This window comes from Giraffa tippelskirchi, chromosome 6 (genome assembly GCF_054371585.1).
Source record: "Giraffa tippelskirchi isolate mGirTip1 chromosome 6, T2T-mGirTip1v1.2.pri, whole genome shotgun sequence".
Taxonomy (NCBI): Eukaryota; Metazoa; Chordata; class Mammalia; order Artiodactyla; family Giraffidae; genus Giraffa; species Giraffa tippelskirchi.
The window spans coordinates 7,310,169-7,454,347 of NC_137280.1; the positions used below are offsets into that span (position 1 = coordinate 7,310,169).

The window sequence follows — 144,179 nt, forward strand, 5'->3', positions numbered from 1 at the left end:
GTAGTGGCTGCAACAATTTACATTCCCACCAACAATGTAGGAGTATTTCCTTTTCTCCACACCCTCTCCAACATTTATTATTTGTAAGGGGCTTCCCTAGTAGCTCAGTTGGTAAAGAACCTGCCTGCAATGCAGGAGACCTGGGTTCGACCCCTGGGTTGGGATGATCCCCTGGAGAAGGAAAGGCTACTCACCCCAGTATTCTGGCCTGGAGAATTCCATGGACTGTACAGTCCATGGGCTCACAAAGAGTCGGGCACGACTGAATGACTTTCACTTTCACTTTTCAAGACATTTTTAAAAATTGTATCTATTTTTGGCTGTGCTGTGTCTTTGTTGCCACACGCAGGCTTTCTCTAGCTGTGGCGAGCTGGAGTTATTCTCTAGTTGCAATGCACAGGCTTTTCATTACAGTGACTTCTCTTGTTACCGAGTACAGATGGCCTCAATGCACACAGACTTCAGTAGTTGTGGGGTATGGGCTCAGTTGTGGCTTGCAGACTCCAGAGTGTAGGCTCAGTAGTTGCAGAGCATGAGCTTAGTTGCTTCCCAACATGTGGGATCTTCCCAGGCCAGGGATTGAACCAGTGTCTCCTGCCTTGGCAGGCAGATTTGTAACCACCAGACCACCAGGGAAGTCCAATTTCCAGACATTTTTGATGATAGATATTCTGACCTGTGTGAGGTGATACCTCATTTGATTCTTATTTGCATTTCTCTAATAATTAGTGACATTGAGCATCTTTTCATATGCCTGTTGGCCATTTGTCTGTATCCTTTGGAGAAATGTCTGGTTAAATTTTCAGCCTAGTTTTTGGTTTTGATTGTTTTTTTTTCTACATTGAGTTGTGTGAGCTGTTTGTATGTTTTGGATATTAACCTCTTTTCAGTCACATCATTTGCAAATATTTTCCCCCATTCTGTAGGTTATCTTTTCAATTTCCTTCGCTGCGTAAAAGCTTTTATGTTTGAATGTCTCATTTGTTTATTTTTGATTTTATTTTTTACCTTGAAAGTGTGATAAAAGAAAATATTGCTATGATTTATGTCAGAGAATAGTTCGCCTATGTTCTCTTCTAGTTTTACGTTGTCATGCCTTATATTTAGGTCGCTAAACCATTTTGAGTTTATTGTTTACTATGTGAGGAAGTGTTGTAATTTGATTGAATTATATGTAGCTGTCCAACTTCCCCGACACCACTCAGTGAAGAGGCTGTTTTTTCTTCATCATGTGTTCTTGCCTCTTTTGACTTCTTTGTTGCAGATAAATCGACTGTAGATATGTGGGTTTCCTTCTGTTCTCTATTCTGTTCCATTGATCTGTATGTCTGTTTCTGTGTTTTGGTTACAGAAGCTTTGTTGTATAGTCTGAAGTCTGGAAGGATTATGCATCCACCTTTGGTCTTTTTCGTTGAGATTGCTTTGGAAATTTTTTTCTTTCATTTTGTATATATATGAGATGATGAATGTTCACTAAACTTGAGATAAACATTTCATGATACATATAAGTCAAATCATTACAAGTGTTTGTTAGACATCTCTATGTCTTCTTTGGAGAAATGTCTGTTTAGGTCTTTTTCCCACTTTTTGACTGGGTTGTTTGTTTTCCTGGTATTGAGTTGTATGAGCTGCTTGTATATTTTGGAATTAATCATTTGTCAGTTGTTTCATTTGCTATTATTTTCTCCCATTCTGAGGTTTGTCTTTTAACCTTGCTTATAGTTTCCTTTGCTGTGCAAAAGCTTTTAAGTTTAATCAGGTCCTACTTCTTTACTCTTGTTTTTATTTCCGTTACTACGGGAGGTGGATCATAGAAGGATCTTGCTTTGATTTTTGTCATCAAGTGTTCTGCCTATGTTTTACTCTAAGAGTTTTATAGTTTCTAGTCTTACATTTAGGTCTTTAATCCATTTTGAGTTTATCTTTGTGCATGGTGTTAGAAAGTGTTCTAATTTCATTCTTTTACATGTAGCTGTCCAGTTTTCCCAGCACCATTTATTGAAGAGGCTGTCTTTGCCCCATTGTTTATTCTTGCCTCCTTTGTCAAAAATAAGGTACCCATAAGTGCATGGGTTTATTTCTGGGCTTTCCATCTTGTTCCATTGGTCTATATTTCTGATTTTGTGCCAGTACCATAGTGTCTTGATGACTGTAGCTTTGTAGTATAATCTGAGGTCAGGAAGTTTGATTCCTCCAGCTCCATTCTTCTTTCTCAAGACGCTTTGGCTATTCAGGGTCTTCTGTGTTTCCATATGAATTGTAAAATATTTTGTTCTAGTTCTGTGAAAAAATGCCATTGGCAATTTGATAGGAGTTACATTGAATCTGTAGATTGCATTTGGTAGTATAGTCATTTTCACAATATTGATTCTTCCAACCCAGGAACATGGAATATCTCTCCATCTGTTTATGTCATCTTTGATTTCTTTCATTAGTGTCTTATAATTTTCTGTGTACAGTTCTTTCATCTCCTTAGGTAAGTTTATTCCTAGATATTTAATTCTTTTTGTTGCAATGGTGAATGGGATTGATTCCTTAATTTCTCTTTCTGATTTTTCATTGTGAGTATGTAGAAATGCAAGTGATTTCTGTGTATTTATTTTGTATAAATAACCAACTTTGCTGATTTCACTGATTAGCTCTATTATTAGAGCTAATAATTATCTTTTTCAAATTTTGCCAATGGCCGTTTTTGAAAAATCCCTTTTTATAGGCAGAAATAAATATTTTCCTTTTTCCTATTCTTTAATTCTTCCTTGTCTATTTTTTCTTTTTCTTTTACCTTCAACCTACAGTTCCTATTATTATATTTTTTTAAAGTTACTTCTTTCCAGAGGGTGAAAGGAGACACCACTGGCATTATTTAATAGTCTTTTCACATTTGGAGGAAATTAGTGCATTATGAAAAGCAAACTTTATTCTAAACTAACAACTGTGACATCAGTAAAGTTAATGTGATAATAACCAATGTGCCCCACTTGTTTTCATTCAAATTAGAAGCTTGTTGCAAAATGATTAGCTGAACACTAATTGGATTTGGTTAGGAGTCAAGCCTCATTTTATTCATTAGTATTTATGGACTATAGACAGTGGGCCTGCTTCAGCACTAAGCAATTAGCATAGTAAAATAAATACCACCTGGGCCTTCTTTTCAAGGGAATCAAAATCTATTGGCAAAGTTTGACGTGCAAGTAGATAATTACCATGCAATGCAGAAAGACAAAGTCTAGTAGAAACCTCTACTTGCTAAAATTCCTCCAATGTAAGATAGAACTGCCATCACAATCCTTCCCCCAAGGAAACCATTTCTCCTTCCGTAATTCTCTCCTCAGAAAATTGCATGACATCCACCTAGTTGTAGATAATAGACACCTGAGAGCTACTTTTCACAGTTCTTCCTGTCCTCCTGACCACTAGTACCAGGTACACCACCAAGTTTTGTCTGTCCTAGCACCAATATGAAATTAATTTAATTCCCTGCATCTCCACTTCTACCACCTTAGTCTAAGCATCCATAATCTCTTTCTTAAACTCCATCAGTAACTCTCATATTGTCTTCAAACTTCCAATTTTTCAATAAATTCCTATCACTACATTCAGAGTAATAATTTTTATCTTATCTATATTTCTTTGGTGCTAAAACCCTTCAGTGTCTTTCTGTTGCTCTGGAGATGCAAAGAGGACCTAGGTTTAGAGGTATTTCTCAAGTACAATAAATAGTACATGACGTATGGAATGAGGATGAGAGAGTTTAGGAAGCTTCCCAAATTAGCTTGAGATACTGGATTAATAGGCTTCCCAAGTGGCTCAGTGGTAAAGAATCTGCCTGCCAATTCAGGAAACCCAAGAGATACGGGTTCGATCCCTGGGTCGAGAAGATCTTCTGAAGAAGGAAATGGCAACCCACTCCAGTATTCTTGCCTGGAATATTCCATGGACAGAAGAGCCTGGTGGGCTACAGTCCATTGGGTTGCAGAGTTTGACACGACTGAAGCAACTGAGCATGCACGAGCTGGATTAATCATATAACCTTAAAAGACTGAGTTTACAGGGTTAGTGAAAAGAGAACATGAATTTAATATCAGACCTGCTGACTTACAGAGTCTATGGAAAATTCAAGTGGGGATTAATAGCCATAGTAAAGGTAGCAGTTAGAGACAGATTTGGTTGTTGAAGCCAAGGACATGAATACGCATATGCCTGTGCGCTCAGTCCTGTCCAGCTCTTTGCAACCTGATGGACTGTGGCCCGCCAGCCTCCTCTGTCCATGGAATTTTCCAGACAAGAATACTGAAGTGAGTTGCCATTTCCTACTTCAGGGAATCTTCCCAACCCAGGGATTAAGGCCCTGTCTCCTGTTTCTCCTGCATTGGCACACGGACTTTTTACGACTGTACCACCTGGGAAGCCCCATAGGCGTGAATACATGAATCAAATTCTAAGGTGGTGTTTGTAGAGCAAGAAATAAGGACTAAGAACGTAACCCGGAGGAATACTAACATTTAAGCTGGTAGGATGACCAAAGAGGAAAGGTAGACAGAGAACAAAGGGAAAAGGGAAAAGCCAGGAAACACTGGATAAGGAAACTACGTATGTTGGCTTTTATTATTAAGTGAAGTCAGTTCTTATTAGTAGCTTTTGAAAAAAATGTACCGTGGCAGGAAAAATGCCTAGTAATTTGGTGTGATCAGTTCTTTAACATTTGAACTTTGCATTTTTAGATCTCAAGTGAACAGAGTTAATTTTGCTTCTTGTTTTATTATACGTTACAACTGATCCATATAAGGCTCTGTGTTATTTCTTTGTGTATTTTATTCTCTCTTAGCCCCCATCACCACCATTCTAACAGTTGACCGCTGTATTATGTTTAATGTGTATCCTCTTTTGCTGTGCATTCTTGTAAAGTGTGTTCTGACTGGTGAGCAATATTTTTAATTAGATGAATTGTGCGATGTATTTAATTTTTACTCTTCCTTTTTTACAGGCATATTTTTAAGATACATTCATGTCTATGTGTTCTAATTCATTGCTCCTAATTGCTTCATGATGATGCAAGATGTGTGCCACATTTTACCTATCAGTATTACCCATGAGAGACACCCAGGTTGCTTCCAATTCCCAAAACAACGGTATTGCAATAGCATTCCATTTATATATGTCTCCTTATGGACTTATGAAAGAATTTCTTTGGGTTATATATTCAGGAGGAGATTTTATTGGCTCAAATGCATGCATATGCTTAATTTGGGTGACTATTTCCACAGTGCTCTCTGGATCGCTGCCCTGCTTCACACTCCCTCCAGCAGAGCAAAAGGGTTCTTGTATTCTCCCATACTGATCGAGAGTTGGCATATCTATCTTGGTTATTATTCACTATCAGGCTATTAGTGAAAAGTGATATCCTACCTCAATTTTCACTTCTGATTATTAATAATTTACAACACCTCTTCAGATATTAGACTTAGTCTCCTTTTCTGTAAATTGCTTGTTCATAACTTGTATAACTTTTTACTGGTTTTTTTTTGTTTGATGAAGAAAAAATTTGATTTGATGAAGGTCTTGGACATTCTCATTGCTAGTCCTTTGTCATTAACAGTGCAGGGCTTCCCTGGGGGCTCAGATGGTAAAGAATCTGCCTGCAATGGGGAAGACCTGGGTCACATCCCTGGGTTTGGAAGATCCCCTGGAGAAAGGAATGGCTACCCACTCCAGTATTCTTGCCTGGAGAATCCCATGGACAGAGGAGTCTGGCCTAGAGTCCATGGGGTCGCAGAGAGTCAGGCAGGACTGCACAGCTGACACCTTCACTTTCATGGAGTCTTCCATACACCATCTGTCTGGTATATCTGTCCATGGAACCTGTATTAGTTTCCTAGAAATTCCACAACAAAGCATACAAACTGGATGACTTGAAACAACAGAAATTTATTATCTCACAGGTTTTAAGCTTTGAAGTCTTAACTCAAAGTGTTGGCTCCCTCTGAAGGCTCTAAGAAAAGATTCTTCCTTGCCTCTTTTAGCTTCTGGGAGCTCCTGATGTTCCCTGGCTTGTAGCAACATAACTCTTATCTCTGCCTTGACTGTCACACAGCCATTTTTCCTCCATTTGTCCCTGTGCATTTGTGTTCACATGGTCTTACTCCATCCATGCTGCAATAACAAAACTCCACAAACTAGGTGACATAAAAAACTGGCATTTATTTCACACAGTTCTGAAAGTCTAAGATCAGGATGCCAGCGTGGCCGGGTAGGTGAGAGCTCTCTTCTGGGTTTCAAACTTCCTACTGTTTCCTCACACGGTATAAGGGGCCAGCTAGCTCATTGGAGCCTCTTTTATAATGAAATTAATTCCATTCATGACAGTTCCACCCGCACAGCCTAAGTACCTTCTAAAGGCCCCACTTTCTAATATTATCACACCGGTCTTTAGAATTTCAACATATGAACTTTTCAGGAACACAAAGATTAGGACCACATCACATGGCAACAGTGATTGGGTTTGTTGTTCAGTAGCTAAGTTGTGTCTGACTCCTTGTGACCACAGGGACTGCAGCACACCAGCCTTCCCTGTCCTTCACTACCTGCTAGAGTTTGCTCAGACTCACGTCCATTGTGTTGATGATGCCATCCATCCATCTCATCCTCCATCGTCACCTTCTCCTTCTGCCCTCAGTTATTCCCAGGATCAGGGTCTTTTCCAATGAGTGGGCTCTTCATGTCAGGTGGCCAATTATTGGAGCTTCAGCTTCAGTGTCAGTCCTTCCAATGAATATTCAGGATTCATTTCCTTTAGGATTGACTGGTTTGATCTTCTTATTATCCAAAGGACTGTCAAGAGTCTTCTCCAGCACCACAGTTCAAAAGCATCAATTCTTCGATGCAGCAGCTGTCTTTATGGCCCAACTCTCACACCCGTACATGACTACTGTGAAAGCCATAGTTTTGATCATACGGACCTTTGTTGGCAAAGTGACATCTTTGCTTTTTAACATGTTGTCTAGGTTTGTCATAGTTTTTCTTCCAAGGGGAAAGAGTCTTTTTAATTTTGTGACTACAGTCATCATCCACAGTGATTTTGGAGCCCAAGAAAATAAAATACTCTATTGAGTTTAAGGTCCACCATAACTCAATATGTGAGGCTTCCCTGTGGCTCAGATGGTAAAGAATCTGCCAGCTATACAGGAAACACTGGTTCAACCCTGGGTCAGGAAGATCTCCTGGAGAAGGGAATGGCAACCCACTCCAGTATTCTGGCCTAGAGAATCCCGTTGACAGAGGGGCCTGGACAGGCTACAGTCCATGGGGTCACAAAGAATCGGACACAACTGAGCTACTGACATTTTCACTTTCATAACTCAGTGTGGGCTCCCCTGGGGCTCAGTGGTAAAGATTCTGCCTGCCAATATAGGAGACGCGGGTTCTATCCCTGGGTCAAAAAGATCTCTTGGAGAAAGAAATGGCAATCCACTCCAATATTCTTGCCTGGGAAATCCCACAGACAGAGGAGCCTGGGAGGCTACAGTCCATGGGGTTGCAAAAGAGTCAGACAAGACTTGGTGACTAAACAACAAGAATGTAACTTGGTACGACCTCATCTTAATTTCCCAAATTACAATTGCCGAGACTGTACTTCCAAATAAGTTCACACTCTAATGTTCTGGGTGAACAGGAATTCTGGAATTTTGGGGAGACGCTGCTCGATTCCATACAATGTCCTTCTTTTATTTTGATTTATTATTTCTTACTACACCGAGTCTTCGTTGCTGCGTGGGCTTTCTCTGGTTTCCGTGAGCAGGAGCTACTCTGTTGCGGTTCACCAGTTTCTCCCTGCAGTGGTTTCTCTTCTTGCAGAGCACAGGCTCTAGTGCGCATGGGCTTCATGGTTAGGGCCCAAGGGCTCGGTGGCTGGGGCTCCCTGGTTCCAGCGCACAGGCTCAGTAGTTGTGGCCCACAGGCTTAGCTGCTCTGTAGCACGTGGCTTCTTCCCGGACCAGGGATCAAACCCGTATCCCCTACATTGGCAGGCGCATTCTTTACCACTGAGTCACCACGGAAGCCTCTGATATTTTTCTTTAAATAAATGAAAATGTTATTTATATAGGTGATGATACTCTATTATATACTTAAAACTTGCTAAGAAAGTTGATCTTCAACGTTCTCACCACAGAAAAGAAAATAGTGATTATGTGAAGTGATGGAGGTGATAACTAATGTTATGGAGGTAATTATTTTACAATGTACAAGTGCACAAAATCAACACATTGTATACCTTAAACTTGCACATATTATATGTCAATTATATCTCAGTAAATCTAAGGAAAAATAAAATATATTGGTGTCATAAGTAAATAACTGAATTTTTTTTTTTATAAATTTATTTATTTTAGTTGGGGGCTAATTAATTTACAATATTGTAATAGTTTTTGCCATACATTGACATGAATCAGCCATGGGTTTACATGTGTTCCCCTTCCTGGACCCCCCACCCACCTCCCTCCCCATCCCATCCCTCTGGGTCATCCCATTGCCCTGGCCCTGAGCATTTGTCTCATGCATCGAACATGGAATGGTGTTCTGTTTCACATATGATAATATACATGTTTCAATGCTATTCTCCCAGAACGTCCCACCCTCACCTTCTCCCTCAGAGTCCATAAAATTGTTCTATGCATCTGTGTCTCTTATTCTGTCTCGCATATAGGGTTATCGTTACCATCTTTCAAATTCCATATATATGCGTTAGTATACTGTATTGTTTTTCTTTCTGGCTTACTTCACTCTGTATAATGGGCTCCAGTTTCATCCATCTCAGTAGAACCGATTCAAATGTATTTTTTTTAATGGCTGAGTAATATTCCATTGTGTATATGTACCACAGCTTCCTTATCCATTCGTCTGCTGATGGACATCTAGGTTGCGTCCATGTCCTGGCTATTGTAAACAGTGCTGAGATGAACATTGGGGTACACGCGTCTCTTTCAATTCTGGTTTCCTCGGTGTATATGCCCAGCAGTGGGATTGCTGGGTCATATGGCAGTTCTATTCCCAGTTTTTTAAGGAATCTCCACACTGTTCTCCATAGTGGCTGTACTAGTTTGCATTCCCACCAACAGTGTAAGAGGGTTCCCTTTTCTCCACGCCCTCTCCAGCATTTATTGCTTGTAGACTTTTGGATAGCAGCCATTCTGACTGGTGTGAAATGATACCTCATTGTGGTTTTGATTTGCATTTCTCTAATAATGAGTGATGTTGAGCATCTTTTCATGTGTTTGTTAGCCATCTGTATGTCTTCTTTGGAGAAATGTCTGTTTAGTTCTTTGGCCCATTTTTTGATTGGGTCGTTTATTTTTCTGGAATTCAGCTGCAGGAGTGGCTTGTATATTTTTGAGATGAATTGTTTGTCTGTTGCTTCATTTGCTATTATTTTCTCTCATTCTGAAGGCTGTCTTTTCACCTTGCTTATAGTTTCCTTTGTTGTGCAAAAGCTTTTAATTTTAATTAGGTCCCATTTGTTTATTTTTGCTTTTATTTCCAATATTCTGGGAGGTGGGTCATGGAGGATCCTGCTGTGATTTATGTCGGAGAGTGTTTTGCCTATGTTTTCCTCTAGGAGTTTTATAGTTTCTGGTCTTACGTTTAGATCTTTAATCCATTTTGAGTTTATTTTTGTGTACGGTGTTAGGAAGTGTTCTAGTTTCATTCTTTTACAAGTGGTTGACCAGTTTTCCCAGCACCACTTGTTAAAGAGATTGTCTTTTCTCCATTGTATATTCTTGCCTCCTTTGTCGAAGATAAGGTGTCCATATGTGTGTGGGTTTATCTCTGGGCTTTCTATTTTGTTCCATTGATCTATATTTCTATCTTTATAAAATTACAGTGTCCTACTTAGGGAGGTCTTCAGTCTATATAATTATGTTTGGAAATCATTGTTATAAAGCAACCTTGAGAGAAGACAACTGTACTTCTAGCTTGACCTTGACTTAGTTTATCCCCATGGTCATAGTAATTGATTCAGGCCTGAATACAAGACTGAATTGAGGACAGAGAAACATTGACTGAGGATATTTAGAAAAGAAACATCTTTACTATTGTAAAGAATTCCCAGAAAAGGGTTCCCTCTTCTAGTTGGGAGTGACCAAGGAGACCTGCAGCCCTATGTAGCTACTGAAAACCATTTTGCTACCATAATGGGAGGCTGGCCTAAGGAGAAAACTAACCACAACGTTGGGAAACTATGAGAAACTGAAGATAAAGTAAAGTTGAGTCCTAAGCTCCGGGCTTTCAGTTACATCGATGTAACATTTTCTAGGAGAGGTTCAGAGTTCTAACGCTCTGAAGTACAGGACATGAAACAAGTCACTTTAACTTCTATAATCTTCCCTTTCCTCATCTGTAAAATGTAGCATCAATAGTATCTAACTCATAGAATTTTGTGAGAATTAAATAAAGACGATGTGTGGCACTTAGTCCAGAATTAAACAGTTTTAAATTTGAGATAACTGTGAGATGCTGTTATCATCATCATCATCATCGCCATCATCGTTATTAATTGTATCGCTGACATTTTTATTATTAGACTAAGAAGCAAACCCAGGATGAACTCTCAAATTTTCTATTTCTGGATCTTGTGCTTTTGCCACCTAAACCAAGTTACCCACTGGCCCTCTACCCACTGCATTCAAGTTTCCAATATATTTGTTAACTTTACAGTTATTTATTTTATAAACAGAGAATCCTGTTGTATGTAATGCCCTGAGCTAAGTACTAAGGACACAGCTGTGAACAAGATAAAGATGATTCCTAATAGTCAGGAGTTTAGGAGGGGCTGGAGAAACTGGCTTGGGATACCATCTACTGCTGATGAGTTAGCTATCCTTAAACAAGTCAGCTTTGACTGACTGATCAGGTGAAATAGGATTCCATGTTTGGAAATCATTTTTATAAAGCAACTTGTTTGGAAGCTATAAGAGTCAAAGAAACCAAAGAAGAACAGCCATGGAAATTCTAGCCATCTAAAGCTATGGTGCCTTAAGAAGATAATAATAGATACCCTGTAAAGAACGGAAGTATAGGACAGGGCCAAGAAAAGCCCTTCTCACCTGAGTTCACTCCAATTCTCTTTCAATAATGAGTCTCTTTAAGATATTAGTAAGCTTCTGTAGCATGAGAACTTCATAACTTTAACTTATTAATATTTCTCAACATAAAACCAAGTGTTACACCAACTAATAAAAACAGAAATCTAAAACAATAGGTAAAATTTTTACTTACCAACCTTGGTAAATGAGGTATACTAAATCAGAATTCGAAAGCAGGTTGATTATTTTCATGACTTAAAAACAAATCCATTGTTTACTTCACATGTATGTATTTTTCCATGCAGGCAGCTTAAGTATTTTATCACAGAGGATAAATATATCAGAATTATAATGCTGGGGGACGGGGTGGGGGGAAATTGCTCAAAAATATTTGAAGGGCAAAATAAGCTAGAAAAAGAAAAAAATGTTTTTCTTTGTAAGAAAATGACATAGAATAAAATAAACAAGCAAGCAAAGGAAGAAAAAAATGTGAAATAAAACACCACTACAAACACTTGAGGAATAGGAGACGGAAAATCTATGTAGCCAATAAACCCCCTTTTCAGAGAAGCTACACCCTGTCCAGTTTTGGAAGTGATGGCCAGGGTGGAGGAGGATCGATTACACCGGTCACTGAAAAGATAAAAAGCGAAAAGAAACATATAAAAGAGATAGGAAGCATGCACCTGACTCTTCTGTGAAAATAATTACACATCACATCTTCTGGTTTCCGTGTTTCCAGGGAGCTTTTCAGTTTTCTGGGCTTGAGATAAAGTGAAAGAAGGAAAGGCCTTTCCCTCTCTGCCTAGGACCCTAACTCCCTGTCAGTGTGGCCTGAAATCACCCCCAACACCCCTCGGAGTTACCACTCAATTGTCTCCATCTTCTTGTATTTTTTCCTTTCCTGACGTATTCTTTCCTGCTGTACATTTTTGGGACCGTACTGCGCAGATCAAAAAGTAAAGGTAGGAGGACTAAGTATTGGGATGAAAACCAAAGAATGGTCTATCAGAGAGAGAGGAGGGGAGCCTGGGGTGGGCTTCCTGGCTTCTACACAATGGCCCGCCAACACAATGTCTCTCCATCACAGCACTTAAAATCCTTGTTTACTGTCCATATTCCCTCCAAAGACAGAGAGCATCCTGTGTAGTTGTCCCCATTACTCTAAATCCTGAATAGGGGGAAAATCCAATATTTTAAAAGAGGAATTTTAAGAAAATATACTTGAAAAATTCTACCCAGTAGCCAAGTACCTGAAAGGATCTACACTAACTGACATTGTGACAGAGCTCAGAGCCGTTGGGAAGAGTATCAGCCAAAGAAACCATACCCTCTCATCCAACTGTCTAGTCCTTTGGAGTCTGAAAGCCTGATAATCACTACGTCCATAAGTATTTGTCAAGGGTCAAGAGAGTTACGTTAAAGCCCTGGGTGGCATAAAATACATGTCACATAGGATCCAGGCTTCGAATACATTACAATAAAGTAGAATGAACCAGTAGTATCATATATTCAACTTACATAATGGTTCAGTTTAAGGTTTAAGTTATACAAAGCAAATAATTAATGGATATGAATGTATATGGTGGCTTCCCTGGTGGTTTCAGAGGTTAAAGCGTCTGCCTGCAATGCGGGAGATCTGGGTTCGATCCCTGGGTCAGGAAGATCCCCTGGAGAAGGAAATGGCAACCCACTCCAGTATGCTTGCCTGGGGAATCCCATGGACGGAGGAGCCTGGTGGGCTACAGTCCAAGGGGTGGCAAAGAGTCGGACACGACTGAGCGACTTCTAGATGCTAAATAAATATTTTTGTACATAGAAAATAAGTGCATAATGAAGTTAGAGAGGAAGATAGAAGTTATTAGGTATAACTTGGGTTTTGAAAGATAATTGCAGTGTGAGGAGGTATTTAAGATGAAACTTTTGGATTTCGGTTTTAATACCAGAAGGTTAAATAAAGAGGCAAGAATAATTTTAATGAGGTAAAGTCCATTTATATCTCTTATAGAATACTAACTTTCTTAAATTATTTTTAGAAATTATGAATTTGAATATATGTAAACATTTTAAATCAGTAGGATATAAGCCATTGTTTATAGTCACATCTTTTTTTTAATTTATTTTTAATTGGAGGATAATTGCTTTACCTTTTAATTGGATGATAATTTACTTTTAATTGGAGGATAATTGTATGGTTAATATTTCTTTAGGTTGTAGCTCAGTGACACAGGTCTCATCTTTGCTTCTACATCAGCCAATACTTCTCCATGCTTTTAATTTCTCATCTTTTTAAATCTTCCATAACATTTTCTCCTCATTTATTCTATTCATGTCTTAACTGTGTATTGGACTGCCTTCACCTAGAGGCAGACACTACTAGGGTGTACATATAACCTATTCCCTCTTTCTTCTCGAGATTGATTTTATACAAGATGTATATGTGCTAGATTAAAAATGCCCACCTCCCAGTCTCCTATGTGGCCAGAGATGAATGTCTGACTCAGTTCTGGCGGATGAGAAATATGCTGAAGTCAACTGAGTGGGTGTTACAAAAACTGTTGTTTTGTTCAAAGTGCTGGAAACACCTTTCTGCCTTTCATTCTCCCCCTTATCTTCTTACTGGGACGCGGATACAGTACTAGCGGTAGAATGGCCATCTACTGAACACAAAAAGAATGTGATGTGCCAAGGATAGCAGAGCAAGGTGTCAATGGGGCCTGGAAAGCTACTGACTTTCTTAAATAGCTACTACGGTTCTGGACTGCCTACCTCTGGACTTTTTGCCACAACAGAAAAATAAGACTTCCTGTCGACTGAAAAATATAGTCACAACCTGAAAGTAGAGAGTTATTTTATTTGGTGGGAATGTTTAGGACTCTTGAGCCCAGGAGACAGCATCGCAGTAGTTCTATGAAAACTGCTCTAAGGAGGCAGGAGGCGAAGCCAGCCTATATACAAGTTTGCAACAAAGGGAGCAAGCAGTCTGAAAATCAAAGATCGGGTATCAGGTTAAGAAATTTAGCATTCTATGCATGGCAAGATGCAAGCCTCTGGGCTCACTGAATCCCTCCCTTTCATATGCACCTCAGCCGTCTGGGGCCAATCCTGTTTCCTTGTCCACCTGGCTTCTTGCATTCCCCCAGCTCCTCAGCTATCACTGTTGGGGTGGCAGCCGGATCTCAGTTTGGGGAGCCCACATTCACATTTGGAGGCCAGAAATCGCTGATGGCTGTGACATTTCTTGCTTACTAATATGGCAGGAGATATTTTCATTTCACATTCTAATTGTTTAAATCACTGTAAATGTTTCTTTTATGTGGAATAAAATGTAATCCTAATCAACACAAACAGAAAATAAGTGACCTCTCTCCCTACATTAGCATGTGTATAATACTTATCCTAAATTCTTTATTTTTTTTAATCACAGATTGATAAATAAATTTTAAAAGAAGGAAGAAATAAATATTCAGGAAAATTTTTTAAATATACACAAACTCTTTGGAGATTCTGTTTTGCTCTGTTGATTTTATTGGTTGTTAGCTTTTCTTTTTTTTTTTTTTTGTCCTCCGTCAAACAGCTTTTTAACGTTATATGCAATATCCTGTTGTGGTGTGGGGTTTTTTTTTTTTGCTTTATTTTTTTTTTTTTTGGTCACACTCCCCTGTTTACAGGATCTTAGTTCCTGACACGGATCTAACTCCAGCCCCTTGCGGTAGAAGGAAGCACATAGTCCTAACCGCAGGACTGCCAGGAACTCCATGTATTCTTTATTTGTTTGTCTTAATGATGGTTAATTCTTTCACAACTTTCCCTCCGAATAGGGTCTATGTCCCTTTCCCTTTGAATCTGAGCAGCCTTGTGACTTGCTTATGACCAAAAGAATTCAGCAAAAAAGACTGCGTGATTTCCAAAGCTAGGTCAGCAAGGGCACTGCAACCTCAACCTCGTTTGCCTGAACATTTGCACTTGTCGCACTGAGCCAAGCTGTAAGAAATCCAACTACTCTCAGGCCACCATTCTGCAAGGCTGCCCCATGGAGAAAGATCCTGTAGAAATTTCTCGTCTTCAAATTCTTCTAGACCCTGAGCCAAACACAGGAGTAAGCAACATTTCGACCCCCAGCAACTGAGTCCCTCCTGGCATTTGAGTCTTTTCAGCAGAGGTCAGCCATCCTGGAGCAAAGACAAACTGTCCTCAGATAGATCTGTCCAAACTCCTCACCTACACAATTTGTTAGCAAAATAAAACAGTTACTTTACACTTTTGAATTTGGGTGGATTTTGTGTTGCAGAATAAGTAGCTACAACCCTGGAGAAAGTCATTCCTCACACATTTAGGAATATGTGAAAAGTTTTCCAAAATGAACACAGTGGCCCATCATAATGACCAAATAGGGTCCAAGAGGATGGCAGCAATAATAAAAGCAATATTGTACATTTATATTGCATCTTTGAGTCTATGGCATTCAGGACATTACAAATATGACTGCCTAACAACAAAAAAAAATACACAAAAACCCTGTTGTGTGTCTAGGTGTGCTGAAATTCACAAGAAAGATAGTGAGTTCAAACAACCAGAAATAAGAATCTAAACGCATCAGATAATGTTGAGCTTTCAAACACTCTTGAGATTTTAGTTTGGCAAACAGTATTCCTTTCCAGGGTATCTAACACTTACACTCCTCTTCCCTCTTCCCATTATAAAAACAGCCGCATCATTCTCATCATGATCATATTTATCTCAAGTCTTCAACCCAAATACTGAAGGTACAGACCATGAAAGATTTCTATATCATGTTATGCATTTCTCTTATTTTCCATGTTTAGTGATGCTTGATTTCATCTTTTCCCTTTGAGACTATAAATTTACTGAAATCAGAGCCAGTATCATAAAATTTTATCTATCAGTAAGATTATTACCCTTAGCTAAACTGAAATGGCCCATAGTTACAACACAATTCCATTGTTTGAACAATTTTCATTCTTCCTATTAAAAGGTTAAGACATACTTTCTAAATATTTTATTCTCTGAAGAATTTCCCTATGCTTTTTGTTATTATAGCAGCAGCATTTCTACAAAATGTTTGCAAAAAAAAAAAATGCCTGTGGGTATTTTGGTCTTTAATTATCTCCTTTTCCTGCATGGTTTGTCTTGTAGTTATAGATGAGACGTTGAAAGCAAAGTGTCATGAAAACCAGACTCACTGACAGTCATCCAACAATTTTCCTTTCAATTCTTTGAAACAAACTTGAAAATTATGAATTTTTTCTCAAATCCTGATATTGTCTTTCTCAAAAAAATCCACTACATCCTTCCAAAGGTTTTATTTACTGTCATATACAGACAGCTGGTATTCTCTCTAAGTTGCTCAGATTACTGTCAAAATTCACTCAATCCAGCCTAAAATTGTGAAGTTAACCTCCAAAAACTTTGTACTGAAAAACTGAATTGGAGTTTTCTGGTTTGTGCTAAGAATAAAAAGGTACAAAGTTCTACAATATGAGTACAGATTTTAAAGTGACTAGATGGCAGGAAAAAAATTTACAAGAATATCTGGCAAACTTATTTATGTTATTTACAAGTATTACAAAGATGTTTTTATTTTTCCTTCAGTTTTTACCAGAGTATTCTATAGGTTTGTGAATGCACACAAATATTGCCAAACTCAGTATGTTAGATCATTGTTTGAGGTTTCAGATTTCATATCAATGCTATCATTTTAATAAAATGTGGCTATTTATTAATGTTTTAATAATTGGTTAGTCACTACATATTTTAGTTTTCTTACATGCTTTAAATCAGTACAATGTCTTTAAAAGAGTTTTCCTTCTCATTCTTTAGAAAGAATTCTTCTCATTTCTTTAGAAAGAAATTCTAAAATATTTCCTCAAAGAGGATAATTTTTTACAAGCATAATTTATATGAAATTGATTCTCTTTGAGTGAAATGATATTTTTATCCCTTGCTTTGCATCTAAATTGATTTCCAAAATATCAAATGTCCTGTGCTTTGTAATGTTGTTGGCTTCCCATTAAGTTCGTATGTTGGCATGACACTTAAATTTAAAAAACATAACAAAATATACTATTATATTTCATGACCTTGTATTTCAGAAAGCAAAATGATAAGTAATTAAGGAGTGGACAAACCTTTGGACAGTTATTCAATTTTTTAGCAGTTTTGTTATAATGGTTAGGGTAGTCAGTACTCTTGAGATCTGAGTGCTGTGTAATGGGAACGTATTTATTAGGTTTCTGTTGAGGGTCTTCTGGTGCTTTATAAGAAAAGGCAAATTGCTTTCATTGAGACAGTGCATAGAACAACACAATAACATTCCCTTATGACAAATGCCCTAACTTCCAGAAATGTTAGAGAAATTCCAGATGCTGCAAAAAAAAAAAAACACAACCAAAACCAAACACTTTAAGTTCATGCACAATAAGAAAATTAAAATGGTGATTTCTGCCTGGATTTATAAGATTTTTCAAATATTCTTCTCAAGTTCTTAATCCACCCACACCCACTAACCATGACCCCACATTTTTATTATTGCAAACTGTTCCTATGTACTTTATGTCTAGACACATCGAACTCCAGTCCACTGTACTTACTATCTGTCTGTTGCAATAAAATTTGAAGTTATCCAGGGCAGGGACAATTTTTTTTTAAACCTATATTCACATCAACTAACAGAATGTCTGAAATTAAGATATGAGAAAGAATGGAATAGAGTGAAGTGGAATAAAATTACTTCACTGAGAGGCATGATAAAATAAGTCTGTATGAAAGTATCGTCATGATCACAGGTGTCTGCAAAATACATGCTAGGAAGTTTCTTAATGATTCACCTTCACCAAAAATCACAAAATCTGGTAATTTGAATGATAATTGAAAACACAATTAATGCTACCACTCCTTTATATTGTTTAGACATTAAATTTCACAAATATGATTAGCAATATGAAAAGGACAACACTGATTACTTTCTAGAGTTGCACAACTTGCTTCCACACTGCCCTTCAGGGATTTTTAAAAAGATAAAATTATGGGTCAACTTGATAATCGTAGTGAAAATAACATACACATAGAGCTAATCAGCTTAATAATTGTTTATTTTGGTAAAATAAATTAGACCTCTGCAATTGTAGCAAAGGCCTACAGGGAGATAAAGCCACTACACATTGCAACTTGAAAGGCTAACTGCAAATATAAATGCTGGCCATGACATAAAGTCAGTAAGTTCTTACCAAAGGGTCAGCAGAATTTAGAAAATATAGGTTTCAGGTGAACTCAGACTTACCCATCCTTCCCAAACTGCAAAAAAATGGATACTAGTGCTCTGCTGACAAATTCAGGATGTGGCTGAATTTTTATCAGTTGTTATGTTATTCAGTTCATTCCATTAAAATGAAGCGTATGCAATGCCATAACAGTTTGGAAATAAAAAGAAAAATAAATAGGACCTAATTAAACTTAAAAGCTTTTTCACAGTAAAGGAAACTATGAGCAAGTTGCAAAGACAACCCTCAGAATGGGAGAAAATAATGGCAAACAAAACAACTGACAAAGAATTAATCTCTAAAATATACACGCAGCTCACCAGGAAAACAAACAACCCAATCAAAAAGTAGGCAGAAGACAGAAAGTGATGTTTCTCCAAAGAAGACATACAGATGGCTAATAAATACATGAAAAGATGCTCAACATTGCTCATTATTAGAGAAATGCAAATCAAAACCACAATGAAGTATCATCTCACACTGGTCAGAATGACCATCAGCAAAGAGTCTACAAACAGTAAATGCCGGAGAAGCTATGGAGAAAAGAGAGCCCTGTTACACTGTTGATGGGAATGCAAACTGATATAACCACTAATAACAATGTGAAGATTCATTCCTTAAAAAAAAACTAGGAATAAAAATACCATGTAATCCAGCAATCCCACTACTGGGTACATATCCTGAGGAAACCAGAATTGAAAAAGACACATGTGCCACGATATTCATTGCAGCACTATTGACAATAGCTATGAGAGGGAAGCAACCTAGATGTCTATCGGCAGATGAATGGATAAGGAAGTTGTGGTATATATACCCAATGGAATATTACTCAGCCATAAAAAGGAACGATCTGAGATGAACCTAAAACCCATTATACAGAATGAGGTAACTCAGAAAGAGAACAATACTGTATACTAATGCATATGTATGGAATCTAGAAAGATGCCACCAACAACACTACATCCAGGTCAGCCAAGGAGACCCAGATGTAAAGAACAGAATTTTGGACTCGGTGGGAGAAGGAGAGAGTGGGATGATTTGAAAGAAAAGCCCTGAAACATATACATCATCATATTTAAAATAGATAGTCATTGGGAATTTGATGTATGACGCAGCGCAACCAAAGCCAGTGCTCTGACAACCTGGATGGATGGGGTGGGGGGGGGGTGGGAGGGGAACATAGGTTGGAGGGGCAAACGTGTGCCTATGACTGATTCGTACTGACGTGTGGCAAAACCGTACTGTAAAGTAATTATCCTCCAATTAAATAAATTATTTTTTTTTAATGTAGTAGTGTTTAAAGTGAAAATGAAGTCGCTCAGTCATGTCCAACTCTTGCGATCCCATTGACTGTAGCCTACCAGGCTCCTCTGTCCATGGGATTTTCCAGGCAAGAATACTGGAGTGGGTTGCCATTTTCTTTTCCAGGAGATCTTCCAGACCCAGGGATGGAATCCAGGTATCCTGCATTTACCATCTGAGCCACCAGGGAAGTCTTATTAGTGTTTAAGCTTTCCCCTTATTCACCTAGCTAAAAAGATTTCTGAGAACAGCTCATTCTATCTCTTTTGCTCCCCACCCCTTTTCTCCTGAAATCAACTCTTTCTGGCTCTAAATGTAAAGCTAAATAGGATCAGGAGAGACAGAAGGAAACTAGGTTTACAGAGTTAGAGATGGGGGTAATTTCTCAGAGAATGTGGGGTGAGAAGAGGCTTGGGAGTTTGTTGCATAAGGAAAATACAGAGGGAAGAATTTTTTAAGTGTTACTGTCTTATTCTTAATCTTCCCCACCCTGGCCCCTTCACTGTTTGGAGAATCCAGTAAAGAACTCAGAGTGTGAAGGACTGTGAAGCTCATGTTTTAAGGATTACATGACATAAATAAAGCTCAGAGGGCTTACATATTCAGAATTCACCAAGATTCACCAGGGCACAGCAGATCCTGCAAGACTTCTAAAGAGGCAGGGTTACATTACGAAAAGAAACGCATGCTATGGCGTCAAACAAACAAGCCTGACACCTGTTTCTTCCACTTACTCACCGTGTACTCTTGAGCATGTTACTCTCCTCTGGTAATAATACTGACAAGGCAGGATTTTATAGAAAGAACTCAGCACCTGGTATGTAATCAGTTGGTTGTTGTAAATGCATATTCATTCAAACTGTGAATTATCAATTGTCGATAATAATACCCTTATGTCATTTGCTCACTGAACCTTTTGCCAGTTACTGAAAACAATGCATTCTTCAGGAGTATAATTAATAACACACCATATAGCATTTGCCGTTTATAAAGCACTTTAAAAAAATTAATATAATCCTTACCACAACTCAGTTAGGTGTACCTCAGTATTAATGCCCCAACAAATAAACTGACCCTCAAAGAAGTGCAAAGCCAGCCAGCAACCGATAGGGTTGAAGTTTGAATCCAGATCACCTGGACCTCGTTCCTGTGTTATTTCATTGTTACAATAAGGTTGTATGATGCAAAATATAGCAAAGATAGAGCACAAGTTCCTTAAGAAGAAGACAATCTACAGCAAGGGGGTCTATACCCAAGATATTCATATCAGAATATGAAGAGCCCCACTTCAAGAAATTTTTGACACAATCACTGGCATATTCTCTAAATTGAAAGGAAGTGTCATTCCATCTGTCCAGAGGAAATATGCAGCTCCAACGAACAGGAGCTTTTGCTTTAAGGAGGTAAACATCAGTGACCTCATTACTGCTTCTACGCCTAACCCAAGTTCCCCAATCTCTTCTCTGCCTGGCTAACCTGTCTCCTCCAGGAAACTTTGCTTATTCTTGGCCCCACCCCAGGCGAAGTCAGAGGTCTCATCTCTATCTTCTCACATATTTTGCACACCTCCATCATAGCCCTCACATATACTAGAATGCAATCTCAATGAGGTTTTTTGTCTAGTTCACCAGTGTGTTCCTACCATCTATTAACAGAACAGTGCCAGGCGTATCAAATGGCTCAATGAACATGCATAGAATAAATGAATTCACTGCTTTTGAATGGTTGAATGTCTAGATCACCAGCATAAACATTCTTTAAGAGTAGAGGTTCCTCTATATATACTCAGGCCCTGGAATAGACTTTAGCATACCCAAATATTTCTTATGGGTTTGTTAAATAATACCTATTTAGCACCAGGCACTTAGTCCTTCTGTATAATCACCCGTGTATTTCCCATCATACTCTAGAAGGTAGGTAATATTGTCCTGTCCATTTCACAAATGAGGAAACTCAGGCACAAAACACGTTAAGCAGCTGCATGAAGTCACACAGTTGAAAAGTGGCTGGAAAGACCAGAAGTGCAATCCAGGCAGTCCAGCTCCAGAGTCCACATTCTTAACCAGTGCGCTCTATTAAATGCACACATACATAAACATGCCTACAAAATGAAGAGACAATGACGATACATCCAGTGATGGGAAACTGTAGATGAGGTAGCTGTTAATTTGACCGGGGGATGATGGAAGTCTTCATATTATAAGCAACATTTGAGTCCCTCATTGAAGGCTGAAGTTCAACAGGCAGTAAATAAAGTATTTAGTGCTGATGTTTATTACAAACAACATTATCTACTTGTAATCTAAACATTTAACAGTGTTTTTATTTACCAACAATATGAGCTTCACTATTTTTCACTTCTTTGGTCATATCTACTATGAAGCATATCTCACATTTTTTTCTATTCTCCTTGCAAAAGACAGTCTTTGGGGAAATGCAAGCCTTTATCTTTGTGAAGTAGTTTGCCTTTGCTGATACTCATGAAATGAACTAGAACTGAGCTGGAAAATATGAAGTAATTTTTCTTCTCTACTTCATAAGATATACTTTGGCTTTCAATTCAGAAGAGCTTGACACTGTAAACTGACTACTCAGGGGACCACGAATCCATCTTACAAGGTTCACGTCTGGTTTTGCCAAACTTCCATTTGAGACCATGCCCAGACCTCAAAGGAGTCATAAGAAGGGAATAACAGGAAAAGGGTGATGGAAATGTGGCCTAATGTGTCCAGGGAATGTGATAGGAAAATGGGAGTCATAGGAATGATGTGGAGCTGAGCTAACACCACCACGGCAACATCAGGTATCAAGTTCCCCAAAAGGTTCTTACTAGAGATTAGACTTGCTAGAGCTGATCTGCCCCCCTGCACCCCTCAGCATACTCAGTCAAACAAGACTTAGATTGCAAGTGCACAGCTGCTAAGCTTGCAAAGGAGCCAAGAAACAAATGTGGAAAACATCTGCAAGCATGTCACTCAAAAAAAAACCTTGAGGTAAGTTAACTCTAAATGTGTCAAAGTTAGAACTAAGTGGACAAATAAATGTCATGTGATTTTACCCAGTTTCTGAATTGTGTGAGGAAGAAATAATATACCTAGCTTTCTCTCTGAAAAGCTATTCATAGTTCCTTTCCATTCCAGAGATCACTACTTGAATGTTTCTGACATTTGCAACCAAATCTCCAAGAAACAAAGTTACTGCATTTCAGTTTGCTATCCTAAAAGAAACATTTTATCCCTCATTGTACTATGCAGCATCAGTCTATATTCTCTCAGAGTAAGATCACACATTTATGCCCTGCTGCTGCTGCTGCCAAGTCACTTCAGTCGTGCCCGACTCTGTGCGACCCCATACACAGCAGCCCACCAGCAGCCCTCCTCTGTCCCTGGGATTCTCCAGGCAAGAATACTGGAGTGGGTTGCCATTTTCTTCTCCATTTATGCCCTAAATACCTGCAAAAACAGTAATGAAACACACACAAGATCATCTCTAGATTACTTTAAATATGTAATGCCATGTAAATGCGGTGTAAGTAGTTGCATGTGGAAAATTCAAGTTCTGCTTTTGGAACTTTCCAGAATGTTTTTTAGAATATCTGCAATTGATTGTTGGTTGATATCATCAATGTAGAACCCACAGATCCAAAGGGCCAGTTATACAGTATATATAGTATGGAAACCAAGAAAGAAAAAAATAAACCAAGAACAAACTGACATTGACAAATTGCTGAGTGCAGAAGTGACTACTTTAGTATGTTAATTATCCTAACAGGGAGAATAATGCAAAGATTTCACTAGTATTATTTACCTAGTAAAAACCTGAAGAGTTCAAGACCATCATTTTTTAAGCAGACGTGAACTCATACATCTTTGTAAATATTATGATAATAATTTGCAATACTTCATAGTCTTCAAATGTCTCTTATTTCATCCTCACTAGTCCATAAGACAGGTGAAAACATGTATTACAGGTGAGAAAGTGACTTACTTAAAACTATTCAGTTATTCTTTTATTCAGCAAATATTAAGGAAGCATCTGCTATATTTCAAGTGCTGCTTGACACAGGTGATAAACAGGCTATGTCCTTGCTCTCCAGGAGCTTACCTCCTAAATAATTTCAGACAAGAGAAACGGAATAAAGACAAACTGTGATGTGAGAAAGCAACTGCAGATTGGTGCATCTTCACAGAGGACAAGAGTGAGGGTCATGGAAAGTCTCATTGAGGAGAGAGCAGCTGAGCTGAGGTCTGAGTGATGAGAGGGGACCATAGGTACATGGATACGGGAAAGAGGATTCCAGGAAGAAAAAACAACAAAGTCACATAATTATTATATAATGTGGTAGAAAACTGAACTCAGTCTTCTACTGTTTCCATGATATCATGCCCCCTCTTTTTACTTGGTAGATTACAAACTATGACTGAATAATAAAGCAATAAAACAATGAGTAATAAAACACCCAAGGTCACATTAAGACTATCATAATAAAACACCTATTTGCAATTTTTAAAAAATCACCATTGATTTTGTTAATGTGTTCCAGGAAAGATGTAAATATCTTTCATTTTAATCAACATAAGATCATTATAATAGAGAACAACATCATTGTTTTCAAGAAGGTTCATATTTGATATTTAAATGTAATTGTTGTCATTCAAAGCATTTTAATCAATTTATCTTAATTTGTAGTTCAGTAGCCCAAGAATAAATATACAGAGCTCAGGTAAAAAAAAAAAAAAAATAGTGTTCTTGTTGTGAACCTAAAACTGCTCTAAAAATAAAATTATTTTAAAAATTAAGTAACATATAACATTACCAATAAAAGATTTAATTCTTCAAAAAAAATCTTAATGTGAGATTCAAGAGAGTATAGGACTCTATAATCTAAAAGCTTCATACAACTGCTAAATTAAAGGATTTGGCAAACACATAGAGAGTAAATCCCCAAAATAAACATTTTTATTGCTTTTTTATAATATCATAAACATTTAAGCTAAAGAAGCTATATATATAATTTAAGTAAAAATAATCCAGTTTGAATTCTTTGGGTTCAAATCAGAACTTGTCTTCAAACAGAAAAGGAAACTCAACATGTAATTATATTCAAAATCAAGTGTCAAAAGCATATAATAAGAAATACCAAAATCAGAGGTTCTAAGAAGACAACACAGTGTAATAGATAGAGGTCTAGACTGGGAGTAAGTAGATTTGGCTTCTCTTTTGACTTTGAGTAGACAGACATGAGACCTTAGAAAATTAACCTTCTTAAATCTCAGTTTTCTCATCTATAAAATGGATCAATAGATATTTTTCTGGCTCTCTATTACATTGGTTGTTTTGCGAACCAACTGAAATAATATGTCAAATGATTTTCAAAATACAATATTACCCAATATAAACAAAGAAAAAATGATGACTTTCTCCCACCCATACAGTCATCCTTCTCCTAAAAACATTACCTGAAACCTGGGCTTCAGTCTTGGATCCATCACCACTTGAAGAGAAAAATATATTGGCATATTTTTGTTGAAGCTTATCTACAAAAATCAGGAGTTGCACATGAAATTATAAAACTTATACATTTCTACTTTGTAATGCATGTTTAAAGATCTTCACTAATTAAAGCAGAATGAGTAGAGAAATTCATTTGCAATTTTAAAATGTTGGATTTTTTTTAAATCTTTACAAGATTTTTCAACTTTCTGTACTCACCATTTTATTTTATTTTTTATTAATTTATATAGGGTGTGTTGCTTTACAGTGTTAAGTTTCTGATGTACTGCAAAGTGAATCAGCTATTTGTTCACATATATCCCCAGTTTTGAGGATCCCCTTCCAGTTGAGGTCACCACAGAGCACTGAGTAGATTGCCCTGTGCTACACAGTAGCTTCTCATTTGTTATCTATTTTATAGTAGCAACAGTGTAAATACGTCACTCCCAATCTCCCAGTTTATTGCACAAACCCTTTCCCCCCGGCATCCATCCATTTGTTCTCTCATCTATTCTCTGTTTTCGCTTTGCAAATGAGATCATCTTTACCACTTTTCTGGATTCCACGTACATGTGTCAGTGTACGATATTTGTTTTTCTCTTTTTGATTTCACTCCATATGACAGACTCTAGCTCCATCCACATCTCTGCAAATGGCACAGTTCTGTTCCTTTTAAAGGCTGAGTAACATTCCACTGTGCATACGTACCACATCTTCTGTACCCATTCCTCTCTTGATGGACATTTAGATTGCTTCTATGTCCTGGCTGATGTAAATAGTGCTGCAAGGGACACTGGGGGGCATGTATCTTTAAGAATGATGGCCATTCTCTGGGTTTATCCCCAAGAGTGAATTGCTAGGTAATATGGTAATTCTATTTTTAGTTTTTTTAGAAACCTCCATACTGTTCTCTATAGTGGCCATCTTAACTCACATTTCCACTAACAACGTAAGAGACCTCACTTTTCTATACACCCTCTCTAGGTTTTATTGTTTGTAGATGTTTTGATGACAGCTATTCAGACCAATGTGAGGTTATACCTCATTTTAGTTTTGATTTGCATTCAGTGGCACTAGTAGTAAAGAACCTGCCTGCCAATGAGGAGACGTAAGAGACACAGATTTGATCCTGGGTCAGGAAGATCCCCTGAAGGAGGGCATGGCAACCCACTCCAGTATTCTTGCCTGGAGAATCCCATGGACAGAGGAGCTGGTGGGCTACAGTCCAAAGGGTTGCAAACATTGGACACAACTGAAGCAACTTAACACACACAATAATTAGTGATGCTAAGCTTATATGGGCTTCCCTCATGGCTCAGTTGGTAAAGAATCCACCTGCAAAACAGGAGACCCCAGGTTGATTCCTGGGTCGGTAAGATCTGCTGGAGAAGGGATAGGATACCCATTCCACTTTCCTTGGGCTTCCCTTGTAATTCAAGCTTCTCTGATAGCTCAGTTGTTAAAGAATCTGCATGCAATGCAGAAGGCCCCAGTTCGATTCCTGGGTTGGGAAGATCCCCTGGAGAAGAGATAGGCTACCCTCTCCAGTATTCTTGGGCTTTCCTTGTAGCTCAGCTGGTAAAGAATCCGCCTGCAATATGGGAGACCTGGGTTCGATTCCTGAGTTGGGAATATCCCTTGGAGAAGGGAAAAGCTACCCACTCCAATATTCTGGCCTGGGGAATTCCATGGACTGTATAGTCCATGAGATTACAAAGAGTCAGACATGACTGAGCAACTTTCACTTTCAAGCTCAGACAGTAAAGAATCTGCCTGCAATGCTGGAAATCTGGGTTTGATCCCTGGGTCAGAAAGATCCCCTATAGAAGGGAACGGCAACCCACTCCAGTATTCTTGCCTGGTGAATGTCATGGACGAGGAGACTTGCAGGTTATAGTCTATGGGGTCACAAAGAGTTGGACGCAAATGAGAGATTAATACACAGGCATCGTTCCGTGTGTTTGTTAGCCATCTCATGTCTTCTTTGGAGATATATCTATTTAGGTCTTCTGTCCATATTTTGATTTATTTTTTGAGCTGCATGAGCTGTTTATATAGTTTTGAAGATTAATCACTTGCCAATTGCTTCATTTGCAAATACTTTCTTCCATTCTGATGGTTGTCTTTTGGTCTTGTTTATGGTTCCCCTTGCTGTGCAAAAGTTTTTAAATTTAATTGGTCTCATTTGTTTGTTTACTTTTTATTACTCTAGGAGATGGGTCAAAAGCAATCTTTCAGAGATTTGTGCCAAAGAGTATTCTATCTGTGTTTTCCTCTAAGAGTTTTACACCGTATGGCTTTGTATTCAGGTATGTTGGGGAAATTAACAGTAATTTCGATTAGGCATCAGAGGCCACGATAAGCTTTTGACTGAAAAAAATCACTGAAGGAAGTTATGTACCAAACTGCTGACTAGAAGAAACAGCGCAATAGCACCGCACACAAAAATAAACCCAAAATGGATTATAAAGACTTAAATGTAAGGCCAGAAACTATAAAAGTCTTAGAGGAAACCATAAATCTGACATAAATCACAGCAGGATCCTCTACAACCTTCCTCCTGTAGGAACAAAAACAAAAAGATAAACAAGCAAATGAGACCTAATTAAACCTTAAAGCCTTTGCACAGCAACGTATTAGTTGCTCAGTCATGTCCGACTTTTTGCAACCGCACGGACTGTGGCCTGCCAGGCTCCTCTGTCCATGGGATTCTCTAGCCAAAAATACTGGAGTGGGTTGCCATTTCCTCCTCCAGGCAAAGGAAACTATAAACAAAGTGAAAAGACAACCCTCAGACTGTGAGAAAATATTAGCAAATGAGATAACTGACAAAGAATTAACTTCCAAAATATACAAGCAGCTCACGCAGCTCAATACCAGAAAAATAACCCAATCAAAAAGTGGACAGAAGACCTAAACAGACATTGCTCCAAAGAAGACATACAGATGGTAAATAAACACATGAAAAGATGCTCAACATCATTCATTATTAGAGAAATGCAAATCAAACCTACAAAGAGGTATCACCTCACACAGGTCAGAATGCTGCTGCTGCTGCTGCTAAGTCGCTTCAGTCATGTCCGACTCTGTGCGACCCTATAGACGGCAGCCCACCAGGCTCCGCCGTCCCTAGGATTCTCCAGGCAAGAATACTGAAGTGGGTTGCCATTTCCTTCTCCAGTGCATGAAAGGGAAAAGTTAAAGTGAAGTCGCTCAGTCGTGTCCAACTCTTAGCGACCCCATGGACTATAGCCTACCAGGCTCCTCCGTCCATGGGATTTTCCAGGCAAGAGTACTGGAGTGGGGTGCCATTGCCTTCTCCACAGGTCAGAATGGCCATCATCAAAAAATCTAGAAGCAATAAAAGTTGGAGAGGTTGTGAAGAAAAGGAAACCCTCTTGCATCGTTCAAGGGAATGTAAATTGATACAGCCACTAGGGAGAACAGTATGAAGACTGCTTAAAAAAAATAGGGATAAAACTACCGTATGACCCAGCAATCCTATTCCTGGGCTTATACCCTAAGGAAACCATAACTGAAAATGACACATATACCCCAATGTTCATTGCAGCACTGTTTTCAATAGCTAGGTCATGGAAGCAACTTAAACATCCAACCATCTCGTCCTCTGTTGTCCCTTTCTCCTCTTGTCTTCAATCTTTCCCAGCATTGGGGTCTTTTCCAATGAGTTAGTTCTTCACATCAGGTGGCCAAAGTATTGAAGTTTCAGCTTCAGCATCAGTCCTTCCAGTGAATATTCAGGACTGATCTCCTTTAGGATGGACTGGTTGGATCTCCTTGCAGTCCAAGGGACTCTCAAGAATCTTCTCCAACACCACAGTTCAAAATCATCAATTCTTCAGCACTCAGCTTTCTTTATGGTTCAACTCTCACATCCATACATGACTACTGGAAAAACCATAGCTTTGACTAGATGGACTTTTGTTGGCAAAGTTATATATCTTCTTTTTAATATGCTATCGAGGTTTGTCATAGCTTTTCTTCCAAGGAGCAAGTGTCTTTTAATCTCATGGCTGCAGTCACCATCTGCAGCGATTTTGGAGCCCAAAAAAATAAAGTCTGTCTCTGTTTCCGTTGTTTCCCCATCTATTTGCCATGAAGTGATGGGACCAGATGCCATGATCTTGGTTTTCTGAATGCTGAGCTTTAAGCCAGCTTCTTCATTCTCCTCTTTCACTTTCATCAAGAGGCTCTCTGGTTCCTCTTTGCTTTCTGCCATGAGGGTGGTGTCATTTTCATATCTGAGGTTATTGATATTTCTCCTGGCAATCTTGATTCCAGCTTGTGATTCATCCAGCCCAGCATTTCGCATGATGTACTCTGCATATGTTAAATAAGCAGGGTGACAATATACAGCCTTGACTTACTCCTTTCCCGATTACCAAATGTAAAACAGATAGCTGGTGGGAATTTGCTCTATGATACAGGGATCTCAAACCCAGTGCTCTGTAGCAACCTAGTGGGGTGAGATAGAGTAGGGGAAGGGAGGGTACTTCAAGAGGGAGGGGACATCTGTATGCCTATGGCTGATTGATGTTGATATATGGCAGAAACCAACACACAGTATTTTGAAGCAATTATCCTCCAATTCAAAATGAAAAACTTTAAAAGAAAAAGAAAACACAAATAGCAAACTATAAAAGAAAACAAAAGCAAAGAGGATATAACAAACACTTAAAAATATTCAAAAAATAAACAAAATAAGAAAAAGAGCACAAACCCAAAAAAGTTACAGTAAAACTAGAAAAAAATATTTTAAAAATTAAAAAAATAATAATAATAACCACAATACCAAATCTAGGTTGGCTTCTGGACCATCTGTGGCCACTGTGGGGTCAGCTCAGACTCTGATTTGATCCAAGTCACTGTGTACTTGCCCCCAGTGTCCACAGTTGCTGTAGCTTGACCCGTCTCAGGGGTGGGAATACCCATCTGCTCAGATATTCCGCAGACACAGGATTGACCAAGAGGATCACAGGAATTTAACCCATGGCTTTTGCAGCTACATGGAGAGATTTCCATTCCTCTTCCTTCCCTGCATCAGCCCTAGTGCTCAACTTTGGCTTTGACGCCACCCTCGGGTATCTGTTCCCTGCCCAAGTGAGAGGGAAGGAAAGCAGTGACTGGCTGGGGCACACCTAACCAGGCCCGAGAAGGACAGGGGTGCCACAACCAGGGTGTAGACCAGCAGGCCGTTGCAACAGACTGGGGCAGGGTCACTCTGGTGGGAACCACTCCTGGCGCCGAAGGAGGCGGGGGCTGGTGTGTGGGCAGCCCCAGCCCTTGTGCACCACTCCAAGAGGCACCTCCTGTCCTGGGTAGACCGTGTTTCCTCAGGAGCATTCCCGGCATGGAGCCCCGGAATCCCGTCCTTTCTGCCCCATCCCCACGGCCAACAGCGGTCCTCTCCAAGAATCTGCCTTCCCAGCTCCAAGCTTGAGCGCACAGCTGCACACGGCACCGATGCACCCCCATCTCAGACAAGGGAGCCCAGGGCTGATTCCCAGAGAGGCTTTGAGATTGGCAGCAGCAAGTACCCCAGGGCCTACAAGGGCAGAAGAGGTCCTGGCTGGAGGATCAGACAAGTCTCCCCAGTCGGGTGCCTATGCCAGAGCCCAGGGGGGTCTGAAGAAGCCAGAGGATGCCTGCCCTTCACGTTCCATTCAGCAATGGTGCCTGGCTTCCACAATACCCCAGGCTTTTTCTGCAAACTTCCATACTTGTGGAGCTCCTTGCTCCTGTCCCTTCAGGCTCTCTTTTCACAGCCAGCAGCTGGTCCCTCCCGAGGTCATGGTCCAAACCCCTCTTTCCAGCACCCAACCACCCTCCAGGACAGGAGACTCAGCCTGGGGTGCACAGGGCTGCCGCACAGACCAGACAGACTTCGTCCTGCTTTCCACAGACCATCTATGGCAATCTCCTTTGATCCCCTAAAGATCTCTTTCTGTCTCAGCTGATTCCCTACCATGAGGGTCTTTTTTTTTCCTGAGTGCAGGGACCTCTCCACATTCAGCTTCCTGCCGAAGTTGCTGGTCCATTTTGTGGCTCCTCTTGTCTTTTTATCTTTCTTTCGTCCTATCCGGTTTCAAGAGGATTTTTCTTATCCTTTTAGGCGTCCAATGTCTTCCACAAATGTTCAGCAGGGGCTCTGTGAGAACTGTTCCATTTGTAAATATATCCTTGGTGCACTTTTGAGGAGAGACCAATTCCACGTCCTCCTGGTCCACCATCTTGACTTCTCTCAACATTTCTTTGAAAAAGAATGTTGCTTATTTACTATATGCAATTATGATTAAGAGTGAACCTGCTTGTTTTATTATTTTGTCCCCCTCCGAATTCTGTGCACTGTATAAGTCACTCTCATGCCCCATTACCTGGAAAGAAGTGCCTTAGAATACACAACGAAGCATCTCTCAGAGGTGCCTGACTTCAGCAAGCAGCAAGTCACTGTTTCCTCTGTTTCAAATGGAAATCAGTATTACACTTAGATGACTGGACAATAGTGTCAGCTGTCATCAGTCTTTCACGGAAAACATTCAAAACTAAATTAGAATCTGTTGTTGCCTAGCTATTCTCCCTGCTATTTTAGAAAATTGTTTAAAGAAATAAGGCTGAAGTTTGGGACTTGTTTGTCGCAGATTTTTTTTTTTTTTAACGCTGGGTTTTATTAGGGTCGGCTATGTTTTGCAGAAGTAACTGCTTAGTAGACTGTCATAGTTTTAATTGCAGAAGACTTTAACTCTTGAATCCTGAGTATCTTGTAATCCTCAGTACTACTTGAACAGACTATGAGGTCCTTAAAGGCAAAAAAAAACATTGTATTCAGCTTTATACCCTCATCACCTTACTCAGTGCTTGTCACATCAGCAGGCATCTCATAATCAGAGATTTTATGAAATCTTTGCTATTAATTACTGAGGTGACCTACTTCTAAACAGTCAAAACTCTGGAATGTTCTACCTTATCCTATTTGAACTAACATATTTCAAGAACTGGATATCCTACTTTGAATCAACTCTCGCTATTAGTAAATAATTACCATGTACATAATTCCAAAAATTTTAAAAAGCTGGCCTGAATGAAACTAAAATTTCCAGTTAATGTGTATGCTGGGGGAGAATATATAAATTCTTTGTATTATATCATTTGTCTTTGAGAAATTTTGAGAAAATGTGACCCTAGATTTAATAAATGTGAATTTCCTAAGAAAAGATATCCATACAGTTCTTGAGTAACAATCCTCTTTTCTGAAGGGAAGGGAAAACTTCTATTCATGTTTATTTGGTGATTTATTACTTGTGTCAGTTACTGAATTTCGTTTTGTTTTTTTGTTTTTGTCTTTTCTTTATATACTTAAGGATTTTATGGTCCCTTGATTTTTAAAATGGATATTACTTTAATTTTAAAACAGTTTCATAAGTAGAAAATAATGCAAAAAGTGACCCCCTGTCGGTCTGAGTATCTTAGAATAAAGGGAGTCTGAGACCATGCCCAGTGAATAAGATTTTCTGCTGTTAACTCAGCATCACCACCACCCTCTCTAAGTAACTCCAAACCCCTCCACCATCCCGTGGTTCCAAGATGGTATTGTAATAATAAGTCTCTACACTCTCAAGCCAGTTTTGGACCTTCCCAGAAAGCTTCGTTTTGTGAGTAATGAACCTTTTTATACTTTCTTAATACATGCAAGGATTACCATCAGCCTTGACAGCTAAAGCAAATTTTGAGTGGAGGATCCATCTCATTTTTACAAGACAAATGCAAAAATTGTGCCAGAGAAAGGCCATAATTCCCCAGAGAAAGTTGTGGCCATATATATGAGCAAACGTGGGATTCATAACAGCTTCTGGAGCAACACTTTGTAAACCACTCAGCTTAATGCTGCACCTGGGGACTGTTGATAGAAGCTCTCCAGAGAATCTTGAGGTTTGCGGTGGCTTCCAGGTAGCGTCAAACCATCTACTTCAGTGGTGACTTTCCTGCCACGTTTCCCTTGCTCTTCCAATGATTATATAAACCTCAAATTAGCTGCAAACTCCTCTATTCTTGGAATACAAAGGGCAATTTCTGTTTTCTGGACTGCACCCTGACTGACATAGTCAGTTAATAACAGGAAAAATAGAAGCTCAGATATAGTCCACAGACTGGCCCTCAATGGGCTTCCCTGGTGGCTCAGGTGGTAAAGAATCTGCCTGCTGTGCAGGACACCTGGGTTTGATCCTTACGTCAGGAAGATCCCCTGGAGGAGGGCATGGTTACCCACTCCAGTATTCTTGCCTGGAGAATTCCATGGACAGAGGAGCCTGGTGGACTATAGTCCAGGGGGTCACAAAGTGTTGGACACAACCGAGTGACTAACACTTTCACTTCACTTGGCATTCAATAAATAATCATCTTATGGTGGTAGGCTTGCTCCTTTATTCCTGAGAGTATGAATTAGCAAAATTAGGTAATGTGAGGGAACCTTAGCACGAAATCTGTCACAGTATGTCCAGGGAGTAGTTTTGAACAGAAATCTGAACAAGGAGGACAGACAATATTCCACAGGTAAGATCAAACCTGGAGCCAGAGATGAAGCAGAAAGGAAACGAACATGGAATTGAGTGAGTGGAAGATGCATTTTTTGTCCTAATACAGGGCATCTGTAGCAAATTCGTTGAATAATTTGCTGCTGGTTAGAAATTTTTATTGGCCGACACTCAAATGTTGCAGGTCTTTCTCATGTATCTTCAAGGAATCACATGGCTCCCAATTTGCCTCACTATCATGCCCTGCATGATAACAGCTGGGCATATAACCTCCTAATATCCAGGAGAAAAGCCAACTATGGGTGCCCAGTGAAGCAAGCAACAGCAGCTCCCAAGCGGACTGGTGAAATAGACTGAAGAGTCTCTAGAACTGATTGTCAGAAAGTAAAACCTAGATGAGAATGAAAAAATCTGAATATTTGTGGGATGCAGCTCCCTTGTTTTTGCTCATATAAATTCTTTGGGAGCTGTGTTGCTGCCCAAATAGGTTTAAATGTCCATGAGACTCACAGGGGGAGGCTGCTTCTAAGACTCTTTAGGTAAAGATAATCATGTCACTCAGTCGTGTCCGACTCTTTGCAGCCCCATGAACTGTAGCCCACCAGCCTCCTCTGTCCATAGGATTCTCCAGGCAAGAATACTGGAATGGGTAGCCAATCTCTTCTCCAGGGGATCTTCCCAACCCAGGAATTGAACCCAGGTCTCCTGATTGCAGGTGGATTCTTTACATTCTGAGCCACCAGGGAAGCCCAAGACTCTTTAAAGCTGCTAAATATTTCTTGACATTGTTTTTTAAGTTTGATACCATTTTCACTAAAAGTACTAAAGAAATCAGCATTTGATACAGATCATATAAACACTAAGTCATATTCCCCTATTATGGTATCCATGACCGGTCTCTTGAGAAACCTGTATGCAGGTCAGGAAGCAACAGTTAGAACTGGACATGGAACAACAGACTGGTTCCAAATAGGATAAGGAGTACATCAAGCCTGTATATTGTCACCCTGCTTATTTAACTTATATGCAGAGTACATCATGAGAAATGCTGGGCTGCAAGAAACACAAGCTGGAATCAAGATTGCCGGGAGAAATATCAATAACCTCAGATATGCAGATGACACCACCCTTATGGCAGAAAGTGAAGAAGAACTAAAGAGCCTCTTGGTGAAAGTGAAAGAGGAGAGTGAAAAAGTTGGCTTAAAGCTCAACGTTCAGAAAACTAAGATCACGGCATCTGGTCCCATCACTTCATGGGAAATACATGGGGAAACAGTGGAAACAGTGTCAGACTTTATTTTGGGGGGCTCCAAAATCACTGCTGATGGTAATTGCAGCCATGAAATTAAAAGACGCTTACTCCTTGGAAGGAAGGTTATGACCAACCTAGATAGCATATTTAAAAGCAGAGACATTACTTTGCCACAAAGGTCCATCTAGTCAAGGCTATGGTTTTTCCAGTGGTCATGTATGGATGTGAGAGTTGGACAGTGAAGAAAGCTGAGCGCCGCAGAATTGATGCTTTTGAACTGTGGTGTTGGAGAAGACTCTTGAGAGTCCCTTGAACTGCAAGAAGATCCAACCAGTCCATCCTAAAGGAGGTCAGTCCTGGGTGTTCATTGGAAGGACTGATGTTGAAGCTGAAACTCCAATACTTTGGCCACCTCATGCAAAGAGTTGACTCATTGGAAAAGACCCTGATGCTGGGAAGGATTGGGGGCAGGAGGAGAAGGGGACGACATAGGATGAGATGGCTGGATGACATCACCGACTCGATGGACATGGGTTTGGGTAAACTCCAGGAGGTGGTGATGGACAGGGAGGCCTGGCATGCTGCAATTCATGGGGTCGCAAAGAGTCGGACACAACTGAGCAACTGAACTGCCTGAACTGCCTGAACTGCCTGAAATCATTTTCTGTTGCTGTTCACAGTTGCGCTGCTAAATTTGCCAGTATCAGAAACCGGTGGCTTAGGTTTCCATTTCATATCCTCATGTAAACATCGCCAGGGTTTGTCTGCTTATTACCTTTTCCTGATCCCTCTTCTGACCTCTAACTACATTTGTTCCATCTTCCAATCCAAGATCAGTGGCTCCTTTACTCTGAGTTAAGACTATGTTGAACTCACTCTGGTTGTCTTCTCCTTTTCCTCCAAAGATAAAGAGAAAACACTAGAAATTGCAAGGTATTTTTCTTTTCTTATCAATTTCAAATGGACTGAAAGAACAAATATGGGAGAATTGTGCAGAGGGGAATATTTTGTTTGCTGGAGGCTAAAATCAACTTGTAAGGTGCTGTATAAAAATATAAAATATTCATAAATTACCCCTTAAGTGAAAGTTTTCTGCTGAACCATTAGATACATCTTTAGATTCATCCTTTGTTCTTCAGGATGCAGTTGCCATCAGTATTGCATCCTGATTCCTAATGAGCATTATGACTTTCAGTCTGGGATTTCTGAACCAGCAAAGACATGAATGATATCATTTAAGTTTCATCTTGGTGAAAGTGAGTAACCAAGATGGTAGAAAGCTAACAGGGACACTGGTAATCAATATTATTAATAGTAACAAAATGTTTTAGAAACAATAAACCATAAAACAAATAAGTAAAAATACAGCCTCATCCAAATACGAAATACTCACTTGTATGGTCTTTGATACAGATAACATAAAAGAAAGTGAAGTCGCTCAGTCGTGTCTGACTCTTTGCACCCCATGGACTGTAGCCTACCAGGCTCCTCTGTCCCTGGAACTTTCAAGGCAAGAGTACTGGACTGGGTTGCCATTTCCTCCTCCAGGGCATCTTCCTGACTCAGGGATCGAACCTGGGTCTCCTGCATTGCAGGCAGATGCTTTACCATCTGAGCCACCAGGGAAGCCCTACAAATAACATAAACACAAAGTCATTTCATTCAGATTCATCATTTTACACAAACTCATTCACATGTGACACAGGATAGATCAAGACAGATTCATAAGTGCAACTCCTCACAACTGCACTAACTGAAGACTAGAAATCCTCTGGAGAGAGCACAAACACATGTGTATATTTAGGCCCACGCTATCCCAGCACACATCCACACAGACCTACTACAAATATGCCACTGCTAGTATCAGAATCTTTCAGCCATGTGTGAAGTCCACTCTATGTCATCTGTACTTATCTGCGATATAATTGTGTAGTGTAACCAATTTTTTCCTCAAGTATTTTGTCTCTTTTCACCAATTAACAGTTAAGTTCCCATAGAATATTATTTTGACAATCTTATTAACAAAAGACCCACAGGAAAGATTAAAATAAAAGCTGAAGCATATTTCAAATTGCTGAGTGCAAAATATTGAATCCGCTTTTACTACCAAGAAATTTCCAAGTTACTCTTTAGTCCTCTTCCAGTACTATTCTGAAAATTGATACTCTGGAGTACTTTCAGAACAGAGTAGTCATTTGAATAGTAGTGTATCTCCTCTTCATCGGATTGTGATCTGCATAAAAGTTCTTTGAAAGCTAGAAAATATTTCTACACTAATTAAGGTATATGAACACTTCAGGCTAAGTTTAGGCATCTATTCAATTTTAGGAACAGAGGAGCACCTTGGAGAAGAACTAAACACTTGTGGCATTAAATAGAATATTATTGAAAGAGTTAAGGGGAAAAGGTCAATACATAATCAAATATATGCTGAAAATTTAGGAAAAGTTCACTAACTTGCAGAAATAAATTCTGCAGGTATAATAACTAAAATTATTGACATTTTAGCTCTGATATAACAGTATTTATCCAAAGGTTTTCAGTAGGATTCACTCTAGGTTTTGCTTTGTATTGAGAAATAGAATTTCATATGTATTAACTATATTAATTATACTATTTTGCTGTTTTTAGCACTAATGAAAATTCATAAGGCTTGATGTCCTTTCAAACTAATTGGGATTTCAACTTTCAGTTTGCCTATTACTGTCACTACGTCTCTTGAAGAAGGACAAATTAACCTCAAAATCCATGGCACAAATATTAATTTAGTATGCTATTCAACATCTCCATGAGACCTCATCTGCTTACAGATTATAAGACTCTCTCTTGCATATTTTCAGGTTAAGTCCTTGTTATAAACATGTCAAAGTTCATGGTTGGTAAAGTACTACATATCAGTACAGTCAGTGGACCATAAAAATGCTGTTAGACACAAATTGCTTTGCACATTGATAAAAAGCAAAAACTGTGTCTAAAGCAAAGGTCCTACTCACTCAACAGTGTTCTACAGACATCAAGAGTGGTTAAAAGACTAAAATGTCAGGATATCATTGCAAAGTAAGTTAGCTTTCTATTTTGTGATCAACCAAGTTAGAAAATCTAGATTGTAATAATTGTTACATTTTTAATTAATAATAATATTGCCTTTTCTGGAATGACTTACTTGTCCTCCATTCTCTCCTCTTTCTAACTGAGAAGCTGGGAAACTAAAATATATATTTCCCAGAGTCCTTTGCAAGTACAGGTTCTATATGCAAGTCAAGTTCCAACATGTAAATTTGCTAATTAATATATGGAAAATAAGATGGAGGCAGAGACCATCTTCCCAGGGCTCTTGGCTAATATTGTCACTAGCTATTATGGTTGTGGAAACATGATGCTTCCCTGAAGGAACTTGACATTATCCACTCTTCCGCTTCCTAATTATCCAGAAGTAATAGATTCCCAATTTAACTTCCCTGCACAACAATCTTGGTTGCCCATGTTTCAGATACCTCAGAGAGTTAAGAGATAAGTAGAAAGAGCAGTTCTGGCTCTAATATATCTCTAATATTGGCCTCAAAGCACTAGCTCTTCTAGTAGATCACTTCTGCACAGTTCTAGAACTCTAAGAGCTGTTGCTGCTGCTGCTGCTGCTGCTGCTAAGTCGCTTCAGTCATGTCTAACTCTGTGCGACCCCATAGACGGCAGCCCACCAGGCTCCCCCGTCCCTGGGATTCTCCAGGCAAGAACACTGGAGTGGGTTGCCATTTCCTTCTCCAATGCATGAAAGTGAAAGTGAAGTCGCTCAGTCGTGTCCGACTCTTAGCGACCCCATGGACTGCAGCCTACCAGGCTCCTCTGGCCATGGGATTTTCCAGGCAAGAGTACTGGAGTGGGGTGCCATTTCCTTCTCCGCTAAGAGCTGTTAGGGAAATTTAAAAAATAGTCTTGTTTAGGCTTCAGGACAGAGCAGAGCAGGCCTCTGACCTTGCTTCTAACCTGCCTGGATACTGCCCAGACTGGGAGTGACTGTGAGTGACTGCTGGGAGTGCAAGACTTAAAGCCCCATAGATAAGATGGTGGGGGGGCGGGGAGAGGAATCCTGAGATTATTGAGCCCCTGGAAGGGGCCTGGGCAACCAAGCCCCAGGCTTAGCAAGAGTTCAAGTTTTACATGACAAAACAAATTGCATTAACAGGAAACCAGGCTTGCAATTTGGTCACAGATTGATGATGATATCAGTTTGTGTGCACCCTGGGATTATAAGCAGGAACCCCCAAACTGCAATGTTTAAAGTCTCACCCATGGACCAGAGGACACACTGCCTGGGACCCTTTCCCAACTGGGACTCCAGATGTGCTGTGACACAGGACTTCCCAGCGCTGTTTAAGTCTGGATGTTGGTCAAAACCCAATTTGGTGATGTATTCTCTGCTTTTTCTATCTCTCTTTCCTTTTAATGTTAGTATATTGAAAGTAAGCAAGATAATTCTCTAATAAATCTTTGTATTATTTATTTGTATATAACGAGTGGCTTATTTTGTTAACAAATCTTTTGAACCTGAGATGAAAACGAAAACTTTCAGCAAAACAGAAGCTTATCTTCAGTTCAGTTCAGTTCAGTCGCTCAGTCCTGTCCAACTCTTTGCGACCCCACGAACTGCAGCACGCTAGGCCTCCCCGTCCATCACCAGCTCCAAGAGTTTACTCAAACTCATGTCCATCGAGTCGGTGATGCCATCCAACCATCTCATCCTCTGTCATCCCCTCGTCCTCCTGCCTTCAATCTTTCCCAGCATCAGGGTCTTTTTCAAGGAGTCAGTTCTTCGCATCAGGTGGCCAAAGTATTGGAGCTTCAGCTTCAACATCAGTCCTTCCAATGAACACCCAGGACTGCTCTCCTTTAGGATGGACTGGTTGGAACTCCTTGCAGTCCAAGGGACTCTCAAGAGTCTTTTCCAACATCACAGTCTGGAAGAATTAATTCTTCAGTGCTCAGACTTCATGATGGTCCAACTTTCACATCCGTATGTGACTATTGGGAAAACCATAGCTTTGACTATATGGACATTTGTCTGCAAAGTGATATCTCTGTTTTTTAATATGCTGCCTAAGTTTGTCAAAGCTTTTCTTCCAAGGAGCAGGTGTCTTTTAATTTCATAGCTGCAGTTACCATATGCAGTGATTCTGGAGCCCAAGAAAATAAAGTCTGTCACTATTTCCATTGTTTCCCCATCTATCTGCCGTGAAGTGATAGGACCAGATGACATGACCTTAGTTTTTTAAATGTTGAGTTTTAAGCCAGTTTTTTCACTCTCCTCTTTCACCTTCAACAAGAGGCTCTTTAGTTCTTCACTTTTTGCCGTTCGAGTGGTGTCTTCTTCTTATCTGAGCTTATTGATATTTCTCCTGGCAATCTTGATTCCAGCTTATGCTTCATCCAACCCAGCATTTTGCACAATGTACTCTTCATAGAATTAAATAAGCAGGGTGAAAATATACAGCCTTGATGTACTCCTTTCCTAATTTTGAAACAATACATTTCTCCACGTCCAGTTCTAACTGTTGCTTCTTGACCTGCATACAGGTTTCTCAGGAGCCAGGTAAGGCGGTCTTGGATTCCCATCTCTTAAAGAATTTTCCACAGTTTGCTATGATTCACACAGTCAAAGACTTTAGTGGAGTCAGTGAGGCAGAAGTAGATGTTTTTCTGGAATTCCCTTGATTTTTCTATGATCCAACAGATGTTGACAGCTTTATCTCTGGCTGCTCTGCCTTTTCTAAATCCAGTTTGTAAATCTGGAAGTTCTCAGTTCGGGTACTGTTGAAGCCTAACTTGAAGGATTTTGAGCATTACCTTGCTAGCATGTGAAATGAGTGCAATTATGGGATAGTTTGAACTTTCTTTAGCATTGCCTTTCTTTGGGACTGGAATGAAAACTGACCTTTTCCAGTCCTGAGTTTTCCATTGCTTAGTTTTCTAAATTTGCTGGCATATTAAATGCAGCACTTTAGAATTTTAAATAGCTTTTAGGATTTGAAATAGCTCAGCTAGAATTCCATCACCTCCACTAGCTGTGTTTTTAGGAATGCTTCCTAAGGGTCACTTGACTTCACACTCCAGAACCTTGGTGAGTGAACACACAATCACAGTTGTCTAGGTCATTCAGATCTTTTTTGTATAGCTCTTCCGTGTATTTTTGCACCTTTCATTTTTTAACATCTGCTTTTGTCAGGTCCATACCATTTCTGTCCTTTGTTGTGGTATCTTTGCATGAAATATTCCCTTGCTATCTCTAATTTTCTTGAAGAGATCTCTAGTCATTCCCAATCTATTGTTTTTCTCTATTTCTTTGCATTGTTTCCTTAGGAAAGCTTTCTTTCCTCTCCTTGCTATTCTTTGGAACTCTGCATTCAGATGGGTATATCTTTCCTTTTCTCCTTTGCCTCTCACTTCTCTTCTTTCTTCAGTTATTTGTAAGGCCTCCTCAGATAACCATTTTGACTTTTTTCATTTCTTTTTTCTTGGGATGGTTTTGACCCTCACCTCCTGTAAAATGTTACAAACCTCCATCCATAGTTCTTCAGGCATTGTCTATCAGATCTAATCCCTTAAATCTATTTGTCACTTTCACTGTATTATCATAAAGGATTTTATTTAGGTCATTCTTGAATGGTCTAGTGTTTTCCCTACTTTCTTCAATTTAAATCTGAATTTTGGAATAAGGAGTTCATGATCTGAGCCATAGTCAGGCCCTGGTCTTGTTTTGCTGATTATATAGAGCTTCTCCATCTCCGACTGCAAAGAATATAATCAACCTGATTTTGGTATTAACCATCTGGTGATGTCATGTGTAGAGTCTTCTCTTGTGTTGTTGGAAGAGGGTATTTTCTATGACCAGTGCATTCTCTTGGCAAAATTCTGTTAGCCTTTGCCCTGTTTCATTTTGTTCTTCAAGGCTAAACTTGCCTATTTCTCCAGGTATCTCTTGAATTCCTACATTTGCATTCCAGTCTCCTATGATGAAAAAGACATCATTTTTCATTGTTAGTTCTAGAAGGTCTTGTAGGTCTTCATAGAACTGTTCAACTTTAGCTTCTTCGGCATTAGCAGTTGGGGCATAGTCTTGGATTACTATGATATTGAATGGTTTGCCTTGGAAACAAATCAAAATCATTCTGTCATTTTTGAGATTGCACCCAAGTTCTGCATTTCAGATTATTATGTTGACTATGAGGACTACTCCATTTCTTCTAATGGATTCTTGCCCACAATAGTAGATATAATTGTCATCTGAATTAAATTCATCCATTTTAGTTCACTGATTCCTAAAATGTCGACGTTCACTCTTGCCCTCTCCTGTTTGACCACTTCCAATTTACCTTGAATCATGGACCTAACATTTCAGTTCCTATGCAATCTTGTTCTTTATAGCATCAGACTTTACTTTCACCACTAGACACATCCACAACTGGGCATTGTTTCTAATCTGGTTCAGCCTCTTCGTTCCTCCTGGAGCTATTTATCCAGTCTTCTGCAATAGCATATTACATACCTACCAAACCAGGGGTCCATCTTTAAGTGGCATATCTTTTGGCTTTTTCGTACTGTTCATGGGATTCTCAAGGTAAGAATGCTGAAGTGATTTGCCATTCCCTTCTCCAGTGGACCACGTTTTTTCAGAACTCTGCACCGTGACTCATCAGTCTTGGCTGGCTCTACACAGCATGACTCATAGTTCATTAAGTTACACAACGGTGTGATCCATGTGATCATTTTGGTTAGTTTTCTGTAATTGTGGTCTTCATTCTGTCTGCCCTCTTACATATACTTTATACCCTTTATGTCTCATTCAATGAGTACTCAATAGAAAAATGTATCCCCTTTCTTATTCACAAATGTAATGTCATTTATCTTTACATCTCTATTGAAAAACAAATATTAGTTCTTTTATCAGTCTATGACTCTGTGTACCTCTCAGACATATGTTGTTATCAATATGAATATGATTAGTCTATATCTAAATTTATGACAACAGAATTAACAGTTCATAAATATTGCTCCATGTACTTTTTGTATATATTTACCTTTTTTAATTTTTTTATTTACAAATTTACAAAAATCACATATATTTTTTATATATTTACCTTTTATTATTACCAGGGATTCCCTGGTGGCTCAACTGGTAAAGCATCTGCCTACAATGCAGGAGACCCTGGTTCAATTACTGGGATGGGAAGATCCCCTGGAGAAGGGATAGGCTACCCACTCCAGTATTTTGGGGCTTCCCTTGTGGCTCAGCTGTTAAAGAATCTGCCCACAATGCAGCAGACCTGGGTTTGATCCCTGGGTTGGGAAGTTTCCCTGGAGAAAGGAATGGCTATCCACTCCAGGATTCTGACCTGGAGAATTCCATGGACTGTATAGTGCATGGGGTAACAAAGAGTCAGACACAGCTGAGTGATTTTCACTTTCACTTCACCTTTTATTATGGACAACGCTAAATATATCTAAAAGTAGAAAAAATAGTATGTATACCTCTTTGCACCCATCATCCAGCTTCAGTAGTTTTCAACTTATAACCAATTTGTTTCATTTATATCCCCCACCTACTTCTCTACCTCTAAAGTGTTTTGTTATTTTTAATTAAAGTATAGCTGCTTCACAATACTGTGCTAGCTTCTGCCATACAGTGAAGTGAATCAGCTATATGTAAGCATACCTCCCTTCCATCTTGGACCTCCCGCCCGCTGCCTACCCCTCAAGGAGTGAAATTGGGTCATTTGTAGAGACATGAATGAACCTAGAGTTGTCACACACAGTGAAGTAAGTCAGACAGAGAAAAAAACATTATATAGTAAGACATATATGTGGAATCTAGAAAAATGGTACTGATGAACCTGTGTGCAGGGCAGGAATGGAGAAGTAGACCCAAGAACGGACATGTGGACACAAGGAGGAGGAGCCAGGTGGGATGAATTGGGAGACTGAGACTGACGTCTGTTCCTTGTCACATGGAAGACAGGGCTCATGGGGACCTGCTGTGCATCAGGGAGTCCAGCTCAATCCGTGTGTTCAATACTTCCTTATGTGCTACGTAGAGAATATCAAGGGAAAACACTATTCAAAAATCCAAGATGTAGAAACCAGACACACCCAGGTGTCCCGCATGCATGGCAGGCAGATTCTTTACTGTCTGAGCTACCAGGGAAGCCCACAAACCAGGTACAAACAAGCACACAAAGTTAAGCTGACCGAACATTGGGATACTGTTTTCTGTGAAGAGCTAAAAACTAGTGATGTTGCCTTTTTCTCCACCATTTTTTACATTTTAAACCTCAAAACAACCTTTGAGGTTGGTACTTTTGAATAATTAAGAGTACGAGTGGTGTCCAGACACTTCTAATTATATGATTCTGGACACATTTCTGAACCTCAGTCACAACATCTATACATGAGGACTCTAAAATTTCTTATATCATAGAGCTATTATGAGAATTAAATAAGCCATTTGGCCTTGCTATTCTTTTTGACATACACTGGAATCCCTGGTTTATAGTCCTAAGGGATGATATTTTCATACAATCGTCAGCTTTCCTAAAGTTCTTTATCTCTTTAACTTTAACACAGTCAGATTCTTTCTGGCTGTGCAGTAAACCTGGAAAAATAATGACTGCTTTCCTTAAATTTCTCTGTCTATCCACCTTACCTAGAATTTTGAATTCAATGATTTTGTGATTGCTTTTATCTATCCAAGATAACCACCTGCCTTAAGATCCACCACTGTTCACCAGACACAAAAAGAAAGAAAAAGGGCATCTGTCCTCCTTGTTTTTGCTTGCTTCTGCTTAGGGGATGCCCCTAGGGAATGCAATGGGGAAAGAGCTGCTCTGAGGAACGCCTGCAGGGGACACAGCCTGCTTAACAGTCTGTAGACTAATATGTTGTCCTTTGTCAGCCAGCTGGGTCAAGTTGCCCATTAGCAATTCTAAGAGTTCAGCCCATCAAGACAAATGATTCATTCATTCAGATGAGCATTTGTCTTGATAAACTGACCTTTTTCATTCTCTCCTCCTGATAAACAAGCCCATTATTATTCACTCATACCTTTCACAAAATTTTACAGGTACTCCCTCTGAAAAAGGATTGAGCTAGGTTCTAGTTATAAAAGAATGAACAAGATTTATCCCTGGTCTCAAGGAGGTTCTAATCTATTACGGTAAATCTTCATTAAACAAAGCTCAATCTGTATGTCTCTTTCTCATTAGAAGCAATATACTCCTCACTTCTGCTTTGTTGGCCTCATAAGTGAATAAACACAAATGATACATATGGACAGACCACATACTTTTGTACTGTTTTGTTTTGACCAACACTTTTCTAGAACAAGAGCCCAATAGCTGTTGTTCCAGTAAAAATCTGGATTCTAAAACTAAAACCTTTGTTTTTCTGTTTTTACTCATATTTCCTACATTTGTTTATACAATATCTACCAGAACTATCAGTTATTATATTTTGTTACCTCCAGTTAGGGCTTTGCAAATTTATTATGAAACTTCAGCATCTCAGAGATTGTACAGACACTATTTACTGTTGAACTTGTTAGCTTCATTTTTACTGAGGCAAATGTTTCTTAAAAGAAAAATATGCTAAGGTCAACATGGAATGATACAGTCAACCTCAATCAACTGTGTCTTTGTTTTCACACCTCACAGCAGAGCTTTCTATGCTTTCTCACCCAATTTGTTGTTGTTTAGTCGCTCAGTTGTGTCCAACTCTTTGAGACCGCATGGACTGCAGCACGCCAGGCTTCCCTGTCCGTCACCAACTCCCGGAGCTTGCTCAAACTCAAGTCCATTGAGTCGGTGATGCCATCCAACCATCTCATCCTCTGCCGTCCCCTTCTCCTCCTCCCTTTGATCTTTCCCAGCATCATGGTCTTTTCAAATGAGTCAGTTCTTCAAATCAGGTGGCCAAAGCATTGGAGCTTCAGCTTCAGATCAGTCCCTCCAATGAATATTCAGGACTGATTTCCTTTAGGATGGACTGGTTGGATCTCCTTGCAGTCCAAGGAGCCTCAAGAGTCTTCTCCAACACCACATTCAAAAGCATCAATTCTTCAGTGCTCAGCTTTCTTTATGGTCCAACTCTCATATTCATGCATGACTACTGGAAAAACCATAGCTTTGACTAGACAGACCTTTGTTGGCAAAGCAATGTCTCTGATTTTTAACATGTTGTCTAGGTTTGTCATAGCTTTTCTTCCAAGGAGCAAGCATCTTTTAATTTCATGGCGGCAGTTACCATGTGCAGTGATTTTGGAGCCTGAGAAAATAAAGTCTGTCACTTTAGTTATCCCCTCACTTCATGGCAAATAGATGGGAAACAATGGAAACAGTGACAGCATGATTCAAAGTGCACAAAATTGTGTTTCCCATCCAGATGTTACAATATGTGACTTTTTACTACTAAAGACTCGTTCCTTTGGATTGTGCTTCTTATCTGCTTTCGGTACTGGCCAACAACAGGCTAAGTCACACCGAAGAATCAAAGGGTTATGTTCCAACAAGGATTTCATTGCCATGAATACTTTAGTGAAGATTTTTCTTTATTATTTTTAGTAATACTATCAACCGTTTACTGATAGTCTAATGCATACAAAGATGCTAGACATTTCACAGTTCTGTTATTTAATCTGTAAAACAACCCTGCAAGACACATGCTATCATCATCCATATTTTACAGGTGAGAGGCACTTTAGAAGAGTCGTGAAGGAGCACTGGCCTTGAGGAGGGATATACATGATAAAAATTTCAAATTCATCTCTTAATAGGAATGTGTCCTTGGAAGATGTACAGTGTTTCACCTATAAAAACAATGGTAATGGTACTTTTCTCCCGAGCTTGCTATAAAAAGTAAATATGCTTGACATGGAGTCTAAAGTACAGAGGCTGTATAAGGGTAGATAAAGAAACAATAATCAGAGGTCAAATAAGCTACACAAGCCAGCAGCTAACGAGATCCCCATATCCTGGAGGACTTCTGCTACATTATGGTGGTTTTGGCAAAGGGTACGCGTATCTCTGTATCTCTGAGTGCTTCATCTAAATCAATTTGGATAAATAAATATAAAACAGGAAGGCAATCGTCATTAGAATAACAACAGCAGCAACAAACACACTGCAAATTTAACTGCTGTCCCTCAGAACAGTCTGTCCTTTTCTACCCGGGGTTGTTAAGGTCAACTGGAGATTCAGTGATGGCAGCCTCCTTTCTCTTCCCTGGCTTCACGTGGTCTGCCCATCAGTCTGTGACACTAGCTTTCCTGTATTAGAAGCTCTGTGAGTCAGGGCCAGTGATCAGGCTGAGTCATTAAGCAGTGATGCAGCACTGAGACTCTGAAGATAGCAATTAAAAATGACCTTTGTTGGTGCATTAGGCGTCTCCATGCCCCTGACTCCCTACCTTCAAATTAGTATCAGCAAAGAAGTTACTGCCTGGGCCATGAGAAGAAAATGTAATTACTGAGAAAAATGTGACTATACAAGTGAAGAGAAAGAGGAGAGGGAAAGTGTCTCACTCGAGCTATATTTGGTACTGGACATAAACCTTCCATTTTGTTTTCTCGTTTGTTCAAATTTGCACGACAAAGAACTGTTTATTTAGAACTCAAACTTTTAAGTGCTCATAAAAAGATTCCCTTTCTCTCTAATTGACATTTTTTTCTCATTTAGCCATTTATATTATCCCCAGACCTAGTCTTTTCTGTCTAGCTCTTTGCAACAATTATCAAAATAATCAACAAATTCTAAGAAAACAAGTTGCTTTTTCTTACCCTCTCCTATTACTTTCTTTAGAAACATAAGAGACAGTCCATCTCACCATTATCAAATTACAGTTATTGCAACAGGATTTTTTTCCATATAACACTAAGCCTGTTATAATATTCTCTAATGTTAATGCTCAGGTCTAAACAAGTTTCCCAAGTAAGAAAAGAAAGTAGAAATCATCAACCAGCTTCCTCTTTACTGATCTGTTTTTTTGAAGAAGCAAACCTTCTCCTTTGGTAAAATATGCCAGTTGGTTCTGACAAACACTCATGAAACTCCTGTCTTCTTGAAAATAGCAAATATCTGAAAATTCACAAAATTTTTCATAGATTATAAAAAGTTAGTTGGAATAGGTGCTCTCAGAGGCCAAACTTCCCAAGTTCCAGCCCTGCTTTTCCAGCAGTCTCTCCAGCATTATCAGGTAGAAGTCCTGCGAAAACCTTATTATACTCAGCTCGTTCAAACCTGAAATCTCCACCCTGTTCTCCAACCTTCCTCTGATAGAAAAGGGCGTCCTCAATTTGCTTTGCCAATGTCTTCAGATGCTCCCCCCTCTTTACTTTAACGCGGTGCATCACCGAGTGCTCTGTCTTTGAGTCAATAGCTCTTACCTGTCTCCTCTCTCCCATACCCTTTGTTTGACCCTTGCTATCTCTCAAATGACCTGTTGCAGAAACCTCGTCACTGGTCGTCATCACTCCTCTAGTATTCTTCACTTAGTCACCAGCATTATCTTCCTAAAATACAGAATAATTTCTAGCTCCCTACAGAATACAGTCAGAACACAGCCTAGCATCCACCTCCTCTCTGATCCCATCTCATTCCATCCTCCCCACATGGCAGATGACACAGCCACAATGGAAAACTCCCAGTGGCCCCAATATGTTCCCACTTCCTAGACAGTCTGCCTTTGTTGAAGGTAACCTCTTTTCCTGGAATACTTGGCCAGCCTATCTCAATGGTCAGTATACCCCCTCCTTCTCAATGCTTTCTCTGACTTGTCAAAGTCAAATCCCTCTTTGACTCATCCCGGTGAACATTATAGTTCTTCACAGTAGCCAATGTGATATATATATATATATATATATATATATATATATATATATATTTTAGTCAAATAATATCCCTTCCCCACTTAAATGTTTAGAGGCTTCCACTAAACTCAAAATAATTAATTAGACACTTCTAACCACAATGTCTTCAAACTGTGGTGCTGGAGAAGACTCCTGAAAGTCCCTTGGACAGCAAGGAGATCAAACCAGTCAATCTTAAGGGAAACCAACCCTGAAAACTCATTGGAAGGACTGATGCTGAATCTGAATCTCCAGTATTTTGGTCATCTGATGTGGACAGCTGACTCATTGGAAAAGTCCCTGATGCTGGGAAAGATTGAGGGCAGAAGGAGTAGAGGGCAGCAGAGGATGAGATGGCTGGATGGCATCACTGATGCAATGGACATGAACTTGGGCAAACTTTGGGAGATGGTGAGGGACAGGGAGGCCTGGTGTGCTGCAGTGCATGGGGTTGCAAAGAGTCAGACACGCCTGGGTGACTGAACAGCAACAACAACCGCAACGTACAAGACTTTGTGCTTTTAGCTCTTGTCTATGTCTCCATATCTCATGTTACCCTGCTTGGCTTTCCCATCTCTTTATGCTTCTGCCACATAGTCTCATTTTTATTCTTTAAAACGCCAAACCATCCCCACCTCATTGCCCTTGCACTTGCCATGCACTCTACTTGGAATACTTTTTCCAAACATGTTAACATGATTAACTTTTACAGGCTTTCAGAAGGCCTTCAAGAAAGTAGCTAACAACAACTAGGTATCACAAAACTCTACATTTTCTTTCTAGCATGAGTTTCTATCTATAGCTAAATCTTTGTGCTTCTGGTCTCCTTCAAGCCCCTTGAGGACAGGTAACTTATCCTTTTGTTTACCTCTGAAAACTCCGCACATAATACAGAAGCTGACACATTCAATAAATGCTTATTAAAAGAAGTAAATGATAAAACAGAGATTTCATTACACAGATTGTTGAAGCTCATTAAATTGTATGCCTGTCTAATTTTCACCCAAGATTGTAAACTTCTTGAGAGCTAGGGACAATATATTAATTATATATTCCCCCATAGTATCTAGGATATCAGATTGCCAAGTAGGTATTCAGTAAAATTCTCTGATTGGAATTGAATTGAGTAACTCTGTCCTTCCTAAGCAATACTTATTTTCCCAAATGTATAAGTCATTGAATTCAGGAAACCTTGGCCCCAGCCTCAGCTCTGCCACTTAAGAACTATGCGACCATTGCCGAGTTGTAAATTACTGAGTCACACTGATGGCTCATATGAAAAGTACGAATGAGGAACGCCTCTGCCTAATACACATGGTGGTTATGAGGAATAAATTGTGTGTGTGTTTTTCTCTCACATTAAACTATGAAATCTTCCTCATCTTTATAGAGCAACCTCACACTTTCGCACACAGATCAGTCAATAATAGCCACCATTTATTGAGCACCTACTATGGGACAGACTCTAATAGGCATCTTTCATAGGACACATTAATTTAATTCTTAAAACCACCATGCAAAACTAAATATTAGAATCTTCATTTTATAGAGAAGAAAAATTGACACCTACAGAAATGAAAAAATTTGCATAAGACCATAGAGTTAGTCACTGTCTATGCTGGGATTTGATTACAAGTCTGTGTGAACAACTAATTATAAGTGCTAATATTTATCTTTTTTTTTAATTACCCAAGATACATTCTTTTCCTGAGAGTTCTCCGATTGCCTTATAAATCCTGATATCTGTTAGAAACCCAAAGAATCCCTGGAAGCTCTTTTCTTCACTTCCTCCCACTCAGGGTTCCAGGATAGCTGGGGTGTAGCCCATGCTGAATTTGGCCATTTCCCCCAAGGCACTGAGTCTTGATCAAGGTGAGAGAGAATGAGTTCATTCTTACCAGCAATGGTTCCTATACAACACTGTTCTGTAGTCCCATGCCATTTACAACTTCTGGGGTTGCTTCCTTCCTGTTCCAAGTCCGGTTCTCCATTCTGCCCCTCTATAAAACGGCATTCCCTGAAAGCTTTCCGTTTTGTCTTGATATTCACCAGTTTCTGTTGTTAGCATAACAGAACTCCAACAGATAGGCTATGCAGAAAGAAAAGAATAAGAATTGTAATAAATTTTCAAAGACATAATGAACAAATAACAATTTTACTAATGAATGAATGTCCCTATTTATATGTAAACATGTAAACTATTAAGTAATAGACTAAACTCTACATAGAAATACATCATAAAAAAGAAATTCTGGGATTCCCTGGTGGCTCAGTAGTAAACGGTCTGCCTGCCAGTGCAGGAGACGTGGATTCAGTCCCTGGTCTGAGATGACCCCACATGCTGCGGAGCAGCTAAGCTCACGGGCCTGAGCACCAGGACTGTTGAGCCTGTGCTCTAGAGCCCGGGAGCCACAATTACGGAGGCATGCGCCACCACTGCTGAGGACAGCCCTCCTTCGAGCCCGTGTCCCACAGAAGAAGCCACTGTCGTGAGAAGGCCACACACTGCAGCTAGAGAGGAGCCCCCGCTCACCGCAATTAGAGAAAGCCCATGCCACAGCAAAGACCCAGCACAGCCAAAAATAATAAATAAACACCCCCAGGAGGCCTTTGGCAATGCACGGAGACATTAAAAAAAAAAAAGAATGCCATAAGATCATCTATGATTAATTGCCAAATGAACAGCTTAGGCTATAAATATTATAGAGTAGTGGAGAAAAAGAACACAGCACGTTTGCATAACCCAAGGAACATGCAATAAATACTCATTGAATGAAGTCTGAATATCATTTTCTAAGGCAAGCCTGAGGTGACTCATAAATGCACTTCTCCTCTCAGAGACACAAAGGTGGGGCAATGGAAGAATTCAGCATGCTGCTGCTGCTGCTGCTAAGTCGCTTCAGTCATGTCCGACTCTGTGCGACCCCATAGACGGCAGCCCACCAGGCTCCGCCATCCCTGGGATTCTCCAGGCAAAAATACTGGAGTGGTTCAGCATACAGTCCTTCAAACTGCTCTTCTGCACAATTCAACGCAGGCCTGTTACAGAAAGACGGGCTTCAGCCACAGTGGCCTTAACTGTTTTCAGTCAACAAACCTATATCAAGCAGTGCCCCAGCCATCAGATGAAGTGCTAGAAATTCATAGAGGAGTCAAATTCAGACATCCAAAGTATACTGTTATGTTGGTGCAAAAGTAAATGCAGTTTTTGCCTTGTTGAAATTTGCCATCTGATATTGGAATAGATTCTGAATAAATGTGGTTAATGTTATACATCATTTTAATATGCATTTATTGCTCTTTTTTTTTTGCTAATGACTTATTATTTGCTGTTTATTTTATATTTATTTTAGACTATGGAAATGAAGTTAAACAAAAAGTAAATTCAAGTGATTGTCTTATTTGAGTTCAAAATGGGTTGTAAAGCATTGAAGACAACTCACAACATCAACAACTCATTTGGCCGAGGAACTGTTAATGATGGATAGTGCAGTGGTGGTTCAAAAAGTTTTGCAAAGGAGATGAGAGCCTTGAAGATAAAGAGTGTAGTGGCTGGCCATCAGAAGTTGATGACAATTGAGAGCTATCATCAAAACTGATCCTCCTGCAATACAGGAGAAGTCACCGAAGAACTCAATGTTGACCATTCTATGGTCATTTGGCATTTGAAGAAAATTGGAAAGGTGAAAAAGCTTACTAAGTTGGTGCCTCATGAGCTCACCAAAAACAAACAAACAAAAAAAAATCATTATTTTGATGCGTTTTACTCTATGCAACAACAACAAACCACTTCTTGATCAGATTGTGACATGAGACAAAAAGTAGATTATATACAACAATGGCAATGACCAGCTCAGTGGTTGGACCAAGAAGAAGCTTCAAAGAACTTCCCAAAGCCAAATTTGAACCAAAAAAAGGTCATGGTTACTGTTTGGTGGACTGCTGCCCATCTGATGCACTACAGCTGAATCCCAGCAAAAGCATTACATCTGAGAAGTATACTCAGCAAATCAATGAGATACACTGAAAACTGGAATGCCTGAAGTCAGCATTGGTCAACTGAAAGGGCTCAATTCTTCTCCACAACAGTGCCCGACAGCATGTTGCACAACCAATGCTTCAAAAGTTGAACGAACTGGGCTATGAAGTTTTGCCTCATCCTCCATATCCACCTGACCTCTCACCAACTACCATTTCTTCAAGCATCTCAACAACTTTTTATAAGGAAAATGCTTCCGCAACCAGCAGGAGGCAGAAAATGCTTTCCAACAGTGCATTGAAACATGGGTTTTTATGCTTCAGGAATAAGCAAACATTTCTCGTTGGCAAAAATATGTTGATTGTAATGGTTGATTATTTTGATTTCGATTAATTGAGATGTGTTTGAGCCTAGTTATAATGATTTAAAATTCATGTTCCAAAACTGTCTGCGCCAATCTAATATCTAAGTGTAGAATAAAGACAAATAGAATACTATGAAAACAATGTATAATTGCACATAGAGAACTGCCTAGAGATTGAGAAAGCTCTTAAATGGGCCACTTTACACAACTGGAGCACAGGAAAGACTTTTAGAAGAGAACTGCCTGTCTAGATGTTCAAGCATGAACAGAATTGACAGAGGAAGAGGCAAAGAAGGGATATCTAAGAAAAGAGTTAAATATATGCAAAAACTTAGAAACAAATGGTGTTTCTGGTATACAAGTGGAGTGTGAAGGCAGTGGTGACAAGAGATTAGATCCAAATGGAAAGCAAGAGATAGATTATGGAGGGTCTAGTATGAGATGACATTGTAGACACAAGGATATAAACCTCTCATTGACCAGACCTGAGTCTCATGCCTGCCTTTGGAAGCTGGAAAGGAACCAATGTCATTCAAACCCCCTGAACTGAATCTGAAATACCCTGGAGGATCATCAGGGAGCTATCATCAGAAAAGTAAATAGATGCAAGGTGGGAAATAGCTGATAATATCTATTATTATTTCTCCTAAGGAGAAGATTAAAATAGCTTCATCACAATCTGTTAAGCCTAAGAACTCAATAATATTTATACTTCTTACTCATGAATAATAATTTAAGTTTCACAATGTGTCGACATCTGTATAAATCTGCTAGACAGCAAACACCAGCGGGGCAAGGATATTACCTGTCTTGTAACTATCATGTTTAGTGCATAGTAGGTACTCAACTAAATGTATTTAATAAATAAATGAATGCATGCATATATTACTTTACTTCATGTTCACCATCAATTTTACAAGGTGGGCAGTTTTATTTTCATTTTATAGATAAATTTTTTAGATAATTGATAAACCTTTTGGTGAGAAATATATAATCAGATGATTTTCCTTTTAGACACTGACTATTAAGATGGAACTTATAATATTTCTCTAATTATGTTTTATTATTTCCTAGAGGAAAAAAAAAAACTATGTCATTCTAAATGCCTGGTTTCTTTTACTACAGCGACACCTACTGTTACTGCAAATACTTTGTTTTTAGAAAGAAATATTTGAAAAACAGCAATATGTTTAAGCTCTAATTCAAAAGACTCTTAATATGATTTTTATTTTAATTGTTTAACTTATAAATTATAGTATTTAGGAAGGTTAAAAGAAAAGGTATATAATTTATACACTTATAAAAGTATAGTTTATACACTTTTGAAATATGTATGAATGAAATAATATCAAATACTGTTAAGTAACTGACAGTAAAACTAGCATTACCAGATCTCTCTACATATATAAACATTCATATATTCATATTCCATATGAACATATAAGGCATTTAAAAGAATAATTCTAATGCTTTTAACTGTAAGCCTAGAAAACTTTAGATATTTTGTCACCTTAGTAAGCCTTCTAACATTTGAAATGCAGTATTAAAATTGTAGAATGTTTATTCTAAGGTGCTAAAAAAATATTAAAACGTATATTTTGAATATTATTAAAGATAGCTTATGTACTCATTTATACTTACTTTATTGAATAAAGTTTTCATTCAATATTTTTTTCTTTTCTAAGGACTAGAAAGAACCCTAAGAGGACACTAAGCCCATTTCACAGAATCTAAGAAATTTGCAGTTTAATTAGCTTCAGAAATGTAAGTAACTCCTCTATTTCCATACCGCTCTGGAAATGGAAAGTTGACACCTTCCTCACATTGTATATGTCAGTATTTTTAAGATTTCTTCGGTTTTCATTTTTTGGAAACAAAGACAATTATTTACCTAAAGTTGTCTAGGTTAGGAGTTCAGTTCAGTTCAGTTCAGTCACTCAGTCATATCCGACTCTTTGCGACCCCATGGACTGCAGCACGCCAGGCCTCCCTGTCCATCACCAACTCCTGGACTTTACTCAAACTCATGTCCATTGAGTCGGTGATACCATCTCATCCTCTGTCGTCCCCTGTTCCTCCTGCCTTCAATCTTTCCCAGCATCAGGGTCTTTTCAAATGAGTCAGCTCTTCACATCAGGTGGCCAAAATATTGGAGTTTCAGCTTCAACATCGGTCCTTCCAATGAATATTCAGGACTGATTTCCTTTAGGATGGACTGGTTGGACCTCCTTGCAGTCCAAGGGACTCTCAAGAGTCTTCTCCAACACCACAGTTCAAAAGCATCAATTCTTCGGTGCTCAGATTTCTTCACAGTCCAACTCTCACATCCATACATGACTACTGGAAAAACCAAGCCTTGACTAGACGGACCTTTGTTGGCAAAGTAATGTTAGGAGTAAGCTACCATTATTAGCTAAAGTTTATCAACTACTTTGTATGTGACCAGGCCATGCTACTTGCTTTACAAAAATTATCTTGCTTAATGCTCACAATTAAAATTCTGAAGCCCTACACCTCCAAATTATAAACAAGGAAATATAGATACAAAGATATCAAGTTACTTGTCAAGGTGGAAAAGCTAGTAATAGTAAGTGGCAGTTGGAAATATTAATCCCAGAACATTTGTTTTCCAAAGACCAGAGCTCAACCTAGGATCATGTACATATATTTTAACACATGAAAAACAGAATGCAATTTTACAAGGGAGATGCGGAAAGTTGAAGAAGGGAAATTCATGTATAAGGGAAAAGTTCTCTGCATACCTATGTTCTCCCTCTGCAATCCTTACCCCAATACTCCCAGCAGGATATAACCATGTGGGAAAAACTGAATATAAAATGAATTAATGTGATATAACTGACTAACCTGATTGTACACTTTATGGTTGAGCAAAAACATGCTTTTTAGAAAATATGCATGCATAATAACCAAATAGTACAGAAACAAAATATTATATAGAAATCATGGAGCAAAAAAAAAAAATCATGATGATCATCAGAGCATATCACCAACTGTAAATATCTTAATACAGTTAAAAACAGGCTGTAAAGATAAACAAATCCAATCATTATTAGAACTAAAATTGAGAAGACTCTCAGAGCTGGAGATCTTTTCTACCATCTCAGGAACATAATGTGGAAAGTGAAGAGTCAAGGAAAGTTTCTGAAAAGACAGATTTCATAGCTATTGGTATTCTTATTCATTTGAAGTAATTTCCTTTTTATACAGATATTTATAGAGATATTGATGAATGTATATGATGACACCTACGTAGATATGGATATCTAAAGCCAAACTTAGCCCTCCTGCCTGGTCTTCTACATTATCACAAAGCTCTGACTTCCCTGCTGGCTCAGATGGTAACGAGTCTGCTTGCAATGCAGGATACCTGGATTCAGTCCCTGGTTAATGAAGATACCCTGGAGAAGGAAATGGCAACCCACTTCAGTGATCTTACCTGGAGAATTACATGGACTCAGGCGGGCTACCATCCATGGGGTCGCAAAGTGTCAGACACGACTGAATGAGTTTCACTTATAATAAGAATAAAAAAGTCAATATTCATATTTTGAGGAGAACTCTAGACAGCCACAAAGAAGGACAAAAAGAAATGCAAGAATGGTGAAAAATGCAGCAAGTTGTTAGAGATAATTTTCAGATATAAAAAAGTAATTAACAGTATCCGACGAAATGAGGAGTTTCATATATTAATAAATGGAATTTGGGGAGAAATGATAAATTCCAACTTGGATAGTTGCAGAGGACTCCAAAATAAATAGGGACTATGAACTGGAGTTTTTTTTAATGGATTGTCTTATAGTTGCAAAGAACAGGGAAACTTTAGGGGTTGAAGGGAAGGAGTCAAGTTTAGAAAAAATAGTGTGAGGTCAAGACTATTCAATGTGCATTAAGAGAAAGTGCTGGATTAGTTTGCCTGGAGAGCAGGGATCCTAGACAGGCTGGAGGATTAGTGTCAGAAAGGTAGATTCATAACTTACTATGAACTGTGCTGAATGTGACACTAAAGAGTTGGTAGTTCATCTATTTGGCAATTTGACTTTGAAAGATTTTGATCACAGGGATGACATAAGTAGTCCTTTCACAAGGATAATGAAAGTAGTATTTTAGGAATAATATTGTCAGAAAAGTACATGACAGACAGGGGGGCTAAAGATAGAGGTGCCCAGGTGAATGTTGCTGCATTAGTTCAGGTATGAAATTCTAAGAGTCTGAATTACATTGGTCAGGCTGCAAGTAGTAGGAAAAAAAGAAATGGATGATGCCAAGATTAAACTTAAAGGGCTTGGCAAATAGCAAGGGTCCTTATATTAGGCTTGAGTGTGGATGCAGGTTACAAAGAGCAAGAGGAAAATAAAATAGAATAATGACTCTCGTAGACTGTCAGCTGTCCTACAGCCTGAAACTTTCAGAATGGTACCCATCAAGTAGGTGTAAGTACTTCTAAAAGAAGAAAAGAGAATAAGAGCAAAATTGTTAAGAACAGAAGACCTGAAAAGTACCCAGAATGTGCAAGGATTGATAGAAATACAGAATGAAAGGATATTCTGTAAGTATTAGTGACTATACCAGCCAAGCCCATTTGTACAAAATCTAAGCTACCTGGACTAAGCGACAGAAAAAGATACAGGAGAGAGAGGAAATAAGAAAAAATAAGCAAATGGTAAGCAGCCAAGAAGACAAGCAAAGCAAGTGGCAGGGAGAAGGGAGGCATTGGAAGTGACAAGACACTGTCCCATTGACAAAAAAGAAGAATCACTAACAATGGAGACAGAGGTGCTAGGACAGCTCTGAAGTCTAACAGGACTACAAAGTTCAACGTTCCTCATTTAATCATCACCACGGTGACTGTTTCCAGGAGCAAAAATTAAGAATCCATGTAGTAATCAATCCAGGCTTACTCATAAATTCAATGGGTAGAATGCTAGGTGTTTGACACCTAAGGAGGTAGGAAGGAGAGAAATTAAGGGAAAGAGATTAAAGTTATATATGTCATCTCCCGAGGCCCCTGCTGTCTGTTTTATAGGAAAGTTCTTCCCTGGGATTTGCTGATAGCATCCAACTTACCTTCATTCAGCCCTGCACAAATGTCACCTCCCCAGCCTCACTAGCTAAATGGACCACTCACTCAGTCAACTCAGTCACTCTTTAACTCCCTAATATGCTTCTATTTTCTTTATATAACTTACTGTTATCTGAAATTATATTGTGCCTTTCGAGTATTTTATTTTCTGCCTTGACTGAGGGCAAGCACATTGTCTTGTTCATGACTGTATTATACAGCTTTGAAAAGGGCCTAAATGCTTGTTGACCGAATGGATAATGACATTTTCATATTGATGTTCTAATTCACGCACACCTAGGTTGAAATTCTAGGTGTGTGTGAATTAGAAATTTCCCTCTCCAGATTTGTAGTGGAAATGTGTTTTCTTTCTTCCCAGCACATTTTGGAGAACTTCCCATCCCTGATCACAATCCAAGTGGCTCAGGAGACGGGACTCATCTTCCAGCTCCAGCAACAAACACAGGATGGGCCACTCAAGAGAACCCAATTACACTGGCCTCAATGGTTTGTTCATGGGTTGGCATGGAATCTAAACTCAGTCAGCTCAGCCTCATTCCCAGGGCTTTTTCTGGAACTATCCGGTACATATACTCTCTGGGATCTCTTGCAATTAAAATGCAAGCTGGGAGCCACCAGCAACGCTTTGTGTTACTGCATGGAAGCAGCCACCAGAAAATAAATCCCACCTGGAGGGAAATCCACGAGATGTGGAAAAAGAGACAAATTTCTGATGACGTGGTTTGAACCCACATGGGTTTAATGATGCTCACAGCTTTCCAAGAATGTGAGACAATCAAAACCTGCGTTTAAGATCATTTGAGTTGGATTTCTCTCACTTGCAATAGAAAGAGTCCTCACTGGTGAAAATTGTGAGAATTTGGGAGAGTCTCGATTTCATTATTGGAAAAGCAGGGATAATAACACCTATGGGCGTTGGAGAAAAATCAGTAATAGTTTAAACTATAAAAATTAAAATAAAATACTTCACACAGAGTAGATACTCAGGAAATGGTAAAAAGTGGCACCTGAATTGTTTATAAAATTATACTAGCAAGAGCAACAGCAGCAGAGTACACAGTTTGTGGGACATAATTGCTAGTATTCAGAATAAGCAATAGAAAGACATTTTAACGTCAGATCTGTCCATAAGAGAGAGGTCTTATGTGAGGCAAATTTGGCAACCTGGACATAAAATGTAAAGCAATGGAAGAGAGAAGATAGATTCAAGACAGATATGGACAGGAGGGAAAAAAAAAACAGTAAAGCAAATTAGGTCAGCAAGTTAGGGACACAAGTTGATAAGAGATGATAGAGAAGTGAGGTTTGAAATAATAGAGACAAAAAAATACAGATACAGGTGGGTAAGGGACAGTGGAGATAGTATTGTCATCATATGCACTCATCCTATCACAGAGACCCTGAGCTGATTCACTACACCAAAAGACACGTCTTTGAAATGTCAGAAACTTTGCCTAATGTAGTATATCTTGAATCAATTTACCCCAATTAATCAAAGCTAGATACAGACATCCTCTTGAAATATGTACTGTTTTCTTTCGCAAGCGAAAAACAAAGCTTTAAACAATGATCCTCCCTCTGAGAGAGAAAATGAATATCTGTAACATGACTTGAGAAGAGATAGTCCTGGAACCAGCTGGATCAAGCAGTGTGCAATCCTCTACATTATTTAACATCAAAAGGGCAGCTGAAATAACATCATATCCCATTTCCAAGTTGCTATTATAATAAGGAAGATTTCTAAGGATAAAAATGATATGTATAAAGACTTTAGTCATAACTTTTGTAGATAGCAATGTAGAGCTTATCCGTCCTACACTGTGTGTGTGTCCCATCCTATGTACCAGCTCTACATTATTTAACATCTAGTATCTGTAATTCTTCAGTCCAGTTCAGTTCAGTTCGGTTGCTCAGTCATGGCCGACTCTTTCCTGGAGGCAGGAAATACCTTGTGTTTTTCTATCTGTGCCTTGTCCAGTGTCCGCCCTCAAGTGACACTAAGCTAGAATAAAAAAAGCCTTGGAGTAGAGCTATCGTTCTAAACTAAAATTAATTAACATGTCATCGTTCACAGAGTACTTCTTTTATGAGTGAGGAAAGCTAGTTTCAGTAACGATAAGCACTGCACGTACTAAAATATGGAGCCCGACTCTTAAAACGCTTTACTGCCCAGAGTGCAGTTAGGCAGGTCCAGACTTCATTCGCCACTCAATTGCTCTTTTGCAGCATGCAGACCCACCGACTGTCCTGAAAGACGTGATGCTCATTCTTGGATATTGTAGCCCTCTACGAACGTACCAAGAAGTCTCTGAAAACAACTCAAGTGATTCTCTCCTTTGAACTGACTTTCAGATCATCCTTTCCCGTAAATTATTCCCAGTCATTCACACTCTATAAAATAATAGTGATTCAATACCTCATTCACTAACTCTCTGGTAACTTCCATACTTCAGCATGAATATAACTGAATCTTTTTACAGTATTTCTGTTAAACATTTGTGTGTAAAATCGTATGTACATTCTGCTACGTCTCCAATGATAGCTTCTTAATGACTGAAGTATTTCAGGCATTTAATTCAGTGTTATGCACAGTTTGAGTACTCACTAAATATATACAATGCTTTTAGTCTAATAAGCTACCTGTTGAGCCACAAGGGAAGCAATAAGTTCATTACCTCATCAGAAAGCAAATATAAAGAAAGCTACAAGTTTATGATATTTGGCTTTGACTTATATATATATAAGTCCTAGTTATATTGTGACTCTAGGAAACTGTATCATGGACCTCATTAACAAGGGTCCCCTGATGTAATAAACCTGAAATAAACTACCTGGTTTACTCCAGTTCTATCACTTGTCACTTTGAATACTTGAGGCTAGTCTACTCTTAGACTCAGTTTTCCCATCTTTGAAATGGAGATTGTTGGGGAGAACACTTACCACCATCCACTCATTCCAGATATTCTCTTCCAGAAGGAATTCTTTCATTGGAATAGTACACCCAGCCAATGGCTGCACCATCCATGCCGCCTCCCTCATCAGGCCTGTCCTCCTTCTAGGAGGAAAGGAGTATTTTACCTGAGTTTGGTAACATAGTAGCTCATCCCTTTTTCTTCCCTTTCTCTTTGGAACCTTCCTGCCTTCATATTATTTATTACCCCCATCAAATCTCAATGGGGATAACATTACAACACAAGCTTGTCTTATGATATTATATTTGGTAGGACATAAAACATTTTTATGTGTGAGGAGTTAGTATTTGATTTTAATAATTCTATCATTTATTTCATAGTAAGTTTTTAAGGGAGATTGATTTACTCATTCAATCAGATGACTGCTTTCACTAAATCTACTAAAGAATAAACTTAAGTGAATATCTAACTATGCTTGAAATAAAATATCTTCCATCCAACAGATTCAGTTATATATGGTTTATTTAGTAATATTTTAAACTTCTAAATAGCTGAAATAAAATGCTGGATACAGTCTAAGAGTTTAGAGATACAGTTTAGATTCAGAGAGTCATCAGAATATTGGCTGCAAAGATTTTTGAAAGTCTGGTACTTTCATCATAACTTTACCTCTGTGAATTCAAGTGATTTTTAAAAATGATCTTGTAACTCTGAAAAAACAAAAAGTTGCAATGAACACACCAGATAACTCTGCATGCTTTTCACACAAGAACAGCAGTCTTCTACTGGCCATAACATCCTCCCACAGCCTAAAGTGACAATAGGTAGATCATCATGACTTTCATTCATTGTCCTAAGTAATGTTGAACACAACAGATAGAGCCCATGTTTTCACAGAGATAACATTTGAAACAAGAGCATGGCTACACAGTTAAGCCATTTCTCAGTAATTCATAAGCCAACCTTGACAATCATCTTATAAAGTTGATAATTCTCACTTAAACTAAATTTGTTGTTATTGTTTTAGTTGCTAAGTCATCTCTGACTCTTTTGCAACTCTGTGGACTGTAGCCCACCAAGCCATCTCTTCATGGGATTTCCAGACAAGAATACTGCAGTGGGTTGCCATTTCCTTCTCCAGGGGATATTCCAAACCTAAAGTTGAACCCATATCTCCTGCATTGCCAGGCAGGTTCTTTACCACCAAGCCACCTGGGAAGTCCAAACTAAAATTGGCAAGACTAAAACACTTTATTTTGAGAAAGAAAAGTAATATTTATTGGATATAATCTTATGCACATTATCCTATTTAATTCTCCTAACACACTTAAGAAAAATATTGTTTTCACTCTTTAATACATGGAAGAAATGAGACTCACTGAGATTACAAAATACCAAAGAGGTCATACACATTGGTTAATGAAGGAGACATTTCACTCCATTAGATATCAAAGCCTCATATATTTCTGCTAGAATCAGATAAGTTAATGCCAATTATATCCCATGGACTTCCCAGGTGGCTCAGTGGTAAAGAATCCATCATCTCAATGCAGGAGCTGCAAGAGATGCTGATTCGATCCCTGAGTTGGGAAGATCCCCTAGAGGAGGAAATGGCAACCCTCTCCAGTATTCTTGTTGCTGGGATAACCCCATGAACAGAGGAGCCTGGCGGGCTACATTCCATGGGGCTGCAAAGAGCTGGACGTGACGGGGCACGTGCGCGCGCACACACACACACACACACACACACACGAATACTGGGGTTCAAATTCCTAGTGAGAGACTTTCTACAGCATTTGCCCTGATCTGATCATATCCCATTTCCAAGTTGCTATTATAATAAGGAAGATTTCTAAGGATAAAAATGATATATATAAAGACTTTAGTCATAACTTTTGTAGATAGCAATGTAGAGCTTATCCGTCCTACATTGTGTGTGTGTCCCATCCTATGTACCAAAGAGCCATTCACATGATAGACAGTCAATAAATGCTGAGTTAAAATGTTAATACATAAAAGATAAAGCAAATTGTAGCCAATAGGATTGGTTCCATAAAGTTTGAATTATTCCTAACAGATACCATTATCAGAGACATATCAACACTTTAAGATTACTAGACCGAACTGCTTCAAAAGATATCCTTGCTCACATATAACATAACTCTTCATATAAAAGTGTGCTGAAAGTGTTAGTCAATCAGTCACGTCTGACTCTTTGCAGCCCCCTGGACTATAGCCTGCCAGGCTTCATATCCATGGAATTCTCCAGGCAAATGCACTAAATATACAAATTCTCCAGGCCATTTTCTATCCCAGGAGATCTTCCCAACTCAGGGATAGAACCCAGGAATCTGGGTCGCAGGCAGATTCTTTATCTTCTGAATTATCAGGGAAGCCCTAAAAGTGTGTGGAGTGGGGTCAAATCAGTCATGCTCCATCTCTCAGGACTCTATTTGCTTTTTGAGAACAGCTGAACTGATTCAGAATACAGCAATATAATTTCTTTGGTTCAGTTGCTGGCTGGCTCTGCCTCTTAGTAGCTGTGGGACTTTGCACAAGTAATTAACATCTCTGTGCCTTGGTTTCTATATCTGCAAAGTGAGGGTGATAATAGCATCTATTGTATAGTGTTGTTGTATTAAATGAATTACTCCATGGAAATTGCTGACAAGAGTACCTGACACATAGCAAGCATTATATGTGTTAGCTGTTATTGCTGTTGCTATACTGTTGTTGCCATTTTAGAAATTCAGTACCTTATGTCCATAACCCCATAATCCACAAAGGGCTTGAAGGATGAGATTATGGCCAGCCAGAATCTCTTCCTCAGGAGTTCTGTGTTGTGAAACAGAATCAACACCAAAGACGTGTCCCAGGAGAAGTTAGAAGAGCTAGCTCTTTAACTGAGATGCAGATAGTGAGAGCTGCAGGCTGGGTAATAACTGCCCTATGAACCTGTCAATGTCCTCTAGTCAAAGACCATCAGCAACACACCTGCAGTTCTATGAACTGGATTTACTGACTCGTTGCAAGCAGGGGTTCTATAACACTAGGAATCACAGGACATTTCAGTAAGAGGATATTAGAAATAATTTGTTACAGGATATGGGCTTATTGTAGGTGATTTTGAAGAGCATTCAAGAAAACAGGTATCCTCCCTGCATTGGATACCATCTGGAAGAGGAGTGATTCTCTGACTGGATATCTTAATTTGTATCTAGACAAATGAGAATAATGAGATCAAGTTAAAGCTAAAATTGTTAAAGAAGCGGTAGGTACTCACTATTAGCCAAGAAAGGGAGATGTTTGTTCATTTTTGTGGCTTGAACAATGTTTTACCTCTGTCTGTTCAAACATGATCATGAAGTGGTCTTATTTTTTCTTGTTCTACAGTGGCAAAGGAGTCTTTTCCGAGGTTGGTGTTCTATGAAAGTTATTTATATTGAACAGGAGAATGCCGCAGATTCACTAAGAATGCCAGGCCAGCTCCCAGCTAATAGCGGCTGCTTTTCTCTTTCTCAGACTAGGTAAGAATGTTTTGCTTTAAGGGCAAAACTTGTTAAGTATTATTATATTATTTACATAGATTGACAGGTTTATAATTTATAGAGTTCTCTTATGTTCGTTGTGTAACTTGAATCTCTCAGAACAATTCTGGGCTATAGGGCTATAGGGCCTCCACATTGTGCAACACTAGGGGGCCCATTTACACTGTATTGCACACTGGCACCTCCCCAGCGGGAACAGTGTCCCCTGGAGTTGCACAACAGGGTTTCCCTGGCAGGGCGGACATTTCTATTCCTTTTTACAATGGTGAAAATTAGGAAGCTTCCTGAGTGTTCCTTAGTTCCCAATAAACTTCAGAGTTCTCTCTGGGAACCTGTTCAGCTGCTGCCGCTGGATCCCTGCTTCAGTCAGAGTTTCTGATTACACCAGCCTGTGCTGTTACGACCTAGACTACAATGGCTACTACAGTAAGAAAGGTTCTGCCTTCTTCCACAACTTTGTCTGTGTCTGCCGAAAAAAAGGATGCTAAAAAGGGTACTAAATTTACAATCTCTTTCATACAGCCACTGCCTAAAGCAAAAAAAAAAAGTGTGTGTGTGTGTATGCATTGTCTAAAAAATATACCTTAACATATTTTGCATATAAGATAAGAGTGACAGAGAAAATGATTTTGAGTTCCGAAGTCATTTTGGAAAACAAAATATCCTGCTAAATTCAGAGGCTAAAAATTTTAAATGCAGACGGAGCTACTAGTAACACAGCTTTCCACTCTTGGAAACCTGCCAAGTAAAACGTCAAAAGCAAATGGAATTTCCCATGAAGTGTCCATTAATAGTTAGTTTTGGTCCATCATTGTTTTTTTGTAGCTGGGGAATTCCCTCTCGCTACTAAATTCCTCTCTTGGGACATCACATAATGTGAAACTGAAAATGGAATACCCTAGCAGTTCCCGGAAAGAATGTGAGCTTTAATTCAAATAGATTTGTGCAGGAATCATATCTCAGTAATTTAAATACTCTGTTGACTTTGGGTAGTTGCCTTACCTCTCTTCATTTCACTAAATCCATGCTTCTTTCCCCTAGTATCCAAGTGTGCTCTAGACTTCACTATCATATGCTGGACTTCCCTGTCAGAACACGTATCACACTCTACAGTAATTGTGTGCTCAGGTTCTATCTCCCTAAGAATACTAAAAGCATTTTAAGGATAAGATCACATGTCTTTTGTTATCCTGCTACATTATGGCACATAATATTTGTTAAATTTATTTGTTGCCTTAGGGAGGTGGATTAGAGATATGAAGAATCAGGAAAGCTTACCTCTCATTTACACCTGTGCATGCTCAGTCGCTTCAGTCATGTCCAACTCTTTGCAACCACATGGACTGTAGCCTGCCAGGCTCCTCTGTTCACGGGATTCTCCAGGCAAGAAAACTGGGATGGGTTGCCATGCCCTCCTCCAGGGGATCTTCCCGACCCAGGGATCGAACCGGCATCTCCTGTATTGCAGGCAGATTCTTTACCGCTGAGCCAGGGAAGCCCATCTCATTTACATACCTTTCTTATATTTCTTGTGGTTCTTTGTTATGGTAGTCCCAGGAAATTAATACATCCAAGTTCAACTTTTTAACACCTTTTATTTGGAGCTGATAATAGACTCACAGGAAGTTGCAAAGATAATACAGAGAGGTCCCTCATATCCTTCACCCAGTTCCCCTCAATGGTTACCAGATGCTTTTAGACTAAAAAATAGAAAAAAATTAGAATATGAAATGTTTTTAAATCTTGTATTTGTACTTTTAATAAGTGGTTTATTTTTCCACTTTTCTGTCTTATTTCTAATTTAAGAGACTATGAGAGATTTCAAGCATATCACTTCAAGCAACCATGTCCCTAAAACAGCACATACAGCATAAATAACTTTTATTCTCGGTAAATGGAAAAAAGTGTCTTAATATGATTTTATAGAATTCTGAACAGATGAATTCAATATATACGTATGCTGCTTCTTTTTTAGCCTAATTTCCATAAGTATTCTCATTTTTTGTTTCTCATTTAGTTGATATAGTTTAGCATCAGTATTCTTTAGGTTTCCTGTCTTTAGCCATTCTTTATGGCCATTAATTAAACAATATACATACCATTAACACTCATTTGAAATGACCCTGATGCTGAGAATGATTGAAGGCAAAAGGAGAAAGGGGACCACAGAGGATAAGATGGTTAGATAGCATCACCAACTCAATGGACATGAATTTGAGCAAACTCCAGGAGACGGTGAAGGACAGAGAGGCCTGGAGTGCTGCAGTCCATGGGGTTACAAAGAGTCAGACACAACTGAGCACACACACACACACAAACACACACATACACACAAGAGACATTATATATATAGATATATATGTCCACATATATTATTTATTTTGTATTTAAATCTATTAACTTTTTATTGAAGTATAACATACATACATATATATATATATATATATATATATACACATAAGAAAAGTGCACATTGTATAACCTCAAAGAATTTTCATAACTGAACATACCCATGTAACTTGCACCAAGAGTCTAGGTCCTAGATTAAGAAACAATATTTCTATCACCCCAAAAGCCTCATCATGTCCCTTCTAGTCACTATGACCACCCTACAAGAGTAGCTATTATCCTGATTTCTGAAAGCATAGGCTATTTTGCTTATTTTTGTACTTAACAGAAATTGACTCATAAAATGTATACTCTTCTGTGTCCAGCTTTTTTCTTCTGATATTTATGTGATTCATCAATATTGTACCCTGTTCAATATCATTGCTGTTTCATATTCCATTGTGCAAATGTGCCACAAATTATATACCCATTCTACTGTTTATGGATATTTGGGTAATTTCCGGTTTGAAGCTATTATAAATAGCATTACTATGAGGACTCTAGTATATGCTGTGATTAACCACTCAGTCGTGTCCAAATTTTGCGACCCCATGAACTGTAGCCCGTCAGGCTCCTCTGTTCTTGTGGGTTTTCCAAGCAAGAATACTGAAGTGGATTGCCATGCCCTCCTCCAGGGGATCTACCCAACCCAGGGATCAAACCCAGGTCTCCGGCATTGCGGGCGTGCAGATTCTTTACTGTCTGAGCCACCAGGGAATATCAGTATACCTAGACAATAGAATGGGAAAGACTAGGGATCTCTTCAAGAAAATTAGAGATACCAAGGGAACTTTTCATGCAAAGATAGGCACAATAAAGGACAGAAGTGGTATGGACTGAACAGAAGCAGAAGATATTAAGAAGAGGTGGCAAGAATACACAGAAGAACTATACATAAAGGATCTTCATGAGCCAGATAATCACGATGGTGTGATCACTAACCTAGAGCCAGACATCCTGGAGTGAGAAGTCAAGTGGGCCTTAGGTAGCATTACTATGAACAAAGCTAGTGCAGGTGATGGAAATCCAACTGAGCTATTTCAAATCCTGAAAAATGATGCTGTTAAAATGCTGCACTCAATATGTCAGCAAATTGGGAAAACTCAGCAGTGGCCACAGGACTGGTAAAGGTCAGTTTTCATTGAATGCCAAAGAAGGGCAATGCCAAAGAATGTTTAAACTACTGCACAATTGCACTCATCTTACATGATAGTAAAGTAATGCTTACTCCTTGGGAGGAAAGTTATGACCAACCTAGATAGCATATTAAAAAGCAGAGACATTACTTTGTCAACAAAGGTCCATCTAGTCAAGGCTATGATTTCTCGAGCAGTCACGTATGGATGTGAGAGTTGGACTATAAAGAAAGCTGAGCCCCGAAGAATTGATGCTTTTGAACTGTGGTGTTGGAGAAGACTCTTGAGAGTCCCTTGGACCGCAAGGAGATCCAACCAGTCCTTGCTAAAGGAGATTAGCCCTGGGTGTTCATTGGAAGGACTGATGTTGAAGCTGAAACTCCAATACTTTGGCCACCTCATGCAAAGAGTTGACTCATTGGAAAAGACCCTGATGCTAGGAAGGATTGGGGGCAGGAGGAGAAGGGGATGACAGAGGATGAGATGGCTGGATGGCATCACTGACTCGATGGACATGAGTTTGGGTAAACTCCGGGAGTTAGTGATGAAGAGGGAAGCCTGGCGTACTGTGGTTCATGGGGTCGCAAAGAGTTGGATATGACTGAGCGATTGAACTGAACTGAACTGAAAGTAATGCTCAAAATTCTACAGGCTAGGCTTCAACAGTATGTGAACCAAGAACTTCGAAATGTACAAGCTGGATTTAGAAAAGGCAGAGGAACCGAGTCAAATTGACAGTATCTGTTGGATCATAGAGAAAGCTAGAGAATTTCAGAAAGACATCTACTTCTGCTCCATTGACTATGCTAAAGCCTTTGACTGAGGAGACCAAAACAAACTGTGGAAAATTCTTAAAGAAATGAGAATACCAGATTACCATACCTGCCTCCTGAGAAACTTGTATTCAGGTCAAGAAGAAATGGTTAGAACTGGACGTGGAACAACAGACTGGTTCAAAATTGGGAAAGGAGTACATCAAGGTGGCATATTGTCACCCTGCTTATTTAACTTCTATGCAGAGTACATCATGTGAAATGCTGGGTTGGATGAAGCACAAGCTGGAATCAAGATTTCTGGGAGAAATATCAATAACCTCAGATATGCAGATGACACCACCCTTATGGAAGAAAGCAAAGAGGAATTAAAGAGACTCTTGATGAAGATGAAAAAGGAGAGTGAAAAAGTTGGCTTAAAGCTCAACATTCAAAAAACGAAGATCATGGCATCCACTCCCATCACTTCATAGCAAATAGACGGGGAAAAAGTGGAAACAGTGACAGACTTTACTTTCTTAGGCTCCAAAATCACTGCAGATGGTGACTGCAGCCATGAAATTGGAAGACACTTGCTCCTTGGAAGAAAAGCGATGACAAACCTAGACAGCGTATTAAAAAACAGAGACATTACTCTTTGCCAACAAAGGCCCATATAGTCTATAGTCAAAGCTATGGTTTTTCTAGTTGTCATGTATGGATGTAAGAGCTGGCCAATAAAAAAGAGAGTCAAAGAATTGATGCCTTTGACCTTGGTGCTGGAGAAGATGCCTGAGAGTCCCTTGAACTGTAAGGAGATCAAACCAGTCAATCCTAAAGGAAATCAACCCTGAATTTTCCTTGGAAGAACTGATGCTGAAGCTGAAGCTCCAATACTTTGGCCACCTGATGTGAAGAGCCAACTCATTGGAAAAGACCCTGATGCTGGGAAAGATTGAAGGCAGGAGGAGAAGGGGACGACAGAGGATGAGATGGTTGGATGGCATCACCGACTCAATGGACATGAGTTTGAGCAAGCTCCAGGAGATGATGATGGACAGGAAGCCTGGCATGTGGCAGTCCCTGGGGTCACAAAGAGTCAGGGATGACTGAGCGACTGAACAACATACCTAGACAAGGAATTGCTGACAATGTGCATATGTGTAATTTTAATATATCCTGCCACACCATTTGAATAGTTGATTATACCGAATGACACTCCTATCAGCAATGTACAAGTGTTTCAATTGCTCACACACACTTGGTATATTCTGTCTTTTTAATTTTAGTTATTCTTGTATTTGTGTAGTGTTATTTCATTATGGTTTCATTGTAGTTCTCTAATAACTAATGACATCGAATACCTTTTCACATTCATTTGCTATTTGCAGTTTAGATATCCCCTTTTGTGAAGTATCTATGTTCTTCTTAATTTTCTATTGGATTTTGGTCCTTTTAAATTTTTAAAATTTTGAACCATGTGACTATAATACTATTTGTTAATCTAAAAGAAATGTAATTAAATATAAATTTTACAGCCTTCTATGTTGCATGTTCTCTCCTTCTTAGAGATTTATAATATACTAGCATTTCAGAAGTGCTAAAAAGTCTTAAACTTTTCACAACCACGAAACAGTTTGGAGAAATGCTGTTTCCGTTCTAATTTTTATTTTTATGGAATTAATAATTTCTTCTCTTTTCCACTTTCCTATAGTTTTAAATTTCTCTCTCGAATTTTATCACATATTTCATTAGATCTGTCAAACATCTAGCGATATAACTACACAAATACTCAAAATTAATCATCTAAATAAATTCAGTAATTTTCATCAGTGTTTCTTCCTGGAATCTGCCATCTTCTTGCTCCAATGAAAACAACTGCTCTCTAATTCTGCCACATATCTTTCACCTGGCATTTCCCTTCACATTCCTCTGGTCCTGTTTTCTGGGCCCCGTGTCTTTCTTGTTTTGCTCTCATGTTTTATCAGAGTACATTCTCTAGTAGTTTTCTTTAAAAAAAAAAAAAAGTAGATAGATGGAAAATAAATGTTTTTAATCTGCTCTAATACTTGATGGGTAGCTTGACTACAGAATTCTAGGTTGGAAGATATTGGAATACAAAACTTGAAATTTCACTGCAGTGTTTTAGCATAAAAACATTATTGCTGAGAAATCCGATGCCATTCTAATACCCACCCGTTTGTTCTTGGTTCTTCCCTCTAAAATCTTAGAATCTTCTATTTTCTCTTAGAGTCTTGATCTTTTTAATGATGTACTTTAATATAGGTCTTTTTCTTATTCACTGTGGGTGCTGTGTGGGTGTGTGCACACGCTCAGCCATGTCAGACTGTGACCCAGTGGACTGTAGCCCGCCGAGCTCCTCAGTCCATGGGATTTCCCAGGCAAGAATACTTCAGCGGGCTGCCATTTCCTCCTCCGGGGGGGTCTTCCCAACCCAGGCATCAAACTGGGGTCTCTTGAGTCTCCTGCATTGGCAGGTGGATTCTTTACCACTGCAGCCACCTTAGCTGGTAGACCCTTTCAATATGAAGACCTTTGACCTTCGATCCTGGCAAAAATTCCAGAGTTATTATTTTGATAACTTCCTCCCTACTTTTTGTTCTCTTTCTCCAGAACTCTTAGATGAATGAATGAATACGAAAAGTTTTCTGAGCACTTTTTGTAGCAAAAACCTTATTTAGAAATAAACCCCACTTATCAGACCATAGCTTTAAAGCTAAGCAATTTATTTTAAATTACAAGATTTCAAAACCATCTTTATTTCAGCTTCCATTAATTGCAAAACGTAGCATTACTACTCACGTTTCAGGCAATAGAGAAATACAGGAAGCGTTCAATTTCCCTAGGCAGAAATCCCTGATTCAACTCAGGCATTCCCTATTACTTAACGTTTCAGAATTCATCAAATGCCTAGCACGAACTCGCTATTGTGTATAATATGTGCACCACACGTCGCGAAACAGCCATTTCAGGTGTAGACAGGTGTTTAAGGTAAAAAGACGAAAAGAAGTTTCCATCGTTTTTTGGTTGGCATCAAATACTACGCTCTTCCCAGATCTATGAGAAAGAAATGTTTCCAGTCTTATATGAAATCAGAGGGAGGGACTCTCAAGGTTATTTTTAAATCTCTGGCTATAGTTATGGGCGTCAGGGGTAAACAAGGGTGAGGTGACCAAAAATAGGTTGCTAGCAGACGGGACCAGAGGAGAGTCTTCCAGGGCGGGAGGGCCTGCGGACCGAGTGTGAGGCGGCTGAGGAGAAATTTCCTCACAAGAAACCCTTCCAAACCCTCGCTGGTCGGGAGCCGCGGAGAGAAGACGCACTGAGCGCCCCGGGCTCCTTCCCCACTCGCAGGCCGTCGCCCGCGCCGCGCCGGCCCGGGACACGCGGTCGGGGCTCCCCGCGGCGGCGACCTCGGGCGGACGCGCGGGAAAGCCCCCGGCTCGGCGTCCGCCCGCTGACGTCGCTGGAGCGTCTGAGGAGGGCGGAGCTCCGAGCGGCGGGCCCCTGTGGCTGCCACGCCCTGGAGGGCCGTGTCGGCGAGAGGACGCCGGTCTTCGGAGCGCCCCATCGCCTCAGCGTTAACCTGTCTCCAGAGAGAGTTCGCCCGGGCCCTGGATAAGGAGCGTGGCGCGGGCCGCCTGGGGGATGGACGGCCTCGCGACCTAGTGTCCGGCCCCCTGGAGGGGGGCCCGGCGGCCTGGCCCGCGCCGGGACGGAGCTGCGGGCGCGGCGGGCACTTCCGGGATTGGCCGGCGGCCCAAGGGCCGGCGCGCCCCGCCGCCATGAGCGGGGAGGCTGTCTGCAGCGCCTTGCCCGCCATCCCCTACCACAAGCTCGCCGACCTGCGCTTCCTGAGCCGCGGCGCGTCCGGCACCGTGTCGTCCGCCCGCCACGCCGACTGGCGCATTCAGGTGGCCGTGAAGCATCTGCACATCCACAGCCCGCTGCTCGACAGGTAGGGCCGCGGCCCTGCCCCACTCGGTGGCTCTCATCCCGGGCACATGGGCTCCGAAGCCCCGACGACGGGGACCGCTTCCCCTCGAAACGGCCCTTCAAGGCTTAGGCTCACCTGAGGGGGACGGCCGGCTTCTCGGGAGATGCCACTGTCTCGCTTCTTGTCACTGCTTTGTTATTTTTTTTCTGGGCTTCCTTTCTGCAGACACCAGAGCCAGCAATCACAGCCCAACTCTAAACGTCCTCTCTGTTGAAATTCAGTTGTGTTTGCTTGTTTTTTCTTTTGAAGTCGAACTCTAGGGCTGCACCGCCCAATGGGTAGCTCTTAGCCACACATCGTTGTTGAGCGCTGAAACTATGGCTGTCTGAACTGAAATGTGTTCTTAGTGGGAAATACGTGCTAGATTTCTATCACTTACTATTAAAACATAATATCTCACGTATAATTTTATATGATATGCTTAGATGGTATCTTTTGATATGTTGTGATAGATATATTGGTAAATGCACTTTGCATATTTCTTTCTACCTTTTTTTTTTTAAGTGGCTACTTGAAAATTTCAAATTGTATATGTGGGTCACATGTTTTTATTGACCAGCACTGCTGTAGAATCTGGGACATTTTGCTTTGGGCTTTTTGTTGTGGCCTTTGGTTTACTACATGTAGTCAGAAAAGTTTAGTCATCAAACTCAACTCAATTTAGTTTCTCCTCACTCTCACAGGAAAAGAAATCTGTCTCTGGAGGAAACTTATGTTATTTTTGCTAACAATAAACTGGAATCAGAAGACTGTTAAATGACAAAACTTTTGAATGCCTCTCCCATTGGACAATTCTAGTGCACTATCCCGATTTCATGGGAGGGCTGGCGTTAGTTTCTGTTTCCAGAAAAACGTTTCAACTATATGTATTGGTCAGTGAGTTTAGTCACTAAGACTAGTGACTTACACTAGTCACTAAGATTAGCGTTTTCCTTCTGGTAGAAATCTAACTAGGCCCTGCATTCGATTCTTAGCAAGTTAACATCCATGATTGCAAACATTCCCCCCACCCATGAAAGTGAAAGTAGCTCAGTCATGTCTGACTCTTTGCAGCCCCCGTGGACTATGCAGTCCATGGAATTCTCCAGGGCAGAATGCTGGAGTGGGTAGCCGTTCCCTTCTCCAGGGGATCTTCCCAACCCAGAGGTCGAACCCAGGTCTTCGCCGTATATCATATAAGTGAAAATACATCATGCTAGATGCCTGATTAGCTGTCAGTATCCAACAGCAGATAAATTCCTCAGCTTCAGCCCTGCTAATGCTATTGACTTTCATCTGCCTGTGGTTTTTTGTTGTTGTTGTTCTCTTGCTATTAGGCTTGGATGGGCAACCTCCCACAGTAAGTTTGAGATACCTCTAGGGATTGCTTCCATTTTTTGTGTACCATAATTCAGATTTAGTGATATATAGGATGCTTACACTAGGTCTTGAATTCTGTGTAGCAGGTGCAGGGCAATTACGTGTATGTGTATGTAGTCAACTTGGAAGGGTGGTGATTGACTAGAGAGGGTGGATGTATTTTAGAATCAACTTGAAATATATGGAAATCGAGCGGTTATGGACTCATTAGGTATTTTAAAGCAGATTGATCCTCCCATTTTGGATGTTGCTTCTCAAGATTTTATTTTATCTAAGTTTTGTGCCATTTGGAGCTAAGAAATGAAGGAGGAGTTCACTTTCCATGTTCATTAACAATGTTCATAATCCAAAATTCCTACTAAATTGGATAGGAAGTTAATTCTACCTTCAAAGAAGCCTTAAGGACCAGTGCAACACTCAGGCATTACTGCATCATGTATTTCCTCCTACTAGTTACCTAGAATGTTAACATTAGCTGTATTTATGACGTCTGAGCGTAGGAATGGATATGCAGTTGACTCACAGGCTGTCTGTGTCCTCACTTATGAAGTGGGAATAACAAATACATGTACTTCTTGGGCTCTCGTGTGGATAATGTTTGCACTGTTCTTTGAAAGGAAAGAAAAATAAGTTTATGTGCTGTTACATGTTCATATTTTAGTGACTGGTGAGTCATTCTCTATAACCTGACTTCTGCGAAATGAATGGACCTTCCCCAACAATCTCCCAGCTCCTTATGAGTACATGAGTTTGGCTGGTTGTTAAACACATTGTGTAAACAGTTTAACTGTTCTGTGACTGAAATTTTGTTTTTTGCCAATATGTCTATAGAAGCTGTATTTTACATTTCTGGGGTTTTTTTTTTTTTTTTTTTTTTTTTGATATATTGGGTCAACCAACAAGTTCATTCAGATTTTTCTGCAAGATGGTGTGGAAAAACCCAAATGAACTTTTTGGCCAACTCAATAAAAACCTATTTTTAAACTTTATAGCTTATTCTGTTTTCCCACTCTCTCATTCTTTTCAAAATATGACTTCAGGAATTTTCCTTCTCTGATTAAGCAGTGATTGGAAAAAACAAACTGTTAGAACCCACAATTGCAATTCAAATCTGACTCCAAATCTGCCACTTACTATTAGCATGACCATTAGAAAATTATTCATTTATCTAAGCCTAGTGTGGCAACCCACTCCAGTGTTCTTGCCTGGAGAATCCCAGGGACAGGGGAGCCTGGTGGGCTGCCGTCTATGGAGTCGCACAGAGTCGGACACGACTGAAGCGACTTAGCAGCCAACAGTAGCAGTGCTCTCATAGGGGTGATAAAACCAACTTTAGTAAAGTGACTGATAGGATCACAAGAGAAGGAAGAATGCCTCATACTCTTAATGAGAGGAGGAATTAGTATGTTAAGTATCACCAAGATTTCCCCTAGCATGCCCTCTCTATAATTGTCAAGGTATCTAGGAACCTTAAGGTCAATCCTGTGTTTTCCCTACAAAGGTGCTACTCTGTAACTGTCTTGTTGATCTACCTCTCTTAAAGCAAATACAGACCTGTTTCAGTTTAGGGAACAAATTTAATTAAAACTGGTCTCACAGACTGGTATAATTGGTTGCCTCACAGTTGTACTAAGTGTTTGAATAACAGGAAGAAGGATAGAGGCTGTTTATGTATTTTTGTAACTCTTGTATTTTGAAACATGTAAATATATTACCTATTCAAAACATGGATGGCTAAGATATTTTTGCTTTATTCTGTTTATTGTTTGTTTTTAAAAGGAAGCCTCATAGTCTGGTCTGGAATGTGTTGTTTTTCAGCAGCCATTCATCAAGATCTTGGGTGGTTTAAACAAAAGCATCTAGAAAAATTATACATTATATGCAATATGACAGTTATATGAATTTCTTTTAAATAAGCTTTTTAATGGAAGCATAACATGTGTATAGAAAAACACAAATATAATTGTTTAGCATGACATCACAAAGTGAATATAACTACAGTCACCACCCACATAAATAACTATGTCCCTTCTTAGTCATTACTCATCATCCTTCCCAAGGGTAATCACCATCCTGAATTCTAACACCAAAGATTAGGCTTGATGGTGGTTAACCTTACATAAATTGAATACATAATGTATCTTTAGTTTCTGGCTTCTCTTATCTAACTTTGTAAGATTTATCCATGTTGTTACCTGGAGCAGGTAACATTCATTCATTCATTTTCATTGCTATACAGTTTTCAGTATTCTACTTTATAACACATTTATTTATCCATTCTATTGTTGATAGAGATGTTTCCATTCTTTGGCTGTTAGGATGAGAGCTTCTACGAACATTGTTGTGTATGTCTTTTGGTGTACACACGTATGCATTTGCGTTGCATTCTCTTATTATGCCTAGTAAACCACTTGAGGAATCTTTTGGTCCCTGAAGCTTCAGTCTTAGTGGTTTTGGAGGTTTTAGTACTTAAGGGAGGAATGATTCCTAGGAAACATGGTTTCAGTGAATTAGAAGTGGACGTGGCTTGCTGGCAGGACTTTTTCCTATCATTAACCAATGCGGGGCAGGGGGAACCTTACTGACAGAGGAGAAAGATTCCTTTTAAAGGGGGGAACTTGGATTGCTGTTGCACAGTGGAGTAAGTCCCTGGAGAAGGAAATGGCAACCCACTCCAGTATTCTTGCCAAGAAAATCCCAGGGATAGAGGAGCTGGTTGGATGAGCCACAGTCCATGGGGTCACAAAAGAGTCAGACACGACTGAGTGACTAAACAACAACAGTCATCATCTTTTGCCAAATAGCTTCTACTAGAGATTGAAAGTGAAAGTCACTCAGTCGTGTCCGACTCTTTGCAACCCCATGGTCTCTACAGTCCATGGAATTCTCCAGGCCAGAACACTAGAGTGGGTAGCCTTTCCCTTCTCCAGGGGATCTTTCCAAATCTAACCCAGATCTCCTGCTACTAGAGATGATTCTTTTTCTATTACTGCTGCTACCAACACCAAATCATCCACAGTAAAAATTGATGACAAATCCAATTCCCTTCCTTTATATCTGTATGTACAGCATGTTATACTTCCTTAATAAGGTATATTATACTCCCTTAATCAATAAAATCAGTCAGTCCTCACAGCCTGGGCGTTCTATTCAGCTAATGTTTTTCTTCCCATTTCCACTGCAACCTTTATAGTTTCAGACCCTCATTGCTTCACATTTTTTGTTGTTGTTTTGCTTTTTTTAAATTAATTTTGTTGGAGTGATAGTTGCTTTACAACGTTGTATTTCTACCGCTAACTGCAGACTGAATCGTCTACATGTGTATATGTGTGTGTGTGTCTATATATATATATATATCCCCTCTTTTTTGGATTTCCTTCCCATTTAGGTTACCACAGAGCACTGAGTAGAGTTCCCTGAAGTATACAGTAGGTTCTCATTGGTTACCTATTTTACACATAGTATCAATAATGTATATATGTCAATCCTGATCTTCCAACTCATTACACCACCCCCTCTCCCCCCTTGGTGTCCAGTGTTTGTTGTCTGTGTCTGTGTCTCAATTTCTGTTTTGCAAATAAGATCATCTATACTATTATTGTAGAATCCACATATATGCGTTAATATGCAATATTTGTTTTTCTCTTTCTGACTTAACTTCACTCTGTATGACAGTCTCTAGGTCCATACACATCTCTGCAAATGATCCAATTTAGTTCTTTTTTATAGCTGAGTAACAATTTTCCATTGTACCTATGTGCCACATCTTCTTTATCCGTTCATCTGTAGATGGATGTCTAGGTTGCTTCCATGTTCTGGCTGTTGTAAATAGTGCTGCTGTGAACACTGGGGTGCATTTATCTTTTGGAATTATGGCCTTTCTCTGGGTATATGCCCAGTAGTGGGATTCCTGGGTCATACAGTAGTTCTACTTCTAATTTTTGAAGGAACCTCCATACTCTTCTCCATAGGGCTTTATCAATTTACATTCCTACCAACAGTGCAAGAGAGTTCCCTTTCTCCACAACCTCTCCAGCATTTATTGTTCGTAGATTTTTTTTTTAATGATGGTAATTCTGATGGGTGTGAATGATGTCTCATTATAGTTTTGATTTTCACATCTCTAATAATTTAGTGACGCTGAGCATCTTCTCAGGTGTTTGTTGGCCATATGTATGCCTTCTTTGGAGAAGTGTCTATTTAGGTCTTCTACCCATTTTTGATTGGATTTGTGTTTTGTTTTTTTTACTTGAACTGTTTGTATATTTTGGAGGTTAGTTCCTTGTCAGTTACTTCATTTGCCAGTATTTTTTCCCATTCTGAGGGAGAAAATATTGGCAGATATTTTCTTGTCTGTCTTGTTTATGGTGTCCTTTGCTGTGCAAAAACTTTTAAGTTCAATTGTGGCTCAGCAGTAAAGAACTCACCTCCAATACAGGAGATGTGGGTTTGATCCTTGGGTCGGGAAGATCCCCTGGAGGAGGAAATGGCAACCCACTCCACTATTCTAGTGGGGAAAATCCCATGGACAGAGGAGCCTGGCGGGCTGCAGTCCATGGAGTGGCAGAGAAACAGACACAACTGAGTGAATGAGCTCGTGTGTGCATAATAAGCACAGATCCTCTTCGTTAATTTTGGTTTTTATTAATGTTACTCTAGGAGGTGGGTCAGCAAAGATCCTACTATGATTTATGTCAAAGAATGTTATGCCTATATTTTCCTCCAAGAGTTTTACAGTGTCTGGCCTTCATTCAGGTCTTTAATTCATTTTGAGTTTATTTTTGTGTGTGGCATTAGAGGGTTCTAATTTCATTCTTTTACAAGTAGCTGTCCAGTTTTCCCAGCACTATGTATTGAAGAGGATGTTTTCATTGTATATTCTTGCCTCTTTAGTCATAAATTGGGTGACCATATGTGCACTGATTTGTTTCTGGGCTTTCTATCCTATTCCATTGGTCTGTGTTTCTATTTTTGTACCAGTACCATACTGTCTCGATGACAGTAGCTTTGTAGTATAATCTAGGTCAGAGAGCCTGATTCCTCCAGGTCCATTTTTCTTTCTCAAAGTTGCTTTGGGCTATTTGGGATCTTTTGTATTTTCTACGAATTGTAAAATTTTCTGTTCTAGTTCTATGAAAAATGCCATTGGTAATTTGATAAGGATTACATTGAATCTGTAGATTGCTCTGGGTAGTATAGTCATTTTCACAATATTTATGCTTCCAGTCCAAGAACATAGCATATCTCTCCAAATGTTTGTATCTTTAATGTCTTTCCTCAGTGTCTTATGGAGAAGGCAATGGCAACCCACTCCAGTACTCTTGCCTGGAAAATCCCATGGACGGAGGAGCCTGGTAGGCTGCAGTCCATGGGGTCGCGAAGAGTCAGACACGACTGAACGACTTCACTTTCACTTTTCACTTTCATGCGTTGGAGAAGGAAATGGCAACCCACTCCAGTATTCTTGCCTGGAGAATCCCAGGGACAGAGGAGCCTGGTGGGCTGCCGTCTATGGGGTCACACAGAGTCAGACATGACTGAAGTGACTTAGCAGCAGCAGCAGCAATGTCTTACAGTTTTCTGTGTATAGATCTTTTGCTTCCTTAGGTGGATTTATTCCTAGGTATTTTATCTTTTTTGTTGCAATAGTAAATGAGATTGTTTCCTTAATTTCTCTTTCTGATCTTTCTTTGTTAGTGTATGGGAATGCAAGAAATTTCTGTGTTTTAATTTTGTATCCTGCAACTTTAGTAAATTCACTGATGAGCTCTAGTAGTTTTCTGGTGGCATCTTTAGGATTTTCTATGTAAAGTATTGTGTCATCTGCAAACAGTGACAGTTTTACATCTTCTTTTCCAATTTGGATTCCTTTTATTTCTTTTCCTTTTCTGATTGCTGTGGCTAGGACTTCCAAAACTATGCTGAATAATAGTGCTGAGAGTGGACACCCTTGTCTTGTTCCTGATCTGAGAGGAAATTCTTTCAGTTTTTCACCGTTGAGAATATTTGCTGTAGGTTTGTCATATATGGCCTTTATAATGTTGAGGTAGGTTCCCTCTATGCTCACTTTCTGGAGAGTTTTTATCATAAATGGGTGTTGAATTTAGTCCAAAGTTTTTTCTGCGTCTATTGAGATGATCATGTGGTTTTTATTCAGTTTGTTAATATGGTTTGTCATATTCATTGATTTGCATATATTGAAGAATCCTTGCATCCCAGGGATAAATCCCACTTGACCATGGTGTATGAAGCTTTCAGTATGTTGTTGGATTTGGTTTGCTAATATTTGGCTGAGGGTTTTTGCGTCTATGTTCATCAGTAATACGGGCAAGAATACTGGAGTGGGTTGCCATTTCTTCCTCCAGGGGATCTTCCTGACCCAGGGTTTGAACTGAGTCTCTTACGTCTCCTGCATTGGCAGGCAGGTTATTTACCCCTAGCGCCACCTGGGAAGCCCACTAATCATTGGAAATGTACAAGTCAAGACCATGATGAGTATGTATGTTTATGAAAAAAGTTTCTGGACAGCTTGAGATCACAGACGGTGTATTTTTTAATCTAATTTTTTATTTACTTGACATGTATTTATCTCTGGTTGCGCTGGGTCTTTGCTGCTGCACGTGGACTTCTCTGTTTGCAGAGAGCGGGGCTACTCTAGTGGTGGTGCATGGGCCTCTCACTGCGGTGGCCTCTCTTGTTGTGGAGCACAGACTCTAGGTGTCCTGGCGTAAGTACTTGTGGCACAGGAGCCCATTAGTTGTGTCTGCAGGCCCTGGAGCTTGCAGGCCTCAATCGTTGTGGTGAGTGGGCTCAGTAGTTGTGCCCCGTGGGCTTAGTTGCTCCATGGCATGTGAAATCGTCCCAGACCAGGGACTGAACGCATGTCCCCTGCCTTGGCAGGCAGATTCTTATCCACTGCACCACCAGGGAAGTCGCCAAACTGTGTTTTGTTTTGTTTTGTTTTTAAACTTAATTGTCTGCATAGGGCTGAGCCCTGTGGGTTATTCATAATGAAAGTTCAACATTTCTTTCTTTTATGAATGAATAAAGAAATAAATCTGGAATCCAGAGTTAGCCCAGGAACATTATAAACATTAATCTCTTCTCAGTGTTCTTTTCCTGAGTTGCAGCCTGTAATTTCTGAGTATTATTGACCCTTATGCAACTATTATCATCTAGTCATTAAAATCTACAACATTTAAGTATTTTAATATTCAGGATATTTAGAAAATTTTTACATGGTATGCAACTGTAAAATTTAATGTAACAATCTAATCAAATTTTGTCATTTTAATACAACGGAAACTTATGTAATTAGTCCAAGCACCTATCGTTTTAATGCAGACTTTATAAACAAACATTGTGTTCTTTCCCTTTCCTAGGAAAAGTACAGTTTTAATCCATATGTAGCACTTTTTTCTGTCAGTGGTTTATATATGTTATTTTGGTCTCTAAACAGACCTATGGAATATGTAGGGTAGATATTATCCCTCCTTTAAATATGAAGAAACTAAGAAAAGTTGCCTAATTTACATGAGGTCAAAAGCTAATGAATGAATGAAAAAAATCCAGAATTAATTAATATTATGGGCATGATAATTGTGAATTTTTCATTATTTTGAAATAATTATGCTTTTTTTTTTTTTCTTTAGTGAAAGAAATGATGTCTTAAGAGAAGCTGAAATTTTACACAAAGCTCGATTTAGTTACATTCTTCCAATTTTGGGAATTTGCAATGAGCCTGAATTTTTGGGAATAGTTACTGAATACATGCCAAATGGATCATTAAATGAGCTCCTACATAGGGTAAGTACTGTATATTTTCAGTGGCTAGAATTTTGTTAGTTAACCTATACAGTGCTTTGGTTTTACATGTGAGCCAAAATAAGAATAATGAAAAACAGTTGCAGTGGTAAAATTTCACCATTTTTGGCTTCTTTTGTGATATTAAAAATACTGTGGAGCCAGACGCTGCATTCTAGTCACCTAGATTATGCTGCTTCGGTTCCTGAGGCTTACACTGAATTCCAGTATCCGCATGTATGTATATATATATGTGGGAGAGAAGCAGGAGAGAGAAAAGATAGACTCTGCACACTGTACAGTTTATTGTTAGTTTAAGCCAGCTTTTATTTATGTTAAAGACAATTTAGTATTCTAATTAAACGTTAGCAATGTCAGTTCATAAAATTCTGAATCCATAGCCCAAATTATCTATCTCTGAGTATCAAATACATGAGTTTTTCCAGCAATAGGCAATGGCATGAGCCATATCACCTTTTCTCAAGGTGCATTCCTCTGTCTCTGACCGTGAAAGCCTTTAGTGAACAACTTTGAGGGGGCGAGGTCCTCATTCTCAAAATGAGTGTGTTCATCTACTGCTGTTTGCTTGACCTTATATGACTAAGATTATCTCTAGCCTGCAGTTTCCCTCAAGAAATATTTTTAAATACCTGGGTCTGTTTTGTGAGGGTTGCTTTAGTTAAAACTGAGTAGTAACATAATCTGTAAAATCCAGTCACTGAACACTTCTAAATTCTGGTACATCACAATGTTCTATAAGCAAATGAGGGAGCATGGGTGCCCCGAAACCACTCATAGAGTGACTTCCTCTTTATTTTAGGGTGCAAGACATTCTGTTTGTGACAGCACAATCTAAAACAAGGGCAGAGTAAAGTGGCTAGTGTCATTGCATAAGATTTGTGTAACCAACACAGCAATTAAGATACAAAATACAATTTCCTTTTTTTTAATGAATGTAAGCATGGATTCTAATGTTTTCTTCCCATACCCCAGCACCCCAGTAGATACTCTGGTACCCAAATTTGGAGCCCGTTAGAAATTCTAGAGCCTCCTAAGGGGCATTGCTAACTTCTGGAAGGAATCATAAAATACGAGTTGAGCACTCATCTACCTTCTTCCACAATGGTTATCTACTTCTTCTGAATATGTTCATCTTCCTGGGAAGCTGTATTAATGTTTAAGTTAGGAAAACATTTAAGAAAATTCAGATGACTATTACTTGTAAGTACCAGGAAATAAAGGCATCACATTTGTAATGTTTCTATATTGTATATGGAATGCAAAACAAGGAAGTCAAGAGATATCTGGAATAACAGGCAAGGTTGGCCTTGGAATACAAAATGGAGCAGGGCAAAGGCTAAGCGTTTTGTCAAGAGAACATGCTGGTCATAGCAAACAGCCTTTTCCAACAACCCAAGAGACAACTCTACACATGGACATCACCAGATGGTCAATATCAAAAACAGATTGATTATGTTCTTTGCAGCCAAGGATGGAGAATCTGTATACAGTCAGCCAAACAAGACCTGGAGCTGACTATGCCTCAGATCACGAGCTCCTTATTGCAAGATTCAGACTTAGATTGAAGAAAGTAGGGAAAACCACTAGGCCATTCAGATATAACCTAAATCAAATCCTTTATGTGTATACAGTGGAGGTGATGAATAGAGTCAAGGGATTAGGTCTGGTAGACAGAGTGCCTGAAGAACTATAAACAGAGGTTCGCTACATTGTACAGGAGGCAGTAACAAAACCATCTCAAAAAGAATGCAAGAAGGCAAAGTGATTGTCAGCTTTACAAATAGCTAAGGAAAGAAGAGGAATGAAAGGCAAGGAAGAGAGGGAAAGATATACCCAACTGAATGTAGAGTTCCAGAGAACAGCAAGGAGAGATAAGAAGGCCTTCTTAAATGAACAATAGAATGGGAAAGACTAGAAATCTCTTCAAGAAAATTGGAGATGTCAAGGGAACATTCATGCAAGGATGGGCGCGATAAAGGACAGAAGTGGCAAGGAGCTAACAGAAGCAAACAAGAATAAGAAGAGGTGGCCAGAGTATACAGAAGAACTACACAAGAAAGGTCTTAATGACCTGGATAACCATGATGGTGTGGTCACTCAGCTAGAGCCAGACATCTTGGAGTGTGAAGTCAAGTGGGCCTTATGAAGCGTTGCAAACCTAGCAAACAAACCTAGTGGAGGTGATGGAATACCAGCTGAGCTGTTTAAAATCTTAAAAGATGATGCTGTTAAAGTGCTGCACTCCGTACGTCAGCAAATTTGGAAAATGCATAGTGTCCACAGACTGGAAAAGGTCAGTTTTCGTTCCTGTGTCAAGAAGGGCAATGCCAAAAAATGTTCAAACTACCATACAATTGTGCTCATTTCACATGCTAGCAAGGATATGCTCAAAATCCTTCAAGCTAGGTTTTAGCAGTGTGTGAACCAAGAGCTTATAAATGTACAAGCAGTGTTTAGTAAATGAAGAGGAACCAGAGATCAAATTGCCAACATTCATTGTATCATGAAGAAAGCAAGGGAATTCCAGAAAAACATCTTCTGTTTCATTGACTACACTAAAGCCTTTCAATGTGTGGATCACAACGAACTGGAAAATTCTTAAAGAGATGGGAGTATCAGACCACCTTACCTGTTTCCTGAGAAACCTGTCTGTGGGTCAAGAAGCAACATTTGGAACCAGTCATGGAATAACTGCGTGGTTCCAAATTGGGAAAGGAGTACAACAAAGCTGTATATTGTCACTCTGCTTATTTAACTTCTATGCAGAGTACATCATGTGAAATGCTAAGCTGGATGAATCACAAGCTGAAATCAAGATTGCTGGGAGAAAAATCAGCAACCTCAGATGTGCAGATGATATCGCCCTAATGGCAGAAAGTGAAGAGGAACTAAAGAGCCTCTTGATGAGGGTCAAAAAGGTGAGTGAAAAAGCTGGCTTGGAACTCAATATTGTAAAAACTAAGATCATGGTATCCGGTCCCATCACGTCATAGCAAATACAAGGGGAAAAGTAGAAGCAGTGATGGATTTTATTTTCTTGGACTCCAAAACTCACTGTGGACTGTAACTGCAACCATGAAATTAAACAAACCTAGACAACGTATTAAAAAGCAGAGACATCGCTTTGCTGCAAAGGTCCATGTAATCAAAGCTATAGTTTTTCCAGTAGTCACGTAGGGATGTGAAAGTTGGACTGTAGGAAGGCTGAGTGCCAAAGAATTGATGCTTTCGAACTGTGGTGCTGGAGAAGACTCTTGAGAGTCCCTTGGACAGCAAGGAGATCAATTCAGTAAATCCTAAAAGAAATCAACCCTGAATACTCATTGGAAGGACCAATGCTGAAGCTGAAGTTCCAATAATTTGACCATCTGATGACAAGAGCCTCCTCATAGGAAAAGACCCTGCGGCCGGAAAAGATTGAGGCAAAAGAAGGGGGTGGCAGAAGATGAGACGATTAGATAGTATCAGCAACTCAATGGCCGTGAATTTGAGTGCCAACTCCAGGAGATAGTAGAAAACAGAGGTGCCTGGCATGCTGCAGTCCATGGAATCACAAGTAGTGGGACATGACTTAGCAACTGAACAACAACCTGGAATGAGAAGACATGTCGAGGGTAAATGCATGTGTGTGGGTATTATACAGATAAAAATACACTATCTCAACTGAAGAGAGACCCCATACCATGTAGGTACATTGCCAGTATATACTAAAAGGAAATATTAGTACTGTAAAGTCATTATTTTCTCTATAAATTAAGGAAAATAAGATCCAAGAATGTCAAATAGATTCTATATAATAAAATAAGTATATTTTGCCCTATACTTAGTTATACTAGATATTTAGTTTATACTATTCCTCATGGAATATTTCATTTTCAAAGTGGAAATAAATTTGGCCACTAATTTGGGTTTTATTTATTTTCATACATGTGAAGAAAATCGAATACCCTGATGTCCCTTGGCCATTGAGATTTCGTATTCTGCATGAAATTGCTCTAGGTGTGAATTACCTGCACAATATGAATCCTCCTCTACTTCATCATGACCTGAAGACTCAGAACATCTTATTGGATAATGAATTTCATGTTAAGGTAATTACTTTTTTTCAAAAAAGCTTATCTGCATCCTGGTGTTTAATGTTTTGAAGACTTTTTAATTGATTTTTCTACCTTGCCACCTTAATGCCTCTGCTTTTTCCACGGCCCCTAGTTCAGTGCCACCTCTTCCTGTTGCAGTGGGTTAGTTATTCATAGACTACAGGCGTTGGTAAGACTATAGTTCAGAGACAAGCTCATTGTATTCTTAGTGTAAATTGTTAAGTATACCTTTGTTTACTTTTTATTTTGAAATCATTAGAGATTCACAGGTGGTTGCAAAGTAAAGAAGTCTCATGTGCCCTTCACCCAGTTTCTACCAGTGGTTACATCCCATATGATTATAGTACCATTTCAAGGCCAAGAATCTGGCATCGGTATAGTACACATATGTGGTTTGTAGTTCTGTTTCACTTTATCTTGTGTAAACTTCTCTAACTATTACAGCAGTCAAGATACAGCAGTATTCCATCACAGCAAAGACACTACTTTTACTGTTCCTTTATAGTCATGTTCACCTTCCCTCCATCATCCCTAACCACTCTCAACCGGTAATCTGTTTTTCATTTCTATAATTTTGTTGTTCTGACAGTGGAAGCATACAGTGTATGATATTTTGAAATTAGCTTTGTTCATTTAGCATGAGGCCTGTGAGATCCATTTAAGTCTTTGCTGTGTCAAGAGTTGGTTTCTTTTTCATTGGTGAGTAGTATTCTACGATGTGGGTGTACTAGAGTTGTTTAACCATTCGCTTATTGAGAGATATTTTGGTTATTTTTAGCCTTTGGCAATTACAATAAAGCTCCTATGAATAGTCCTGTACAACTTTTTGAACAAACGTAAGTTTTTATTCCTCTGAGATAAATGTCCAAGAGTTTAAGTGCATGGTCGTATGGTAAAGTATGTCTAGCTTTTTAAGAAGCTGCCTGTTTTCTACAGTGGCTGCACTATTGTACATTTCACCAGCGGTGTATGAAAAACCCAGCTTTTCTGCACCCTCACCACCATTTGGTATTATCACAGTTTTTTATTCTAGCATTCTAATGGATGTATAGTGATATATCACCATGATCTTAATTTTAATTTTCAAATAATGTTGAATAGTGTTATTTATTTATTTGCCATCTCTATATCCTTTTCAGTGATGTGTGTCTTCATATCTTAAGACCATTTTCTACTTGGACTCTTTGCGTTTTTACTATTGAATTTTAAAAGTTCTGTGTATTTTTTAGATGTAAGTCCTTCCTCAGATATGTATTGATCTGCCAGTCCAAAGTTTGTTCTTTTCATCCTTTTTAGCAAGGTCTTTCACAGAGCAGAAGTTTTAATTTTTTTCTTTTATGAACATGCTTTTGCTGTCACGACCTTTTTGAATGTTTTTTTTTTCTGTAGTCTAAGGATTTTTAACTTTGTCTTCTAGCTTTGTGTCATCCTCAAATTTAATTAGCTACCTTTTGTATCTTCAAGTCATGATTACCTATTAACCATTACAGCTCAAATCAGAGCTGCACAACATGGTGCTAAAAACCTCCCTTCAGGTCAAGGTCAGGCCTTCTATTAATAGGACTTTTGGAGAATAAGCATTCATTTTGTTTGGCATACTCCTAAAAGAGCTGGTACACAACCCATTTTTCTCCTTTTTTTCATACAAGTGTTACAGAAGTCCTTCTCTGACTGCTTTCCCAAGTGTCCTTGTTACCATGTCCAACTTTATACTGCTCACCACGCAGCGGAGCCAGTAAGTCAAGAGATGAGGTGTTGGGGCGAGGGACAGCGACTTTTTGGAAAGCCAGTAGTCCAAGAAGATGGTGGACTAGTCCCAAAGAACCACCACACCCAAGCTAGAATTCAGGCTTTTGTTTTTATACTAAAAGGCGAGAGGGGGTGGATGGTGGTAGCAAGTTTCTTGGAATCTTTTGTGTTTGCACCTGTCCTTATGGGTTAGGTCATGATGTCCATACAGACCTTCAGCAAAACAAATGCTGTTCTCTGTTCTGTAACTTTTTATCTCACCGTTGGAGGTATTTGCTACCATTCTAACTAAACCTGAAATATATGTAAAATGAACTTGACTTTATAAACTTTTCAACCTCCTTGGACTTTATTTTCTTCATCTCAGTCCAGAAACAATTCTTGATACAGAAGACAGAAGCAAAGTAATAGGTGATGACAATCCCTACTTTCTCTTTTTCACTGATCATTGATCATTGTCATTGATCATTCTCTTTTTCATTGAATACATTTTTCATAGTTTTTCTTTGACATGAATAGAATTTAAAATAGTTTGGCTTTGTGTGTGTGTATGTGTGTTTTTAATTTTTATTACTCTTAGCTCATACAAAACTGTGACCTTTCTAATACAGTTCTTATAAACTACTGACACTCTTTTATATGTGTCCTGTGTGTCTCTACTTTTTATTTTATAAATGTCCCTTAAAAGTCAGAGTTTCTGTGACTCATGAAAAATTAAGTTATCCTATCTACCTGTCTTCTTGAAAGGGCCATTTAAATGAAATACAAACAATCTCTTGAAGTACTTAATAAGATTAAATGGAACCTCACACCTTGTTCGGAGAAGGCAATGGCAACCCACTCCAATATTCTTGCCTGGAAAATCCCATGGACAGAGGAGCCTGATTGGCTGCAGTCCATGGGGTCGCTAAGAGTCGGACATGACTGAGCAACTTCACTTTCACTTTAATGCATTGGAGAAGGAAATGGCAACTCACTCCAGTGTTCTTGCCTGTAGAATCCCAGGGTCGGGGGAGCCTGGTGGGCTGCCGTCTATGGGGTCGCACAGAGTCGGACATGACTGAAGCGACTTAGCAGCAGAAGCAGCACACCTTGTTAGTTTTTTTTTTTAAGTAAATTTTCTCACTGTAATGTTAATCAGAAACATATTAATAGTATCTAGAAGAAACATATTTACTACTAGTTAAGATCAATCAAGACTTTTCTACTTTAAAAAGAATACATTCAATTTGTTGATCTGCTGGTCAGTATCTATTAGTGCACCTTAAATACAAATGAACCCATGATAGGCTTATTTGAAATAAATATTTATATGTACCATGTCTGATTTCTTTACTATTCTGTCAGTCCTGTGTGGAAACCAGAATGCTTCTTACTGATGATAACTTCATAGTTTTAAAGAGACAGATAGTATTATGTAACTAAAAATAGCTATTCCGGTAGGGTGGTAGGATTAGGGATGATTTTTATGAGCAAAGTGTTTTCATTTCCTCTGATTTGTAAAAATTTTTTAATTGAAGTATAGTTGATTTATAGTATTATGTTAGTTTTAGTTATACAGCAAAATGGTTCAATTTTATATATTTTTCAAATTATTTTCCTTTATAGGTTATTATAAGATACTGAATATAGTTTTCTGTGCTATACAATAAAGTCTTGTTGCGTTATCATCTGTTTTTAACTAAAAAGATCCTTCACCTTTAAAATGCATGTTAAGATCTTGTGTAGAAATGAAAAGTTCCTATTCTCTGACTTCATTGTTGAATGACAAATATTTCAGGATCCTCAAGAAATCATAGAACTTATATCCCTCTCATATTCTTCGCTTTTTCTCTTCTTTGGAAGATCCAGATTTAATGAATCATGTCTTTTGTGTATGGTGTTTGTGATAGAGAAGGGAAAGAAATGTAGTTCCATGTGAAAACCAAACTAAATTAACTGGGAAAGGGAGTTCTGATTAATTTTTCTAGGTAAGGTTTCAAAACACAAACGTGAAGTAAAAGGAGCACCTAAGCAAACTAAGAATACATTTTCTGCAGCACTGTATTCAAACCAGTATTTAGCCCAGTAGTTTGCAATTTATGGTTCGGGTGTAAGAACCTGTTGTTGTTCAGTCACTAAGCTGTGCTGGACTCTCTGCAACACCATGGACTGCAGCACACCAGGCTCCTCTGTCCTCCACTTACTGCCAGTGTTTGCTCAAATTCATGGCCATTGAGTAGGCGATGCTACCTATTTCTTCTCCTTCTGCCTTCAGTCTTTCCCAGCATCAGGGTCTTTTCCAGTGAGTCAGCTCTTCGCATCAGGTGGGTCAGCTTCAGCATCAGTCCTTCCAGTGGATGTTGAGGGTTGGTTTCTTTTAGGATTGATTGATTTGACCTCTTTGCAATCCAAGGGACCCTCAAGTGTCTTCTCCAGCACCACAATTCGAAAACATCAGTTCTTTGGCGCTCAGCCTTCTTTGCCTTCCGATAGTAACGCTTATTATCCTAGCCAGTGTGTGACTGGAGCACTGTTTTTGCATTTCGTGGATGAGTGGGAGGAATAGAGTTTGTAGTGGCGAGTGAGAGTGACTGGGATATAGGTGCCCGGAGTCTTGATACCACCTGAAGGTTTAGATTAAAGGCCCTCACACTGCATTCTGTGTTGTTGGTATTGTATGAATAAGAGCAAACTTTAGAGGTTTATTCCTGTATATAAAGCATTAATATTAGTAACACACATGGTTCACCTGTTATGGTCAAATACTGTTCTAAGTGGGGCTGCCCTGGTGGCTCCGTGGTAAAGAATCTGCCTCTAATGCAGACGACTTGGGTTCAGTCCTTGGGTTGGGAAGATCATCTGGAGAAGGAAATGGTAGCCCACTCTAGTATTCTTGCTGGGAAATCCCCTGGACAGAGGAGCCTGGCAGGCTGCAGACCATGCGGTTGTAAAAGAGTCGATGACTTAGTGACTAAATAACATATTGCATTGCCTTTAGAAATCAGTCGTTTAGCTCTTCATGTCGTGGCACCATTTTTTCTCTTGATCTTTTCTAATTTTTTTTTTCTTACCCTTTCATTATAATAATATATGAAAGATTCATATAGTCCATCTGTCCCTTTTTGGAGTGGGGCTGTAATTTTTTCATCTCAAATTCATCTAAACACTAAATAAATTATTTCTTCTGTTAAAGCTAGTAAGTATTTTAAGAGTTAAATGATTGAAACACAGATGGTGTGCTGGATGGTGCTCATTCCTCTCTGCCAACTCCTAAATGGCACAGTGTAAGGTCTAAGTAATTTAAATTAAATGTCTTCAAAGCTTTCCTTATACTTCTTTGTTCATTAAATATTGTTTCTGTTCTTACATTTTTGTTTCCCTTTTTAAAAATATTAGAACATTTTAGATAGTTACAAAGTACTGTGTAGTATCTGCACAAAATTGTCAAGTGAAGTAAAACTGTAAAGGGCATGTCAAAAGTACAGAATGTCTGTCACTGACAATTCTTAAGGTGCCACTTAGCATGGACATAAATATGTTACATTGCTAAGTATACTATTGTCAACATATTCTTTTAGTGGTATGCATAAATCATATAATAATGAGTTATATTATATTGGAATTTTGCTTATTTCAAAATATAAAAGTACTGTTTTTAGCACATATAAACAAGAACATATACAAAGTGACAGTCATATTAGATGTGAGTAGTTTAGCAGTTCTGTGAGGTATAGGTAAATTTTGAAAGCACATGATGTTAAGCTGCTTGTCACAAAAAGTGGATATATACATTCTATTCTTTTATTCTAAACTCAAGAAATATTCCTGTTTAATTTTTCAAATCTTCAGTTCAGTTCAGTTCAGTCGCTCAGTCGTGTCTGACTCTTTGTGACCCCATGAATTGCAGCACACCAGGCTTCCCTGTCCATCACCAACTACCTGAGTCCACCCAAACCCATGTCCATCGAGTCGGTAATGCCATCCAGCCATCTCATCCTCTGTCATCCCCTTCTCCTCCTGCCCTCAATCCTTCCCAGCATCAGGGTCTTTTCCAATAAGTCAACTCTTCGCATGAGGTGGCCAAAGTATTGGAGTTTCAGCTTCAACATCAGTCCTTCCAATGAACATTCAGGACTGATCTCCTTTAGGATGGACTGGTTGGGTCTCCTCGCAGTTCAGGGGACTCTCAAGAGTCTTTTCCAACACCACAGTTCAAAAGCATCAATTCTTCGGCGCTCAGCCTTCTTCACAGTCCAACTCTCACATCCATACATGACCACTGGAAAAACCATAGCCTTGACTAGACGGACCTTTGTTGGCAAAGTAACATCTCTGCTTTTTAACATGCTATCTAGGTTGGTTGTAACTTCCTTCCAAGGAGTTCAGTTCAGTTCAGTCGCTCAGTCGTGTCCAGCTCTCTGCGACCCCATGAATTGCAGCATGCCAGGCCTCTCTGTCCATCACCAACTCCTGGAGTCTACCCAAACCCATGTTCATCGAGTCGGTGATGCCATCCAACCATCTCATCCTCTGTCGTCCCCTTCTCCTCCCGCCCCCAATCCTACCCAGCATTAGGGTCTTTTCCAATGAGTCAACCCTTCGCATGAGGTGGCCAAAGTATTGGAGTTTCAGCTTCAACATCAGACCTTCCAATGAACACCCAGGATTGATCTCTTTTAGGATGGATTGATTGGATCTCCTTGCAGTCCAAGGGACTCTCAAGAGTCTTCTCCAACACCACAGTTCAAAAGCATCAATTCTGCAGCACTCAGCTTTCTTCACCGTCCAACTCTCACATCCATACATGACCACTGGAAAAACCATAGCCTTGACTAGACGTACTTTTGTTGGCAAAGTAATGTCTCTGCTTTTAAATATGCTATCTAGGTTGGCCATAACCTTCCTTCCAAGGAATAAGCGTCTTTTAATTTCATGGCTGCAATTACCATCAGCAGTGATTTTGGAGCCCCCCAAAATAAAGTCTGACACTGTTTCCACTGTTTCCCCATCTATTTCCCATGAAGTGATGGGACCAGATGCCATGATCTTAGTTCTCTGAATGTTGAGCTTTAAGCCAACTTTTTCACTTTCCTCTCTCACTTTCATCAAGAGGCTCTTTAGTTCTTCTTCACTCTCTGCCATAAGGATGGTGTTATCTGCATATCTGAGGTTATTGATATTTCTCCCGGCAATCTTGATTCCAGCTTGTGCTTCCTCCAGCCCAGAGTTTCTCATGATGTACTCTGTATATAAGTTAAATAGGCAGGGTGACAATATACAGCTTTGGCGTACTCCTTTTCCTATTTGGAACCAGTCTGTTGTTCCGTGTCCAGTTCTAACTGTTGCTTCCTGACCCGCATACAGGTTTCTCAAGAGGCAAGTCAGGTGGTCTGGTATTCCCATCTTAGTCTCTTTTAAAACTTGTGATATTTTGCTGAACTCTAAGTCAGTTTGTATTGCTCCTAGAGTTGTTGGATTCAGCACTATGGAATCCAATTTGTTAAGAAACTGGTGGAATATATAGAAATAAAAAAAATATATATATATATAGAGAGAGAGAGATATAGCATTTACTCTGGTATCATGTCTAAACACAATATATATAAAGAAAGGCAAACAATTCTTGGATTTAAATTACTCTTTTCTCTTCCAGATTGCAGATTTTGGTTTATCAAAATGGCGCATGATGTCCCTCTCACAATCACGAAGTAGTAAATCTGTACCAGAAGGAGGGACAATTGTCTATATGCCACCTGAAAACTATGAACCCGGACAAAAAGCAAGGGCTTCTGTCAAGCATGATATATATAGGTACAATATGTTACTTTTGCTCAGAGTTAACTTTGCCTAAAAAAGATTAATCAATCAGTTTTGAAGTTACAGTTTAAAAGTATGATTTTCATGCTTCTCTCATAAGTGTGGTGAGAATAGAGACAATGGTTAATATTTTTCAAATTAAAAATGCCTTGCTTTAAGGAATTCCCAGGTGCCCTAGTGATTAAGATTCCAGACTTTTGCTGCCATGACCCAGGTTTAATCCCTGATCAGGAAACTGAGATCTCGCAACCAAAAAAATAAAAATAAAAAAATATAAAAATAAAGGTGCCTCGCTTTAAGCTACTTTTATATCCTTGAAAAGCATATCTTATTATTCTATCAATTTGTAATATTCAAGGCTTTTTATCATATGTGACCTTGATAGAGGGAGGAAAACAGTGTGAATAACATTTAACTTTACCAAAGGAGACAGTACTCACACCAGAAAAAAGTCAGTAGAATAGGGCTACATGAGGCAGTCTTTTTTATTACTCTTTATTTTGTGTGAATAATAGAATCATGTAATTAAAGGACATAGTATTATTGAATCATCCACAAGTTAACCTTGCCTATTACTTTGTCTTTATTATACTAATTTCCTAATTTTTCAAATTGAATTATTTCCCTTTCAAAGTAAAACTGTTTATAAATATTCATCGTCTTGGTTCTATATAGTGATTCTTTAAGCAGCATTTCACTACATTATTCTTTTCAAAAATGGTATCTCTACTGTCTACTTTTAAAATCAGTACTATTTTAGTTTATTATGCACAGTTAGTTTATACTATACTATATGTATGTTTTATCTTAAACAGCTACGCAATTATTACATGGGAAGTCTTATCCAGAAAACAGCCTTTTGAAGGTAAGTGTACTTTGACTTCCTTGTTATGACATCATGTTGGTAAATCATACTCAAAACTATCTAAATAAAGATCACCTATTTTAAATCTGTCTACCATTCATTTTGTGGAAAGCACACTAGAAAAACAACAGTTTATCAATGTGAATCCCATGAATATTGCAAAACACTGAATTAAGGATCAGAAAAATGTAGATTCTTTTTGTTCTGATGGTAATTAACTCCATTATTAAGCCACTGAATCTCTTAAGTCCTCATTTTTTTCATCTGAAAAATAAGATTGAATTCTTATTTCTAAGTGTCATTCCAACTATAAAATTCTTTATATGAAAATTTAATTTGTGCTCCTTCTAAAGACCAGCAGACATTGAATAATAATTTTCAAATTTTCTGATAATGTTGTCTATTTCTTCGAGGTTCATTTAGGTCAGTTTGCTGTGTAACAACCTCAAAATCTCAGTAGCTGACAAGCTAAACATTAATAACATTTCTTATTCACACTAGATGATTAGTTGCTGTGACTCTTCCTCGCTGTGCTAGGTTCTGCTCAGCTCTGCTGGGCTCTGCTGGGCTCTGCTGTCTTCATATTCCATTGGCCAAATCAAATCACGTGGCCAAGCCCAGAATTAAAGAGGTGACGCTATAAACTCCTCCTGCAAGAGGCAGTAAGTCTGGGAATAGCTGGGATATATATATTCCTTTGACAGAAAGGGAGGTAGTGAATTATTCCTAAGGTTTTTTAAGATGCTCTCATTTTCATCTGGTTGAGTTTAGAATGTAGTTAATGTGTTAGATCATAATATATTTCTAATGAATGAAATATATTTTCATTTGTTTTGACAGACGTCACCAATCCTTTGCAGATTATGTATAGTGTATCACAAGGACATCGACCTGACACTAATGAAGAAAGTTTGCCATTTGATATACCTCATCGAGCACTTATGATCTCTCTAATAGAGAGTGGATGGGCGCAAAATCCAGATGAAAGACCGTCTTTCTTAAGTAAGTGTACAGTTTTAATCTGGACCTTTTGAATTACAAAAATAGTGAATATGCTGTAAATAAAGTATTCCTTGAACAGTCACACAAGTTAGATGACGAAGTCAAAAGTTTGGTTTTTTTTTTAATTCAGTCATTTTTATTATATGAGATGAGATTGAAGTGGTAACGAGAGACTGTTGGCTCTCATAAAAAAATTAGAAGGTTATTCCAAATACAAGTTTTCAGAGAAAGAATGTGATAAATTTAAATTTAGGAGCTATTTGCTGCTGTGTAAAAAATTGATTGGAGAAGGGCAAGAGTAGAATCTCTAGACTAATCCTGTAAATCAAAAAATCAGATAGAATTAAGATATATTTCAGAGGTAGAATGGATCATCACCTGAATGTAAACATAGAAGAAAATCTTCATGACCTTGGGTTGACGCAGGAGCTCTTATATATAACATCAAAAACAAAATCTATTAAAAAATTTTTTGATAATTGAATTTCAAAGAAATTGAAAATTTTTACACTTCAAAAGATGCTACAGAAAATGAAAAGACAAGCTATAGACTGGGAATTTTCTTTCCAACTAGAAAAAAAATGAAATGTGTTTTGCATTCAAAACTTATGTCTAGTGCTCATCAACATTGTACTTAAAAAAAATCAAAATTTGCTGTAATAATGGATTAGCATTTTATCTCTTATTTCTAAGCACCATTTAATAGGAGATATGTGTATCTCCTTTGTCCCTAGTGCCACTTTCAAACTAATTTTTCTCTATTCCTTGAAGATTCTAGCTCTTCTGAAGACCATGCCATTAATCAAAACTTACTTTACTTCTCTCCAGTAAGAATACTGGAATGGGTAACCATTCCCTTCTCCAGGGGATCTTCCCAACCCAGGGATCAAACCCTGGTCTCCTGCATTGCAGGATGATTCTTTGGGTCAGGAAGATTCCTGGAGAGGGGAATGGCTACTCACTCTAGTATTCTGGCCTGGAGAATTCCATGGACAGAGGAGTCTGGTGGGCTACAGTTCATGGGGTCACAAAGAGTTGGACACAGTTGAGCAACTAATAGTTTTTTCTCTTCTCTGATACTAAGACTCACTTAACTTCTCTACAAACTTCCTAGCTCTTCCCTGTTGTTCATTGAAAACACTGGCTTTTGGCTTAGTGACTTCTATGTCCTGCATTGGTCGATGCTGCTGAATATTTGAGAGGAATGTTCTGCAGATCTCTGAAGTTCTCTCACTACATACCTCTCCTCTTTCCTACACTTTCCCATAAACTCCATCTGCCTTGGTCTACCCTAACTCTAAGCCCTATGTCTTCAGCTTTGAGGTTCCACCAGGCCTCACCTTATTTGCCTATCCCTGTAGTATAGCTGGAAACTCTCAAGGCAGGATGCTTGGGCAGTCAGGCTGTGGCAGGGCTCACCTCAGTTACTTCTCGTCACTCAGAGATCACTGTCGCTTTTTGTTGCCTGATATCTAGTGTCTTAATACCCACTGTTTCATGCATTTTGTCTTGACTGTTTGATATTTAAGACAGGAGGATGAATTGGTCCTTGTTGCTTCATCTTGTCCAGAAATGGAATTCATTAGTTTTTCTTTAATAGCTAAAACTGAACTCTAAACACTACTTAGCATTCTGTTATGTTTTCAAATACATACTCATAGATCACCTATTCTTAAGTTCTTAATCCTTATAAAGGATTCACAAAATCAAAACTTTTTCAAACTAATAAATATTACAGTATTATTTTCTCTTTTCACTCTCATCCTCTGGAAAAATAGTTTCCAGAGACTAGATGAGGTGTAATGATATCATTGGGATAATGTAATGTATTTTCATATACTCAGATGTTTTAAAATGTTCTCAGTTTTAATTTCTAATATAGTAAATGTCAGTAGATATGATCAACATACACGAAAGCTCTTTGGGATAATTTTGAAGAGTTCTGAGACCCAAAAGTTTGAAAATTACTGTCCTAGATGATCATCTTGAACTACTGCAGGAGATTCATAAGTCCCATACTTTATGTTCCCAAAGTGGAGATGAAATCCCGTTTCAATCTCCAAGAAGAAAAGCATGGGAGGAACATTTCCAGCTTCTGTCTGCCCCTAAACACTCCTGCTCATTCGTTAATTTTGGAGAAAAACTAAGCATACTTAGCTAATCCATTCTCAGTTTTCTCCTACTTTTGGAGGTAAGCTTGTGTGCTTCCCCATATGGAAGCAGGTGAGGCCTGTAGCTGAGTGAGTAAAACTCAGTTGAAGGGGCAAAATATTACTAAGTAAGCCCATATGCTACAGATCTAAAAAGGGACATAATTCCATTTAGCTTTATCTGTAATAAAGGTGATATTTTGATCACCATCTGTCATAACTGTGTAGCTTTTCTTAGTAGATTCTGAACTCAGGAAGAGAAGACAGAGGTAATCCATATTGTACCTTGTTTCCCTTCTTAAACTTCCTACACCCCGTGTTCCGTGTTTCTTTTGAGCACTGAGAAAATAGACACCATGAGAAAGAACCCCCTCATAGTTTCACTACCAGATCTAGCAGCTTGGTTGTTCTTGACCTGTCTTACTGCCTGTCTCTTCTACAATGGAGAGAAGAGTGTCCTTACACAACCCTCACAGTGTTTCTGCCCTTCGGGACGCCCTTCTCTCGCTCTCTCCAGCATTCTGTGCCTCAGCATTCTCTGCTCTTGCTCTGCCAGTCTCTGCCTGTGTACTGGATCCCTCGTCTGCCATACAGATCCATTATACTGTTAGATCCTGTCATTATGTAGGACAAAAATTCTTGACCCCATGCCATCCTTCAACTCCCACCTAATTTTTCCACTGCATTTAGATCTAAACAGTTTGTAGGAATTGTCCATTCTTGTTGTCTCTACTTCTTCCCTTCTAATTTATTTATTAACAGACTGAGAGCAGTCTTCTGTTACATATTGCCACTAAAGCTGTGTTTGCTCAAGTTACCAAGGAAAGCCGTGTTGAAATACCGATTATCTCACTTGGCCTCAGCAGAAGAGTCTCGGCGGACTCGTTCCCTCCTTGACACTTTCCCTCTGGTAGCTCCTGAGGCACGAGAGGCCGTGCTGCCTCCCTGCCGCCGTCCCGTCCTCTGTCTCTGTGTCCTCCTCTGCTCAGTTTCTAGCTGTTGGAGTGGCCCAGAGCTTAGCACAGTCCTTCACTGTTTTCCATCTGCACTTTCTGCCTAGGCGATCCAGTCCAAGCCATGGCTCTTTCTACCTGTTGGCTATTATTAATCATGCTGCTATGACTGTTCATACACACGTGTGTGTGTGAACATATGTTTTCATATCTCTGACCTGTGAGTACAATTGCTTGGTCGTGTCATAAATTTATCCTTCATTTTTAAGAAATCACCAAGCTCTTTCCCAAAGTGGCTGCATCGTGATACATTCCCACCAGTAATGTGTGAGGTTTCCCTTTTCTCTGCATCATTGTTAATACTTGTTATTGTCTGTCTTTTTAATTACAGCTATTTTAGTGAGTATGGAGTATACCTCACTGTAGTTTTAATTTGCGTTTCCTAATGACTAATGGTGTTTAAGCATGTTTTCATGTGCTTTTTAGCTATTTGTGTGTCTCCTTTGCTGAAATTCAATCTTTTTCCCATTTTTAAATTGGATTATTTGTCTTAAGTTGTTAGAGTTCTTTTTATATTCTAGATATAAGTTCTTTACCAGATCCAGGATAGGTAAAAGTGTTCTCCTAGTCTGGGGCTTGTCTTTTCACTTTTCTTAATAGCATTGTTTTTCTTAATGCATCATTTTTCTTAATGTAAGTGTTTCAACTTTTTTGAAGTTCAATTATCAAAGATGTTTTATGGATCCTGTTTCTGATACCATATCCTAGGAGTTATTTGCCTAACTCAAGGCAATGAAGATTTCCACCTATATTACATTTACGTGCATACTCCATGTGTGCATGCTAAGTCACTTCAGTCGTATCCCAGTCTTTGCAACCCCATGGAATGTAGCCCACCAGGATCCTCTGTCCATGGTGCATAGTCCATTTCAAGTTAATTCTATGTGTGTTGTGAGGGAAGAGTCTAAATTTATCTGTTTTCATGTGGGTATCCAGCATTTGTTGCAAAGACTGTCCTTTCCTCATTGAATTATCTTAGCAACTTTGTCAAAAAGTAATTGACCATACTTGCAAAGGCTTATTTGTAGACTCTCAATTATATTCTATTGATCTGTCTTTATTTAGATATATCTATCTTTATGCCTGTAATAAACATTTTTGTTTTGACAGTAAACATTCTAATGATTTTGAATGTCATCGGTTTGGGAAAAAATTGACTTATGGCCTTATCACTTAATATTAGCATTTATGTTTTTCATTTTAATGGTTATAAGCAACCTGAGCTCTTTTTTTCTTATTTAGAATGTTTAATAGAACTTGAACCAGTTTTGAGAACATTTGAAGAGATAACTTTTCTTGAAGCTGTTATTCAGCTAAAGAAAACAAAGGTAAATTGTCATATGAAATGTTAGAAATTAAAACTTTAAATCGTGGAGACTTTTAGTTTAGTTTAATTTTTTTTCTTTTTTCCTTTAGTTTTATATCTTCCACAGATACAGGCTACAGTACTGAGGCAGTAGAGTTTATTAGAGAGTATGAATACAGTCTTAAATCTGTCACCAAAGAACTTCTCCATTTCATTCAAACAGCCACCTCCAGATTTCCAAGACATTTTCAGACCTCCCATATATCAAATGTAAATTTGAAATGTGTAATGAGTGCCTGTTTTGTATAATTATTACCCTAAATTACCATACTTGTCGTTGTTTAATCTATGTTTATTTCCCCAAAATTTTGATACATAGAGAGTAAAAGATGCCTGGATTATTGTACTTATCTTTATTCAAGTTTCTTGGGTTTTTCAGAGGTTTATTGCCAAATTAAGCCATAGAATTTTTATTAATAATTGAGGCCAAAATGTGTATGTTTTATTGCTTATTTGTGTATTTTTTTTGTTTTCCCACTCAGACATTCTGTGTTGCGTGGACCAAAGTAGCAGTTGATATGAATTACCTAGAATGGTTGTCTCGTTTATTCAATCTGGCTCTTGTAGATCAGAAGAACAACTGAAAGGACCTATTACTGCAGGGTTTTCTTGCCATTATCAAAAATTGTTTAAAAAGCAACTACAGTCCTTCAGGGACAAAGTTAGCTTAGTTTAACACTTGCTGGGGTTCACTAAATAGCATTTGGGATATGATAATAAAAACCATCATTTATTAGCTGAATTCTTAGGCTGTGACGGGCATAATCTACCATTGATTTATCAGTAAATGACATTGCTTGCCTCTTGCAGTTTGTGGATCTGTTAACATAATTTTGGTTTAAAAGGGAAGTGCATAAAGAAAAGAACTGCCCTCACTCAAACTTAAAATTGATGGTGGCAATATTAGTGCCTGAATTTTTTTTTTAAGGAACTACAGAGGAACTGTGTTTTAATATTTTGATAAATTTTCATTGACTTCCCTGCTTCCTATGTCTTTTCCAGAACATTCCAGTCTCTCCACTTCTTAGTAGAAACAAACTTCTGATGATATTTCTTTTTGCTTTGTCTTTTCAGTTCCCTTTTCTCTCCTTACAACTTGCTGCTCTTCTGCCAAGCAAAGGTGGAGAGAAGGATCTGTTTTCTTGTACCTTTCCTCCAACCTTGATTATAAGAAACTGAACTGGAAGAGAAGCAGTTCAGTTCCTTTTTTGTCCCCAACCAACTTAAAAACTAGGATCTACATTTAAAACTGTTAATTTGGGGGAGAAATTTTTGCTTCTTAAATAAAGTAATTTTAAGTATGTATTTTCAAATACTTGAATATCATTTAATAATGGCATCACTGTCTTTAGTCAGTGTTTTTAAGTTGTGGTATTGTTTTCACTCAGAATTTTTTAGTTATGTTTTTCATTTTTTGGAATCTTTGTATCAATTCTGTAAAACTATTAGGGAAAGAATATCATCTCCATTTTATAGACAAAATAACTGAGGTATAGGGAAGTAAGTCATATAACACTCTACACAGCTAGGTAATGGCAGGGCCAAGAATAGAATACAAATTTAATAAAATGATAAGATTTTTCATAAAGAAATTTCTGAAAACAGAGATCACCATTTGGGGTGAATTGTTTTGTTTGAATTTTGTACATTTTTTTTCAGTTCTTTGAACTGGCTCCTATAATACATGTTTTCATGGATATCATCTCTTATATCTTCAGTAGTAAAAACTGAATCAAAAAAATTTTTTTCTTCATATTTTATTGTATTTCTTTCTAGGATCTGACTCATTAGTTCATAAATAATTTGAATTATCATTAACTGATCAGTTATAAAAAAATGATGTTTGTAATTAATGATATTGTATAATCAGAAATATGTTAATAAATTTAAAAGCACAGAAAAGATTTATACAACAGAAATGGATCTAAAGGTGAATTTAAAAGGTTCATATAAAAATCTATTTAACAAATGTTCATTGGACTACTGTGTGCAAAATACTGTCAGATAGATTATAAACACAGATGAATAGTAGTTTTTTGCTCTTAAAAGTCCTTAGACATGTTACAGAGCAGCAGACAGTTGTTAACTGTGAATAATGAAGGGCTGGGTGTGGATCCCACCAATTTCTAATGTTCTGTAGAACAGCTGATATTATGTTGGTTTGGGGAAGAAAAACAGACTGATGGGTTTGTTTTTAACTCACTCAGTAGTGATGGCAACTAATCCAAACCTGGCTTAAAGAGACAGGAGTGAATCAATAAACGATTTTAGTACAAAGGCATAGCATTTAAATAAATCATCTGCTTATTAATAGATATCATTTATTGAATGCTTACAAAGTAATCTTAGGATTCCTTCTAATCCTTGTTGCAATAATCCACAAAAACAGATATTCTCATCTCCAATTTACAGATAAGTAAACTAAGATTAAGTCTCATGCCCAGAATCAGACAGGGTTCCTGGTATTCTAAATCAGATCTGATTGGACCCCATGATTCTGTTAGGTCACTCTGCCTCCTTTACTTAGTCCAGCCCTCAACTTCTTATCATTAAAATAAAAATAATAATAGTACTTAGAATCATGGTGCCTAAAATATAGTAAATGCTTAATAGTTATAGATAGATACACACATAAATTGAAAAACATAAAGTACTTAGTTTGAACTAGGTACTTTATAATCTCAATCTCTGGATCCTGCATGTAAATATTATTCCATTTTAAAGGGTGAATTTGTTCAGGGTAACCAGTTAATATGAGACAGAATTCAAAGCATATATCTCTATAAAGTTATTTCCCCTATTCTACACTATCTCTACCTTTAGGTTAGATATTATATTCTCAACTGATTGAGCTTTTCTTTCCACTGATTTTGCATAAACATATAAAATATGTTAAGTAGATTGTATTTTACTCATATAACTTTCTAATCACCTCTGATTCAAACACATGTATGTATGTATGTATTTCAATTACAGAATGCTTCAAGTACTGTTCACTTATGTGACAAGAAGAAAAGGGAGTTATCTCCGAGCATACCTGTAAATTCTGGTCCACGGGAGGTAAAAAAAAAAAAATTATGTTAATTAAACTCAAAATGTGAGAAGAATATGAAAAATCATTTAGTCTATCTTACTCTTTTATAGATGAGAAGCTCAAGTCCAGGGAGGTTTTAGGATTTTAAGATGGCAGTCTCCAGTTTGGTTCATCTCATCAAATCACAGTCCTCGCTTCTTTCTTGGGCGTTGAATTCTGTCCCTGTGATCGTTTTATGTGAAGACTGGTGTCCCAGGGTAGTACACAGGCAAATCACTGATACACTTCTGCCACTATAAGCTGTACTACCTGCCTTGTTCTTAACTTCTTACAATGATTGGATAAAGGGAAAATGCTGTTTATGTGGCTATTCAAATAGAAGGATTTCTTTAGTAGCATTTATTCAGAATTATTTCATATTAATCATTTCTTTTAGGAACATATAAGATATGTTCTCTTTACAGATTCAGAAAAGTAATAATACCTTCAATATGAACCGTAAAACACAGTATGTAGTCTTTACATATGCTGTCTCTTGGATCTTTGAGCCCAGACATGCACGTTTTTAGATAGGTGTACAGAAAGAACCTGAGAACCAGATTATTTAAGTGCCTGGTCAAAGGTTAGGCAGTAATTCCATGACACAGCTAGGATTGGAGCCAAGTTCTGTATTACTTCTTCCATGAATTTCTGCCCCTCCATGTTAAAGGAACCTGAGGCTTGAGAATAGGCATTTGATCTGAATCAGTATTAGGTAATCAGAGTTACAGATCTCAAATTTTTCATCAGCTGGACAGTCTGTGAGATAATATACAAAATATTGAAAAAATAATGATTTCTAGTATATTTAACTATTACCCCACCCACCCAATTGACCTGATAAATCAAGTTCACTTTGCTTTTTGTTATTTCATATGTGTTTAATTTTGTAAAGTATAATTTGTGTTAGTCTTGATTCTTTGTTTCTAAGCAAGACCTGTTTAGAAATTAAAGCTGTATAACTTTTTAAATAACTTTGCATTAACATAAATAATTTATCTATCTTCTATTTATTTTAGGAATCGTGTGGATCCTCTCAGCTCCATAAAACCAGTGGCTCTCCTGGAACCTCAAGATCCTCGTCAGCTCCTCAAGACAATGACTCTTTATCTGGTGTGTATATTTTTCAGTCAGTCATTACTTACAAGTTTTCAGCTGTCCTTCAAGATCATATTCTTGCAGGTAGTCATGGTTCGTTTGGAACATGTCTTTCGTTTGCATTCGTAACTGATTTTTTAAAAGTGACAGTCTAAAGATGTGAAAATAGTAATGGGATGTTAAACAAATACGTTTAAGTATAAAAAGCATTATGTTAGACACTACAGAAAGATATTTTTTTAAATATCTTGTAAGAAAGAAGAAAAATATTTCTAAGTCACCATAGTATTAGATAAAAAGCAATATACTGTACGAGATATAGGAATGTAGAGCTATGGTAGTATAGTGGGAAAGTAACATTTCTTACATAGTACTTTCACAACAACCTTGTGAGGGAGATATTCCTCATTTTGCAGATTCTTAAGATCAAGACTGCTGGATCACATAGTTAGTAACTGGCAAACCCAAGATTTGAACCCAGGTCTTTTTGATAAATATTTTCATGTCACTCTACTACACCATGTTGTCATCATGAAGAAATTATTTCTGGCTGAAAGTTGGACCTATAGTTATAAAGGATGGGCATTCCAGGCAAAAGGAACTACATAGAGGCAAAGAAGCAAGAAAACCCAGAGAACAGTGAGTAGTTGGGTCTAGCTGACGAAGACGGTGAATGAAAGATCATCAAAGATGAGGAGGGTGGAGTCATCAGGACGAATTCTCATATTAGGCTAAGCCATTTGGACTCATATGCTTGGGTAGGAGGCAACTATTGCAAATTTTTGAGTAAGGGTGTGTGTGACATGATAAACTTTTTTGCTTTAGAAAGATTCATCCTGGTTGGAATATGTAGGATATTTTGGAAAGGAAAGGAGACTCAAGGCGGGGAGCCCAGTTAGAAGACTGTTGGTCTATTAATGTATCCATGAGAAATTATGAAACCTGCTCCAGAGCGTAAGAGGAGGAGAATGGTGTGAGAAGTGTTACAGAGGACACACTGATAGGACTTCACAACTTTTCACTTGTAGGAGGGAATAGAAAAAAAAAAGATGAACATAAAGATAAAGCTTTGAACAAGTTTAGTTGGAAGAACATTGGTGCTATTAACAGAAATAGGAGTTGAAATAGGTTTTAGAGTGAAGATGAATAATTGTTTTTAACTTTTTACTATTTGAGGTGCTTAGCATATATGAGGGTTATATCCTGTTGAAAATGTAAGGTTCAGTGAAGACAGAAAATTCAATTACATGGATTTGGGGAGGGAGGTGACAATTGAGACGTTGATGTTTAGTAAGATTGCCAAAGGGAACTGAAAAGACATGCGTATAAATTCACAGGACACATTTGAAGTGCAGAAGGGGGAAGATAACACAGGAGAAAAAATATGATACGATATAAAGAAGTAAAATTCTATGATTTATAATTTATATAGGACAGACAAGCACAGACAGAAATATGTTTTAAAAAAAAAATCCATCATAAACGTTTTGATCTAAAAAATATTTACTTGTGAGTTAGGTTTATGAACGAGCTTATGCAGTGAAAATTGAAAGACATTGGATATCACCCTCTGTGTGACCCAGACGTTCATATTTTAGCTAACAGGAATATTCTACCCCTAATGGAGATGTTGTGTTTTATAGGAAAAATGCAAGATTTTTCTGTGCTGCGTCAGTGTTCAGTGAATCACAGTTGGGACAGTAACATTTGTGTGGATCATCAGGTAGCATTCTGTGATCACAGGACTGCCCCATGCTCTTTAGCAATAGTGAATCCTCTCTCAGCTGAGGGAAACTCAGGTAAATATGTGCTGTGAAACACTTTGTAAATGATGCCATTTACCTCACAACTGTATATTCAATAGATTTGCTATTTAATGTTTTGTATTCTTCAGTATGATATATACATACCATAAGTAGGAAAGCACTTCCAATCCCTGAAGACATGAGTGTTAACATGTAAACATAGGCCTAAATGCTATTCCATGAGCATCTATCTACGGAGGGAATGCTCAGAGGAGGTGAGACTTAATATGTCACTAAAGTAAATATATTTTTATTCATCAAATATTCAAGTATCCTTTATGTTTAAAAAAAAGTCTGAAAAAAAGTGACATTTGCCTCCATGATTTACAGAGTATAAAAGTACAGTGCATTTTCTTGGAGGGGAAGGGAAGAGATAACCCAAATATCTGAATGTTTCCTGAAAATCAATAGCATCCTTCAAAATACTGCTGTTCCATATTAGCATAATTACAGAAGAATTAGACTTTATGTCCTATTATTTTGTTTTTCATCTGATTTTACTCATAGCTATGTATCTGTCCCCACCTTTTTACCTGTCGTTGTTTTTCTACAGGGCGATTTCAGCCTGGTATCGCCCAGCAGTGGATCCAGAGTAAAAGGGAAGACATTGTGAGCCAGATGACTGAAGCCTGCCTTAACCAATCTCTAGACGCCCTCCTGTCCAGAGATTTGATAATGAAGGAGGACTATGAACTCATTAGTACCAAACCTACAAGGACCTCAAAAGTCAGACAGTTATTAGATACCACTGACATTCAAGGAGAAGAATTTGCCAGAGTTATAGTACAAAAGTTGAAAGATAATAAGCAAATGGGTCTTCAACCTTACCCAGAAATACTTGTGCTTTCTCAATCACCATCTTTAAATTTCTTTCACAATAAAAGCCATAAAAAATAACTCTTTCCAAGAAAAGAAGTCAGTGTATAAAAGAGTATTTTATATTTCTTTTGCCTTGATAATGTTTTTATGAGATTCATGAGTATTTAAAACTTTAATGCAGTTTCTTCTTCAGGTAAATATTAGTCTCTTTCCATGACATTATAGTATTTTTTTAAATTAATACAGTAGAAAGTTTGTGTTTTGCTGCATAGTTCAATTTTTGTCTTCTTTGGTTAATTAAAACTTTTTTCAATTAATAATTATGTGTTTATTATACAAAACAATGTTTTCAGGTTCCACGTGTTTCTCATGTAAACCATTTTCACATACACTTTCTTTGTGGATTATTTATTACTTGTTTGAGAGGCTTGGCTTTTTGAAATGTACCCCTTAGACTTAAATCAGAGATAATATAGCATTCCTACCCTACAGTCCCAGATTCCGTTCCTCTTCAAAGAGTTGTTCATTAAGCTCTGTTATCCACATTACACATTTAAATGTTATTTATTGACTTCTTTAAAAGATTGTTTCAAAGATAAAAGAGTACCGTGTATAAAGGAAAAAAATCCTTCAACATGGATTTGTGCTCCTTTCTAGCCTGAACTAACAACCAAGGTAACAACCAAAATTAACAGATTAATATGTATCATTCTATCGCTTTCTTCCTGCTCATATTTAAATTAATACGCTCATGTGGGGAAGGATTGTTTCTTAATATTATCATTGTTATAACACATCATACTTCAACCTGATTTTTGCACTTAGTACATCATATGAAGCCTTCCAGATCACATTCAAGCTTAATTCATAAGTTTTGATTGCAGTATAAAATTATTAGAGCTATTTTTTTTTCATTTTCTTAACTTGTTCAAATCAATGATATATACAGTATGAGTTTTTTTTTGGTTAATGGGTTATGTCACTAAGATGAAAACTAATAAGGAATAATAGCCCTTTTCTGAAAGTGTTTATTAGCAATGTCAGCAAAAAGTGTGATGTAAGATAAATTTGAAAGGACAAACTTTGAAGTTGGGCCATACAGTATGACCCACAGTTTGAAAAAAAGAGTAAAATCAATAGACGTCACTGAGGCGATGTAAATGTTTTATTAAAAAAGGTATTTTAGTCTCCATTTTTGGAGCTGGACCTCTGGGGCCTCATTACTGTGTCTCTGAGAAATATGGCAATTACTAGGGAAAGGTAGAAACCAAGTATATGAGTTATCTTTTATTTTATCTTATTTTTAAAGTGTTTGGATATAGATTTAATTTGGGAAATGAGGGAGAAAATCATTCGGAGGTTTTCCCCTTTATACAGTTTTTTTTTTTTAATTATTTTGAATCTTGATGGTTTCAAATTAACTTTTATATCAGTTTAATGATGTGGTATCTGGATTGATTAAGTGAACTTTGCCCTGGTTTTTGTTTGTTTGTTTGTTTTTCATTTTCTGCCTAGATCTAAAAACTCAAGGTTTCCAGTCTGTATGCGTATGACTACATGCATATCAGCCACTTTCTTCCCTAACTTAATATATGGGAGGCACAGATGCAGTCGTCCATCATTTCAACTCTACAGACATTTTCTGCATGAATAATAACAATGTATTGACGACGATGATGATGATAAGGATCAAGATGAATCTTCAATGAGCTCTCAGCCCCTGGTAGAATTGTTTCATTCTCAGCAGCCAGTTTCCATTATACTAATATCTGATAACGCAGTGATGTTTAGGGAAAGGTGCCACAGGATATTCTGAGTCTGACCTGTCAGTATAGCACAGGGCCTGGCAGAGACACTGTCTGAATATCTCCTTAATGAATGTCAGTGGAATGAAAGCTGGAGAAGAGAGAAGGAAGACGTTTCCTTGAAATCACACTTCCCAAGATGTAATGCGAATACAGCTGCTAGTGAATGAGATTGTTTTAGGTAGTATGCAGATAAACAGCACTAAATTAACATTTGAGTCACATAGGAAGTGCTTTTTAATCAAGTCTTCTAGTTAAGTAAAGGAGAATGTTAAAATCGTGCTATCATTGTCGTTTATCCCCTTTATCATCCTTGATTAAAAAGAGACTAGACTTCAGGAACAGTGTTAACAGGAATTTTGTAACTTTTTGAATTGTATTTCATTTGAAGATGACCTACATATGTGTCACCATTTTTCTATTTATAATGTATACCATATCAAGTGTTTTATAATATTCAAATAATTTGAATTACTCAATTATAGGCAGTATATGTGAATGTGAACAATAGAATAAAATGATATTGATTCACTCTAAGGAGGGACCTGAAATTTTATAATAATCTATTTGTTAATTAGATAGTAACAGGTAATGCTTATGCATTCTTTGCACCATATGTGAAGGCAGTGCTACCCAGAAGATTGGTCCATGGAGCAGCTGCATGAAAATCGCCCAGAACTTGTGAGACGTACAAACTCACGGTCCCTAACTCACTCAGATCTTTCCGATCACTCAGACTCAGTCTCTTATGTTTGAGACCTTTTGTTTTAAGAAACAGAGAAGGGGATCGAGATGGCAGAGTAGAGGGATATGGAACTCACCTCCTTCCACAAATATTAATACATAAAACATACATGTACATGTGGAGCAATTCTTGCAGAAAACTCACTGAAAGTCTGCAGAAAACCTCGACCAACCTAGGCTACAACTAAGACCCCCAGATAACCAGGTAAGATAGACGGGAGAGGGAGGAGAGGAATCTGGACAGGTTCTACCGCCCTGTGAGAGAACTAGGAAAAAACTTCCTCATCCTGGGAACCTCCTTCACTGGCGGGGAGGTCTGCCAGGACAGAGGAGCTTCAGAGCCAAGTGCAGATGCTGACCTATACCCTGAAGGATAAAAAGAGCCCAGCACTGTCGGTGTTCGACAAGTCTCCACACTTCCCTGCAGAGGCACACCTGTTGGCATGCCCAGCTGCTCAGCGCTGAGACCTGGGCTTCGGCAGACAGACCAGGGGAGGGGATTCAGTCTGGCAGCACAGCCAGCCTGAGGGCCTGGAGTGTGGCCCGGCTGCAACCTGGGGTGTGCCCGGGACCGTCTGGGTCTGCTACAGGAGCCACGCTGTCGACACAGAAGGGAGGGACAGGGTGTGGGTCCACCAGCGCAGCCCCATTATCAGCTTGCTCACGGTGGGGCAGGGTGCCAGGGGCAGCAAGTTTTGCAAACTTTATGGTTGTGAACACGTAGAGGGAGGGCTGGTCCAAATTACTAGCATTCCCACACTGGGCCCAGGAAGCCGCTCCTGCGGGTTTTCATGCCAGTGGCTTTGTGAGGACACATGCAGGCCTAAGGGACCTCCAAGCCAATGACAGCACACCCCCCCCATGGAAGCGGCCACAGAGGACAGGCCAGCAGTGGTGATCTTTGTTGGCAAGCACACCTGGTGGCAGGTGGCAATACAGAGTCGCGTTTACTAGCAAAACAGCTCTTGGGGAGGAAATGCAGTTGCTTCTTTCCCACAGGAGCCCTCCGGTCCCGTCCATCTCACAGCTCAGCTTAAAACTGTGTTTGAAACTTCAACAACTGAGCAAAAGATCCTGCCCCCAGCAGGGTGGTGACAACCACAGAGGAGCTGCTGCCCAACATTGATTGCAAGCACTGGTCACCATGAGCCCAGCCACACCCCTGAGCAAGGGAACAAGGGCCAGCGCACCCTGAGGAATATGTGGCAAGCATCCACACTAAGAACAGCGCTTGCACCAAGATTCTGGGCTCATCCAGTCTACACAGGGTCAAAAAAAAAAAAAAGAAGCCTTTTCCTCATAAGGGATTGAAATGCAAAGTTAGGAAGTCAAGAGATGCCCGGAATAACAGGCAAGTTTGGCCTTGGAGTACAAAATGAAGCAGGGCAAAGGCTGATGGAGTTTTGTCAAGAGAATACACTGCTCATAGCAAACACCCTTTCCCAACAACACGAGATAACTGTACAAGTGTACATCACCAGATAGTCAGTACCGAAATCAGACCAATTACGTTCTTTGTAGCCAAAGATGGAGAAGCTCTATACAGCCAGTGAAAACAAGACCTATAATTGACTGTGGCTCACATCATGCAAGAAGGCAAAGTAGTTGTCTGAGGAGGCCTTACAAATAGTGGAGAAAAGAAGAGAAGCGAAAGGCAAGGGACAAAGGGAAAGATATGATCAACTGAATACAGATTTCCAGAGAGTAACAAGGAAAGATAAGAACGTTTTTGTAAGTGAACAGTCCAAAGAAATAGAGGAAAACTATAGAATGAGAAAGAACAGTAATCTCATCAAGAAAATTGGAGATACCAAGTGAATATTTCATGCAAATATGGGCATGATAAAGGACAGAAATGGCAAGGATCTAAGAGAAGCAGAAGAAATTAAGAAGTGGAAAGAATACACAGAACTGTACAAAAAAGCTCTTAATGGCCCAGATAACCATGATGGTGTGATCACTCACCTAGAGCCAGACACCCTGGAGTGTGAAGTCAAGTGGACCTTAAGAAGCATTCCTATGAACAAAGCTAGTGGAGGTGATGGAATTCCAGCAGAAAAGGAAATTTTCTGATTTTCTTTAGGATTGACTGGTTTGATCTCCTTGCAGTCCAAGGGACTCTCAAGAGTCTTCTCCAACATCACAGTTCAGAAGCATCAATTCTTCAGTGCTCAGCCTTCTTTATGGTCCAACTCTCACATCCATACATGACCACTGGAAAAACCGTAGCTTTGACTAGACAGACCTTTGTCAGTAAAGTAATGTCTCTGCTTTTTAATACACTGTCTAGATTTGTCATAGCTTTTCTTCCAAGGAGCAAGCATCTTTTAATTTCACGGCTACAGTCACCATCTGCAATGATTTTGGAGCCCAATAAAATAGTCTGTCACTGTTTCCAATGTTTCCCCATCTATTTGCCATGAATTGATGGGACCGGATGCCATGCCTGTGACTTTTACATCTAAACAAACTCAAGCCTAATGACCACAACAGGGAAAAACAATAAATAACTTCTATATGCCTATTCATAGGGCTTAGTTGTTGTTCAGTCACTAAATAATGTGCATCTCTTTGTGACCCCATGGACTGCAGCACTCCAGGCTCCTCTGTCCTTCACTGTCTCCTGGAATTTGCTCCAGCTCATGGCCATTGAGTTGGTGATGCTATTTAACTATCTTGTCGTCTGTTCCCCCAGCTTCTTCTTTTGACTTCAATCTTTCCCAGCATCAGGATCTTTTCCAATGAGTAGGATATTTGCATCAGGTGCCCAAAGAATTGGAGCTTCACCTTCAGCATTAGTCCTTCCAATGAATATTCAGGGTTGAGTTCCTTTAGGATGGACTGGTTAGTTCTCCTTGCAATCCAAGAGTCTTCTCCAGTACCACAGTTCAAAGGCATCAATTCTTTGGCTCTCAGCCTTGTTCATGGTTTGATCTTCACATCCGTACATGACTACTGGAAAAACCATGTCCATGCATGCTAAGTCACTTCTGTTGTATAGAACTCCTTGCAACCTCATGGACTGTAGCCCGCTAGGCTCCTCTATCCATGGGATTCTCCAGGCAAAGATACTGGAGTGGGTTGCCATTTCCTCCTCCAGTGGGTCTTCCTGACCCAGGGATCAAACCTGTGTCTCTAATGTCTCTGCCATAGCTTTGACTATACAGACCTTTGTTGACAAAATAATGTCTCTGCTTTTTAATACACTGTCTTGGTTTGTCATAGCTTTCCTTCCAAGGAGCAAGTGTCTTTTAATTTCATGGCTGCAGTCACCATCCCCAGTGAATTTGGAGCTTAAGAAAATAAAATCCGTCACTGCTTCCAATTTTTCCCCTTCTATTTGCCATGAAGTGACAGGACTGGATGCCATGATTTTAGTTTTCATGGGACTAATCATTTATTATTTTGCTATCTACTGTTAGACTTATTTTGAATGTCAATATTAATTCAATACAGGTAAGTAAGAGATAAATCTTACGTTCAGAGTGAAAATGTGACACTTACTCCCATGTATTTCAAACAATAAACCATAGGTTATTACTTAAAATAAGAAAATAGTTAAATGTTTTTTAAGGGCAGGTGGTTGTCTTGAACTATGGCTCAGGGATGTGATTCTCTTCAGTGTTCTTCCTTTAAAGATAATCTTAAATATTTATGAAAGGTGATAACCTGATTCTTTCTGCTTCCAAAGACAAGGGAGAAAATTTTGCCATGTACGATGGGAGATGGAAGAATTTTTGAACAACGAGGTCTCTATAATAGTGGATTTTTTTCCCCAAAGGGAAATAATTTTTTCCTTGGAATTTTTAATAAGAGGTCTGCCATATCCTAAAGTATGCTGGGGAAAACCTCTATTGGAATGCCTCTGGGAGTCATACTTAGCAATATTTAGAGTAAATATATCCCCAAATTCTGTTTCATTAATGTGATTTCCAGTGTTTTCTCTGTGTATGCTGTAGCTCCAATAACAAAATAATATTCAGTTACTGTGCTTCCGTTTCCTGAGGAATTTGAGTGGTGAACAAGAGAAAAAGAGAAGAAAAATCTAAGTACAACTCATTGGATGTTTACAATCATGTGTTATTTTCTAAACTGAACGTGTCTGTAGCCTAATTTCTTCATCAGTTTCTTTATATATGTGTATATATTTATATACTGTGATTACCCTTTCTCTGCTGGAGAGGGCTTATTTTACTGGTGGAATTTTAAAAATACTTGACTAGATAGCTATAATTCTTTTTCTTTATTTTTCCATGAAAATTCATTCAATATCTATAATTTGGGCAGGACGATATCCTGTATCAAGGGCATATATTTGTGATCTTAGTCCATTAACAAAAAGTTGAGTTGTATTACAATCATAAAAGTGAACAGTGAATGAAACTACAGCTTTAAACTCTTACGTAGTTATTGCTCTTATTAGCTCACAGTAAACCAGCATCAGTTTCTTCTGCTAATGTTTTCTGAATACTAAGAATAATGACATTGTGCCATTGGTCTTTCACTTCACTGATCTAGTCTTGATTTATAGTAACTGTGACCCTTTTCCACTTAGGTTATCTATTTCAATATAGCCTGTTTCTGTACAGGCAGTAGGAAGTGAAGAATTTGCATGTATATATATAGGCAGGAAGAGAAAGATGAGGAAATAAAAGCCTTTCAGGAAAGTGGAAATTTTTATGAAAATCCCTAGGGCATTTTTAAAAATATATTGTCAACAATCTTTGTGAATCATCCAACTTGAGTGTTAGCTGTTTTTCAAGAAATATTTTAAGATGAGGATCCTGAACATTTAGAGAGAATTAAATGACACATGCTTTATCATTTTTCCTCACTTCCCTGAGTAAACCAAGAGTATTTCATGGCTATTGTTCTTCAATTAGGCTTCACATCCATGGTGTTATGATTCAGAGGAATGAGCACTATAATTGGAGTTTGGATTCTAGTCCTGACTTGGTCTAGCAATGTGACCTTGGACATTTACTTAATGCATATACTTTATTTAACTCTCTGAAGCTGCCTAAAATTTCTACCACTAGGGATTACAGAGATGGGAATACCAGACCACCTGACCTGTCTCTTGAGAAACCTGTATGCAGGTCAGGAAGCAACAGTTAGAACTGGACATGGAACAACAGACTGGTTCCAAATAGGAAAAGGAGTATGTCAAGGCTGTATATTGTCACCCTGCTTATTTAACTTATATGCAGAGTACATCATGAGAAACGCTGGGCTGGAAGAAACACAAGCTGGAATCAAGATTGCCGGGAGAAATATCAATAACCTCAGATAAGCAGATGACACCACTGTTATGGCAGAAAGTGAAGAGGAACTAAAAAGCCTCTTGATGAAAGTGAAAGAGGGGAGTGAAAAAGTTGGCTTAAAACTCAACATTCAGAAAACTAAGATCATGGCATCTGGTCCCATCACTTCATGGGAAATAGATGGGGAAACAGTGTCAGACTTTATTTTTGGGGGCTCCAAAATCACCGCTGATGGTGATTGCAGCCATGAAATTAAAAGACATTTACTCCTTGGAAGGAAAGTTATGACCAACCTAGATAGCATATTAAAAAGCAGAGACATTACTTTGCCAACAAAGGTCCGTCTAGTCAAGGCTATGGTTTTTCCAGTTGTCATGTATGAATGTGAGAGTTGGACGGTGAAGAAAGCTGAGAGCCGAAGAATTGATGCTTTTGAACTGTGGTGTTGGAGGAGACTCTTGAGAGTCACTTGGACTGCAAGGAGATCCAACCAGTCCATCCTAAAGGAGATCAGTCCTGGGTGTTCATTGGAAGGACTGATGTTGAAGCTGAAACTCCAATCCTTTGACCACCTCATGCAAAGAGTTGACTCATTGGAAAAGACCCTGATGCTGGGAAGGATTGGGGGCAGGAGGAGAAGGGGACGACAGAGGATGAGATGGCTGGATGGCATCACTAACTCAACGGACATGGGTTTGGGTAAACTCTGGGAGTTGGTGATGGACAGGGAGGCCTGGCGTGCTGCAATTCATGGGGTCTCAAAGAGTCGGACATGACTGAGCGACTGAACTGAACCGAACTGAGGGATTACAGAATATTACATTTAACATGAATTCATAAGTACAAACTTATCACCTGGAAGGAAAAGGAAAAAACTTGCCTGCTCTGGGCTCTCATGTATCAATTTAGGTTGCCTTATTCGATGAGAAATTGAAATATCAATAACCTCAGATATGCAGATAATACCACCCTAATGGCAGAAAACAAAGAGGAACTAAAGAGCCTCTTGATGAAGGTGAAAGAGGTGAGTGAAAAAACTGGCTTAAAATTCAATATTCAAAAAACAAAAATCATGGCATGTGGTCCCATTACTTCATGGCAAATAGATGGGGAAACAATAGAAACAGTGACAGACTTTATTTTCTTGGGCTCCAAAATCACTGTGGGTGATGACTGCAGCCATGAAATTAAAAGACACTTGCTCCTTAGAAGAAAAGCCATTATGAATCTAGACTGTATTAAAAAGCAGAGACATTACTTCGCCAACAAAAGTCTGTCTAGTCAAGGCTATGGTTTTTCCAGTAGTCAGGTATGGATGCGAGAGTTGGACTATAAAGAAAGCCGAGTGCCGAAGAATTGATGCTTTTGAACTGTGGTGTTGGAGAAGACTCTTGAGAGTCTCTTGGGCTGCAAGGAGATCAAGCCAGTCCATCCTAAACGAAATCACTCCTGAATGTTCATTGGAAGGACTGATACTGAAGCTGAAACTCCAATACTTTGGCCACCTGATGCAAAGAGCTGACTCATTGGAAAAGATCCTGACTGGTAAAGATAAAAGGCAGGAGAAGGGGACAACAGAAGATGAGATGGCTGGATGGCATCATCGACTCCATGGACATGAGTTTGAGTAAGCGCCAGGAGTTGGTGACGGACAGGGAGGCCTGGCGTGCTTCAGTCCATGTGGTCGCAAAGAGTTGGACACAACTGAGCCACTGAACAACAACAAATTGCATGAGAAACATAGAAAGCTCCACTGTGAGGTGTGAAAACAAAGACACAGTTGACTGAGGTTGAGTATATCAGTGAAAGGAGAAATGACACGTTTTATCCTGGTGTTCCATGCTTGCCTCTTTTCCCCAAGGCCAGAGTTGACTGAGAAAACTGCGAGCAACATAACTTGAGGACAGGTGACTGAGGGATGGGAAAGAACAACTGTTCAAAAGTTTCACCAAGAAACTAGGAGAAAGACGCTGCCCTGATACTTTTCAATAATGTTCTGGAGTGAGTATTACATCTGAGGTTGCATAGGAAGAAAAAGGAAGATTAAATATGAAAGTATGGAAAACATAAGAATTATACCTTTATTTTTTGTAACACATTTTGTAACACATTGACATTGTGGAAAAAGTGCAGACAACTGCAAAATAAGCTCACTATAGATAAGCATATCATCTGAGGTTAGATGATTTTAACCTTTTAAAATCTGGCTTAGACAAAAGTGCCATTAATATTTAAATTTTGTAGAAATTGCATGATGTTTTTGAAAGTTTCATTTGTTTCTCAAGATGTATACCAATGGCATTTAAATTTGGGAATTTCTGTGTCATTCAAGTGTGTACTTCTGCAGTTGTGAAAAGTACTGAGCTTTACAATCTGTGGGTTGTACTTGCTAGATAAATCTTAAATTGCTTATTTTTAAAATCAATGTTGCATTGCAGACAGATTCTTTCCCATCTGAGCCACCAGGGAAGCCCCAAGAATACTGGAGTGGGTAGCTATTCCCTTCTCCATGGAGTCTTCCCAACCCAGGGATCCAGTCTGGGTCTCCTACATTGCAGGAGGATTCTTCCCATCTGAGCCACCAGGGAAGCTCAAGAATACTGGAGTGGGTAGCCTATCCCTTCTCCAGGGGAACTTCCCGACCCAGGAATCAACCCGGGGTTTCCTGCATCACAGGCGGATTCTTTCCCATCTGAGCCACCAGGGAAGCCTCAAGAATACTGGAGTGGGTAGCTATTCCCTTCTCCATGGAATCTTCCCAACCCAGGGATCCAGTCTGGGTCTCCTACATTGCAGGAGGATTCTTTCCCATCTGAGCCACCAGGGAAGCCCCAGAATACTGGAGTGGGTAGCCTATCCCCTCTCCAGGGGAACTTCCCGACCCAGGAATCAACCCGGGGTCTCCTGCACTGCAGGCGGATTCTTTACCAGCTGAGCCATCAGGGAAGCCCCTGCTGATTGTTGTCTAACAGCTAATTGTGATTTTCACGCTCTCACAGGAGATGAGCACACGACCTTCTACTCCACTATCTTGAACCAGAAGCCTGTTTCATTCTGTTTTTAATGGCTGAGTAATACTCCGTTGTATATATACACACCACGTCTTCTTTATCCGTTAATCTGTCAGTGGACAGTTAGGTTGCTTCCATGTCTCGGCTATTGTAAACAGTGCTGCAGTGAACACTGAGGTGCATGTATATTTGGGGGCCACGTTTTTTTCTGGATATATGCCTAGGAGTGGGATTGGATTGCAGGGTCATATGGTAGCTCTATTTTTGGATTTTTAAGGAACCTCTGTACTGTTTTCCAGAGTGGCTGTACCAGTTTACATGCCCATCAACAGTGCAGGAGGGTTCCCTTCTCTCCATACCCGCTCCAGCATTTGTTGTTTGTGGATTTTTTGATGATAGCCATTCTGACCGGTGTGAGGTGATATCTCATTGTAGTTTTAATTTGCTTTTCTCTAATAGCTAGCGGGTTTTGAACATTTTTTCATGTGCCTATTGGCCATCTGTATGTCCTCTTTAGGGAACTGTCTATTCAGGTCTTCTGCTCCTTTTTTGAGTGGGTTGTTTTGATGCTACTATGTGTCATAAGCTGTTTGTAAATTTTGGAGTCTAAACCATTATCAGTCACATTATTTGCAAATATTTTCTCCCAATCTGTGCATTGTCTTTTTGTTTTGTTTATTGTTTCCTTTGCTGTGCAAAAGCTTCTGAGTTTAAGTGGGTCTTGTTTGTGGGGTTTTTTTTTTTGCTTTTATTTCCATTATTCTGGGAGATGGATTATAAAAGATGTTGCTGTGATTTGTTTTTCTAGGTGTTTTTTCTTCCGTTCCTATTTTCTTCTCTTCTCTTTTGATAACTATCCTTAGAGTTGTGTTTGGTTTGCTGTGTGTGTGAGTGAGGGTATCTATTGTGGATTTTTGGTTTGCAGTTACCATGAGGTTTTGATGTAGTAGTTTATAAGCAAGATTGCTTCATAATTTGTTGGTCTCTTAATTTCAAATAATTTCTAATAACCTGCAATTTCTAATACTCTCTTTTTCTAACGATTGCTGGTTCTGATATCATATTTGTGTGGGGGTGATTTTCTACCCTTACTGTATCTCTGCCTTTACCAGTGAACTTCCCCATTCATGATTTCTTCATCCAGTTGTGGCCTTTTCTTTTCTACTTAGATAAGTGCCCTTAGCATTTTTTGTAAAGCTTTAGTTTTTGTAAAGCTTTGGTTTAGTGGTGCTGAATTCTCTTAGCTTTTGCTTGTCTGTAAAGCCTTTGATTTTTCCATTGAATCTGAATGAGAGCCTTGCCAGGCGATGTTTGGTGTAGATTTTTCCCTTTAATCAATTTAAATACATTGTGTCACTCCCTGCAGGCCTGCAGAGTTTTGCTGAAAAATCAACTGATAATCTTATGGGGATTCCCTCATTTACTATTTGTTGCTTCTCCCTTGTTGGTTTTAATATTTTTATTTTTGACTCTAATTTTTGTCAACGTGATTAATATGTGTCTTGGCTGTGGATTTACCCTGCAGGGAGCTCTGTGCACTTTCTGAACTTGAGTGGGCATTTCCATTCTCATTTTGGCAAGTTATTGGCTATTATCTCTTCAAATATTAATGGTTTCCCAGGTCCTTTCTCTCGCTTTTCCTTCTGAGACACCTATAATGTGAATGTTGGTACATTTAATGTAGTCCCAGAGGTCTCGTAACTGTCCTTATTTCTTTTCATTCTTTTTCTTTAGCCTGTTCTGCAGTAGTGATTTCCACCGTTCTGTTTTCCTGCTCACCTATTCATTCTTTTTTTTTTTTTTTTTAATAAATTTATTTATTTTAGTTGGGGGCTAATTGCTTTACAATATTGTAATAGTTTTTGCCATACATTGACATGAATCAGCCATGGGTTTACATGTGCTCCCCCTCCCGGACCCCCCACCCACCTCCCTCCCCATCCCATCCTTCTGGGTCATCCCATTGCCCCGGCCCTGAGCCCTTGTCTCATGCATCGAACATGGAATGGTGTTCTGTTTCACATACGATAGTATACATGTTTCAATGCTATTCTCCCAGAACGTCCCACCCTCACCTTCTCCCTCAGAGTCCATAAAATTGTTCTATGCATCTGTGTCTCTTATTCTGACTCGCATATAGGGTTATCGTTACCATCTTTCAAATTCCATATATATGCATTAGTATACTGTATTGTTGTTTTTCTTTCTGGCTTACTTCACTCTGTATAATGGGCTCCAGTTTCATCCATCTCAGTAGAACCGATTCAAATGTATTTTTTTTAATGGCTGAGTAATATTCCATTGTGTATATGTACCACAGCTTCCTTATCCATTCGTCTGCTGATGGACATCTAGGTTGCTTCCATGTCCTGGCTATTGTAAACAGTGCTGCGATGAACACTGGGGTACACGTGTCTCTTTCAATTCTTCACCTATTCATTCTTATGCCTCAATTATTCTGCTATTGATTTCTTCTAGCATGTTTCTTATTTATTGTATTGTTCATCTTTGTTGTTCTTTGAATCTTTTAGTTCTTGTTGAACAGTTTTGTTATCTTCTTGGTCTATGTTTCCACTTGTTTTCTGAGACCTTGTATCATGTTTATTATCATTACTCTGAGTTCTTTTCCAGGTAGACTGCCTATCTCCACTTCACTTAGCTTTTCTTCAGGGGTTTTACCTTTTTCCTTCATCTGGAATGTGTTTCTCCATCATCTCGTTTTGTCTCACTTTTTGCGTTTGTGGTCTCCATTTCTAAGGCTGCAGGCTTATGGTTCTTGCTCTGGTGTCTGTCTCCCGGTGGGTTAGGCTGGTCTAGGGGCTTTGGCATCCTGGTGGGAGAGAATGACGCCTGCGCACCGGTGAGTGGAGTTAGGTGTGTCCCTCGGTGGGCATGGCCATGTCAGTGGGTGTGTCTAGAGGGAGCTGTGTACTCAGTCTGACTTTGGGCAGCCTGTTGCTGATAGGGGGGTCTGTGTTCCCACTCTGTTGGTTGTCTGGCCTCAGGCACCCCAGCCCTGGAGGCTGCAGGCTCCTGGGTAGGGTCAGACCTCAGTGCCGAAACGGTGACCTCTGAGAGAGCTCACGCTGATAAATATTCCCCAGAGCCTGTGCCACTACTGTCCTTGCCCCCACAGTGAGCAGTAGCTGACCCTGCCTCCCCAGGAGACCCTCCACAACCCACAAATATGTCTGGCCCAGATTCCTGTGGAGTCACTGCTTTGCCTGGGTCCCAGGGCACGTAAAACCTCATGGGCACCCTCCAGGAGTGGAGTCTCTCCTCCCCTAGTCCTTGCACCTCCTGCACTCAAGCCCCGCTGGCCTTCGAAGCCGAAAGCTCCGGGGCCTCCTCCTCACAACGTCAGACCCCCAGGCTGGAGAGCCTGGCAAGGGCCTCAGCACTCAGCTGTATGAGAGAAACTCTACCATATAGTATTTTCCAGTTTGTGGGTTGCCCATCCAGCAGGTATAGGATTTGATTATATCACAAAACGTCCCCTCCTCCCATCTCATTGTGCTTCTTCTTCATCTGTGGATGTAGAATACTTTTTTGGTAGGGTGCAGTGTTTTATGTCCATGACTGTTCAGCAGGTACTTGTGATGTCAGTGTTTTGGTTGGAGGAGGTAAGCCCCAGTCATTCTCCTCTGCCATCTTGTCTCCTGTCAGCGCGTTTTCAATGAATTAGTCAAAATAACAGAGTATTTCTGCCATCTGTTAAGAAACCCCCTTTATTTTCTTTTTTTTTTTTTATTTTAAGGAAACTTTCAGCGCTGACATTTTTTATGGTGTCCATAAACACTTAACAGTTGAGGACATGAACAGGGTCACTACTTTAATCAAAAACATTATTTCTCAGGGTAAGAAACCCCCTTTATTTTCAAGCTAAGGACTGTCTCAGAACATTTTTTAACCCTTCCAGACTTTTGGTTGTTTTTGTTTCCTTTCCAGTTCGATTTCCTTTTGAATAATCTGCACATAATTCTCACATGGCAAAAATAATGTTCTGAGTTAGGTTTCATTTAAAACATAACATTTTGGCCATATCAAAAGCATTTTGCCTTTTCAAAAGGATTTCCATTTTTGATGGATTAAAAAAAAAAAGGAGTCAGCAAAGGGGACCGTGATGGGCCTGAAAGGCAAAAGGAAAATCAAGAAAGCACACTACTAATGAGGCCAAGGACAGAGTTTCACGGAGTAGAGAGAGTAGTTATAGACGGCAAAGAACCGAGGAGGAGGTCACTTGCAGCCCATTCTCGCCTGACTACTTCACCTCCCCTCTCTTATCTCTTCTTCTGGGCCTGAAAATACAGTCAGTTCTCCCCTAGCTCCTAGCCCCTCTTTCCTTTCAAAGGAGTGTTATAAAAATAGAAAAGAAATGGAACTGCAATAGCATGCGTGACAGAGCTTTGGAATCTGTAAAACACGGCATACCTGGTGAAGTCTCTTGGTCTAGACGACTCATTCATGTCTTGTCAGTAGAAAAGAGTTATTACGACACAGGTCGGAGGTGACAGGTGGAACCCAGCATCTCAGCAGGGGAGTTATTCTATATGTGATATTTTATCAGCAAATTCTTCCGAATTTATTATTCACACTGCCTGTATTTCATCACCAATAATTTACTCCCACTTCTTACTTTCTGGCCTTTAGTTTCTCCTGCTACTTTTATTGCCCTTGAGCTGCTAAGATGGTACAAGGAATCATTTCAAGCACTCAGACTTTAAAAGAACAGGTACAAAAGATAGTAGCAGAGGTAAAAATCAAGAACAAATTTAGAGTCATGGCCGGGCCTCTATGACTAATGCCAGGAGTGCCAAAGCTTGAAATGAGTTTATCCTTGAGAAAAAATTAAAGGTCAGAGATAATAAGGACAAAAGGGATTCCTTATTATTAGTGGCGATGGTGTAATATTTAATAGGCAGGGGGGAAATGTAGAACTATACAACTTCGGTCTGGCCGCCTTCTTTCTAATCAATAAAAAGATCTTCAGTGAAAAGTTCCAACACTTGAAAAGATAAAACAAGCATATCTAAGAGAGAACTGAAGTCCATTTGAATAGGTGAGGAATGTTAAGACCATTTAGCTATTTTCAACATCCCCATGAAATACTTCCCAGAGCACTAAAAGGAATGGTCAGTGTCAGCAAAGGACCACTGGCAATCTTTGAAAACCTACAGAGAATGGGAGAGATGCAAGATACAGGGGTACACGCGTGCCCTAATTTAACAACAAAGAAAACAATATCTTCTGGAAACACGTTGGGAGAGGTTGCTGTGATTCCCAGTAGCACTCTCTACTGGTTACCAAAGAAGGAAATCAGTGGCTTCCCACCAGAGCTGGTTGAATACATGCATTTACCTCTCTGTTCCCACAGAAATATTTTTTAAAGGGTAAATATTTAGAAAAATTTTTAGAGAATTCAGAAGGGAGTTATTGATAGTCAACCCAAATAGTGAGAAATTTCTGGGATATACTGGTGCTAAAATACAATGGAATAAGCAATCCACAAGTCCCGACTCATGAAAAAGAACTTCAAAAATACAAGCTGTCCCAGCAGAATTCTGCAAAAGCCTTATAATCAAAACAAGCAGAAGCTGGCAGGAGGAAGAGAGTCCCGGCCAGGGGCCGGGTAACTAGCAAAGGCAGAGCTCTGTGGCCCTAGGCTGTGAGTTGTGAGATTTCTTTATGCAAGAGGCTTTCAAAATGAACAACGTATCCAGAGAAGCAGGACTTTGTCACAGGCGAAAGAGAGCTTCATATCCTTGAGACAAGCCATATTCACATCTTAAAGGAAAGCCCACGTTCCTGCCACACGTGCCCACTTAAGTCAAAGCTGATTTAATCCAAATTTGAGCTTCCAGTCAAGCCAGTAAGAAATCTTACTCCCCAGCCACAAAGTTAGGGTCTTGTCTACAAATAACGATAAAACAACCAAGAAGATGGAAATAAAAGCACCAAACTCAGTGAATAAATCTAACCCCAGAGGATACACAATACAGGAACACAGAATAAAATGCTAAAATAAGCATGTTAGTATCTTCAGAGATTCTAGGGAGTTCTGAACCTTTTAAAAAAAAATGAAATATGGATGACTGCTAAACATGTAAGAAGGTCATTTAAGAATATTCAAATTAGATTGAGATCTACAAAAAGAGGGGAAAGGGGAAGCAGTGATCACTCCAAGCCAGCGTGAACTGATGAAGCCGAAGTCACGCTTCAGTTGGTTCACTTCCTTTTTTGAGGTCGTCAGACTGCTGGGACTCGGGAACGCTGGCAGCGCATGTCTGGAGTCTAGCAGGCTGCTAAACAAAATTTTTCTAGACACAATACCCTGAAAACAAATTATATCCTACCTATCCTTGTTGATGAGGACCTCATGGCAACCCACTCCAGTATTCTTGCCTGGAGAATCCTATGGACAGAGGAGCCTGGCAGGCTACATTCCATGGGGTTGCAGAGTCAGACACGACTGAAGTGACTTAGCACGCATGCATGCATCCTTGTTGACAGAGGAGCAAGCTAATAGAAGTTTGTGCTCACCTACTACGGAAATCTCTAATTATTTTTTCCTCTAGATTGTAAACATCTTGAGAGAAGGAACCATTTTTCTGTATTGTAGTCAATCTATCCCAATTGCCTAGAGTATATTTAGAAAAATGGCAGATTCTCAATAAATATGTATTGAACGATAATTAAGTTTAATGGTAACTAACACAAAACTTGTGTAAAATTATGCATCAGATGAAAGGGGAAGAGCTAGCTTCTCAGTTCATTGGGGAACTGAAGGAAAGTTACTCAGCTCAAAATAGCCTGGAGTTAAAACTTCCCTCCGGGTCCTCCCCACCATTCTATGCAAAACAAAGAACTCTCCCACCGGAAGCAAAAAATGGACATTAAGGTTGATTACGCCAGCTCCCAGCCGGTCCCAGCCTCTGGCAGATCTCCAGAATTCCTTGCCCCAGCCGTTTAAGGGACAACAACCTCGGAGAAGAATACAGGCCCCCTTAAGACAGCAGATTTCCACATATATGCCTATATATACTTCCTCTTTTCTTGGGTTAGTGCAGCGGCTCACTAATCTGACTGCTGCCCCTTCTCACCTCATTAAAGGTGATCTGTTCCTGTAAAGGGCCGGTCTCCTTCTTTTTCCAAACCTCGCCTTCTCTAACTCCCTTACCCTACAGGAACAATAGGGGGGTCTTAGCTAATTACCTACTTAGTGTCATTGACACTGTGACCTGATTGACCGGAAGGCTAAGAAAGGGCTATAGTAATGAACAAATAGTGAGGAACACAGGAGAGTTGTGGCAGGTTGCATTTTCCAAAGATGACTATAACAATAGCTCTTATCCCACAAGCTCTTTTCACAATGTGACTTTGACTTTGGACACTCCTCCCACTGAGGAATAGGATCTGTGTCCCCTTGAAGCTGAGTTAGTTTGTCCTATGGCAGCAATGGATCTTGTGACTTCATAGGCTAGGTCATAAGAGGCAATGCAGCTTCTGCCTGGTTCTCCTGGGACACTCGCTCTTGAAACCGAAGATGCTACATGGACAGCTCCAATGAGGTCTCAGTGAACAGCCAGAATAAACTGCCAAATGAGTGAGCAAGCTTACGGATTAATTCAGCCTTAAAATCTTCCCAGCTGAGGTCTCAAACTTAGTGGAGAATCCACACACCTCCTTCTGTGCCTTTTCGAAATCCTTGACCCACCGAATCTGTGTGCATAACAAAGTAGTTTCCTATGCCACTAGATTTGGGGTGGGTTTTTATACAGCTGTCAATAACTGGAAAAATAAGAAAGCGGATATGCAAGTTGTAATGTATTTTCTCAGTGGAACATTGTGCTGCCACAATAAGAAGCTTCCCTATTGAAATAGAAATAAACTTTTATTATTATTTAATTACTCATTCAAGAAACACTTAGCCCCTGCTACACGCTAGGGGCAGTTCTGAGGATATAACACTGAACAAAACAAGGTCCCCGTTCAAAGTTTCTTGGCCTGTGTCACCTGTTGTTCAGCCCTCAGCTCTCTTAGCTTTAACCACTGATGATATGCCCAGAATTCTATCTGCAGTTTTGAATTCTACCTTGAGCTGCAGTCTTGTATGTTTAAATGCTTACCTGCTCTCTTCAACTGAACATCCCACAGGCGTTCCAAACTGCTAGTTAATGTGCTCATACCTGCACATGCCCAGCCAGCAACTGGGAACCCCTGGAGATTTCTCTTTCTCTCTCTCTCTCCCTCAGCACCTCCCTCTACTTGGCAGCTCCACCTCCACAATCGCAGAGAGCGCCATGCTTACTCCTGTACCATCCGACTCCTCCCTTTTTCCAGCCCATCACCATTGCCTGATTCATGTCATCATCATTTCCTTCCTGGACTCTTTGGTATTTCCACCACCATTGCCTCAAATTGACACTATACAATACTGTTGTGTTTTTTCATAATTTACAAATATTATTATGATATCTCCTCATTGAAAATCACTTATGCTCTTTAGAATAAAGTCCAAGATTCTCATCACTAACAAAAATTGGGCGGAAGTAGCATAGCAGTGTGCATAGTATATTTCTACTTGCATGAAATTACATATAAATAGAGAAAGAGTATAGAAAGATGTTCAGTAAAGTATCAACAATTGTAATCTCAGATTGAGAAGACTTTCAAGTGATTTTGCTTGTTTTACTGTCGTATTATTATAATACAATATTTAAATCCTTTTCAAGAATAAATTTTTCACTTTTGCAGAAACAATAAAATATTAAAAATTCTAAATAAAGAGACTTCACTATCTCCTCTCGGCCTAGTCAGTTTTGCCATTTCTCCTCTTTGTTCTCCTGGTCCTTCCTGTAGCCCCTGCCTCGTATTACACTGATTGCTTGCATTCTCTCAGCAAATTATGCTCTTTCAAGCATTCAAACATCCAGCTTCCTCTGCCTGGAAGGTGCTTCCCTCTGTTCTTTGTCTGTTTGGCCCCTACTCACCCATCAAGGCTCAAGTCAGGCATCAACTCTTACAGAGTCTTCTCATAACCAACTCTTTCCCAAGCTCCTTTCTCAACGTGTACTTCCACTTATGACAACTGCTTCATGCCTATCTATTGGCCTCCATCTTCGCAGTGAATCCTACACACCAGGAATCCCCAGAACCCACTACAGAGCTGATACACTAAACTCATTCCATATAATGTTTTCTTCCTTTCTATCAGGGAAGCACTGTTGGGTCAACACTGTGATATTCCACTCCCTGGATTCAAATTTCCAGTTCTGTCACTTGCCAGCTATGGACCTCTAGAAAGGCTACTTATCCTTTCTCTTCCTTAGCTGCCATATCTACAAAGTGCAAATATTACTAACTACATCACAGAGTTGTTGTGAAGATTATGTCAAGTAGAAACAAGCTCCACACAGTGTGAGCATTTAATAAATGGCTGTTATTACTACTCTGATTCTTCACTGACCGATATGCTCCTTGAGAGCAGGGTTGTCCCTAGTATAACTGTATCCCCAGAATCCGGCATATAATTGGTGTTTAATTAGTTTTTGGTGAATATCTCTATTATCTTGTATATTCTTGAATTTTCTGAAGAATATTTTCCTTTTATTTAAAGTCTAGTTCATGATTACTTTCTCCCTGAAATCAATCCTCTACTAAGAGCATCAGGAGAGAAAGTGTGCAGTGTTGGAGGAAGGAGGTCAGACAACACCCAGACAATCACTCCCCAGCCCCCAGCTCTGAGGACAGCTGATCATGCCCTTTCCTTTCTGTCCTTCAAAATGTACTCCGTTTCCACACTTCCAGGTGTACATATCATATTTTCCATACTTTAGACATGTCTCCCTCCATTCCTATGTCTTTCCTCCTCTGCCCACACTCCACATCCTTGAAAATCAATTACAAAAAAAAAAAAAATCATACAAGAAGATGCAGACAAATCTAATCCAGCCCAGATTTTGAACCAAGACCTTACTTAGATGATTCAAATTAAATAATCATTCATACAGAGACCCAGTGAAAGATCTCTAGTGAGTGGCTCACTAGTAAGCTAGTGGATCTCTAGTAAGTGCCTGGAAAAGAGGAAGCTAAGTACACTCCTTGAGTTCTCAGTCATGATCACTTAAAGCCCATTTGAAGAATAATTCCTGTGAATTTGCTGGGAGTATGAAATGGGATGACAGATGTGGAAGAGCTTTTAAAAAGTTAATAGGCATAAATTATTATGTTAATTTTTGAGAATAAGTTCTCCCTTTATTGTCTCCAGTAATAAAAATTGGCAACTTTTATGATCTCAATTTTACCAGTTACCAATGGCGTTTTTCACAGAACAAGAACAAAAAAAATTTTTAATTTGTATGGAAATCCAAAGACCTTGAATAGCCAAAGCAATCTTGAAAAATAAAAACAGAGCTGAAGGAATCAGGCTGCCTAACTTCAGACTATACTACAAAGCTGCAGTAGTCAAAACATATGGTACCAGCACCAAAAAAAGAATTAGAGATCAATGGAACAGAATAGAAAACCCAGTAATAAACCCTTGCACCTATGGTCAATTAACAAAACAGGCAAGGATATACAATGAAAAAGAGACACTCTCTTCAACAAGTGGGGTTGGGGAAACTGGACAGACACATGCAAAATAATGAAATTAAAACATTCTCTAACACCATACACAAAAGTAAACTCAAAATGGATTAAAAATCAAAATGTAAGACTGGATACTTCTAAATTCCTAGAGGAAAACATAGGTAGAACACTCTTTGACAAAAATTGCCACAATATCCTTTTGGATCTGTTTCCTAGAGTGATGAAAAGAAAACCAAAAATAAACAAATGGGACCCAATTCAACTTAAAAGATTTTTCACAGCAAAGGAAACCATAAAACAAAGACAAACTATAGATGGAAGAAAATATTTGTAAACAATGCTATCAGCAAGGGATTAATCTCCAAAGCATACAAATAGCTCATATAGCTAATATCAAAACAAAACCAAACAAAAAACAAACAATCCAATCAAAAAATGGGTGGAAGGTCTAGAAAAACATTTCTCCAAAGTAGACATGCTGCTAAGTCACTTCAGTCGTGTCTGACTCTGTGCGACCCCATAGATGGCAGCCCAGCAGGCTCCGCCATCCCTGGGATTCTCCAGGCAAGAACACTGGAGTGGGTTGCAATTTCCTTCTCCAGTGCATGAAAGGGAAAAGTGAAAGTGATGTCGCTCAGTCGTGTCCGACTCTTCGCGACCCCATGGACTGCAGCCTACCAGGCTCCTCCATCCGTGGGATTTTCCAGGCAAGTAGACATACAGATGACCAAAAGACACACAAAAAGAAGCTCAACATTGCTCATTATTAGAGAAATGCAGATCAAAATTACCATGAGATATCATCTTATGCCAGTCAGAATGGCCAACGTCAAAAAGTCTACAAATAACAAATACTGGAGAGGGTGTGGAGAAAAAGGAATCTCCTGCACTATTTGTGGGAATGCAAATTGATACAGCCACTGTGGAGAACAGTACAGAAATTTCTTCAAAACCTAAACACAGAACCACCATATGACCCAGCAATCCCACGACTTGGCATGTACCCTGAGAAAACCGTAATTGAAAAAGACACACGTATGCCAATGTTCATCACAGCGCTATTCACAATAGCCAGGAAACGGAAGCAACCTAGATGTCCACTGACGGAAGAATGAATAAAGGTGTGGTCCGTATATACAAGGGGATATTACTCACCACTAAAGGGAATGAAACAGGGTCACTTAGAGAGTCATGGGTGGACCTAGAGTCTGTCAAACAGAGTGAAGTAAAATCAGAAAGAGAAAAACAAACATTATATATTAACATGTGTGTATGCTGCTGCTGCTGCTGCTGCTAAGTCGCTTCAGTCGTGTCCGACTCTGTGCGACCCCATGGATGGCAGCCCACCAGGCTCCGCCGTCCCTGGGATTCTCCAGGAAAGAACACTGGAGTGGGTTGTCATTTCCTTCTCCAGTGCATGAAAGGGAAAAGTGAAAGTGAAGTCACTCAGTCGTCCGACTCTTAGTGACCCCATGGACTGCAGCCTACCAGGCTCCTCCGACCATGGGATTTTCCAGGCAAGAGTACTGGAGTGGGGTGCCACTGCCTTCTCCGACATGTGCGTATGGAATCTAGAAAAATGGTACACTTGGACCTATTTCCAAGGCAGAAACAGAGATGCAGACATAGAGAAGAGACGTGTTGACGTGCAGAGGAAGGGAAGGGTGTGACAGACCGGAAGACTGGGGTGGAGATAAATACACTACCATGTGTTAAAAAAGATAGCCAGTGGGGAGCTGATAAAAGGCACAGGAAGCTCAGGTTGGTGCTCTGTGATGCCCTGCAGGGGCGGGATGCGGCGGGGTAGGAGGCAGGTCCAAGTGGGAGGGGCTATCTGTGTGCACATGACTGGGTCACCTCATTGTACAGCAGGAACGAATACAGCATGGTAAAGCAATTATATTCCAGTAAAAAGAATATATGTATAAATAAAACTGAATCACTTTGCTGTACAGCTGAAACTAACACAACATTGTGAACCAACTACCTTTCAATAAAACTTTTAAAATAAAAAAAATAAATAAGTAAACAGGTATAAATCATGATGTTAAATTTTGAAGATAAATTCTCTTTTTAATGTCTTCAGTCATGTTAATAAAAATTGGTGATTTTATAATCTTAATTTTAAATGCTAAATTTCCCTAAATTAAACGTGAGGAAAAAAATTAAAATAAGTTTCTTTATGTCATAGAAGTGTCAGGGCCTATAACTTGGCAAAATCAGAGACTTGGGAAATATTCTGACAGTAACCAGGCCACCTCTGGTGAGCAGTAAGCCCAGCATTCTTTTCCCCACCACAAGAGCAACCAGGAGGGTGAGAAAGCTAAAATACTTTTGCTCCCATTCAGGGACAAGACCTTAAGTGTGTTCTGCCTAAGATGCCCCACACCTTGCATAAGGTAATGATTTTTAAGTTATTTACTGAAGAATTCATACAGTGTACTTTATATTCTACAATAATTTCCCTGAACAAAATGTCCACTACGGAAGTAGAGTCTGAGCTAATCCTTAAGGATAGTAAAAGGAATGGCTGGTGTGCATGCCAGCCAAAGAAGGAAGGAAGGAGGGAAGAATTGAAGGAAGGGAGAAAGGACGGCTGGAGGTAGAAAAGGAAGGAGCAAAGGAAATAGAAGAGATAAGGTTGTGCTAAACGCAGTGAATAAGCCAGGTTAGAAACAGTGAAGAATTTATATTCAAAGTAGTAGAGTGTTAAGTTTGTAAAAATATGTCTCAAGTAGATTGCTGAGAAATTTTCAGCACGTGCCAAAGCATATGGACTCCACTGAGCCCAGAAAGATAAAGTAGGGAAAACGTGGCTTTCTGTTACTGAGGAGACCCAACCAAATCTCATTTCTCAAATAGAAAAGTACCGTTTGGAAAAGCCTGGTGATGAGAGACAAACGTAAATATCCAGCCCAGGATCCAGTCCTGCCATCCCCATAAGAGGGCAGATTATACTGGTTGGGCTTTTCCATATGCCAGGGGATCCTTTATTCATTTGAAGCAGACACTGTTATTATTTATCTTCATTTTGCAGACAAAGTTCACTAGCTTGCTCAAGATCACCGGCTCTCAAGGGTCAGAGGCAGGTCTTGAACTTGAGCAGTGTGGTTCCAGGTCCCAAGCTCCAATTACTGGCCTGTGCCTCCCCTTTCAGGCCTGAAGAACTTTAAGTAGTGAAGTAACAGGATGAGATCGGGGTTGTTGAAATGTCATTCTGGTGGTGAGGTAGGGGAGGGGGTGCAGGGGTACACGTGTCCAGTAGATGTTCCTGTTCTAATAACTATTCTGGTTTGAAATTTTCTTACACTTAGTTGTTAATACAAAGTATGATGGTAGTTGATTTGTGAGATGAGTTGTTTTGGTCTAGAAAAGCAAAACTCACAACCAGTACCAAAGTCTCTTTGGACTTCTGAAAACAAAAAGGCATCATCTTAATGGTTCATCAACAGGACAAACTCTCCTGTCGTTTCGCTTTTCCAGTAGTGGGAGTAGGTTAGTCCCCCTGTATCCGTGGAGCAACCCTCATCTTACCTTCTGCAAGGAGGCCGAAGAAGGAAGGAAGGAAGGTATGGGCTTCGTGATGAGTACTATACTGGAACAGAGCTGGGGATGTGCGCGTTGTGTGTGTGTGTTTGTGTGTGTGTGTGTTGTGTGGAGGGGGCCCTTATACAAATAAACTGAGCTGGAATATTGTCTTTTTCACATCCTGCTATACTCACATGAAACATTCTCGGTTGTTACAATTATAATTTGTTATTTTTTAATGATCTTTTAAAATTATAGTTTTACTAAATGTTTTCTTAGCAAGCTTTCTGATTCAAAATATTGGTTGTGTAAGTTAAGTGGAATGGAAAGTAACTGAATTAATGAAATTAAAAATTATTGAATCGAATTGCGAAATGAGTACCAGTGTCACAGTTCTCTAATGTATCTATTTTATTGTCACTAGAGGGAGCTCAGCACTTGTATTCTAAGAGCCCATCGTCTGGGCAATCACATCACGTGGGCATCCCTTTGTGCTGTTTGAAGAGTTTCCAAACAAACCAACACCATTAATTTTCCAAGAAAATGAAGTTGACTTAGAGCATTAATTCTCATGCTTTTCATTGTACACGGGGCAAGTATAAATACCTTCATCTCCGTAAGGCCGCTGTCAAAATAACACACACACTTTTTTGAAAGCACCTCTGAAATGGCTCCTGCTCTTTGCAATGGTACAAAATGGAATGCACGAGTGGAGACTCGAATGTGATGCATGAAATATGCTTCACTCTGTCTCAGGAGGGGAGTCTCTACAGGGTGATCAGCACAATTATCTCAGGAACAGAATCTGGACCTCAAATGATACTCCACCCTTGTTCAGTCACTCAGTCACGTCTGACTCTTTGCGACCCCATGGACTCCAGCATGCCAGGCTTCCCTGTCCTTCACCATCTCCTAGAGTTTGCCCAGACTCATGTCCATTGAATTGATGAGGCCATCCAACCATCTCATCCTCTGCACCACCCTCTCCTCCTGCACTCAACCTTTCCCAGCATCAGTCTTTTCCAATGAGTCAGTGCTTTGCATCAGGTGGCCAAAGTATTAGAGCTTCAGCTTCAGCTTCAGTCTTTCCAATGAATACTCAGGGTTAATTTCCTTTAGAATTGACTGGTTGGATCTCCTTGCAGTCCAAGGGACTCTCAAGAGTCTTCTCTAGCACCACAGTTTGAAAGCATCAATTCTTTAGTGCTCAGCCTTCTTTATAGTCCAATTCTCACATCCATACCTGACTACTGGAAAAATCATAGCTTTGATTATACAGACGTTTGTCGGCAAAGTGATGTCTCTGCTTTTTAATACACTGTCTAGGTTTGTCATAGCTTTTCTTCCAAGGAGCAAGCATCTTTTAATTTCATGGCTGCAGTCACCATCTGCAGTGATTTTGGAGCCCAAGAAAATAAAAGTCTGTATTATTATCATATGGAACTGCTCATAAGTATACCTCTTGTAATGGATACATTTTTTAAAAAACAAATAATACCTTTATTTTGTTGCCACTATTTATGGCTCAAACTGGCAGCTACAGTCCATGCAGGTGCAAAAAGTTGAACAACTTAGCCACTAAATAACAACAACAAAAGACAATTCTAGGCCTCATAGACATAATTTACTCAAATAGCTTTCAAATAAAAATGAAGAGGATATTTTTGCCGAAATCTTGGCTCCCTGTACACAACGCCAAATAGAAATATGAGAGAGAGTTTGGAGGAAACAGAAAAGATTAGCTTTATTAATTTTGTCAGGCAAAAGGGAAACACATCAGGCTAGGGCCTCAAGAACTGTGCCCCCGTTTCTCTGGAATAAGGAGACGTTTTATATCCTCTTGAAGGTCTTGCACTTTTGTCTTTTGCAAAGTTTCAAAACAAACACAGCGGGCATCATGCAACTCAGCATTTGGGTCTGGTGTCCCTGAAGGTACCAGCCCATGACTTTCTTTCTGAAATGCACGCTGTTACAAGAGAGCGTAGGAGAAGAATGCCAGACATGGAGTATAATCTATACGGACTCAGACAGCAACTAGCTTTACAAAGGACAAGTCCAGCGACAAGTGTTTGTTAGCAGTAACAGCTAAAGTATAACCAGATTGTTTACCTCTTGTAGGCTGTCTCCACCTATCTCCCACTTTAATATTAATAGCACACATTTTTTTCATAAGCCTGGTTTTTTCACAAGCCAGAAAAAGTCTTTTGCTGTTGCTGTTCTCATGGAAGGCATTGAATCTGAGCACGGGCACGGCAAGCTCCAGAGCTACTTCCTTCTTCCGCTGCCCCTGCCCCTCCCGCCAAGGCTGTTTATACACAGCCAGAACATCACAAGCTTGTTCATATTTTTGTTAAAAGGCACTCTTTATCATTCTTCTCTTGTTACAAAAATTAGAAAAAAAAGTGTTTCTAGAAAAATTAGAGAAGTCAGTCATGCCAAATGAAAATTACTGGTCAGAAATAATCTATTTTTCTATGTTAACATATATTTGTTACTAAATCTTTGGAAAAAAAAATAGGATATCATTCATTTTGTTTACTAAACCTTTTTCTTCATGGAACCGACTAATAATTCATCTACATCAACATTGTAAAATTTGAATGGCATTTCGTTGGGTGTTTGTACTATGTTTATTTAAATAATTCACTACTGTTGGACATTTTAGGTAGTTCTTGTATTTTGGCTAAAACATTCTTGCAGATCCATTTTTTGCAAGACATTTGCATTTTTTCTTTATTTCTTTTTGATTGCTTATTTTTTTAGAAATTAAGGCCTTTTAATCTTTTCAAAATTTATTATTTCAAAAATAAAATATGTTCTTTTAGGTCCTCAATATCTTCTTATAAAACAATGTCCAAGTACATCATCACCCCCATTGATCTCAAATTCAAGAAATTCGCTTCTGTCTGAACATGTTTCCTGAAAAGCTCCCCCTTCCTCCCAGAGTCATTTTTCTCTAGTCAGTTTCCTGAGCCCCTGGTCTAGATTAGGCCTCATTTATAATGTCTCATCATACCTCTCATTTGTCCTTCAGGGTATTTTTCATTATTGTAACCATATAGTTCACTGTATAATGATTTGTTTAACTCTGCTAACCTGTTCAAATCACAAGGACAGGAATCCTGATGGCTGATTCACCACTGGGTCTACAGTAACTAACACAATGCCTAGCAAAACAACACACACTCAAGATATGTCTTGAATAAACCAAAAAATTTGTAGGTTTTAAGTGATTGTGAACGAACAAGTCCACCATATCGAGTGGGCAAGAGATATGATTTAGTTTTCTATATTCTGTGTCCCTATTCTACAGGATTGGCAGAAAACTTAAGTTCAGTTAGGTTGAGGGGTTTCTACACTTTGCCTACCTCACTGCCTGTTGAGTCCTAGTTACCGGATCCTATAAAGGACCAAAGCATTGAAGATGAGATCAGTCATGTGTCCAGATTACCTGGACACATGTGTTACCTATCCAGTGTTCCTTACTTCATGGTCTCTTTAGGTCTATGACTCTTCCTAGCTTCTACAACATGTCTGGAACACATGAATCTTCTCACAAGGCTGCCTACACAAAGGTCTGTATCCACAAATCGAAATATTCGCCATTTCTTTTTGGGCTTTATCACTTTCACAGACAATGCAAAGAATAGTGGGTTCCTTCTGCACAACTGACCCATTGTCCTCTTTTTCTCTCTCTCCCCCTGTCAGCTCATGAAGCTTATTCCATGGACCCATCAACATTTTTTGCTTCCCTAACTAAAAACTTGATAGGAAAATGGTCAAAATTTATGAGAACAGTTATGAGGACATGCACATAAAAGTAAATACAAATAGTTCTTAAACATATGAAACAATGCTAAACTTCACTCACAAAAAGGAAAAAGCAAATAAAAATTATGAGATACCATCTTTAACTTATCAAAATGGACTCTGCATTCTTCTCTTATGCCGAAGAATATATTGCTGGGAGTGAGGAGGAGATATCGATTGACCCTACATTAGGGTAAAGGTTGTCTGAAAATTCTTAGTTGCCAGTTGCCAGTTCCTCCTAGACCAAGTGTCACACATGTAAGTTGATAAAAGAAATGTTCACATAACTGAGATACAGGGAGGTTATCCTGGCTTAACTTGAATTTTATGCTAACCAAAATGGTCTGTTTTATGGACTATCAAACATACATTGTACATATACTTTAATTATTAGAGAAAAAAAACATGGACCAAAAGTAAAGGATGTCCAAGTTAAAAATAAGGATTAAATCTCTCTCTTCCTGAGACGCCAATGCTGGTACTCCTTTGATGATAACACTCCCTTCTCAGGCACCAAGGCCATACTGGCTTACTGTATGTGTGCTGGTCTATTTTTTGTTTTTGTTTTTTGAGACCTTGAAGAAATGCAGTCCTGGCTTGTTTAATATTCTTTGTCCTGACAAGATATAACACTGTGCTGGAAACCATGCTTCTCTGAGAGCAGTTTCTCAGAGTATCTGGGAAGCAGGCTTCTGGGGTGGTCTTTGCATGTGTGTGTGTGCCCACTGGCTCCTCTGTCCATGGGATTCTCCAGGCAAAATACTGGAGTGAGTTGCCATGCCCTCCTCCCGGGGATCTTCCTGATCCAGGGATTGAAACCGCGTCTCCTGTGTCTCCTGCATTACAGGTAGATTCTTTACCTCTGAGCCCCTGGGGAAGCAGGTTAGTCTTCAGTTTGGCTCAAATAACTCTTCTATTCTTATTATTGATTGCTTATTGATATTTCTGTTGATGAAGTAAAGAGACCTTCAGACAACTCTGTCTTTACAGCCATATGTGCTGTGCCGTGCTTAGACGCTGAGTTGTGTCCAGCTATTTGCAACTCCATGGACAGTAGCCCGCCAGGCTTCTCCGGCCACGAGGATTCTCCAGGCAAGCATACTAGAATGGGTTGCCATGTCCTCCTCCAGGGGATCTTCCTGACCCAAGAATTGACTCGGGGTCTCCTGCTTTGCAGGTGGATTCTTTACCAGCTAAGCTACCAGGGAAACCCTTACACCCCTATATTTTACAGCAAATATAGGGGAAACTCCAGGCAAGAGCTACCCAGCTGAGCTCATCAACCTCAGAAGAATGAAAAATAATAATAAATGGTGGTTTTAAGTCACTAAATTTGGAGTGGTTTGATATACAGATAGCTAGAATACACTTCTTGAAAGTGTTACACTATCAATATTTGATAAATATTGTCAATATTTATCAAAATTGTAATCAATACATGCCATCACCTAGAAACTTTGTGTGTGTTAGTTGCTTAGTCGTGTCCAACTCTTTGCAACCCCGTAGACCATAGCCCACTAGGCCCTTCCATCCATGGGATTCTCCAGGCAAGAACACTGGAGTGGGTTGCCATTTCCTTCTCCAAAAGGAACTGTAGAAAGAAAGAAAGTGAAGTCGCTCAGTCCTGTCTGACTCTTTGTATGTTAATATTTATCCTAAAGATGTATTAGAATGCATACAAAGTAACATTGTAACAAGGTATGCATTGTACCTTTGTTTGCAACAGCTAAAAAATTAGAAACAATCTAAATGTTTCCACAGAAAACAGGTTAAATACTTTCTGATACACTGAAACAATGGATTATGTTGCTATTAGAAAGAAAAAGAAATCACACTACATACTATTACAAAATCCTACAGAATAATCACCAAGTTATTCGCTAACTTCACAGCAAGGTGAAGGACAATGGTTTAATATGCTATCATTTTTATGATAAAAATAACATGTATATATATATACATATATATATGTTCATAGGTGTATGTTTATAAATGCATAAAATATCTCTAAAAGGATAAAAAAAGAAGAAAATGGGTAACAATTGTCCCTGCAAAGGGGACTTGGACACCTACAGCACAAGAAGTGAGAGAAAGACTTAATTTTCACTGTGAACATTTTCAACTCTGTACCATGAGCATGTTTATATTACCTAGTCAAATAACTTCTTAATAGTATCTTTATGATCAAACCACACTAGTACAATATTCTCAATTAAAAGATGAGAAAACAGTTCAGAAAGCTGAGGTGATTTGTTTACACAAGAAAAGTTAGCCAGTGACAGGATCAGGTCTTGAAATGGCGCCTCTCATGGAGCTCTTTTCTTGCACAAAATCCTTTGCGTTGATCCCTTTTTAGTATGCCTGTTCTCTGTCAGCATCTCCAAGAAGTAGATTTTTTATTTCAGTTTCAGCCTGTTTTTACTTCTAGACTAAGTCCTCCAGCACTAAACATATGTGTGCTGTACTTGTTTCCTACGGCTACTGGACAGATTACAACAGATTTAGTGTCTTGAAACAACACAAATTTATTATCTTAGAGCTCTTTCTGGAGGCGAGATGTCCAAAGTGAGGCTTGAGGGTTTTGGCAGGGCTGCCTCCCTCCTGGAGGCTCGCGGGGAGAATCCATTCCCTTATGTTTTCCGGCTGCTCGAGAGGGTTTACCCTTGCCCATGGCCCTCTTTCTCCATCTCCAAAGCACATTTCTCCAAGGTCTGCTTCTATTGTGCCATCTCCTTCTTCTGCTTTTGACCCTTTTTGTCTCCTTTTTTATGATTATAGACATGGCTAATACACTTATAGTTACCAAAGGGGAAAGGTGGGTGGGGGGTGAGATAAATCAGAAGTTTGGGGTTAACATATACACACTACTGAATATAAAATAGATAACCAGCAAGGCCCTACTGTATAGCACAGGGAACTACACTCAATATTTTGACATGACTCTGTCCAGGGGATTTCTTAATCAAGAATACTGGAGTGAGTTGCCATTTCCTTCTCCAGGGGATCTTCCTGACCCAGGGATAGAACCTCCTGCATTGCAGGCAAATTCTTTACCGCTAAGTCACAGGAGAAGCCCAAAAGACAAGTTGTATATATTAATTTAAAAAAAAAAAAGAAAAATCTTTGTAATTACATTGGACCTACCTGGATGGTCCAGGATCATTTTTTCCATCTCAGGATCCTTAACTTAATCATATCTATTTCCCATGGACTACAACCCACCAGGCTCCTCTGTCCATGGAGTTCTCCAGGCAAGAATACTGGAGTGGGAAGCTGTTCCCTTCTCCAGGGGATCTTCCCAACCCAAGGATCAAACTCAGGTCTGCTGCATTGCAGGCAGATTCTTTACTGTCTGAGCCACCAGGGACGCCCAATCATATCCATAAAGTCCTTTTACGATGTAAAGTAACAGTCACAGGTTCTATGGATTTAGGATATGAATTTCCTTGGGATGCCATTGTTCAGCCTATGAACTTTTAGCTCTAAATTTGAAGCATGTGTCCTAAACTGTCTCTATTTCTTCACCTATAAAATAGGGATAATAACACTACCTATTTTATATGGTTGTTGTGCAGATTATGTCAATCATATATTTAAAAAGCAAGGAAATCCGCCTGACACATTGTAAGCTCTGGATATATGTTATACATAACCTCTTTTGGGCTTCCCTGGTGGCTCAGATGGTGAAGTGTTAGTCGTAAAGAGTCGAACATGACTGAGTGACTAACACTTCACTTCACTTCAGGTGGTAAAGAATCTCCAGTAATGGCAACCCACTGTAGTAATCTTGTCTGGCGAACCCCAGGGACAGAGAAGCCTGGTGAGAGAGTTAACTTAAGCAGGTGGATAAGTTCAAGCCTAAGGCCCCTTTAAGGAAGAAGTAAACATTCTTTCTTTTTCGCATTCTTTTGCCTTAGACAAGTAAGCCTCGTAGGCAGTGATATCTCTTGTTCAAAGACATGCTTTTTTTTGAGCTTTGGACGAATGTCATGAGAGAAGGCCAGGGTAAAACCTCCACTGCCTCAAGCTCTGGGTTAACCTGTTCCTTTTGGCTAACCTCATGCTGCTGTTATCCCAGGATGTATGTTACGGGAAAGGGTCTGGGTGAAATTCTCACGGCCTCGAGGTAATTGTTTTTAATCAACTCTCAGCAGCTAGTTGAGAAGTATGGAAGACCCTGCTTAAACTAGTGAGGCGGGTACTCTCCTGCCTCTTTTTGATACTATGTCAGAAGCTTTTTCTGTCACTTTCACTTTAAATGAAATCGACACAAAGCTCTGAGTGTCGGAGACTGTCTTTGGTCCCAGAGTTCAATCTTCTCCTTCGGAGACCATGGATCCGGTGACACCGTTCACCGTTCATCGTTCATCGTGAGTTCCCAGTGGCGAGCTACAGTTCATGGGGTCGCACAGAGTTGGGCACAACTGAGCGACTTTCACTAACATCTTTTATGTGTAACTTGTGGTTGTTACTGTTGATTTGGTGAACTCTGGTTGTCTGATAATGTTAGAGCTTCTCATCAGGAGGCTAATGATCTCTTATCTCTTCCTTTAGATCTGCGCTGAAGATACAGAAGAGAGGCCTTTATTTTAGCAAACTCTAACAAACTCAGTTTCAGGGATAAAAACCACTGCATTCAGCAAATGAGTGAAATTAATTTAGGATACTAGTTGATATTTTATACAGTCTTCTTCACTTGTGCCTCTGCAAGTCCATAACTTCCACAGTATTCACTGAGAATTTGAGGGAAATTTGCTGCACAATAGTGCAATGAGGATACAAAGGGTGGCAATAGAAGGTGATCCTGGGTTTTTACACCTGAGATAAGTGAGCTTTCAGGAGACCAACTTACAAAGCACTACATAAGCAAAACTGGAGCTGAGAATATGGCTCTGGAGATAAACTACAAACTGGGGGGAAAAGGAAAAGTAATACACCGTGCTATACAATATTAAATGTGCTAAATGAATAGTTAGGACTATAAGTGCTCAGGGATTTTGAATCGGGGAGAACTCTTGTAAGATGGGTTAACCAGAAAAAGGTATAATTCAAGGAATGTGTAAATTTTGGATAGAAAGAGAGAGGAACTGGAGAGGGAACAGATAGTTTTGAGCATAAGCAAAGACACAGAATAAAATACCCCAGACCCATTCTGCAGCAAGTTTGCACTGAGCATTTATTTGTACTGCAGAGCAAGCGGCTCTTCACATAAGAAGCATGAATAGCAGGACGGGTGTTGTGGGGGTAACTCTGGGGGGCGAGCAAGCCTTTGCCTCCCCTTCCAGAGCAGGGTCAAGGGCGCCATTACATAAGCTAATGGGCTTATGCTCCATTAGCCGAGCCACTCCTGAGAGAGGAGGAACAAGCCAATCAGCCATGGTTAAAACAGACCGTTTGAGAAGAAGGTAGAGACAGAGCTCTCTTTGGAGAACAGATAGGCTGCCCACTCCTGTACTCTTGGGCTTCCCTGGTGGCTCAGCTGGTAAAGAATCTGCCGCAGTGCGGGAGGCCTGGGTTCTATCCCTGGCTTGGGAAGATCTCCTGGAGAAGGGAAAGGCTGCCCACTCCGGTATTCTGGCCTGGAAAATTCCATGGGCTGTAGAGTCCATGGGGTGGCAAAGAGCCAGACACGACTGAGTGACTTTCACTTCTACCAGCAAAATGAATCAATTTCTTTTCCAGTTACTGGGTTTGCTTCTTGAAAAATACTGTAAGGTATTTCTGTAAACTGACTAGAAGTCCCAGAAAAAGCAGAAATGTAATGATAATAATTTGCTAAGTCATCTCTATGTTGAGTGACCTCAAAACCATAAAACTGGATCCTTTTACACCTATTTGTGAGAAATTAGCAGAGTCAGGAGATAGGGGACAGCCTTTTCTTTTCTGTCTCCATCCTTCAGTTGGAGAAGGCTCAAAGCAGTCAGTGCTCTGAGGTACAAAGTCACAGGAAGTGGTAAAGCCCAATAAGTCAGATAAGGTTTTGGGTAGACTGCAGAGGAAATTTCAGAAGAGACTGTCTTATTTTCAGGAAGAAACAGCTGTGCACCAGTGTCCTTGTGAGTTCTGTCACATCTAAGAGGGCCCAGACTATCTAGGCCATCAGCCTATTGACCACTGCCTTCTGATACTTAGAGAAATGAATAAATATATTTAACTGAATTGAAAGTTTCAATCAAACTCTTTTCTCTCTCCGCCATAAGCAGAAACTCCCCACCTTCACAGCTTCATGGCATCCTGGTGTCTCAGTACTTTCCACAGGGCCTAGACCTTAGTGGTTAGTTACATGCGTGCCTGTGCTCGGTCACTCAGTCGGGTCCGACTCTTTGAGACCCCGTGCACTGTAGCCCACCAGGCTCCTCTGTCCATGGGATTTCCCAGGCAAGAATACTGGGGTGGGTTGTCACTTCCTTTTCCAGGTTAGTTAAGTAGTTAGGGCCAAACAGTTTGATAATGTTTATGTTTTATCAATGTAGTAGCCATTTGAAAAAAAAAATGATACACATAAAAAGAAAAAATATCACTTTGCTCTAAAAAGGTCCCCAACTAACCCTCTTCCACTGTTGGTGGGAATGCAAACTAGTACAGCCACTATGGAGAACAGTGTGGAGATTCCTTAAAAAACTGGGACTAGAACTGCCATATGACCCAGCAATCCCACTGCTGGGCATACACACCGAGGAAACCAGAATTGAAAGAGACGCGTGTACCTCAATGTTCATTGCAGCACTGTTTACAATAGCCAGGACATGGAAGCAACCTAGATGTCCATCAGCAGGCTAATGGATAAGGAAGCTGTGGTACATATACACAATGGAATATTACCCAGCCATTAAAAAGAATACATTTGAATCAGTTCTATTGAGATGGATGAAACTGGAGCCCATTATACAGAGTGAAGTAAGCCAGAAAGAAAAACACCAATACAGTATACTAATGCACATACATGGAATTTGAAAGATGGTAACGATAACCCTATATGCAAGACAGAATAAGAGACACAGATGCATAGAACAGTCTTATGGACTCTGAGGGAGAAGGTGAGGGTGGGACGTTCTGGGAGAATAGCATTGAAACATGTATATTGTCATATGTGAAACAGAACACCATTCCATGTTCGATGCATGAGACAAATGCTCAGGGCTGGGGCAATGGGATGACCCAGAGGGATGGGATGGGGAGGGAGGTGGGAGGGGGGTTCAGGATGGGGAACACATGTAAACCCATGGCTGATTCATGTCAATGTATGGCAAAAACCACTACAATATTGTAAAGTAATTAGCCTCCAACTAAAATAAATAAATTTATTTTTTTTTAAAAGTCAAAAAAAATTAATAAATAAAAAATAAAAAGGTCCCCAACTACTTACTAATGGTATAAATGTGCTGGTTGGGCACCACACAACTTCTCAAACCTTGGAACCAGATTTTATACCACCTCCCTTGTTATTATGTAACAGAAAGAAATGTAGCATGTTCTAATGCTGAAATTGTGAACCATCTCAAACTAGAAACTTGCAAAGGTGTCACTGTGATCCCCTTGAAAAATTAAAATGTTCCACTGAACCCTTGTGAGTTTGAGAGCACTGAAGAACACAGCTGGGAAACTAAGCTATGGAAATTGTACTCTCAGAAAAGGAAGTCAGGTGGGACTCCTCCATTTTCTAACTATCTACTCTGGAGAGACGTGTTCTGGACGGAGGCTGGAAAAGGAAGCCATATCCAAGTGCTAAGATCCACCTGTGCTAATCTCTTGATCTGCTAATTCACTGTTTCACAGAATCACCTCTGCCAACCTCTCAGAAGAGAACCACCACCCCTTACCACTGTCTATTCTTCACATGACTAGTTTTGAAATGTAGTTTGTGGCTGCCACAAGGAAAAGTAATGAAATGTTTCATTCAGGTAGCCCCTTTCGTATAAGACACAACTTGTTGTTATGGAAAGAGAACTAGATTTACAGATAACTGAACTGGGGCCCTGTTTCCCCCACATACTGAGTAATCTTGTGCAGCTTTCCAAATTTTAGTTCTGAAGGCAATAATTTAATAATAACTGTATAACACATTAGAATAAAGCAGAGTTTCTCAAACTCAATGTGCGTAAGAATCCCCTGAGGGCCATCATTAAGATACAGATCTCTGGGCTCCAACCTCAGATTCTAATAAAACTGGTCTGGGAGGGAGCCCAAGAAGCTGTCCTTTTTAACAAGCACAGCGCCCAATGTGATATAAATTCAGGTAGATGACAAGTTGAGAAATATTCCTGTATTGCTGATCCTGTCAATGCTATGGTTTTTCCAGCGGTCATGTATGGATGTGAGCTGCTGCTGCTGCTAAGTGGGTTGCCATTGTCTTCTCCGAGTTGGACTAGAA

At 39.3% G+C, this 144,179-nt stretch overlaps 1 protein-coding gene, 1 long non-coding RNA gene and 1 other non-coding gene across 4 annotated transcripts; 1 reads left to right on the forward strand and 2 right to left on the reverse strand.

The window, feature by feature from the left end:
- Window positions 1–36,507: 36,507 nt before the first annotated feature.
- On the reverse strand, window positions 36,508–36,580 carry TRNAC-GCA (transfer RNA cysteine (anticodon GCA)). Its single transcript has one exon. It is a non-coding gene; the product is annotated as a tRNA-Cys (tRNA).
- Window positions 36,581–45,467: 8,887 nt separating this feature from the next.
- On the reverse strand, window positions 45,468–73,256 carry LOC145508990 (uncharacterized). The gene is made up of 6 exons (XR_014055769.1): window positions 73,113–73,256; window positions 66,022–66,200; window positions 56,640–56,715; window positions 55,074–55,552; window positions 50,738–50,928; window positions 45,468–46,261 (listed from the first exon to the last, which is right to left on the reverse strand). It is a non-coding gene; the product is annotated as an uncharacterized LOC145508990 (long non-coding RNA).
- Window positions 72,559–107,373, forward strand: RIPK2 (receptor interacting serine/threonine kinase 2). Of its 2 annotated transcripts, none has more exons than XM_081496838.1 (11): window positions 72,559–72,998; window positions 82,049–82,202; window positions 86,156–86,311; window positions 93,702–93,859; window positions 94,681–94,730; window positions 95,571–95,732; window positions 100,138–100,227; window positions 103,236–103,321; window positions 104,354–104,447; window positions 106,076–106,231; window positions 106,791–107,373. In XM_081496838.1, the coding sequence occupies exons 1-11, from the start codon at window positions 72,826–72,828 to the stop codon at window positions 107,132–107,134; spliced, it is 1,623 nt and encodes a 540-aa protein (XP_081352964.1). In that variant the 5' UTR covers window positions 72,559–72,825; the 3' UTR covers window positions 107,135–107,373. The 2 variants fall into 2 exon arrangements, with proteins under 2 accessions (XP_081352964.1, XP_081352963.1); XM_081496837.1 differs by having other exon boundaries at window positions 100,138–100,223; window positions 103,238–103,321.
- The last annotated feature ends 36,806 nt before the right edge of the window (window positions 107,374–144,179 follow it).

What these genes read in the sequence shown, in the direction of transcription:
- RIPK2 (XM_081496838.1), top strand. Translation starts at nt 72,826, where the DNA reads ATGAGCGGGGAGGCTGTCTGCAGCGCCTTGCCCGCCATCCCCTACCAC. An exon ending in TAAATGAGCTCCTACATAGG is followed by an intron (nt 82,203 to 86,155) that starts GTAAGTACTGTA and finishes ATACATGTGAAG; the next exon opens with AAAATCGAATACCCTGATGT. An exon ending in ATAATGAATTTCATGTTAAG is followed by an intron (nt 86,312 to 93,701) that starts GTAATTACTTTT and finishes TTTCTCTTCCAG; the next exon opens with ATTGCAGATTTTGGTTTATC.